Source organism: Cervus elaphus, chromosome 1, assembly GCF_910594005.1.
Source record: "Cervus elaphus chromosome 1, mCerEla1.1, whole genome shotgun sequence".
In the NCBI taxonomy this organism is placed as follows: Eukaryota; Metazoa; Chordata; class Mammalia; order Artiodactyla; family Cervidae; genus Cervus; species Cervus elaphus.
In genome coordinates, this window is record NC_057815.1 from 34,219,454 (window position 1) to 34,341,349 (window position 121,896).

The 121,896-nt window shown below is 38.6% G+C and overlaps 1 protein-coding gene and 1 long non-coding RNA gene across 6 annotated transcripts; one reads left to right on the forward strand and one right to left on the reverse strand.

Moving 5' to 3' along the window:
• The first annotated feature begins 46,868 nt into the window (after positions 1-46,868).
• On the forward strand, positions 46,869-119,733 carry ZC3H12C (zinc finger CCCH-type containing 12C). 5 transcript variants are annotated; one of them, XM_043898710.1, is made up of 8 exons: positions 53,284-53,395; positions 61,753-62,005; positions 80,478-80,537; positions 84,654-85,402; positions 103,770-103,909; positions 109,312-109,546; positions 111,551-111,657; positions 112,476-119,733. In XM_043898710.1, the coding sequence occupies exons 4-8, from the start codon at positions 84,726-84,728 to the stop codon at positions 113,873-113,875; spliced, it is 2,559 nt and encodes an 852-aa protein (XP_043754645.1). In that variant the 5' UTR covers positions 53,284-53,395; positions 61,753-62,005; positions 80,478-80,537; positions 84,654-84,725; the 3' UTR covers positions 113,876-119,733. The 5 variants fall into 5 exon arrangements, with proteins under 5 accessions (XP_043754655.1, XP_043754616.1, XP_043754645.1 ...); XM_043898701.1 differs by lacking the exon at positions 80,478-80,537; XM_043898720.1 differs by lacking the exons at positions 53,284-53,395; positions 61,753-62,005; positions 80,478-80,537 and adding an exon at positions 46,869-47,115.
• On the reverse strand, positions 97,305-105,930 carry LOC122691818. The gene is made up of 4 exons (XR_006340510.1): positions 105,848-105,930; positions 102,878-102,958; positions 100,260-100,458; positions 97,305-97,400 (listed from the first exon to the last, which is right to left on the reverse strand). It is a non-coding gene; the product is annotated as an uncharacterized LOC122691818 (long non-coding RNA).
• Positions 119,734-121,896: the final 2,163 nt, after the last annotated feature.

Consider the following 121,896-nt stretch of genomic DNA (forward strand, 5'->3'; position numbering starts at 1 on the left):
ACCTATAAAACAATGTTCAGAATGCCCATCTCCCTACAGATATTAGCAACTCACTTTCCTCAGTCTTTTTCCTTCTACCTCTTTGCCACCTTATTTCTCTTTGTGTCCCAAAACACCTAAAAATGATCTTTGTTCCCACTGATCCTTCCTGTCCACAAACTTGTCTCTCTTTGACTATACATATGCTATCTTCATGCTTCAACTTTATTATACTTAAGCCCTTTCCTTTTCTTTTCTACCTGGGAAATATTTGCTCTGAAGTAAATCTCAGACTGTGTCTCCTTCATAGCTGATAGCCCTCCTTGATAAAGACAGGCAATACTAGACTTCAACAGAAACAAGAATGTGATTCCCAGAAAAGATTCCATTTCATTCTAGACCTGTGCTGTTTTTTGTAGGACAGTTTAACCGTGCCTTTGTGAAACTTGCAGGGTTCTTCAGATCGCAATGGGTTCCACAGTCTTTTCTTCTACTTGAGATCTCAAATGACTCTATTTAACAGCAATATTTCTTTCTGTGTTCATGGCAGGTGGTAATTCATCTGTAAATGTTCATTTGGCCTTGAACGCCTTTCACAGTACTCTTGCTATGATCAAAGGAAATAGAGTGCAGTACAGAGACACCTACCAGCAAGTCAGAAAACAATTACATCCTATTCTGGGCATCCTTTCCAAGAAATTTCACACTGGTGTTTTTAAAAAATCCTTTGCTTTCCAGTTTCCCAGAGAAGTAGCTAAGTGTCCTCACATTTTACAGGGGAACAAGATGGAACTTGATATTAACTGTAGCAATCAAGGCACTAAATTACAGGAACTTTTAGTTCTATTCATTTATATTACCTGAAATCCTTCCTGTCATGTCAAATAAACCCTATTTCTTATTAACTCCTTATCAAGCCAGTATCAGTCCTGTGTGATTCTCTGCTGTGGACCTAAATTATTTAGAAACTTGAAAAATAGAATAGGTAGATAATTAAATTTCCTAGTCCATCAAAAGAAAATCATTTTTATTTCTAATATTCATTATTAAAGCTCTTTTGGCAATATGAGTCTACTTGGCAATCTCGATAAGCATGGAACAGTAGTCAGGATTTAGTTTACTTCTACATGACTAAGGACCTTTCAATATTGTGGGGTAAATATTCTGAAGAGTAGTTATAACTATTAGCAAAGGTTCTTAATCTGGGTTTCATAATTGAGCATCACAGTTTATGAGCTGTCAGAAATTAAATACAAAATATTGCACAATTTTCCTGTCATAAAATTGGCCATCAGTTTCATTACATTTTCAAAGCAGCTGTGATGAAAATAGACCTGTCTTTAGAATGTTCAGTGTATGTGGAGCATGATGCTATTTACACAAAATTTTTTAAATTAATAAAAAATTGAGGTTATTGCTCACAGAAATGTAGTAAAAGTATAAATCCTGCTTGAAGTTGGTAAACACCAACTTCAGAACAGTGTTTAACCTCTGTGTCTGTCTGCTCAGCTGCTATAACAAAATGCCATAAACTAGGCAGCTTGCTGCTGCTGCTGCTAAGTCGCTTCAGTCGTGTCTGACTCTGTGCAATCCCACAGACAGCAGCCCACCAGGCTCCTGTGTCCCTGGGATTCTCCAGGCAAGAACACTGGAATGGGTTGCCATTTCCTTCTCCAATGCATGAAAGTGAAAAGTGAAAATGAAGTCACTCAATCGTATCTGACTCTTCGAGACCCCATGGACTGTAGCCTACCAGGCTCCTCCGTCTGTGGAATTTTCCAGGCAAGAGTACTGGTGTGGGTTGCCATTGCCTTCTCCACTAGGCAGCTTAAATAACAGAAATTTCTCTTCTCATAGTTCTGGTTGCTGGGAAGTCCAAGATCAAAGTTCTGGTTGGTGAAGAACCTGTTCCTGGTTTTTAGACAGTCATCTCCTCTCTGTGTCTTCATATGGTAGAGACAGAGAGAGCTCTGTGCTTCTTTCTCTTTATTTAAGGCAACTAGCGCATCAGGACCCCACCCTTATGACTTTGACCTTCTAGGTTCCTTCTCCAAACACAATCACATTGGGAGTTAGGGCTTCAGTATATGAATTTTGAGAGGACACAATTCAGTCCATAGCACTCTGGGAAGGAGAGGCTACATGGAGAGTTTTAACTAGTATGCAATATTTTTCCTTAAAAAAAAGGAAAAGCTAAACAAGTGTGGCAAACTGTTCAGATCTGACTAACAGCAGGGAATATATGAGTTTTGTTAATGATTTTTTACGCTTAAAGATTTTTGAAAAGAAGAAATAAGCAAACAAAAACTTATATAGATTTCTCTAGATGCTATCTCCATATGGGAAGGGATTTTTTTCACCTTGTTCTATATTGTATCTCCAGTACTTAGGACAGAGTCTGGTCTAGAGTTGGCATTCAATAAATATCTGTTGAATTGAGTAAAAGGAAATGGATAGGCAATTAATTCATATCTTTCCTGAATCTAAATTATTCAACAACTTTAAAAATTGTTAATAATGTTGTGCTCATTTTCTGGAATTACTTTACTTTAGATGAATATTATAAATCACGTTCATATCCGTAAATAGAGACAAAAATGTCAAAGTAAACCTGGGTGTGAGACGAGGTATCTTACTTATAAAATTGATGAGTCAAAAGAGGTTTGGAGGCTAAATCTGGCTTTTGAAAACAACTCCTGCCAATTGCATTCAGTCCTAAGGGACTATGACTTTCCTATAGTCCTGCTAAAGGACACCAGCCATGTTTTCTAGTACAGAACCTTATCACTCACTGACTCTGACTGTATCAGGATGAGAGTTTATCTTGGGGTACCTCATCTATGGGCCGGCTGCAATCTGTAGCTGAGTGAATTGTTCCAGAATGATGAGTGGGGCAAGTCAGGTTCCTTCCAGGTACAAGGAATTAAGTGGAAGCTGACAGTCTGAAAAATTGACAGTAGAGGCAGAAACTGAAAATTAAGAACTGTCATAAAGTATTGGATACATATATATGAATGGCTGAAACTAACACAACATTGTTAATTGGTTATACTCCAATACAAAATAAAACGTTTTAAAGAAAAGAACTGCCATAAAGTAGAGAGGTGGGATCTTCATAGTGGACCAGGTAAAGGTCAAAGTTCTAAAAAAACAAACAAACAAAAAAAATAGAAACTAGAGGACAAGAAGGCAAATGGTAGAGAGGTGAGTAGAGAACAGACCTACAGAAAAAGAGATACTGAGAGAGAAGGAAAGAGAGAGGATCCCTGAGGGCATTTCTAAAGCCAAAAGCAGCCCAACTAAAAAGCATCTAGTCAGCCTCCTTACTGTATTTATAACTGGAAAACCAATGAGTTTAGTAATTTGCCCAAGGTTAACAGTGATGAGGAAAGGGCACTTGGCTGTTTTACCTTCCTTCAGTGCTTTTCTAACTCTTAGAATGCAGTAATCCAGTGGCAGAGGGGAGTAAACAACTCACAGGGTCCAAAGGCAAACCTAAAGCAGCCAATCTTCAGTGCAAAACTCTGTTTCAGATTTACCTAAGAATTGTGGCCAACATTGCAGCTGATTTCATAGTGTCTCTGTTTTAATACACAATGACATTTAAATTGACAATATAGGAAAGTGTGTCAAATTGGCTCCCACACTTGTATGCTCATGCTGCTTGTCCTCCCAATTTGAGAACTCTTCACCTTAGTCCAGGATTTTCTTCATTCCCAGAGCACATCCAGCATTTTCAGATGGACTCTTCGGAATGGTGAACTCCTTCCTCTGATCATGTAATAGATATTTGTTTGGAGCAGATCAGAGAAAGGAGCTTTGGGAGGACTCTTGCATTTGTATGTATCACCTGCACCTTGGAGTCCCTGAAGCTTCCAGCATTTTGGAATCAACCTTCCCTTTAACAGTGTGTTTCACCAGCATGGCCTGTCATTCCACATGTTGTGAAAAGGCCCGTGACCCTCACCCCAGCCGTATTTTCTGGGATTGCATGTGACACCTTTCTTCTCAGTGGATTGTTTCCACTGCATTTTCTAACTGTCTGAGTGAGGCAAACACTACTTGCACCCTCAAACAGGATGGCTGCTGTCACTGCAAGTTGCAAAAAACAACTTCCACTTGAGTGTGAAACATCTTCTTAAATGGTCCTGAATCACCTCTGGACCTCGTTCACATCTTGCTGCTCACCCTTGCTCCCAGAGCCCTCATCCCTCTGCTGGGAAGCCACCTGTGCAAACTTCAGAGGCAGAGCAGCTCAGATCTCTTTTGGTTCTGCCCTTCCTCTCAGGCCCATGTCCTGTGGACATCAGCTTGCATCACTGAATGTCCATTTATGCACATTTCCAAAAAGGAAAAAAAAAAAAAAAGGTCAACGTCAGCAAAGATCCGGGTGGGCCTCACTAAAGATGTGAGATCTCAGCAGAGACTCTAAGGGTGTGGGGCAGCTGGCCAAGAGGTTCTGTGGAGGAAGGGCATTGCTGGGAGGAAGCGCAAGAGCCCTCCAGCAGGAGAGGGCCTGGTGTGCGCACAGAGCCGGTGAGCAGGAAGACAGCGGAAGGAGAGGGGATGGGCGAGGCCGGAGCCTGTCCCTGACTGTGTCACAGCTCAAAACTTGTGGCAAATTTTGACTTTTATTCTGAATGAACTGGAGTTCTTTTAGGGCTTGGAGTCAAATAAGTGATATGATCTGACCTTGATTTTCAAAAGACTCTGCCCAAACAGGCTAGTAAGGTGTGTGGCAGGGGCCGCCAAGCAGAGGGATGGCAGAGCCCAAGTGAGAAAGGAGAGTAATTCTAGGCAGGGCAGCCTGGGGATGGGCATCAGAGGAGGGAGGCTGTGGGGTAAGGAGTTTCCACAACAAAGAACCAGCATGCCTTGGGAAAATGCCTGATTCCAAGGCTCAGGCAAGGAAGATATGAGTCTGGAGTGTCTGATGCCAAAAAAATAAGAAAGTGTTCAAAGAATGATAGGAACATGGCAAAAGGATAGAGAAGCCACTGTGAAAGAGCTCCTACTAACCTAATTAAGGACAATATGAGCATCAGAATAAAAAATGATAGTAACATGCAAAATAAAATAGCAAAATGATTTAAATATGCAAAATTAAAGTAAGTTAAAATTTTTAAAAATAGGAAACTATGAGTCCATAAAGATTAAAAAATTCATAAACTGTTTGAGGTGAAATGGGATATATACAAGTAATGTGCTGCAAATTACTTATCATTTACAAAGGAAGAAATGTAAGAAAGTGGAGAAAACTGGCAGACACTAAATGAGCAAATTGAACCTCATCAGGAATAGAAAACTTGAAACTCTGCACCACCACCCCATGATAGGAAAACCCAACTCACTTCTGTCACGGTCCTGTCAAAGCAGCATAATTCAAATCTATTTATGAGGAAACATGAGACAAACTCATATTGGGAAACATATTACAAAATAACTGGCCAGTTATCTTCAAAAATATCAACGTCTTGAAAGTCAGGGAAAGATTGAGGAACTGGTTTGTTTTGTTTTGTTTTGTTTTGTTTTTTGAGGCAAAATCATTGTTTTATTTTTTTATTATTATTTTTTATTTTTTTTTCCATTTATTTATATTAGTTGGAGGCTAATTACTTTACAATACTGTAGTGGTTTTTGCCATACACTGATATGAATCAGCCATGGATTTACTGTTTTAAACTGAAGTTATTTAAAGAGAGATGATAACTAAGTACAACACAGGAAGCAGAGTCGGATCCCTTCATTAGATAAGTTATTAAATATTGGGACCGTATACCAATGAGCCTACAGTCAGGGCAGCAAAGGAGACACAGAGGTAAAGAACAGACCTCTGGAATTAGTGAGAGAAGGGGAGGGTGTGATGATTTGAGAGAATAGCTTTGAAATATATATATATATACACACATTATCATATGTAAAATTGATAGTCAGTGGAGTTTGATATATGATGCAGGGCATCCAAAGCCCGTGTTCTGTGACACTCTGGAGGGTTGGAATAGGGAGGGAGGTTGGGAGGGGGGTTTCAGGATGGAGGGGACACATGTATGCCTATGGCCAATTTATACTGATGTATGGCAAAAAAACCATCACAATATTGTAATTATCCTCCAATGAAAATAAATAAATTTTTAAAAATATATTGGGACCACATTGGTGAAACTTGAATGTGGTCTGAGGATTCAGTAATAGATTAAAATGTATCATTGTTAATTTCCTGATTTTCAGTGGTTGTGTTGTTCTATGGAACAATGTCCTCATTATAGGAAATACTGTGCTAAGGTATTCAGGGGGAAGGGAGTGATGTATCAGATTAGCAATTACGTTCACATGGCTCAGGAAATAGAAGTCCTTTGTACTGAATTTGCAACTTTTCTGTAATTCTGTGGCTCTAAGAGTTTTCATGGCAGTGAAACTACTCTGTATGATACTTGATTGGTAGATGCATCATGATTTATTTGTCCAAACTTGCAGAATGTAGAACACTTTTGGACACTGGGTGATTATGCTGTGTCAGTGTAGGTTCACCAATTGCAACAAATGTACCATTCTGGTGAGAGATGTTGATAATGGGGAAGGCGGTTAGTGTGTGGGTTGAGGGCTTAAATGGAAACTCTCTACACTTTCTGCTCAATTTTGTTGTGAACCTGAAACTGTTCTAAAAAAAGGTCTTTTAAAAAAGAGAGTGACTATTATTAATGTAAGAGAAATATTCTGTTTCTTTCATTTACCACATCAAAATTTTAGTTCTGATAAAATGGACATTATTCTGCAGAGAATATCTGTCTCCTAAAGATATACAGAGAAAAAGAGTTTGGTTATGCTGAATATAAAATTTGCTTTAAAATTAAATGCCTCATCCTTTAAAAATGTTCCTTATTTATAAGATAACCTGTGTCTTGTATTGGCCTAAACTCTCCTGGATTTTACCTTATTGTCCCAGGTGACTGTCTTGGATTCTAACCCAGATCATGTTTCATGGACCCTGCCAAAAGCTACCTAATTCTAGGACACAAATGTCAATCTTGTGATTGGGAATCTGAAGTCAAAAATAGAGGGAAAGGAAGTGAATATTTTTATAGATTTTCACAATGTAGACAATTGTAGGCATAATAGAAAATAGTGAATATGTCATCAATATTTCTTAAGAGCACATAGATTGAAAGAACAAATGGGTATTAATTTGTAAAGAGATTGAGATGCTCAGCTTATATTCAGTGCTTCTATTATTAAATTTTGGTCTTGGAGGTTGTACCCCTCTTGGTTCATTTAATTTCCTAAGATGACATTTTGCCTCCAATATTAATACAACGTGTAAATATCTTAAACATTTTAAACCTGTCTTTCCCGTGTCCCCATTATTGTAAAGAATGTTATCGTTCCATTCATATGTCATGGTATGTGTAGAGCCCCACATTTCCTGACAATGTAGCAAAGAGTTTAACTTTGAGTTGAGCTCCAGAGACTCTTGAGCCAAGGAGGACAAAGTCACAGCCTTAGCCAATAAAGTCCTTGTTCCCAAAGCAGTTCAGTCTGTGACTTAATTGAGTCCCAAGACATTAGTTAAAACGTAGGATTCTAGAATCTTTGAGGGAGAGGATGCTTGTTTTCAGAAAGAAGTCTTTTCACATTGATATATGGCAGAAACTAACACAAAACTGTTAAGCAATTATCCTTCAATTAAAAATAATTTTTTTTTTTAAGAAAAAGCTAAAGAAAAGAAATCTTAGGGCAGAGACAAGATGGTAGAGTAGAAGGATGTGAACTCACCTCTTCTTATGAAAATACCAAAATCACAACTAACTGCTGGGCATTTATTGACAAAAGAATAATGGAACCTGCCAAAAAAGATATCTTACATCCAAAGAAAGAAGAAACCTACAACCAAGAATACTCTGTCCCATAAGGCTCTCATTCAGATCTGACAGAGAAATCAAGTTTTGCAGACAAACAAAAGCTAAGAGAATTCAGCACCACCAAAGCAGCTTTACAACAAATCCTAAAAGAATTTCTTGAGGCAGAAAAGAAAAGGCCAGAACTAGAATCAAGAAAATTATGAAAGGGAAAGCTCACCAGTGAGATCAAACATAGAATAAAGGTAGAAAATCACCCACACAAAAATATGCCATCAAAACCAGCAATCCTGAGAAGAGGAAAGTACAAATGCAGGATATTGGAAATGTATTTGAAATTAAAAGAACAGCAACTTGAAACAATCTTGTTTATGTATACACTGATATTTAAAAACCTCTTGGTAAGTACAAACAGAAAATTTACAAGAGATAAACAAAAAAAAGAAAAAAGAATCCAAATACAACACTTAAGTTTGTCAGCAAATCACAAGAGAACAAAAGAGGAATGGAAGTAAAAAGACCTACAAAAGCAAATTCAAAACAATTAAAATGGCAGTAAGAACACACATATGGAAAATTATCTTAAACATGAATGCTCCGACCAAAAAACATAGACTGGCTGGCTGTATACAAAACAAGGATTAGATCCAAGAAGAAGTTATAACAATTGTGAATACATTCGCACCCAACATAGGAGCACCTCAAATGCTAACATCCATAAATAGAGAAATCAATAGTAACTCCAGAAGTGTGTTTTAACACCTGACTTACACCCATGGACAAATCATCCAGACAGAAAATCAGTAAAGGAATGCAGACCTTAAATGTTACATTAGACCAAAAGAAGTTCTAAGAGGGGAGTTTATATTAATAATATCTTACCTCAAAAAACAAGAAAAATCTTAATAAATAATCTAACCTTACATCTACAGCAACTAGAGAAAGAAAAACAAACAAAACCCAATATTAGTAGAAGGAAAGAAATAATAAAGATTAGAGTAGAAATAAAAGAAATAGAAATGAAGAAAGCAATAGAAAATATTAAGGAAACTAAAAGCTGGTTCTTTGTAAAGATAAACAAAAGTGGTAAACCTTTAGCCAAACTCATCAAGAAAAAAAGGAAGACAGCTCAAATCAATAAAATGAAAAAGGAGAAGTTACAACTGACACCATAAAAATACAAAGGTCATAAGAGACTATTACAAGCAACTACATGCTACTAAAATGAAAACCTAGAAGAAATAGACAAATTCATAGAAAGATTCTTAGATTCTTAAAAATCTCTGAAGACTGAACCAGGAAGAAAAGAAAATATGAACAGACAAATCGCAAGTACTAAAGTTGAAATTGTGATTTAAAAATTCCCAGCAAGCAAAAGTCCAGGATCATAGTCTTCATAGATGAATTCTATCAAACATTTAGAGAAGAGTTAACATCTATCCTTCTGAAACTATTCAAAAAAAAAAAAAAAATGCAGAGGAAAGAACACTCCTAAACCCATTCTATGAAGCCACCATCACTCTGATACCAAAACCAAACAAAGATATCACACACACACACACACACACACACACACACACACACAAAAATTACAGGTTAATATCACTGATGAACATCAGTCCAGTCATTCAGTCATATCCAACTCTTTGTGACTCCATGGAGCGCAGCACTCCAGGCCTCCCTGTCCATCACCAACTCCAAGAGTTTGCTCAAACTCACGTCCATCGAGTCAGTGATGTCATCCAACCATCTCATTCTCCGTCATCCCCTTCTCCTGCCTTCTATCTTTTCCAGCATCAAGGTTTTTTGCAACGAGTCAGTTCTTTGAATCAGGTGGCCAAAGTATTGGAGCTTCAGCTTCAGCATCAGTCCTTCCAATGGATATTCAGGATTGATTTCCTTTAGGATTTACTAGTTTGATCTCCTTGCTGTCCAAGGGACATAGGTACAAAAATTTTGAACATAGGTGCAAAACTTCTCAACAAATATTAGCAAAGCAAAGCCAACAATACATTAAAAAGATCATCCACCATTATCCATTGGGATTAACCCCCAGATGGAAGGATTTTTCAATATACACAGATCAATCAATGTGATACACCACATCAACAAATTGAAGAATAAAAACCATATGATCATCTCAATAGTTGCAGGAAAAGCTTTTGAAAAATTCAACACCCCTTTATGATAAAAACTCTCCAGAAAGTGAATATAGAAGGCCCCTATCTCAACATAATAAAGGCCATATATGACAAACACACAGCTAACATTATAACTCAAGACTTAAAAGCTGAAAGCATTTCCTCTAAGATCAGAAAGAACACAAGGATGTCCATTTTAGCCACTATTATTCAACATAGTCACAGAAGTCCTAACCATAACAGAGAAGAAAAAGAAATAAAAGGAATCCAAAGTGGAAAATAAGTAAAATTATCACTGTTTGCAGACAACATAACATTATACATAGATAACACTAAAGATGCCAACAGAAAACTACTGAAGCTCATAATGATTTCAGTAAAGCTTCAGGATACAAAATTAATACACAGAAATCTCTTGCATTCCTATACACTAACAATGAAAGAACAGAAAGAGAAATTAAGGAAATAATCCCATTTACCACTGAAACAGAAAGAATAAAATATCTAGGAATAAACTTACTTAAGGAGACAAAAGAAAACTATATACTCAGAAAGTTATAAGATACTGATGAAAGAAATCAAAGATGACACAAAAGATGGAGAAATATACCATGTTATTGGATTGGAAGAATCAATATTGTGAAAATGACTATACTACTAGAAGCAATCTACAAATTCAGTGTAATTCCTATCAAATTACCAATGGTGTTCTTTACAGAATTAGAACAAAAAGAAAAATTGCTACTTAATAGAAACACAAAGGACTCTGAATAACCAAAGTAATCTTGAGAAAGAAACATGGAGCTGGAGGAATCAGCTCCCTGACTTCAAACTATACTATAAAGCTACAATAATCAAGATAGTGTGGGACTGGCACAAAAACAGATATAGACCAAGGGTACAGAATAGAAAACTCAGAGATAAATCCACAATCCTGTGATCACCTATGACAAAGGAAGCAAGAATATGCACTGGAGAAAAGACCACCTTTTCAATAAGTGGTTTGGGGAAATCTGGACAACTACATGTAAAAGAATGAAGTTAGAACACCCCCTAACACCATACACAAAGTAAACTCAAAATGGATTAAAGATCTACATATAAGACTGGACAGTATAAAACTCAGAGGAAAACATATTTAAAAACACTCTCTGACATAAGCTACAGCAAGATCTTTTTTGAGCCACCTTTTATAACAATGAAAATAGAAGCAAAAGTAAAAAATGAGACTTAATTAAACTTAAAATCCTTTGCACCACAAAGGAAACCGCTCAATTCATATCAGTTCAGTTCAGTTCGTCAGTCGTGTCTGACTCTATGCGACCCCACGGGCTGCAGCACACCAGGCTTCCCTGTCCATCACCAACTCCCAAACTTACTCAAACTCATATCCATCAAGTCAGTGATGCCATCCAACCATCTCATCCTCTGTCATCCCCTTCTCCTCTTGCCTTCAATCTTTCCCAGCATCAGGGTCATTTCAAATGAGTCAGTTCTTCGCATCAGGTGGCCAAAGTATTGGAGTTTCAGCTTCAACATCAGTCCTTCCAATGAATATCCAGGACTAATTTCCTTTAGGATGGACTGGTTGGATCTCCTTGCAGTCCAAGGGACTCTCAAGAGTCTTCTCCAACACCATAGTTCAAAAGTATTGATTCTTCGGTACTCAGCTTTTTAGTCCAATTCTCACATCCATACATGACTACTGGAAAAACCATAGCTTTGACTAGATGGACCTTTGTTGGCAAACTAATGTCTCTGGTTTTTAATAAGCTGTCTAGGCTGGTCATAGCTTTTCTTCCAAGGAGCAAGCGTCTTTTAATTTCATGGCTGCAGTCACCATCTGCAGTGATTTTGGAGCCCAGAAAAATAAAGTCTCTCACAGTTTCCACTGTTTCCTCATCTATTTGCCATGAAGTGATGGGACTAGATGCCCTGGTCTTGGTTTTCTGAATGTTGACTTTTAAGCCAACTTTTTCACTCTCGTCTCTCACTTTCATGAAGAGGTTCTTTAGTTCTTCTTCACTTTCTACCCTAAGAGTGGTGTCATCTGCATATCTAAGGTTATTGATATTTCTCCCTGCAACCTTGACTCCAGCTTCTGCTTCATCCAGCCCAACATTTCTCATGATGTACTCTGCATATAAGTTAAATAAGTAGGGTGACAATATACAGCCTTGACGTACTCCTTTCCCGATTTGGAACCAGTCCATTGTTCCAAGTCCAGTTCTAACTGTTGCTTCTTGACCCTGCATAGAGATTTCTCAGGAGGCAGGTAAGGTGGTCTCATATTCCCATCTCTTTTATGAATTTTCCACAGTTTCTTGTGATCCACAGAGTCAAAGTCTTTGGCGTAGTCAATAAAACAGAAGTAAATGTTTTTCTAGAACTCTCTTGCTTTTCTAATAATCCAACAGATGTTGGCAATTTGATCTCTGGTTCCTCTGACTTCTAAATATTCAGCTTGAACATCTGGAACTTCACAGTTCACGTATTGTTGAAGCCTGACTTGGAGAATTTTGAGCATTATTTTCTTAGTGTGTGAGATGCATGCAATTGTGTTGTAGTTTGAACATACTTTGGCATTGCCTTTCTTTGGAATTGGAATGAAAACTGATTTTTCCAGTCCTGTGGCCCCTGCTGAGTTTTTCAAATTTGCTGGCATACTGAGTGAAGCACTTTCACAGCATCATCTTTTAGGATCTGAAATAGCACAAATGGAATCCTATCACCTCCACTAGCTTTGTGAGTAGCGATGCTAAGGTCCACCTGACTTTGCTGGCTCTAGGTGAGTGATCACACCATCATGATTATCTGGGTCATGAAGATCTTTTTGGTATAGTTCTGTGTTTTCTTGCCACCTCTTCTTAATATCTTCTGCTTATGTTAGGTCCATACTACTTCTGTCCTTTATTAAGCCCATTTTTGCATGAACTTTTCCCTTGGTATCTCTAATTTTCTTGAAGAGATCTCTAGTATTTCCTGTTTTATTGTTTTCCTCTATTTCTTTGCATTGATCACTGAAGCAGGCTTTCTTATCTCTCCTTGCTGTTCTTTGGAACTCTGCATTCAGGTGGGTATATCTTTCCTTTTCTCCTTTGCCTTTAGCTTCTCTTCTTTTCTCAGCTATCTGTAAGGCCTCCTCAGACAACCATTTTGCCTTTTTGCATTTCTTTTTCTTGGGGATGGTCTTGATCAGTGCCTCCTGTACAATGCCATGAATCTCCCTGCATAGTTCTTCAGGCACTCTGTCTATCAAATCTAACCCCTTGACTCTGTCACTTACACTGTATAATCATAAGGGATTTGATTTAGGTCATAACTGAATGGTCCAGTGGTTTCCCCTACTTTCTTCAATTTAAGTCTGAATTTGGCAATAAGAAGTTCATAGTCAGAGGCACAAGCTCCCAGTCTTGGTTTTGCTGACTGTATAGAGCTTCTCCATCTTTGGCTGCAAAGAATATAATCAATCTGACTTTGGTATTAACCATCTGGTGATGTCCATGTGTAAAGTCTTCTCTTGTGTTGTTGGAAGAGGGTGTTTGCTATGACCAGTGTGTTCTCTTGGCAAAACTCTGTTAGTCTTTGCCCTGCTTTGTTTTGTACTCCAAAGCCAAACTTGCCTCTTACTCCAAGTATCTCTTGACTTTCTGCTTTTGCATTCCAGTCCACTATAATGAAAAGGACATCTTTTTTGGGTGTTCGTTCTAGAAGGTCTTGTAGGTCATCCTAGAATTGTTCAACTTCAACTTCTTCAGCATTACTGGTTGGGGCATAGACTTGGTTTACTCTGATATTGAATGGTTTGCCTTGGAAATGAACTGCGATCATTCTGTCATTTTTGAGATTACATTCAAGTACTGCATTTCAGACTTTTGTTGACTATGAAGGCTACTCCATTTCTTCTAAAGGATTCTTGCCTACAGTAGTACATATAATGGTCATCTGAGTTAAATTCACCCATTCCAGTCCATTTTAGTTCACTGATCCCTAAAATGGGAAACAATATTTGCAAATGAAGCAACAGACAAGGATTAATCTCCAAAATATACAAATAGCTCATGTGACTCAATATCAAGTAAAAAGCAATCCAATCTAAAAATGGGTGGAAGACATAAACAGACATCTCTCCAAAGAAGATATACACGTGTTCAAGAAGCACATGAAAAGATGCTCAAAATCACTAATTATTAGAGAAATGCAAATCGAAACTACAGTGAGGTATCACTTCACATTGGTCAGAAGAGCCATCATCAAAATATCTGCAAACAATAAATGCTGAAGAGGGTGTGGAGAAAAGGAAACCCTCTTGTACTGTTGGTGGGAATGTAAATTGATAAAGCCACTCTCAAGAACAGTAGTGGTAATTCCTTAAAAACCTAAACATAGAGTTACTATATGACCCAGAAATCCCACTACAGGGCAAACACCTGAGAAAATTATAATTCAGAAAGGACACATGTACCCCAATGTTCATTGCAGCACTATTTACAATAGCCAGGATGTGTAAACAGTCTAAATATCCATCAACAGATGAATGGATAAAGAAGATGTGGTACATTACTCAGTCATGGAAAGGAATGAAAAAGGCCATTTGTAGAGACATGGATGGACCTGTCATACAGAGTGAAGTAAGTCATAAAGAAAAACAAATATTATATGTTGACATATATATGTGGAACCTAGAAAAATGGTACAGATGAAACTATTTCCAAGGTAGGAGTAGAACAGACATGATGGACACAGGCAGAAAGAGGGAAGGGGATGGTGGGATGAATTGGGAGACTGGGACTGACATATATAAACCACCATGTGTGAAATAGATAACTAGCAGGAAGCTGCTATAAAGCACAGGAAACTCAGCTCCATGTTCTGTGTTGACCTAGAGGGGTGGGTTGGGGGTGTGGTGAGAGGAAGGTCCATGAGAGAGGGGATAGAAGGGATACATGCATGCACCCCAAGATTCACTGCAGTGCTGTTTACATCATCAACAGATGAATGGATAAAGAAGATGTGGTACATATACACAATGGAATGTTACTCAGCCATTAAAAAGAATGAAATAATGCCATTTGCAAAAACATGGATGGACCTGAAGATTATCATGCTAAGTGGAAAATATAATATTGCTTATATGTGGAATCTAAAAAAAAAATGACACAAATGAATTTGTTTACAAAACAGAAACAGACTCACAGAGTAAGTAAACAAAGGGGAAGGGTTACCAAAGGGGAAAGGTGGTGGAGAATGATAAATTGGGAGTTTGAGTTTGACATACACACACTATTTAAAATAGATAACCTACAAGGACCTGCATGGGAAACTCTGCTTGGTATTCTGTAACAACCTAAATGGGAAAAGAATTTGAAAAAGAATAGATACATGTTTATGTATAACTGAATCACTTTGCTGTATGTGTAAAATTAGCACAACATTGTTTTTTTGTTTGTTTGTTTGTTTTTTATTTATTTTTTTTCCATTTATTTTTATTATTTGGAGGCTAATTACTTTACAATATTGTAGTGGTTTTTGCCATACATTGACATGAATCAGCCATGGATTTACATGTATTCCCCATCCCGATCCCCCCTCCCACCTCCCTCTTCACCCAATCCCTCTAGGTCTTCCCAGTGCACCAGCCCCGAGCACTTGTCTCATGCATCCAACCTGGGCTGGTGATCTGTTTCACCCTAGATAATATACATGTTTCGATGTTGTTCTCTCAAAACATCCCACCCTCGCCTTCTCCCACAGAGTTCAAAATTTTGTTCTATACATCTGTGTCTCTTTTTCTGTTTTGCATATAGGGTTATCATTACCATCTTTCTAAATTCCATATATATGCGTTAGTATACTGTATTGATCTTTATCTTTCTGGCTTACTTCAGTCTGTATAATGGGCTCCAGTTTCATCCATCTCATTAGAACTGATTCAAATGAATTCTTTTTAATGGCTGAGTAATATTCCATGGTGTATATGTACCACAACTTCCTTATCCATTCGTCTGCTGTTGAGCATCTAGGTTGCTTCCATGTCCTGGCTATTATAAACAGTAGCACAACATTGTTAATCAACTATACTCCAAAATAAAATAATTTTAAGAAAAGAAAAAAAAACAGAAATCTTGGTAACTCTTCCTGACCTCAGCCTGTCCTCTGCTTCTTTATTTCTTCAGCATCTCCACTCTGGCCAGCCTCAACACCTCCCTGTTCCTTTGTGGCTGCTACAGTTTCCATACCCTACTTTGCCCACTCATTCTTTCTCCATTGGTTTAGAAGCAAATAAAGTAGAATCCAAGGTAAAATGCACTGACCCAACATAACGAGACATTTCATACTAATAAAGAGAATCATCCAAATTTTAAAATTCTTAGAAGAAAAGATAGGCAAAAAGCATGTATGTGAAACCAAAAGCACTGGCAACAAAAGAAAAAGATTGAACTTTATCAAAATTAAACATCTGCATGTATCAAAAGACATTATTGACAGCATGAGAAGGTAATTCTTACTCTAGAATGGTAGAATATTTACAAACCCTATCTATTAAAGGGTTAATATCCAAAATATACAAAAAACTTCTACAACTAAACAACAAAAACAAAACTAAATCTGATTTTTAAATGGGCAAAAGACTTGAATAAACTTTTCTCCAAATGTTACACAAATGACAATGACTTCATGAAAAGATGTTTGGCATTTCTAGTCTTCAGGGAACTGAAGTCAAAGTCACAGTGAAATACCACTTCATACCCACCAGGATGGCTATTATTTTTTTAAAAAATAGAAAATAAAGTATATTGGCAAGGCTATGTAGAATTTTCTTTATGATGTACACACACCAATTTAAGATGCTCAAATCTTGAGTTCAGTTCACTGAGTTTTGACAATTCGGTTAACCCATTCAAGCACAACCCAAAGTAAAAATCTGCCTGCAAGGAACTGCAGAAGACAAAGGTTCGATCCCTGGATTGGAAAGGTCCCCGGGCGAAGGGAATGGCTAAACACTCCAGTATTCTTGCCTGGAGAACTCAATGGACAGAGAAGCCTGGCAGCCTACAGTCACAAAGAGTAGGTCACGACTGAGTGACTAACAAAGTAAAATCTAAGACCATGGCCTCAGAAGTTTCCCTCATATCCTTTTCCAGTCAATTCCTCTCCTCAGAGGCAATTGCTTTCTGACTGTATCACTGTTGATTAGCTTTGCCTGTTCTTGGACTTCATTTAAATGGAAATACCCTGTATATATTCTGTTGTGTCTGGGTTTTATCATTCAATATCATATCGTATCTGTGAGACTTACACACATTGTTGATTGTGATGGTGGCTGTTCCTTTTTATTTCTGGGTAATATTCCACTATATAAATAAATCACAATTTGATTATCCAATTGTTTGTAAATAGACATTCAAGATGGTTCCCAGTATTTGGCTACTATAAACAGAGTTTCCTTAAGTATTCTTATAAAGGTTTTTTTTTTTTTTTTTTTGGTGAAAATATGTGTTACTCCCCTTTGGTAAATACCTAGGAGTGGAATTACTGGTTCATAGATAAACATCTGATTGCCTTTATACCTAACTGCTGAAGTATTCTCCAAAGTACCACTTTATATACCCACCAACAATACATGGAGGTTCTGGTTGCTCCTGATCCTATCCAATATTTGGTGGAGTCAGTCTTTTATTAATCCATTCTAATGTGAATGAGATGCCATCCCACTGAGGTTTAGCATATCCCTAATGACACTGGTCACTTTTTCATGGACTTATTCCTCATCCATGTATTTTCTTTCATTAAGTTATTGTTTAAATCTTTAACCTTTTAAATTTTTAATTGATTTGAGGGGATATTTTTATATTTTGTATACAAATATATTCTATCACATGTTAATCTGGTAAATACCTTTCCCCCTCATCTATGGCTTACCTATTTTTTGTAATGCTGACTTTGGAAGAATAAAAATTTAAAATTTTGATGAAGCCCAATTTATTTATATTTTAGTAACGCTTTTTCTGTCCCTTCCAAGAAATGTTGGCTTACTCTTAAGGTCACAAAGATATTTTCCTATGTTTTCTTCAAGAACTTTTGTATTAATTTTTGCACACAGAATGAGATGAAATCAAGATTCCATTTTTCCCATAAAAATATTCTATTGTTCCAGAAGCATTTGTTAAAAAGTCTTTTTTAACCCATTGAATTGACTTTGTGCCTTGGTCAAAAATCAATTGAGAAAAAAAAATCAATTGAGTACAGATATAAGGATCTATTTCTGAACTTTCTATTCTGTTCTTTCAATTTATTTGTCTATTCTTACACTCATACCACACTATCTTGATTATTGTAGCTTTACAGTAAACTTTAAAATAAGGAATAATTTTTCAATTTGGCTATTTAAGTTCCTTTGCATTTAACTATAAATATTAAAATGATGTTGTTAGTTTCTATAAAAAACCTGGTGTACATTTTAATAGAGATGGTATCAGATCTATTGCTCCCCAGGCATGTTAATGCAAGAGACTCAATATGGGGGTTCGATCCCTGGATCAAGAAGTTCCACTGGAGTAGGAAATGGCAACCCATTCCTGTATTCTATTCTATTCAGTCACTAAGTCATGTACTACTCTTTGCAACTCCATGGACTGCAGCATGCCAGGCTTCCCTGTCCTTCAGTATCTCCCAGAATTTGCTCAAACTCTTGTCCATTGAGTCGGTGATGCCATCCAACCATCTCATCCTCTGTCACCCCCTTCTCCTCTTGCCCTCAATCTTTCCCAGCATCAGGATCTTTTCCAATGAGTCGGCTCTTCCCATCAGGTATCACATTAAAAAATTGCTTTATGATGTACACACACTAATCTTAAGATGTACAAATTTTGTGTTCATTTCATTGAGTTTTGACAATTGCATTTATCCATTTAACCACCACAAAGTAAGGTCTAAGACAGTTGACCTCAGAAAATTCCTTCGTATCTCTTTCCAGTCAATTCTGCTCCTCAGTTAATCCATATTCAATTTAATTCTGGACAAAACTTCAACAAGAATATTATGAATCTTTAGCTGATGTTAAGTTTCATATGCAAAGAAAATATGAGTTAATAGCAAAGATTTTTTTTAAAATATTATGAGGAAAGCACTCTCCCAGATATTCCTTAAAATATTTTGAAGCTATAGTAATTAGATTAATATGATATGGATGTAAAAATACAGAGATAAATGAAACAGAATACAAAGTCCAGAAACACGCTTGTAAGTAAATAGGACTTCAGTATATTTCATAAAGGTGACATCACAGTCAGTTAGGAAATATACTCATTGAACAAATAATATTAGAATACATGTCAATTTGGAAAAAATAAAACCAGACTTTTACTTTAACTTACATATATACAAAACAATAATGGCAAATGTAATAGAGAACTAGAGGGAAAATATATAAAAATTATAATAAAAAACAAAAAATAATTTTGAAATCTTAAAATTGATAAGGCTTTCTTGAACTCTGTGTGTGTGTGTGTTGGTTGCTTAGTCGTGTCCGACTCTTTGCAACCCCATAGACTGCAGCCCACCAGGCCCCTCCATCCATGGGATTCTCCAGGCAAGGGTACAGGAGCAGGTTGCCATTTCTTTCTCCTCTTGAACTGTAAAGCTCCAGAATTCAAAATGGGAAACATTGATGGATTTAATTAAATAAAACTAAAAATTTCTTAATGATGAGATTTGCCATAAAGTTAAAAGACAATACCAGTAGGAGATAGTAGAATGTAAAACAAATAGAGAATTAATATTCAGTCCACACTTTACCATCTGAGCCACCAGGGAAGCCCAAGAATACTGGGGTGGATAGCCTACCCCTTCTCCAGGGGATCTTCCCAACCCAAGAATCGAACCGGGGTCTCCAACATTACAGGAGCTACCAGCTGAGTTACCAGGGAAACAATATTCAGTCCACATATAAATCAAAGATTGTAAAAGATAATCGGTAGAAGAAATACAAGTGGCCAATAAAAACCTATCAAAAGGTGTCTGACCTCACTAGTAATCAAGGGAATACATTTCAAATTAATATTTTTTAAAGATAATATATTTCCCCCATCAGATTAATTAGAATTTAAAAGATTTATAATACCTAGTATAAGCAAGGATATGGAAAAATAGTTACTGCTAGTAGATATATTGGCAAACTCTTTTGGGAAGGGAATTTGGCAGTACTTAATGAAATTTTAGATGCATATACCTCTGATTCATCTATTTCATTTCTAGAAATTTAATTTATAAAAATTTTATTTAAAAATATGCATTAGGATCTCCGTTTAGTATCATTCAAGACATTTAAAAATATAGCTACATGTTAAAAAAGAAATTAATAGCAAATACTGAGGTTAAATAAAGCATGAAACACACACAGAATGTATTACTATTACTAGGATGAGGCAATCTAATTTCACATGCATAGTGCAATTTGTAAAGCAACGCATATATAACAAACCCACTTAAGCATTTTAAATGATATATATCTATATCATTTAAATATTCAGAAAAAGACTTGAAGGGTACACTTCCAGAAGTTATAGAGGTTACTTCTGGGAAGAGAATTGTAAAAAGTAAGAATAGACAGTTTCTTACATTTTATTCTGTGTATTTTCTATTGTTTGAGTCTTTTATTAAGTTATACCTCTTTTATTAGATTGGGCTATTTGAAATTTTGACCTACAAAAAAATAAACTTCATAAGACCCAGTTTAACAGAATAAGAATATTTGTGTATTGTCTTTGTAACTTAAACAAATGGATAAGAAAAGAAAAGAGAAAACTAGAATATGTATATACTCCCTCCCATACTGAGTTAAATAAGCAGCATCAGCCAAGACCCTAAGGATTTATGAGAAGCTGACCAGGAGGAGGGCCACCTCAGTCACTTCTCATTTAAAATAGCTGCTTATTCATCATATTGTCCCTCCTACTGTTTGTGCAGGAGTTGTATAACCTTTTCAGCTTTGGAGAGACAGGCCCTCTCGCCTCCTCCCTGACCCTGGGACCCTGCCTATTGAGTGTGACAGTGGTTCCAAAACAACGTATTCCTCTTTGAACACATCTTGACATTTTTATGTGCTAGAAATAAAAATTCCACATTTTACAAAGCATTGAGAAATGTGATAGTCACTATTTCTACACCTCCATTAGCAATTTTCTAAAATAACCCTGAGTTCAGTGGTGTGTTACTGTAAAAACAATGACCCAGACATCTTTTTCTTTTTCTTTTTTTGCATTACCGAAAACCCCATTAGCAATCTTACTCGAATAGACTGAGCCTTTTCCTGTAACCACTACAAACAATTTTAAATCAATCCATCTTTTTTTTTTAATTGAACATAGAGCTGTTAACAGTTTCATTTGTTTTTTTTAAACCTTGCTTTTTGAATGATCGCTGCTCTGATTTACAGAGAATATATCATCTTAGTTAAGAAAAGAATCTCTCCTACTCTATTGAAAGATGACAGGTATAATAACCCACTTTTTAAATTTTTACCAAAGTCAATTTGAATAAGGTCTGTAGGTTAGATAATAATACTAGATTGATGTTAATTTTCTGACTTTAAAAATTGCTCTGTGGTTATATAAGAGCATGCTCTTGTTTTTAAGAAATACTCGCTGGAGTATTTAGAGGTAAAGGAGTCAATATATCTCAACTTATTCTAAAACATATGAGAACAAATTATACACACACTTACAGAGAGAACTATAAAGTAAATAATAAAGCACACATGGTATGATGTAAAAAATCCAGGTAACTATGGCTGAAAGGTAAACAGGAATTTTTGCACTGTTTTACATATCTTTAAAGTCTGAAATTATTTTAGAATAAAGATTTTCTCATCTATATTTTCTCCCAAAGTGACCCATGGACTCACTAGTAATAACAATTTCTAATGCCCCTCAGTATCTGTGTGTGGCAGGCACTGGGTCAGGCCTTTACAGTTCCAATCCCTGGGAAGTAACACTGCTATCCTCATGCTCCTGAGCTTGTGAGGGCCTTGGCCAGGAGCTCAGCCATATTCTCCAGGGCCTGTGGCTGGAGGCCCTGACCTATGGCTCTAGGGACTGTTCTAAGCCTGCACCGCTCTCTTGAAGCCCACTTCCCCCATCATTCCCCTAACACCCTCCACCCCCTCAGCACACTAATTCATTTCTTTGTTCTTTAAATTATTTCATTTCTCTTCTGTGTGTTCTGAACCTCTCAGCTGAGCCCCTCAGGCCACACAAGCACAGTAAAGTTACTCTCACCCTATTTCAAAAGTCCACCCTTAACTCACTGTGCTTCTCTGGCTTTCACCCTCTGTCTTCGTTAATGACCAGGTTTTTTTGTTGTTGTTGTTGTTTGTTTGTTTGTTTGTTTGTTTGTGTGTTTTTATGACCAGGCTTTTGAAAAGAATAACCCATATCTCCAATCCTCATTCAATTAGGGATTCAATTGAGGATCTCCAATCCACTTCATTCAAGACGGTAGAGAGAGAATCTATATCCTACACTGGGATTGATTTTTGTCGCTTTTTTGGTTATGGGTGTCTAATAAACAGGGAAATTTTTAATTAAGAAAAAGATAGTGATGGTAGCTTCAGGAAGGAAAAGGCAGACTTTCTCCTTGGTATGCAAAACACACAATGAATAGAACAAATAGTTCCTGGGTATCTCTGTACAAAGCATTCTGTGAGGGATTTGTCGCTGGATGTTTAAGAATCTTGTTCATAATCTATTTCTGGTTGTAAACATAAATCTCATGACCAGAAACAAAACAAATGCTAAAGACAAAGATTCTTCAAATAGTGGGACACTATCAAACAAACCCCAGCTTTTTAGGTCAAATAAGATACTGGCAACCAAGGACGAGGAACACAATCTACTGTCAGCTGAATCTGAATCTTCTATTACCAAGAGAGTTAAGTAACATTCTCACTTAAAGAAGGCTTAACATCCAGGAGAGTGTTGGGCTTTGCTTGCTCCTTTTGGTTCAAACTATCCAGTAGATACCAATCGAGTTAAATGAGCCCCTCCCAGTTGCCTTCTCCCCGCAGGAGGGGGTTGTAGGACATTTCCTCACCCTTCCCTGAGGGCAAGGCTCCATTGTCTGCATCTGGACACTTAGCTCTTTGCAAAGACAACTTGGAGCCGCAGGAACAGGGGGCATCATTCAGCATTGTTAACTGAAAGGATGAATGAAAGAACTGTATCTCTAGTACCCAGCACATAGATGAAATTTTAGGAATATTTCTTGAATGAGTAAGTAAACTCAACCCAATAGATAAAAGTCAGGGCAGAATTTCCGGCCTTGTGGTTATAATTCCAGTTTCCTCACTGCCCTCCCCCGTCCCCAAGCTCACCCCTCTCTTGGAAATGTCTGAGGAATTAGATGAGGCTGAAGACCATCAACTGACTATGTTTTACCTAGGATCTTTTCTGAGCTTAATGCAGGTAAAAGCAAATAACTCTCAGAGCCAGCTCAGTGGTGTGGATGGATGGGTAGCTCAGGGCCATGAGTCAACACTGCACAGTTTTTCTTAGTTTCTTTGTTTCGTTGATCCCTTCATTCAACAACTAGCTATTTAAAAATTTTTGTAGGGCTTCCCAGGTGGTCCAGTGGTTAAGAATCTGCCTGCTAACAAAGGAGACATGGATTGGATCCCTAGTCCAGGAAGATCTCACATGCCTCGGAGCAACTAAGCCCGTGCATCCCAACTACTGAAGCCCAGGCGCCTAGAGAAGCCATGGCAATGAGGAGCCCTCGCATCGCAACTAGAGAAAGCCAGCGAAAACCGACAAAAGACCCAGTACAGCCAAAAATGCATGGATGCTAAATCACTCCAGTCGTGTCTGATTCTGTGAGTCTCCATGGATGGCAGCTCACCAGGCTCCTCTGTCCACAGGATTTTCCAGGCAAGAATACTGGAGTGGGTTGCCATTTCCTTCTCCAACAGCCAAAAATAAATAATCTTTAAAAAAATAAAAAATAAGGTAATAAAAATTTTTGTGAGCCAGTTTTCTAGTCACTTGAGGCAGAGCAATGGACAAGCCAACAGTGTTCTCTTATGGAGTCTACCAGTGGATATGCATTCCTGCCTCCATGAAGTTTACATACCAATCAATGAAAACCACAAAAGAACAAATACTGACATATTGGAAAGTAATAGATCCCGGGGGCTTACAGGTACTGAAACAGGAAAGGAGATGGAATGTGGATAGACCATGCAATAAGGTGGTCAAGACAGAACTCACTGAGAAAGTGATACTGGAGCCAAGTTTTATAGGAGGGTAGGGAGCCGGATGCCCAGGGAAAAGCATTCTAGGAAGAAGAAAGCAAATGTAAAGAGTTGGGAACATTCTTGGCTTGTTCAAGAAACAGCAAAGAGCCTAATTTGACTGAAATAAAGCAAATAAGGAGGGGACATGAGATGAAGCAGGGGTAGAGGGAATTGTGTTGAGCCTCGTTGGCCACTTTATAGATATTTCCCTTTCCTCTGAGATAGGAAGCCATCAGATGATTCCTAACAGAGAAATAATGTAGTGAGACTCAGGTTTCAGCAGGATTACCCTGGCTGCTGAGCTAAGAACAGGCTGTAGTGTGGCAGGGACACGCTGTGTTACCGTGGGGTTTTGTAAGCTGATGGGTGTTGTTCTAGTGAAAAGACAAGAAACGATGCTCCAAGGACAAGAAGGGATAACTTCTGGGAAATGTACTTGAGTGGGAAAGAGAGCGGAGGTCTGGTATGCAAGCAGAGGAGCGCACTCACAGAGGTTCCATCAGTAGTCATGGGGGAATGCAGAGTTTATGGGCATAGATGAATGTAAGTGGGTAAATGTGATGGGGGAGCGTGTGTTATTTGTTTCACATTTCCCTCAGTCTTTCACTGAAGTAGGAAGTAAGACCACCAACAGAGAATGAAGACGGAGTAGGCAGTATTACAAATTGAGGAGACAAGAATTGTCCATATACGAATGCATTTTTAAATAATCCCTCCAAAATCAAAAGATAATACACAGAATACTAAAATTTTGGCTATAGATGTAGTTTCAGGAAAAAAAAAAGATCAGAAACTATTTTTATACACACAGCCTATGTAAAGCCATCTGAGTACAACAACATGTACAAACCAAGTGACATGATTTGGCACAATTACATGAAGCAATGAAAACTGTAAGTCTATTCCTTAAATTCTATTGAGATTTGATTCGGGCAAACATCTCTTTAGGGCTTCCCAGGTGGTACAGTGGTAAAGAATCTGCCTGCCAATCCAGGAGAGGCAAGAGACACAAGTTTGATCCCTGGGTCAGGAAGATCCCCTGGAGTAGAAAATGGCAACCCACGCCAATATTGTTGCCTGGAAAATTCCATGGACAGAGGAGCCTGGCAGGCTACAGTCTATGGGGTTGCAAAGAGTCAGACACGACTGAGCGACTGAGCAGGCAAACACCCCTTTATTACTGGAGGCCATTTAAATTTAGGTCACTGCATGAAGAGTGAAATACTGGAGTGTCAAACACGTGTCCAGTGTTGAGCAAGTGAGAAACACTGGTTAAGGAGCAGGACTGCGGATCTGTCTCACACTCTACACTGAATTCTAACCACCAACTGCCTTTCTAACTGATTGCCATATTGTACCTCCCCCAAGAGGTGGGGATCGGAGAAGGAAATGGCAACCCACTCCAGTATTGTTGCCTGGAGAATCCTGTGGACAGAGGAGCCTGGTGGGCTGCTGCCCACAGGGGTCGCACAGAGTCGGACATGACTGAAGAAATTTAGCAGCAGCAGCCAGAGGTGGGGAACCTGAAATTCCCAGAATTTTTTTACCCTTCTCTCCTCAGCCCACAGGACCACTACCAAGAAACATACTTAGTGTACCCTCAGTGCCACTACTGCTGGATTTTACCAGCTAGATAAGACAGCCTCGTGGGGCATCATGCAAACAATTAAGGTGAAGTACAAGCCCAAACACATCTGTCAAATTTGTTTTTTAACCTGGAACATTTTAAAGTATTAGGCACTTGCTGGCTATCTTGGGAAACTGTCCTCCAGCTGAAACCTTGGCAACGTCGTCCAGCAACCAAGGCTGCTGGTTGGTACGCCAAGCTGGGCCATGTACAGCTATTTCTTAGGCCAGGGACCCAGTTGTCCCCCAACACACAGAGCATTTAACCAAGAGGACCTGTGGGCGTGGTGGGAACCGGCAGAGCAAGGGGCAGGCAGAGACCCCAGGTCCCTGCTCGGGGCCATCAGCAATCCAGGGACTTACCTTTTAAGTAAGCGGCCTCATTCTGGAAGCTTTGAAGGTTTGTCCTCATGTGGATAGCTTAGACTTAGAATTTTTATATGTTTTGCATTTTTTGCTTACATTTTTAACTTTTTAAATCTCAATCTCTTAGCTTAATTGCATTTTTTAACACATTGTGTGTGTTGCTTGAAGTTTTTAAGAAAAGTGTGTGCTTATTTTATATAAATTTATTTATATATAATATCTGGGGATATAAACAAAGACCAACCAAATGAGAAAAGCAAAGCCAATTTATTCAGAGCTTGCTATAACAACGGGGTGAACTGCATCACTTATGTTTGACTCAGAGAGACTTAAAAGCAGACAGAGGAGTAGTAAATGCTCTATTAGCAAAATTAGAAGGCTTCAGGTGTGCCCTGACTGGAGGCTGTTGGCATGGGGATGCCCTGGCTGGGCCAGCTAGGACTGGGGCATCCTGTGTGATTGTTTAGGGGTACACATTTGGCTTTCCCCCTTTGGCCCTCAGTTGGAAGCAGGGACAAAGGTCAGGGAAGTTGTCAGTTATTAATCACATTCTGGTCATTTTGGAGTGATTGTTATAGAAGTCATTGTTTAGCTTCCTGGATTATCACTAGAGATAGCAAGCTGACCTCCTGCAAGATTGATTTACCTGGACTGCCGTCCTGGACTCAAGGTAAGGGGGTTGGTTTCCTGGCAGGTTGCTGCAGGTTGTGAGCTAGAATTCTATTTGTGTATATGCTCTGGCCATTGTCTGTATATTCAGTCTCTCATACTTCACTATTGTTTAGTTGCTAACTTGTGTCTGACTCTTTTGCAAACCCGTGGACCATAGCCCTCGCAGCTCCTCTGTCCATGGGATTTCCCAGGCAGGAATACTGAAGTGGGTTGCCATTTCCTCCTCCAGGGCATCTTCCCAACTCAGGGATCCAACCCATATCTCCTGCATTAACAGGTGGATTCTTTACTGCTGAGCCATTGTGGAAACCCATACCTTACTATCAGTTTAGTCACTCAGTCGTGTCTGACTCTTTGCAACCCCATGGACTGTAGCACGCCAGGCCTCCCTGTCCATCACCAACTCCCAGAGCTTGCTCAAACTCATGTCCATTGAGTCAGTGATGCCATCCAATCATCTCATCCTCTGTCGTCCCCTTCTCCTCCTGCCTTCAATCTTTCCCAGTATCAGGGTCTTTTCGGATGAGTCAGTTCTTCACGTCATGTGGCCAAAGTATTGGAGTTTCAGCTTCAACATCAGTCCTTCCAATCAATATTCAGGACTGATTTCCTTTAGGATGGACTGATTGGACCTCCTTGCAGTCCAAGGGACTCTCAAGAGTCCTCTTCAACACATTTCAAAAGCTTCAATTCTTTGGCACTCAGCACTGTTTATAGTCCAACTCACATCCATACATGACTACTGGAAAAACAGCCTCCACTAGATGGAACTTTGTTGGCAAAGTAATGTCTCTGCTTTTTAATATGCTGTCTAGGTTGGTTATAACTTTTCTTCCAAAGAGTAAGCATCTTTTTATTTCATGGCTGCAGTCACCATCTGCAGTGATTTTGGAGTCCCCCAAAATAAATTCTGACACTGTTTCCATTGTTTCCCCATCTATTTGCAATGAAGTGATGGGATTGGATGCCTTGATCTTGGTTTTCTAAATGTTGAGCTTTAAGCCAACTTTTTCACTCTCTTATTTCACTTTCATGAAGAGGCTCTTTAGTTCTTCTTCACTTTCTACCATAAAGGTGGTGTCATCTGCACATCTGAGGTTATTGATATTTCTCTCAGCAATCTTGATTCCAGCTTCTGCTTCATCCAGCCCAACGTTTCTCATGATGTACTCTGCATATAAGTTAAATAGGCAGGGTGACAATATACAGCCTTGACGTACTCCTTTTCCTATTTGGAACCAGTCTGTTGTTCCATGTCCAGTTCTAACAGTTGCTTCCTGACCTGCATACAGATTTCTCAAGAGGCAGGTCAGGTGGTCTGGTATTCCCATCTCTTTCAGAATTTTCCACAGTTTATTGTGATTTATACTAATTAACAAGCATATTTTATATAATATACTTAAATTTTATATAAAATTATCAATTTAAATTGTATATAAAAATAAAGATATTTAACTATGGAAAAGACAATAAAAAATCTTTAAATAAAGTAGGCAAATGAATGACATAAAGGAGAAAAATGACTCCTTTTATTAACACTTACATTAATATGGTAGTGGTTCTCAAACCTATTTATATACATCATCATACTATTTTAAAAAATAAGAGTTTATTAAACTAAAATGGGAAGGATGATCTTATTTGTATGGGAATCTTTTTTAACTGAAAGAACTCCTAAATCCTGTTTTCAGTTGCCCTACCTATATCCTACTGATAGATTGACAACCCCATCCGTCTACTACAGGTGTTTGCTGAGGACTGTTAGGCAGCAAGAATGAACCTGGCTTGGTTAGCCAGGCAAAAGGGCAAAACTGCCCCAGAAACACCATAATCAACCATGTTAATCACTTGCCCCAAGTCCTCTCATTGAGGAAGTTAAAACTGGAAAACACCCAACATGAGAAGAGTTAGGGCAAAAGAGTTAACAAACAAGTAAGCCAAACACTATAGCAGGGGTGAGGCCGGCTCTTAAGTAAGCCTAGAATCACTAGAACTTGCCTTTTTTGGCAACTGGAAAGAGTCAAGTTAACACGTTACCACTCAAGAAATAAATATTTCAAAATTTTGAAAATATTTTATTAAAAAGTGTAAAATATCAAGGTGGGAGGTCCTATGCTTAGTTTGTAAAGATATATTTATTGACAGTTTTTCACTGTGTGTGCATGCTAAGATGCTTCAGTTGTGTCCGACTCTGTCCAGCCTTAAGGACTGTAGCCTGCCAGGCTCCTCTGTCCATGAGATTCTCCAGATAAGAATACTGGAGTGGGTTGCCATGCTTTTCTTCAAGGGATCTTCCCAACCCAGGGAATGAATCTGTGTCTCTTGCATTCACAGATGGGTTCTTTGCCAATAGTGCTGCATGGAAAGTGTTTTCAAAAAAGATACTGGAAGCACAGACAAAAATTAAAATCTGAACAGCCTATTTCTTCTAGCTTTATAATTCTGAAGGGACCTTGTGTGTCTCCGGCTCCTCAAGTTTCAAACACTCCAAGCTGTTCTCAAACTGAACCCAGTCACTGGTTTTATAATTCATCTGAATATATCTCTTAAATTGAAGTTGAGGGTGACTATGCTTTGTCACAGAGCAATTTAGTATCTACTCCCAGCACTGACTGGAGAAGGAAATGGCAGCCCACTCCAGTACTCTTGCCTGGAGAATCCCATGGACAGAGGAGCCTGGCAGGCTACAGTTCATGGGGTCGCATAAGTCAGATACGACTTAGTGACTAGATCATCACCCAACACTGACTGTGTAACACTTTCATCTCACAGAGAAATCAGAAAAGAAAAATTTAACACTGGAGAGAATGCCTACTTGAGAATAAATTTCCATTGTTTTCCTTCTGTTTTCCCTGAAGTGAAAGTCACTCAGTTGTGTCCAACTCTTTGTGACCCCATGGACTATAAAGTCTATGTAATTCTCCAGGACAGAATACTGGAGTGGGTAGCCATTCCCTCTCCAGAGGATCTTCCCAACCCAGGGATCGAACCCAGGTCTCCCTCATTGCAGGTGGATTCTTTACCAGCTGAGCCACAGGGGAAGCCAAGGGGATGCTTACTCACCTCCTGGTACAGAAACGGGAAACTTGAAGATTCATCCCTAAAGAGGGGTGGGTAGACACTTAGTGCCTCCACCCTTAGGCCAGGGTGGGATTATAGGGATTAAAGTTAGGCAGCCTGGAAAGGAGGATGTTGGGATTTAGCGCAGCTACCTTTCCAAGGGGTACAAGGGTACTTAGATAGAGTGGTCACCTATAAAAAGGAGAACAGAGCCCCATTGGCTGGAAAAGAGGGTGAGAGGGACAAAAGGTGAGGTCACTGGGGATTAGGAGCAGGATGGGATGAAAGAGTTGTGTCATAGAGAAGAGCAGGCACCTCCATTACTACTGCTTGCAACTCTCAATTGCCCTTTCCTTCAGGCAGCTTGCCTCTGAGCCAAGCTGCATGAACTTAATATAGACACTGGCTATTTATGTTCACACAAAATGAGGATAGGCACAAGTGATCTCTTGAGAAGTCAGATGATAACCTCCAGTGGTTTGTATTCTGGCCCCACTTCTTTTTAATTTTTACATTCATAGCTTAAAATTGCTTTAGATGGCCTGGAGGATATCCCCTCCCATACATAATAAAAAGGCAAGTATCTCACTACGTGCTATTAATAAGGTTTTCTTATGAATAGGGGATGGATTCATAAACAACTGGATCTTGAATCTATTGTCAGAAAGAGAGTCTTGGTATTAATTATGCAAAAACTAAAGCGTATTGTCTTTGATAGGCTCCAAAATTAACCCCAAAGTTTAACATAAAATAACCACTTACCATAAATAAATTTGATTCATTACCTAGAGATACATTTTGCTGTTAATTTATCTTAGAAAATATCCTAAGAAAGCAACTGAAAAGCTTTCAAACTTATCTCTTCCTTTTTATCAACTTTGCCGCTCTTCAGTGTTTCTTGATTGGACAGTCATAACCGAGTTCTGACAAGTGTCTCATCCTGACTACATTCAATGAACCCACTCTGCCCATACACATGTGTGAAAATATAAAAGTTCCACTACCTGATGGTCCCAGCTTCCATCTTTGAAATTTACTCAGGCACCTCCTGCTCCATGTATTCTGATCTGTTATCCTTCACTCTTGACTCTTCTGGGTCTCTGACTCTAACCTTAATGGTTTCCTTTGGACAATTCTACTCCGACTCAACCCCAGTATCTCTCTCAAACAGAATCCTGGTGTTCACCTCATATCACTCTCCACCTATCACTTGGGTAAGAGATACCTCTAACCCTCCCCACAACAGTCTTTCAGCGCCTATGCCAAATGAAACTGGAAACTTCCTAGTTTTAATCACTTTATCTATCCTCTAAACTGAAGCCAGATTCATCTGTCTAAAATTAAAATTCACCCCTGCTTAAAATTTTGCAATGGCTCCTGCAGCCTGACTTCAAGAGAAAGTCGAAACTCCTCATGGCAAACATGGTGGACAAGGGTGTTGGTGATGTTGCCCCTAACGCCTTTTCCTGCCTCCTGACTCACAGCCCTTCCCCAACCACTTCTCTTCTTAACTAGTATGAAATATTTGCATTTCCCGCAATGTACCATGATTTCCTTACCTCTTCTATCCCCTCTTTCTAGAATGCTTTTGTCTGGATTGTTTACCAAGTTAATTCTAACTCAGTCTTTAAATATATAGTCAGAAAACTTTGCTTCACTTCTCTGAGCAGAGTTTATCATATCATTATTGTACGTCTTACAGTGCTTTTTACTAATCTCTTTATTTATCACTGTAATCATTTGTTTTTAATATTTGTCTTCTCACTAATTGTTTTTGAATCTCTAGTTCCTTGCATCGTATCTGACCCATAATTATTGTTGAGTGAAGGAATAAATAAATTAATTAATGTTAAAGTAGATGCAAAACACATTCTTTAAACAAAATGTAACTCTACCTGACTTTGGTAATATCACTGATTCCTTAAGGTGGATGAGAAGAAAAAGAAACACATATTCTCTAGTTTGAACAATATTTTGTGAGAGTTTCTCTGGGTCCCTGGTGATTCCTGCACATTCTCCAGGAACTCTGAAAAAGAAGAGGTGAAGGGAAGGGAATGAAAGAAATTTTAAAAGATAGCAGCTGATGGCTTTGCCAGGTTAAAGAAAAAGTAAAACTTTTCTTTGGTAACATTTTCAAATATATGAGTTACTGACAAAAAAATATTAACCAACCAATATTGTACAAGCTAGGAGGTAAGGAAAATTTACACCCAGTGATGTAAGTCTGTAAGTGATGTTTTGAGCAAACATAGCAGGCAGGACATCAGCCAGGAAAAGATGACACTATAGAATTGCTATTATTAACTGAGTTATACAAGGTGTTCAAATTTTGCTGTTGCTGTTGTTCTCTATATTACTGAAGGAAAAAGAAGATATTTTTGTGTGAATAAATATCATAGAATATCAGAGAGAGAATAAATAGAACCCTGAGGTCTGTTTTCAACGTACATAGCTGATTGTATATATTTTTGATAAATTACAAATAAAACATGAAAATATGTTTTGGAATTGTATAATATGCAATATATTATATATCACATATAATTATATATAATACATAATATATAATTGAATTTTAATTTTTTTTAATTCTGAAAAGTTGGATGGGGAGAAATAAGTTTATTCTTCCACCCTACATGTCTCAGATGTTTTTGATTTTCTGATCTCTTTCCATGTGGGGGTTGAAATAATTATTCCAGAGTGCACTGGAAGAGCTTATATATTAATAGTAGGATGACAATATGACCTCTATTGTTTTAATTTTCAAAGCACATATCGATCTCCACCAGCCCCAGATATGTACGGAGACCCCTGGACTATCGGGCAGCAGAGAAGATGCCCTCAGCATATCCACCAGCCCCAGATATGTACAGAGACCCCTGGACATATCGGGCAGCAGAGAAGATGCCCTCAGCATAATCTGCCTCCTACTTGGCTCTGATCAAGAGCCTCTCTGAGAGTGGTATGATTTAGCAATTGTCTTTCAGGAAGTGCAGTCCCTCTGTTCCTCTAGGTATTATGTTACTGCATCAAATCAAATCAAACCATCAGATGAGATGCTTATCAACAAAACCTGTAAGAAATAGTCACCTTAAATCCTCTGTTTGATTTCCTATAAAATTAATGACCATCCCTAACAAAAAATTTCACGTGTAACATTTCTTAAGATAAAAAGAAAAAAAAATAACAGGACTAGGAAGGTCTTAGCTACTCTGAGAGAAATTGTGTATGATTCCTCCTTTTTAGCAGGGGAAGTCAAAATTTCAGCCCAGTAGCTGATTTCTGCAGGTCCTCTGAGCCCAGCCCACAGCAGCAGCTCTGCTAGCCATTAGCAGGTGTTACAGTCACTCCAGCACTTACTTGCTATCTCCTGAGTTTACAAGTTACTTTCTCCACTTATTCTTGCTTTTCCTCTCTTTTCTTTAGGCTTAAGCCTTTTGTAGTGGCAAACTCTCAGTTTTACTGTTTTATTCATTCATTCAACAAAATGTATTGTGGTGCATTGAGAGCCCACTACGTGCCAAGTCTTGGCGATTGTGATTAAGACAGAACAGTGGGAGTTAGGAGGGAGGTTCCCGAAGGAGGAGATATAGATATACTTATTGCTGATTCATGCTGTTGTATGGCAGAAACCAACACAACACTGTAAAGCAATTATCCTCTAATTTAAAAAAAAAAAAAAGACAGAAGCAGTCATGCTAGTTTACAGTCTAAGCTAGGAATCAACTCATGCTGTTATTTTTGGCTCTTTTACAAACTTACAATTTCTCCATCAAAAACTCCAGGTTCTTTGCAATTCTCTGAGCCCCTGTATAGGTCTCTCTGAACCAGAGGACTCTGTAGACAGTACCAGACCCATGCCCATTAAGGACCTGAGCAGCAGGGTAATACAAATGTCCATTCTACCCCTGCACAGCCCCTGACCCCAAGTTCAAAACGGCCCTCGAGTGAGATGTAGTTTAATATAGGTGCAGATTCTACCAGAGGCTACTGACATGAGGATATTCTAATCCCCATGACATGATCCTTGTCTAACTCTTCTGCCTACTCTGTTCCTTGCACCCTAGGCTTAGTCAACACCAAACTACCACGGTTCCCGTGAACACATGACGTCTTTCAGTTCTCAAATCGGTGCAACTGTTCGCCGTCACCCTTCCTTTGCCAACTTGTCCATCTGACGCACTGCTCTCATTGTCATTCAGACCATTGCTTAAGGAACACCTCCTCACTTATGCCTGCTGGCCTCCCTCTTCCCTTTCTCTTTTCCTTTCCCAAAGTAATCACTTCCTCTCCCATGCTAGAGAGTTACAAGGCAATAGTTTCTAGCTTAGTCTCTGAATTCAAATCAATCTGAGTTTCTCTCCTGTCTCTACCACCTAGCAACTCTGTGATCTCGGATGATTTATTTAACCTAAAGAGTGTCAGTTTCCTGATCTGCAAAAGGGGACAATAATAGTATCTGTCTTATAGGATTGTTAGAATTAAACAATATAAAGAATTAAAAGTACTTAGGTTCTGACACATAGTAATCATTGATCATATCATACTGGGTTGTAATTATTTATTTCAGTTTCATTCTACCCAGCAAGACTGGCAGCTTCTTAAGAGCAAGATATCTTGTCTTGTTCATCACAGGACCTGGAATAAAGTAAATGCACAATAAGTGGGTTTTGTTGTTGTTGTTGTTTAGTTGCTAAGTCGTGTCCTGACTCTTCTGTGAACTCATGGACTATAGTCCACCAGGCTCCTCTGTTCATGGGACTTCCCAGGCAAAAATACTGGACTGGGTTGCCATTTCCTTCTCCAGGGGATCTTCCCGATCCAGGGATCAAACCTTCTTCTCCTACATTGGCAGATAGATTTTTTACCACTGAGCCATGAGGGAAGCCCAAGTGGGTTTTTAAACATATGTAAAATTCTTTGCAATTTAATGTAATTCAAAGGAAGGACTTTTAATTAATCCCTACTGTACTAACTGCAATTAGAGAGCATCCTTCTCCCATGCCCTCTTTAAAATTTCCTACTCTTTTATGGCTTAACATCAGTTACTCAACAAACCTGTCTGTCTAGTGTCTACCACGTGCCAAGCAATGTGCTAGGCTGTGAAACTTTCTTAGTAAATATAAAACAGTCCCAAGAATCTAGAAAAGAGACAGACAAGTAAGTCAGTTTACGTAATCAAGTCCTGTGGGAGTCACAGCGGAGTAACACAAAATGTCATAGAAAAATTTAAGGAGAAGCAATTTTGCAAATTTTGGAGTTAGAGAAATGAAACCTGGCTGAAATTCAGAGCACATGGGTTTGCGAAGTTTACCCACCAAGTTAACAGTTGAACAACCAGCCGCCCAGGGGCACTCCTGATCCAGAGGCACCCTTCGCTAACTATTAATGACAGGGTCTAGGGTACTTCGGAGAGCAATACCCTAGGGTCTTGGGCATCCCTAGCTTTCTTGCAACATTACTCCTTGTTGTTCCTTGTTGCAACATTACTCCTTGTTGTTCCGTCACTAAGTTGTGTCCAACTCTTTGCGACCCCATGGACTGCAGACACCAGGCTTCCCTGTCCTTCACCATCTCCCAGAGCATGCTCAAACTCATGTCCATTGAATATTCAATCTTTAGATGATGATATATGCAAATGTGACATGAAAAACATGAGATGCCTGGGCCAGTAGCGTCTGGAGTCTCCGTGCCTCCTAGAAATCACAGAAATGTCTTTCTGTTTTAAACAACCACATGTCTCTTCTTGGAAGGATTCAGGTTTTTTCCAAAACACCTGTTAAAATTATACATGCAAAAATTATTTTACTATAGTCAGAACGATTTTTAATTCTTTTTGCCTGTAACCTTTGCTCTACATACAAAACATTCTGAGACAATCTCTAAGTTCTTTCATTAAATAAAACATTCTCTGGGATATTATGATTATCACCATTACCCCAAGGGTTAGCATAGCTTGACTTTTTAATTCTTTGTTTCCTGACTCAGTTATCACGCACAGTTTTCCTACACCTGTGGGTTTGTTTATGTAGTCAAGTAATTTGAGGGGAGTGTAAATACACTGAAGAACAATAAAAGTCAAGAGAATCCTTCCTCAGAGATTAAAGCAGCTTCTAGCTATGGCTCGAGGGACCTCATTCTGGAAGTTCCAATCTGTTTAGCAAGGGTCCCTTCCTTTGTCTGAGCAGCCCACTGGGGCAGTTGTCTTTAATTCACATTTTCCTTTCCATGTGACATACAGCACTTTCCCACTCCTATTACCAACAGAATAAAACTCTAGATGTTGAATTTGAGTTAACTGGTAAAGCTTAAGAGTTCTGGATGTCAGGCAGACTGGATTTTAATTCTGTCTCCAAATCATTAACTAGCTATGTGACTTTGGAAAAGTTACTTAACATCTCTGAATCTAGTTTTCTCATTTGAATAGAATTATCATAAAGATTAAATGAAATAACACTTATAAGTTATTAAAGTGTAGTTAAAAGTTTAACTACACTGTTCTCAGTACTTTATATGTATTCACTACTTTATCCCTTCCAAGGTGTCCATCCCATATCAGATGCTTAGGGATAAATATCATGTGACCACTTTACAGTGAGCTCTACTAGCCCACATCACCCGTACATGCCATATTTTGTACTTGCCAGTCACAAAATAAAAGCAGTTTTCTTGCCATGACCACCCTTGACGTGCTACTAACCCTAGCATCCAGCCCTGACCCCTTCTGAACAGGGCCTTCCGTGCGCTCAGCGTGGCTGCTTGGCTCAGATAGGCAGCCTGCCGCCCTTTGCACTAACTGCTAATGCATCACTGCATTTTAATCCAGCAGAGCTGGCTTTGCTGACAGTGAGGACGTGATGCAAAGCACAGCTCTTTAGTTTCCAAATGAATGAAAACGGCACCCTGAAAGAGAGGCTGGCCACAGCTTCTAGCTAGAAAACAATAATGACTCACAGGAAAGACAAAGAACTGAGTAAGCGCCAACGACAAGCCACTCATTCCTTCAGCATCACTTGGGAAGATGTGATCTCTCCATGGAACAACCAAAAACACATGGACAAAATCTCTCAGGCTTCTGAGGATGGTCCAATTCCCATCTGGCTTATAAATTTCATAACTTCTAAATTAGCTACACTAGGAGTTGGGGGAAGATGTACAGGGACCATAGACATTAGAAATATTTACATGTGGTATGCGTCTGCATCACGACTGGCATTGCTAATCAATTGTGAAACGAATGTTAAATAGCTTTGATGAGAAAGCTTGTTATTTACAGTCTGGTGACAATACAGAAAATACTCCATTGGTGACAAAAGGAGACTGAGTCTTCTGTCTGTATGTACACTCTGTCAGAGGTCTGGACAGAAATCTAAAAATACATAAAATATTTATATATTTTATAATATATAAAGTGTGATACTCCTTCCCTAATGTTGATGATGATGATTTCCAACATATAATGCTACCTAATCATGGACTATCTTAAGTAAGAAAATGTCTTATTAATCCATAACTTTTTCTTTTAACCTATTCATTATTTTTATGGGTGATTATTCAATATATTCATAACTCTTTTTGTGTAAAAACTAACACACCCTAATTTTTCATGCTAGTAAATGTTCAAAATTTTGAACTAAGCAAAGGTTTACATAATATCTCACAGTGGGAAAGATTACTTTGGTAAAAGTGTCTAATGAATTAGTCTTCACTTTCTTTGGTATTTCTCAGGAATTGTCAGCAAGAACTAGAAGCTAAAAGGAAATGTCTAGAAGTCTGAGCATGGTATGCTAAAATATCTTGTACTGTCTAAATCAAGAGGTTGTAACCAAAACAAAGAATTCTTAGAAGACAAAACTTGCTTACACTTTTAATGTTTTTGGCTCCCCCACATCTAAACCTCTTTGTTATACATGAGAAAGCTTATGAGACAGAACCCACCTCCCACTACAGAAGCTCCAGATACTTGCCCCGCCTCCCTCACAACTAGGCTGCTGGCATATGATCTAGACTCCTCTGACTGGATGCAGCCACCTCCGATTTTGAAACTGGACCAAAGAAGGAGGAAGCTCAGAGTCCATTCTGACAAGACTGACAATAATTATAAGAGTAATAATAGCAGGGACAGAAGCTGCATTCGTTTTCCAGAGGATGGTGACTCCAGACCACCTGCAGTGCCAGCATTAGGGCAAGTGTCTGAACCTGTGAACAGAGACAGTGATATTTTACTGGGAAATTTCTGCAATGTGATGGTGGACATGATGCCTGGTTCTATCACCTACAAGCTTGGTTTTCAAGCCCTTCTAGAGATGATATCAAATTGTTGCTGTTTAGTCAATCAGTCATGCCCAACTCTTTGCAACTTCAAGGACTGTAGCATGCCAGGTTCCCTGTCCTTCTCTATCTTCTGGAGTTTGCTCAAGTCCCTGTCCATTGAGTTGGTGATGCCATTCAATCATCTCACCCTCTGTCATCCCCTTCTCCTCTTGCCTTCAATCTTTCCCAGAATCAGGGTGTTTTCCAATGAGTCCGTTTTTTTGCATCATCTGGCCAAAGTATTAGAGCTTCAGCTTCAGCATCAGTCCTTCCAGTGAATATTCAGGATTGATTTCCTTTTAGATTGACTGGTTTGATCTCTTTGCAGTCCAAAGGACTCTTAAGAGTCATCTCCAGCACCACAGTTCAGAAGTATCAGTTCTTTGGTGCTCAGACTTCTCTATGGTCCAACTCTTGAATTATGATATCAAATACCAAACATTTTAAAATAAATTTTATTGTGTAAGACCAGAATCCTGATTATTTTGTTTTATTTATTTTTAAATATTGAACTCATTACTCCAGCTGTCCATGGTAGCTTGCGGTAGGTGGCAGTTTTCTTCTAGGTTAAAAGAGAAGGAAACATAGAAACCTAAGCACCACAAGGCAGCTGGCAGTCATTGCAAAAACATTTGCTCTTAGTGGGGAGTTCTCACTTTGAATTCCAGTATGCACTTTTCAGGTGGCAATGTCTGTGCACTAACACGTGATGTGAGTTAGCATTTAACTGTTCTCTCTTTCCTGTCCTATAGTCCTCACACCACATTATGGCTTCCAAACTGCTCTTTCTCCATCTCAAATGACCCCCTCAGGGTGCCTGACTGGAAGTAATTCCCATTCACAGTCACTGAGAACAGCTTTGAAATCTTAGGTCAACCTTTTGTTCCACGGGACTTTCCTTCATTTTATTCATTCTCTTTACACTATTTTGTCAGAGTTCCTTAGTACAATATTCTGCTTCTTTGAAGAGGAGCCTTAATTAGCTCTTCTACCCCGTTTCATCCTACTTCTTAGGAGATAAATTCATCGATGTCAGTCTTGCTTGCTGGGGTTACCCTATTATCTCTCATTAGCATTTAGGAATGTCTCTTCCCTATACCTCTGAAAGATGAGAAAATCTTTGGTGGGAATTGTATCTTTGCTCTATTCCCAAAGAGCAGTGCTACTTTACGTAGTATCTTAACAAAATTTTCAGTTAATAACTAATTAAAACCATCCGTCTTCCTAAACAAAAAGGTTATTTGGGACCTGCTGGTGAAGTTCACATAGAGCTTTCCAAAGCAAGCGTCTATGAAATTACGAGCATATCCACTTGATGAAGGAGCAGTTGGGCATTAGAGAAACTTACTAACTTGCTCGAAGTTAGTTGAAAACACTCAGTATATGTTAGCTCTAATTACAGGCACATTGACCCAGACAGAGCTGGTTCAAAGTGGAACTGATCGCTGGAACTCAAAACCCAGGCTTCAAACCGCCTACTTTTCCCCTGCATAACTGCACCTGTCAGCTGTAAGTGTCACTCATGGTACCTGCCACACCCAGAATCCAGGGCCACTTCTAAGGGAGACTGTTCCCTCTTGAGTCCCTGCTGACAGGCAGCCCCCACCATGGTGGTCTGGTCACACCCTCTGTGGGCCCCACTAATTGAACAGGCTGGGCAGCTGACCAAAAGGAAGCAAATTCACAGACTGGCCAGCCGTCTATGAAGTGGCCTGATACAAAAAGTTTTGACTCAACAGACCTAATTGACTCAAACTTATTATAGATAATTGTTGTACACGTTATTCTAATTAACACATAGAATGGAACAATCTTGTTCAATTTTCTTTCCACCACTCTCATGTAAACATGCCCTAATGGAACACCACATGTTGGAAGTTCCCAATCTTTTAACCTCTGATAATTACTTTTCTTCTAGGTTCTGTGGCCTCAAACAACTTTGATCTTCTCTACTTTTTGGTCTGTCATTCAGCATTCGAGTGCTTTACAGAAATTATCTTATTTGAGATTCATAACAATCCCATAAGGTAAGCACTATCAGTATTTACATTTTACAGATGAAGAAAGCAAGACACAGAGAGATGGTGGTCTTTTGGATCAGGGTGATGGGAGAGGAGAAAAGAGGGCAGATTAACAGATATATTTGAAAGTGGAACTAACAAGGGCTGCCTTCTAGATTCGATGTGGAAGTGAGGGAAGGGGAGAATCCAGGATGACGCTAAAGCCACAGGGTAAATTATGCAGGCGTTTGTTCAGCCCACTTGTCATCTCTAACTGGACGTTCCAGAAGCCCTCCCAGAAGACAAAGTCAATGTGTCTAAAACTGAATTTTATCAATAATTTTTTCCATAAAAGAAAAAATTTTTCTTTTTAATATTTTCTTTTTCAGAGTGTCACCATCACTGTATTAAGTGGCAAGGACTTTACAGAAAGTGCTAGGGCTTCCCTGGTGGCTCAGTGGTAGAGGAGATGCAGGAGATGTGGGTTTGATCCATGCATTGGGAAGATCCCCTGGGGGAGGAAATGACAACTCACTCCAGTATTCTTGCCTGGGAAATCCCATGGACAGAAGAGCCTGGCAGGCTACAGTCCATGGGGTTGCAAAAGAGTCAGACATGACTTAGTGACTAAACAACAACTTTACAGAAAGAGACAGAAATAAGAGAAGCAGTTTAAACTCTAGTTTTAGATCCTACCATAGTGAAGATCTGTCTAGTGTTCAAATTGTTTTTTCCAACTTATTAATGTATTTACTAGACATTTAGCTCCCTCATTTGACCATATGGCTCTCAAGGGCAGAGACTGTGCCTGTAATTAGAGCTAACATATACTGAATGTTTTCAAAATGTCAGGGCTGTATTATCCCATGCAGTGAGTGGGAGCAGGGGTGGGTGGAAGGAGACGAGGGGTAGGCAGTGAACAGGGGAAACGGAAGGAACCCGCAACTGCCTTCATCTTAGGGGCTCTCTAAGTCTGCTTTAGGAAGTAGGGTGCAACCAAACAGCTCAGCATACAGTAAATGCCCAGTAAACATTTGCTGACTGAATGAATGTTAAGGCAGACAGAATTATTTGAGATCTGCATCCTGGTGATCACAGCTGACTGAATGAGCCCCCAACATGGGCAAGTTTGGCACTTAATCATATTTAAATTAGTGTTTTCTCTACAGTTTTTTCAAAAGTATGTCTTACCTTTCCAAAAAAGTACTTGGTTTTTTTAAGTTATGGATTGTGTCTTTTATGATTCCAACTTCAATGATAGAACTCAAAAAATAAATCAGGAGAGGCAGTGGAATATAGATAGGTAATGGAAGAAAAAGTTAAATGGTGGTTAGTTATATCTGGGTGATGGGATGAAAGATGACTTGTATCTTTGAAACCGTATGTTTTTATACGTCTTAAAAAACTTATGGTGGCTCAGTGGTAAAGAATCCACCTGCCAATGTAGGAGATACATGTTTGATCCCTGGTCAGGAAGATCCCCTGTAGGGGGAAATGGCAACTCACTCCAGTATTCTTGTCTGGGTTATCCCATGGACAGAGGTGCCTGGAGGGCTACGTCCCTGGGGTTGCAAAAGAGTCGGACACAACTTAGTGACTTACCAACAACAAAACAACAAAAATTTTCTACCAAAAAAATGTACTTTTTTTATAATTTAAAATGATACTATAAGGTTACTAGATATTAAAGCCAGTGAAATCCACCTCCATTAACCCTTGTTCAAGATCCATACAGCTGAAGTATTTGAGTTTTAATTTCACTATTGGTCAGCTAGATATATTTAAAAAAAAAAAAAAAGTCACGGAAAATGCCAGCTCCTGCTTCTGTACATAATGAATTGACCACCAAGACAATAAAAACAATTGTTTAGATCCAATCCTACCAACACTCTAAAACGTTCTTGCAAGCACACATTTTAGCAAAGTAAACACAGAAAGTAGCAGTAATCTGTTTCATCAGGAAAGGGTCTGCTAGTAAACAAGTTGTCCTTGCCAAAGCTTGTCGAGCATTTAGCTGCCTCTTACAGTTACAAGCAGCTCAAGAGGCTTCAAACCTAAGGACTGAATTATATATGAGCCAAGGCCTGCCAGCCTTTCTACTCTTCTCTTCCGTTTCACTGTGTTCTACTGTATTTTGACAAAGTTGTGTTTACAGAACCACTGGTATCCCAAGGCTCTCCTGATCAAAGAGCAATAAGATGTTTCAAAATTGCTCCTGTGTTTGTGTTGCCATATGACCTTTTCCTTGAGAGGAAGTATTAGCATTGAGACTCTGGCCCCAGATTGGTATCTTCTGTGAAAACGGATACTGATGAATGACACTCAAAATGGCCTTCTCTCCAAATGTGAGTTAAGTGTAGTTTGTTAGCCCCAGACTTGGGCTAGAGCAAAAGTCTTAGGCCAGGGAGCTTACTGCTGTGTATGTTACAGACCTCAGTTCTCATTAAAATATTTACTGAGAGAAAAAAATATATAAGTAAAAATTAAACAATAAAGTGACAAGTTCCAGAATTTCTCTAAGCAAGATTGCAATTAAAAAGTAGGAACTGCCAAAGACAGAAAACGCTCACTTTTAAAAATAGATGCTTATAAAAATGACCCAGAAGGCCTAAACCTTCTCAGTAAACCAGGGGTCTGCGTACAAAACTAAAAAAAAACGGAGGAAGTCATGTGATAACTGAAGAGCTAGAGAAACATTTCGGGGGGAATACTGACTTTGTTTCAAATTAGGTAAATGTTTGAACCAAAGGAAGGGTCATGAGACAGAGAAACAGATAAATGGCTGTACTGTATCCAAAACCATTAAAAGCCATCAGATAGCTCCAGTCTTTAGTTCCTCTTTGCTTTTTGCCATTAGGGTAGTATCATCTGCATATCTGAGGTTGTTGATATTTCTCCCATCATGTACAGATGTGAGAGGTGGCCCATAAAGAAGGCTGAGCACCAAAAAATTGTTGCTTTTGAACTGTGGTGCTTGAGAAGACTCTTGAGAGTCCCTTGGGCAGCAGGAAATCAAACCAGTCCATCCTAAAGGAAACCAACCCTGAATATTCATTGGAAGGACTGACGCGGAAGTTGAAGCTCCAATAATTTGGCCACCTGATACAAAGAGCCAACTCATTAGAAAAGACTCTGATGCTGGGAAAGATTGAGGGCAGGAGGAGAAGGGTGAAGAGGACAGAGGATGAGATGGTTGGATGGCATCATCGACTCAATGGACATGAGTTTGAGCAAACTCTGGGAGATGGTGAAGGACAGGGAGGCCTGGCGTGCTGCAGTCCATGAGATCACAAAGAGTCAGACACAACTTATCGACTGAACGACAGTAAGCTCCAATCTATCTCTTCAGCCGAGATGATCTCCTGCCTCTGCCTGTGGCACTTGTTTATGAGAAGACTCGAGCCACCTGACTGGACTCCTCACTTCTGGCTCCTGGATGCTCTGGCTCCAGGGGATATTTATCCCCTGGACTGTCTACATTCAAACAAAAAAAGTAGACACTGTAAATGTCTCATTGCTTTTTACTCTAAGGTTAGACGGGAGTACCTGGAACCTCCTTGTTGTTGTAGTTCAGTCATGTCTGACTCTTTGTGACCCCATGGACCACGCCAGGCATCCCTGACCTTCACTCTCTCCTGGAGTTTGCTCAAACTCATGTCCCTTGAGTTGCTAACACCATCCAACCATCTTATCCTCCGTCCTCATCCCCCTTCTCCTCCTGCCCTCAATGTTTCCCAGCATCAGCTGTTTTCCAGTGAGTCAGCTTTCCACATCAGATGGCCAAAGCACTGGAGTTTCAGCTTCAGCATCAGTCCTTCCAATGAATATTTAGGGTTGATTTCCTTTAGGATTGACTGGTTTGATCTCCTTGCTGTCCAAGGGACTCTCAAGAGTTTTCTCCAACACCACAGTTCAAAAGCATCAATTTTTCAGCACTCAGCCTTCTTTATGGTCCAACTCTCACTCCATACATGACTACTGGAAAAACCATAGCTTTGACTATGCAGACCTTTGTTGGCACTAGGGTGATTGTCTCTGTATCCCTCAGACCCCAGCATCTAGGCTCACTCACCCCTATCCTAGACTCTGAAGCCAATGTAGACTCTAAATCAAGGTGACTCCCACTTCAGCCACCCAACTCTCCAGTGGTACAGTGACGGCAGGAAGCTATTCTGCTTATAGTCCTGTTCTTTCTGTAAACTGCAGCCCTTAATTATGCAGCCATCTCTTCTATTTTATTGTTGCCCTATTTGTTTAGGGAAATTTCTTTGTTTTCATTTGTTTGCTGCTTGGTTATGATTCGTTTCTCTCTCTCTTTTTTAAGCCAAGCCCCTACCTTGCTCCACTACTTCAGTAGTTGGTTCCTTGCCTTGTTCCTCCATGCTTAAATATTCTAATTTCCCAATTGCTCTGAGATTTGAATTCTGCTTCGCCTACTCTTTCAGATGTTGCTGTTATTAATCTCTAAGTTGTATCCAACTCTTTTGCAACCCCATGGACTGCAGCCCGACAGGCTCTTCTGTCCATGATATCCTCCAGGCAAGGATACTGGAGACTGTTGCCACTCCCTACTCCCTAGTGGGTAGGGATCTTTCCCACCCAGGGATTGAACCCACATCTCCCTGCATTGGCAGGCAAATTCTTTACTGTTGAGCTACCAGGGAAGCCCCACTCTTTCAAATAACAAAGCCCTAAATTTGGTTCCCCTGGCCATATCTTCACTGCTTTCTAACAGATTACGGCCTAAATAAGCAGTCACAAGCTAGAGAGTGACTGAGTGTATGGTCCCCAGTTCCACCAGTCTAGAACCAACCCAAGTGCCTTCTACACGTCAGGCACAGGAGAACTGAAGACACTGCAGCAAACAGAACGGACAGACTTCCTGCTTTTGTGGAGCTCACATTCTGATGTGGAGATACATAGTAAAATGAATAAGCAAATACAATGATGATGAGTCTCATGGGGAAAAAAAAAAAAAACAAAATGTGCTTCATCTGCCCAGGTCTACTGTTCATTTACAATACCTATTGCTTATAGGAATTTCTCCTGCATCTGTTGAGAAGAACTTCTCTTAGTTAAAGCAATTTCTATCAGAAATCTTCATAGAATCTGAGTTTGGAGATTTTAACAATTACATTGTTTTAAAAAAAAAAGATCAGTGTTATTAACACTGTCTGGGAATCTTTTAGCAATTATGGGATCTCCCCTTCCACATGATCATAAGAATATTCCCCTCTCCTGGGAAGCCCCAGACTCCACACGTGCAACTCACAGGACTCCCTCAACTTCCTCTTCTCTTTCTCTTCCTTTTCAACTACTTGAAAAAAATAATATCTGTTTATTTATAGAATCAAATAGAATGACATGAATAGTAATGTGTGTGCTAAGTTGCTTCAGTCATGTTCAACTCTGTGAGACCCTATGGGCGTAGCCCACCAGGCTCCTCTGTCCATGAGATTCTCCAGGCAAGAATACTGGGTTGCCATGCCCTCCTCCAGGGGATCTTCCCTGGGGTAGTACACATCACCAATAAATGTAAACTTAATTTTTTTTTTTCAAATAGCTAATTCAAGTACCCAATTCAAAATTCAAAAGCCATTGTTGAGTGTAGAGTAGAAATTGAATCTCCCTTCCTCCCTTTCTTCCAAATCATCCAGTTTCCTTGTCGAGGATAACACTTACTAGTTTCTTACATTTCCTCCCAGAGATGTTATATGCATATATAAGCAAACACAGAGATATTCTTTGTCTTTCACACAAATGATAGCATTCTATATACACTGGTTTTTACCTCACTGTTCCAATAAGCAAAGGGTCTTGAAGTTTATTCCATACACATAGGGCCACTTCACTCTCTTTCATAGCTGAATGGCACCCTAATATATGACAACATTACAACTTATTTGAATAGTTTCCTATTAATATACATTTAAGTTGATCCTAATTTTTTTGACTTTGCAACTAATGCTGCAATCAGTAGTCTTGTGATTTAGCCTTTTAACATAAGATGTACTCTAACCTGGAAATTCCATAATTCTGTTTCCAACTCTTTCACTTTTGTACATTTGTAATTCTATATGCCTACTTCCTTCTAAAACAACAGATGCTTACAGAGGTGATGAGGATGTTTTTGGTATATTTGAAAATCCATGTTGAAATAGCAATTTTAAAACTTTGGGGCAGGATGAACTGCAACGACAGATGTGGTCCTTGTCGAGATGACAAAATGTCACCTTAGGAGTATTTCTTAAGTGTTTGTTTTTTCAAAAGTCCTGTGTTGGTCAAATACTGTGAAATGAGTGCAACCACACTGTCCAGCTCAGGTAGAATAATCACATAACTGTATGACACAAGCATATTGAAAATCTTGCTGTCTGACTTCTCACATGCTGAAAACAAGAGTCATGCTGCTGATATTGAAACCCGTGGTAACTCATCAAAAGAAAGAAGTCGTGGGATTGGCCAACAGCCCATATCTCATACCCTCTAGTTTCCTTTCCCTAAGAACTCAGTATTAAAAAGCAACTCTAACCAGTCACTGTAGTACATAGAAAAGAAGTGTTTTATCCTTCTGTGTCCATCTTACACAGCTTGGGAAGTGGCCGTTTAGAGTAATAATACTAAGGAAACGTAACATATCATGGGTTGTTGGAATTAACCAGAACTTCTCTGAAAGACATAAAAGAAACTGTGAATGAAAATTCACAGTAGTCACCTGGATATATGAAGCTCTTCAATCAGAGGAAATCAAGTGCTGGACAAAATGCTGGAGAAGAAGATGCATCCAACGGTCTAGTGACATCACTTCAACTAAGGTAAGTGTTTTGGCATAACTGATAAAGCAGGAGATGTGAGAACAAAGAAAATAATTCTCATCCCCAAGTGTAGGAGGGGATGTGAATATTCCTAAGGGCACCACTAGTAAAGCTCCAGACAGAACTAGAAGTAGTTTTCAGGGGTGTGTACCAGTTCTGAACCTGAAGGTGACCTATGGGCCATCACTTTTGAGGCTCCTAGAGGTCTTAGACAAGGTGACTAGGCATCTGGATGATAATGCAGCCGAGTAAGGTATGATGGGCTCCTGAAACTCAGTCTTTTAGGTTCGAATGTGAATCTCCGTGTGAGATAGTCTACCCGGGAGCTACATTTTAAAGAAGTCCTGCTGTTGCAACCATTCTTCCTCGCACCTTCTGCCTCCAACCTGTTCTTTCCAAAGTATTTGCTTTTAATCAGTGAGGCTGTCCCAAGTCTTTGCCTATTATGGATCCATAGCCTCTCAAATTCTTTAATTACATGCAATTCAAACTCACAATTCAAGGTCCAGGCTGCTTTTATAAAATACAAGTGGGCTATCCAGCATTGATAATTAGCAAATGTGCCATATTTGCCTAATGCCTATTTTTTAAGTTTAAACATCAGACATTCAAAATTTGATCCTCAGTTTCACCATTTGCAAACTGAACATTGTGGTCAGGTTCAATGATCTCTTAAGTTTTCTTTCCTCAATCTGACATTCTCTGAAGCCATGAAATTTCTTTCCCATATATCTCATTTTCCTTTCAAGTAAATAGAACTTGGAGTAAACAGAAGAGGAATTCCCTAAAGTTTATTTATCTCAGAGCCACAGAAGGATTGAAATATTCTTTGAACTCTGGTTTGCTTAAGATGAACACCATGGTTGGTTACTGTTATAACTGTGACCATATAAAATGTTCATACTTATTCTCTCAGTAGCAAATAAAAGCCTCATAACCCAACTTTTTGCCTTTTCTAGATAAAGCTATGAAATACTTCCCCAAGCATATCCCCACTATTACCACAAACACATGCCTAAAACCAAACTCCTCTAAACATTTGCTCAAAACAGTAGTTCCTCTATCCCCAGACTTCCCTTTTTTCCAGTCAGAGATATTACAGGTTTCATATTCAAACTCCTAAGTCATTTTGAACTTCTCCTTTTTCTTAGGTTAGTCTCCATTAAGTGTATCCAGTCATTTACAAAGTCTCAGTGATTTTTGTCACCAAAACACCTAACTGGTTCCTTCATTCCCTCCCTCAGGATTTCTTCATTCCCATCTGTTCTCCCATCCTGACCTTCAAACTTGTTTCCCTGCGTCAATTCTTCCCTTTTCCAAACCATCCAATAACCAACACAATATCGATTTTACTAAATTAGAAATGTTCTCCATGTTACCTTCTGTCCAAAACCCTTCACAGATTTCTCTGTGTATAAAGGTAACACAAGCTCAAACTCCCTGTCTCTCTCCCTATCTCTCTCTCTCCCTCTCTCTCATTTGTAAATCTCTGTGTAATTTTGTCCTACTTTTCTTTCCAGCTTTTTTTATCCCTATTTTTCAGATTTCCCTGGCATTCTATTTTTGCTTATGCTGTTTCACTCATATGCCCTTCCTTATCCTCTCTGTTTATCAAAGTATTATCCATCTTCATTATCCAGTTTAAATCTCCCCCTTTTGAAACCCTATCTTTCCATCCATTCCAGTCTTAAGTGATTCCTCTGTCTTCTGGACCTTCATTGCCTTTATTACCCATGACACATATTTAACACTTAAAAATTCTTTTGTCTTCTTTTAACTTTGAAGTTTTTATCTCCCAACTACACAGTAAGGAAACTAAGGGTAGTTACTGTATCATTCACATAATGAGTCCTGAACTGTAGAGCTAAACTGCCTGTGTTTTAATCTTTGTACTGTTATTTACTGACCTTAACCTTGGGCTCGGTTTTCTCATTTGTGAAATGGAAACAGTGATAGTTATTCCCTCATAGGGGTTTTGTGGGTGCTATGTGAATGAATATATGCAAAGTGCTCAGAATAGTGCCTGGAACATACTGAACATTCACTAAATGTTGTCTATTTTAATACTTATTTCTATCTCTCACCTCCAAAGTACCTAATATAGTACACAGTCATGCTAAATCAATATTGAGTGGAATTCAGTTGAATCAATTGAGGGAAGTAAGATAGACTATGTGGGTGGTATTATTGTGGAGTAGGGGAACTTCCTGGCATCACTAAAATCATGTCACAGATGCCGTCACTTACTGTTGTCAGCAAGCCAGCCTCTTTCTAAGTCCCTGCCACTCCCTAATACTGCTCAAGAGACTTCTGAGGGTTTGGCTCAGAGAACATGGAATGCTTTCCTGAGCATCCCTCCCTCACTGCCAATTCATACTGACCTGGCTGCAGAGAGCAGGTTGCCAAACTTCTGAATGCGGTACTAAAAATGTAGACCACAGAATTCACATATGCCCCCAAAGAAGCCTACTGGTCTACTGTTTCAGTTACTAGGCCCCAAGACTTGGCCTACTGTAGCGGAAAGCAGACTCAGTGAGATGCTCACCTTTCCTCTTGCAGTGTCACTGTGTCATGAACACCAGCCAGCAGGGATACTCTCAGCTGGGACCCCATATCATCCATAGCTAAAGATTAACAGATACTGGTCAAAGAGGTGGAGGCATCTGTGCTACGCAACTGAGCCATAAAGACAGCTTTTTTTAAAAAATAGAGAAACTGGAAAGTGGGAACCCCAGTAAGCATCACAGATATCACTACCATTAAGCAGCCCAATCAGCTTCAGCAGAACCCAGGCTTAAAGAAAGCATGCCCCTACTGAAAACAATTCAGCGAGGCAAGAAATAATTTTGTTAAAAGGTGAATAGTGTGATCAAAAGTGTAACTCAAGGTCCCCTGAAACAAATAAGTGCTTTCCATGAAGACGGACCTGGCTCCCTCCTATGCAAAGAGGGTCATTTCGGGAAATTTTTCTTATCTGTCTTCTGTAGGAAAAGGGGGATTATAACACCTAGCTCAGGTGGCTGTGGTAACACTTCAATGAGATAAGGCACTTAAAGCAGCTGGCTGGTCTGTGACCCCTGCGAGGGGCACAATCCAGGGACGGCCCTTTCCCTCTCCCTCGAAAAGTTCATGCCTCCTGCCCAAGGCTGGGAGTGAAGCGTCAGGAGACAATTGCACAGGCAGGTGAGTGAGCCGATTTGAACATTGCGGAAACGCTGGCCTAGGCTGTGCTGGATGGTGGACATTCCGCAGAAGTAGAAAGGCCCGATGAGCTCAGAGCTTTCACACTCGCAGCTCTCACCTCTGCGGTCTCCTCCCAACCTCCGGAAAGAGATCGGGATTCAACCTGGCTTTCGCCTCCATTTTGACATGTTGCCACTTCCAACAGGGCCAGTTTCCTTACTGCAAGAAGTCCTTCCCCTGGGTGAAATCCCAACAGCTTTATTTGTTTATTAATAAATTCCCGTATTGGTCTTGCTACTGCCGGGTGTGGTTCTCCCCCCCCCCCCCCTCATTACGGAATACTGATAATAAGCAAACAAGCACCGGGAAAGGAAGACAGCGATTCCCTTGGCCGCCCAGGGAATGATCCGCGTTATTGCCGGGTGGAGGAGGCGTACCCGAGCCGAGGAGCGCCCGCCCGGCCCGGGCAGGGGAGAGCGGGGCGGGGAGGCCGGGACCCCCGGGCCGGGCGCGAGGCGAGGCGGCGCGGGAACCTCGGGCGGCCGCAGGGGCCCGGCCGAGCCCGACAGGTTCCAGCAGCTCCCCTCACCCCTCTCCACGCCTCCCGGGTTTTCCCCTGGGCTGGGGTTTCCTGTTTCAGTTCTCGGTGATCTCCAGCAGCAGGTGCTGGTTTGCCAAGCTCGGCTCCCGACGAAACGAAGGAGAAGGAAAAAGAGGAAAGGGGAGGAGGAAGCGGCGGCGCAGCGGCTGCGGCTGCGGCTGCGGGCGGGCGGGCGAGGGGCGAAGCGGCCGCGGGAGAGACTGGCTCGCCTTCCTCGCAGAGCGGCGGCGCGGGCGGCGGGCCGAGCCGGGGCCCCGGCGGGTGGCCGGCGGGCGAGCGGGCGGCAATGGGGGAGCCTCCCGCTCGCCCGGCGCCCTAGCGGCGGCCTGGGGCTGAAGGAGAGGCGGCCGCCCGCCAGCGGGACCTGGGGCGGCCCCAGCTTCCCGGGCATGTGGTGATGGCCGCTGAGGAGAGGCTGCAAGTAGGTTGAGCAACAGAGCCGGGCGCGCGCGCGTGGCGGGTGGGGTGCGCGTGGGGCCGGCCGGGGAAGGGGCGCAGGGGCCGCGGGCGGGCGAGGCGCCGAGCGGGCAGGGCCGAGGTGGCTGCTGTCGCTGCGGGCCCCGCCGCCGCCGCCGCGCGCCTCTCCCTCGCCGGGTCGGCCCTGCAGGGTAGCGGCCCCCAGGTTTGTCCCTCGGGAAGGGGGTGGAGGGGCGGACCGCACCGACCGTGGCCCTCCTGGGGGAGCCGGGCGATAGGAGGGCTGCGGGCCGGGAGGCCGCGCCCGAGCGTTGGGCGGAGGGGCCGGGACCCGGGGCGGCCTCGCCGGCTCAGCTCCAGGCCCCGGGAGGCCCGGGGGTCCCGGGAGGTCGAGTCCCTGCGCCCCGGCCGTTCCCGGGGCTCGGGCGGGGTCGAGCGGAAAGCCCGGCGCATCCTCCTCCCCCGGGGGTAGAGCCGGCCCCACCGGGGATGTAGGGCGAGATGAGGCCGGTCACCCCGGCCCCGAGGCCTAGGGCTCGGGTCCACTCCCGGCCGAACATGGAGGCGGGCCCGGGCGCCCCGGATGGACACGGACCCGCAGCCCGTCTGCTGCAGCTCGGACCCGGAGCGCCTGTGGGGTGAGGCGGCATCCGAACGCTCTGACCCAGCCCCAGCCATTCGATTTTTCTTATCCGTCGGTCCAGCCAAACTGCCGCCCCCAGGCGGGCCATGGCGAAATCCCCTCTGTCCTCCCATCCCGACTGCACCCCTAGCTCAATCTCCAGACGAATTCTCATTTTCGCCCTGCGCTCCTTCAGCGGGGCCGGTTCCCACGTTAAACTCCCTACAAAGAGGTGTTACAGATATAACTCGGAGAAATGAATCCTGCTTTTCTTCCCTTAACTTCCTCGTCCTTACCCCCTTGAGGTCCTTAAAAACAGCCTAAAGCTTCCAAGGACTGATTCCTCTAACTGGGTATCTTGTCGTTTGGGTAACCGTTAACAATCCTGGTTTGTGATGGATAAAGGGATGAAATACTAATCCAGATTTAGGGAAAGTTTTCCTATTGGTTGCAAGATTGTGTTGGAATATCCCCATGCCCATGAGACGCTTATTGATTCAGGTTTATTTTTTTTTTTAATCATCTTAGAATAGTTGCAGAGATACTTAGGGCTCAGTATATTTAGAAATTTGAGAAAGTTCATCAGTTCTCTTATTTCCTCATTTAGTTTTTCTAATGCATATTATAAACGGAAAACAGTGATATGCCTCATACAAGTTTTTGGACTTTATTAAAATCACAAGGAATATAATATGTTATATATTTTTTAAAGTCGATATATTTAGTGTATGAGGCTATGACTTTCATTTACTTAATCACATATGCAATTTTAGTAGCACTTTCTCAATTTTGGTGTTATCTGTTGTTTGGATATAAGGATAGCTTCACCAAGTATTTGTAAAATTGTCTTACTGTTGATAACCCCAGGACGATTATTTCAGACTTGCCTCTCTATTCACCTGTTTTCTTCCAGTTTGGCATTCCGATTTTAAATTACCTTAATCTGTCTACTTGAAGGTACCCTAAAAATTAGAATGGTCTAATAACTCACTGTGTATCTATAATTTCAAATGTTTGAGTATTTTATTTAGTTTAAAAATGCATTTACTTTCAAAGTAAGTTACATTTTTACCTCCAGCATCACACAAGTACTTGAACACTATATGTAAAGTAAAATGAACTTTTAAACAAAACAACAAAAAAGAGGCCACTTTTTTTAAACTGCTTTTAAAAACGAAAGTCTAATGAAATTAGTTTATTATAATGGAAAATATTAAAAGATAGGAAACAGAAACTTGGAATGTTTGTATGCTGATGGGAGTTTTTATTAGTCATTTCCTTTTATTACATTTTTGTTTTAATTACTGGACTAATAAAAGTATCCTATTTTATGTTACTGGCTTCTCTGAAGCTATGTTTTCATGGATTACATCTGCCAAATTGGACCCCAGGTGTTCAGTGGATATCACGACTGAGCAACTGTATTTTGGATCTGATGGCATAAAGATAATTTTCAGGTCTGTGATGAGATATCAGTTCTTTAACTTTGCTTTGGCTTTTATAGCTAACATAATAATAGCTATTGAAGAGTCGGACACGACTGGGTAGCTGAACAATTGTGCACAGATAGGCCAATGTCATGCTTATTCTTTGTTTTTATTATTTTCATTCTGCAGATGAGGAAACTGAGACTGAAAGTTTAAATAACTTGCCCAAAGTCACACATCTATCTAGTAAATTGCAGAAGGGAGTTTGAACCCGAGTCTGACTTTGAAAGTCATCCCTTAACTACTGGGCAGTTCTGCCTTCCTGTGATACTGTTTTTTAGTTTGTTCTTTAAAATGTGTATCATTGTGTCTTTGTATGTTCATAAGTATAGTTTGAAAATTTAAAGATGCATGATAATTCCTATGCCAAGTGAACTAGCATCAGGTAAAACCCATAAGCAGATGTCTGAACATTCAAAGCATTCTGCCTTTAAGATAAATGATCAAATCTCTAAAGGTGGATAGGGAATAAAAATCCCAAGTTCTTCCTGCTTGCCTGGAATATTCTTCCTGTAGTCCCTCTCACCTTTTGCCTGGTTCACAGCTCATTACTCAGGCCTCAGCTTAGATCTCACTTGGTCATTGTAGGTTGAGATTGATAATAGTAGGTGACACTGTGTCAAGCATTGTTCTAAGTGCTGTACGTACTTGAATGCATCTGATACTTACTGCACTCCTATGAAGAAGTGTTTTGGTACTTTTTTTTTTTTTTTTTCTGATGGGGAAACCAAACTAACTTGTGTTTAAATAACTTACTAGAGGTCTCACAGTTAATAATGGCAGAGCAAGTGTTCCAACCAGTTGGAATATTTGGTTCAAGTTGGCTAAGAACCAAATATTAAGGTCTCTTTAACTTAATACATGTTAATAAATATGTCTATTATTGTGAGATTTAAACTATATAATGGAATCATCTCAGAGATTTGGTTCTAAAAAGGTGTATCTTTTTCTTATATAGTTGGAATTAACACTGTTTATAGAGCTTGGTGTTCCATCTTTCCATCCCCATTTAACATGCACTAAGGATTTTCTCATGAGCTTAAAAATATTTCAAACATTTTCTTCCTAAGAACATATTTTACTTAATCATTCTCCTATTTCAATATTTGTTACTCCCTATATTTTAATGGGCATCCCAGGTAGCACAGTGGTAAAGAATCCACATGCCAGTCCAGGAGACACAAGAGACTGAGGTTCAATCCCTGGTTCAGAACGATTCCCTGGAGTAGGAAATGGCAACCCACTCTACTATTCTTGCCTGGAAAATTCCATGGAGAGAGGAGCCTAGCAGGCTACAATTCATAGGGTTGCAAAGAGTCAGACAGTACTGAGCGACTGAACACACACACAATATTTTAATATCATACTTGAGTTGAACATCATAATAAAATTTTTTTCTGCATCTGTGTTCTTAGGATGAATTCGTAGAAGTAATGATCAAAGAGAATAAGCTTTAAGGTCTTTGATGATGAAAAAGTTTTCCAGAAAAGCTGATTGATATGTACACTCAGCAGCAAAGAGAGAGCTGATTTCATTCCATATTTGAATGCACTATTAACTTTAAAATCTTGACAGTTTTCTAGATGAGCCTTAGCACAATTTTAAGCTCATTTTTGTTCTACTTATATTTTAAGATATTAAAGTAGAGCAGGTTGATTAAGAAAAAAGCAGAGAAAAGTAAAACCACCTGAAATCTTATCCATAAATAGCTTCTGTATATATTTTGATAAACACTCTGCTACTTTTTTATTGCTGTATTTATATGTTACAGAATTTTTACTTGGGTTTTTTTTTTTTACTTGGGTTTTAAATTGAAAACACAAGCATTTTCTAATCCCCCATCTTTAGGCAAAATTATTTATTTACTCTCCTGTGTTTTCAAAATACTGTGAATCCATCCATAGCACTTGTATATTTGGTGATAGTTAGCTGTTTCATTTTTATTCCTTTTTTACTTTCTGTGCCTGTGCTCTTCATCTATAAAACAAACAAACAAAAAAATACTAGCTAAAACCTAGATTTGTTGTAAGGATTAACAGTAATACAAAATGTTTATAACCATACCTTATACTGTGTCTGGGATCTTCTTTATCTTGTTTGTGGTCTTTAGGCTCCTCAAGGGCAAGGACTCTGGGCTATTGTTTCATCCCAAGTCTTCTACAGTGTTTGGTACCTCGTAGATACTTCATGAATATTAAAGGCCACAGAGTATGCTCTTTAAATGGATCTGCTGAGATGTGGTAGGATGAACAAAAGCCAGGAAATGGTTAAGAGATGATCATAGTAATCAGTGCAGAGCAAATAACACAATTGGTATACCCAACATTTTAAAATTAACTTAAAATGTATAATGTCATTTCTTGAGTGGCTGTATACATTTGTCCTATAAAAAATATAGTGAACCTTATCTACCCCACTTAGCTGGAGAAGGTTATTATAAAAGTGAATTTCTAAAAGTTAGTCTTAAGATCTTCCAAGAGCAAAACATTTTAACTTTTAAATAGAAAAATTTATACCCATGAATTATATTTTTCTACCTTCAAGTCATATAGCCTTTAAGTTCACTTACTGTAAAACATAATAATAGCCAATATTTAATGGGCACTAATTTATGCCAGATACAGTATTAAGCACTTTACTTACATTATCTAATTTAGTTTTACATCAGTTTTATAAAGTTTATACTGTTGTTTTGCCTATCTTCCAGGTGATGGAACAGAAGTTATCAAGATTTCTGATTTATCCTAACTAGACAGCAATGCTTGTTTAGCTTTATTATTATTATAGATGATGATGACAGCAGCATTCAATTATTTCTATTGATTTATAGCAGTGATTTTTGGTCTTCTCTCCTTGCTGTTAGCTGTTCCTTGCTGACATTTTCACATCCTCTAATTTGAAGCAGATGACTGATATGGACTGTGAAGCTGAATGACAACAGCTAATATTATGGCTAAAATAAAAGTATTTTAGGCAACAATTAAAGGCCTGTAGGACTCTCAGATTGCCTCAGTTGGAGAACTGAGAGACTTTACTTTGAAAGAGAGCAGTTGGGCCCTCTGATGTCAGCTAGTGCGTGCAAGCTAACTGGCCTCAGCCGAGTTCGACTCTGCACCCCTATGGACTGTAGCCCGCCAGGCTCCTCTATCCATGGGATTCTCCAGGCAAGAATAATGGAGTGGGTGGCCATGCCCTCTTCCAGGGGATCTTCCCCACCCAGGGATCAAACCCACTGTCTCCTGCGGCTTCTGCATTGCAGGCAGATTCTTTACCACTGAGCCAGTGGGGAAGCCAACATCAGCTAGACCTGGGTTTAAATTCCAGCTCTGTCCTTTACTGACTGTGACCCTAGATAAAACTCAATTTCTCTTTGATTTCTTGTTCAGTACTTTGCAAGTTGTTTTTACTAATTCGAGCTAATGAGTGTAAAAGTGCCCAGAACATAGAAGACACTTAATGTTATTATAAAATGATTTAGCAGTATTCACTGAATTGATTAGAGATTTTGTTTTGTTTTTCTGTCTACTTATTCACTGACTCTTGTGTTCTGAGTAATTGGGATTACCAGATTAAAAAATATTTGTAAAATCAAATTTACTGCTTTTAATATGTCAGTTTACATTTTGAATTTTTCAAAGTGAAAGTCGCTCAGTCATGTCCAACTCTTTGGGACCCTGGAATTCTCTAGGCCAGAAAACTGGAGTGGGTAACCTTTCCCTTCTCCAGGGGATCTTCCTAACCCAGGGATCGAACCCAGGTCTCCCACATTGCGGGCAGATTCTTTACCAACTGAGCCACAAGGGAAATGCAGGAATACTGGAGTGGGTAACCTCTCCTTTCTCCAGGGGATCTTCCTGACCCAGGAACTGAACTGGGATCGCCTGCATTGCAGGCAGATTCTTTACCAACTGAGCTGTCGGGGAAGCCCTAGATTTTTCAAAGGGCTCTCCAGTTTGTTCCCTCCTGACTTTTAGGGTGAAGCTAAAATTAGTTTCTGTTCTTTGTTCTTGGTCATCTCTACTCATTTCCCATTCAAAATTATTTGGGCTTAATTTTACCCTTATTCTGTAACTTTGGTCATTTTTAAATCTTGGCTTTTACTTTATAATTTGTTGTTTTGTATACTTACAGGGAGCAGGTTTCCCATGTAATTAAGGCTGCCTTCTCACTGTTGACTTCAATGTTTTTTAAGTCATCATTTTTCTTGAATTGCTCCCACTGAGTTGGCAATTTTGAGTTGGCAATTTTATGTATTAGATACTTCTTGGAATTTTGCTGTCCTTTTAAATGATTAGTATAGATCTAAAATGCTGGAAATGTTTAATAAATTATCTATTTTGATAAAGTAGGTATTTCTATTTTTGCTATGATAGAAAAGTGCCTTAAGTAACATAAAATTTTTGAGTCATAAAGTGTGTTAAAATTAGCAGTATCATGCATAGGAAAAAAATGGTTTCAAATAGAGATGTTTTCTAAAGGGCATTTCTGTTATTTTGACCACTTCATTTGATCTTTTAAAACTAAATTTTGAGTTAAAGTTAAGTATTTTTTTTTAACTGCAAGATGTTTGCTTTACAATATTGTGCTGGTTTTGCCATACATCAACAGGAATCAACCACAGGTATACATATGTCCCCTCCCTCTTGAACCTCCCTCCCATATCTCATCCCCTCTCACCCCTCTAGGTTGTCACAGAGCACTGGGCTGAGCTCTCTGAGTCAGATAGCAACTTCTCACTTGAGTTAAATATTTTAAGACATTTATTTTATCACATTTTTTAAATAAAGAAAAAGTTAAAAAAAAAAAAAAGTGATCCATAATTCTCCCCTAGTGATAACTTAAAGTTTTGGTAATTTTTTTAAACTCTCCTATTAACTATAAACACATCCTTTAAAAAATCTGTATGCATATGTAGTTTTGTTTCTTACTGTTCATTCAATATACTATGTTTTCCTGTATCATTAAAGATCCTTTTAAAGATTATTTTTGTATATGAATATTGTGATTATTATTTTGAATGCCAAGTGGCGTTCAGCATGTTCAAGTAGGACTATAATTTAATCAAGCTTATATTATTAGGTATTTAGAGTATGACCATTTTTTTAATTGTTATAATGAACAATGATAAATGTCCATGTATGTAGATCTTTGTACACACTTATGAATGTATTTGATAGAAATTCATAGATGTGATCATGCAAATTGCCCTCTGGAAAATTGGCACCAGTTTATATTCTTCTTAGAAGTCCATGTGTGCTGCTCTCAGTACCCATCACTGTTTCCTTGCACGACCTGTCTTTGTTAATTTGATAGATAAGAATGACATAATAGTGCTAAGAAACTCCTTCAGTAGAGTCAGAAAGATTGAATTTGAATTCCTGTCCTGACATTTGTGTATTCTTGGGCAAATTTCTTATATTTTCCTAAGCCTCAGTTTTTTGTGTGAAATTGTGATGATGGTACCTATTATCATGGTAATATCATATAATATCATGGTTGTGGATATTAACCAATAATGTATAAGCCCTTGAGAGATGTTAGCAATCATTATTTATTATGAATGAAATTTTGCCTTACTATATTTTACGCTTGATATGCCTATATATTATACCTTGTAGTGGGTGGTATAAAGGAAAGTTATTCAATTTTAAATAACCTAGTTACCCTGTGTTCAGTCATGTCCGACTCTGTGATTCCATGGACTGTAGCCTGTGAGGCTCCTCTGTTCATGGGATTTTCCAGGCAAGAATAGTGCCATTTCCTTCTCCGGGAGATCTTCCCAACTCAGGGATCAAACCTGCATCTCCTGCATTGGGAGGTGGATTCTTTACTACCCAGCCACCTGGGAATCCCCTACTGAACTCTTATGTACTGTTAGTTATATTGTAGGACTTACTTCCAGTACTTTTTCAGTTGAGTCTCTTGATTTTCAGGATCTATTATAGTGACCCCAAAATAATGCCAATTTTTTAAAAACTTCAGCTTTTTTTCTTGTCTTGTTGCATTGGTTGACATCATAGAACAGTATTGACTAGTAATAGGTATTTGAGCTTATTTCTGATTTTAATGGGTCTTTTTCTATTATTTCACTTTTTAAATGCCAATGGCTATTGTTTCCTGACATAGGTATCCCCTGCTTACATACATATACTCCTGTAAATATCTATAAATGTTAAATATAAGAAGCTTGAAAATAGATTTATATATTATGGGAAGATTCCCTTAAATTACTAAATTCCTAAGTATCTTTTAGGCACATCTTCAAAATGTATTTTCAGCATTTGACTCATGTTATTTTCTTTTTAAATTAAGCATGCAGTCAGTCATTTTAAGTAAGGTTTAAATGTCAGTAAGGCTGAATTTTACCGCTTTCAGCCCACTTAATGATTCCATCCTTATCTCAGACTTTGAGACCCACTTTACTTTTCAGCATTGTCTACTATTACATGATATTTATAAAATATGATTTAAAGTAAATGAAACAGATTTGTCCCTTGGAATAAAACCCTTTCTTCAAATAAAGTCTTAGAGTCAGAGTCCCAGTGCCCTCATTACTCGGCCTCTGAGGCAGCTTTCAGAACCCTTTAAAAACAACTGCCCCTCAAAAAAGATTCAGATAATTTACAGATCACAAAAATGACACTGCTACTGAAACTGAAGTATTCAGAGGCCAGCAGGAAACCAAACCAATATAATAAGGTTTATATTAGATAATTTTGTATCAAGGTCCTAATTTAGCTTGATTTCAAAGATAAGTATAGCAGCATATACTATCTGAAAATATGGTATTCACAAATCTATCTAGTATCTAGTGTCTGTCTATTGTTAGATTACTAAAATCTGGATCCTGAACACTCTTTTTTCTACAGTTTTCCATCCATCCAATACTATATTTTTAAATACCGTCTACGTGCTGCTGCTGCTGCTGAGTCGCTTCAGTCGTGTCCGACTCTGTGCGACCCCATAGATGGCAGCCCACCAGGCTCCCCTGTCCCTGGGATTCTCCAGGCAAGAACACTGGAGTGGGTTGCCATTTCCTTCTCCAATGCATGAAAGTGAAAGTGAAAGTGAAGTAGCTCAGTCGTGTCTGACTCTTCGAGACCCCATGGAGTACAGCCTACCAGGCTCCTCCATCCATGGGATTTTCCAGGCAAGAGCACTGGAGTGGGTCACCATTGCCGTCTCCATCTACATGCTAATGACTACCAAATATTTATCTCCAATCCCAACTTCTCTCTGTTACCCAGCTATCTTGGGACAGCTCTACTTGGATAGCAATTAGTATCTGAAACAAAATTATCTAAAACAGAATTTTTGTCCTTCCAAATCTGTCTTCTTTCCAAGTCTTCCCCACGTTTGTAAGAGTTAATACCAACTTTGAGCAGTCAGCTGCTCAAACCAAAAATCTCAAGGTTCTTGGTTCTTCATGTCTCTTTCATTTTCCACATCCATCCAATACAAGTCTTTAATCATTACTTGTGATTAAATGAATTGAATTAACAATGTTCAATATTAGAAAAATCTATTACCATAGAGTAAAATCTACTGGCTAATGTGTATTATTATAATTTGGATATACTATATAACTTATCTTTCTTACATGTAGGACTTTTGGATAAAGTATAAGTAAGATTATACATATATTTGGTTAGTTTTGTCCATCTTTGTTAGGTTTGTCGACATAATTATGCTATTCTCATAAGCCAGTTGGGATGTTTTTCATGTTCTTAGGTGCCCTAGAAAATCTCAGTAACAGAGGAGTTTGCTAGAACATACCCATAGAACCTATAGGTATAGTATTCTTTGTGAGAAATGGAATGGAGGGCATAAATCTTAAAGTTTTTATTTCTTCCATGGTTATTCACATTTAAAACCTTTTCTTAAATTGGCTTCAATTATAGATTCTTGTTTATTGGCATAAAGATATATGGAAAGAATGCTTTCCATTTCATTGAACATTATGTTTTTACTGTTATATATTTGTAGAGTTCCTCAACCTCTTTGTCACGTTTTTAGGAATTTATTCACTTATTAGTTTATTCACTCATATTTAGAACCAGCTTTCCATTATATTAACCATTTCTACAATTTTTTGCTTCCTAATTTACTTATTTATGCTTTTATTTTATTCTTCTGTCTGCCTTTATTTTTGGTTTGTTTGCTCATTTTGACCTTTGTAATTTAAATGTTTAATTGCTTTCTTTTTTAAAAATACATTTACACCATTAATTTTTTCATTGAGTATCTGTTTGACCACATCTCACAGGTTATAACCCTATTGTCATCCATTTTTAATGTCCATAATTTTATTTTTTTTTAACCACCAGGTTATCTGGTAGAGAGATTTAATGTATATGAAACCATTTACTTCAGATTGGGACTTGAACCCATATGCCAGGACTTGAACCTAGCAAAACCCAGTTTGGGACTCGAAGCCGGCCAAAATCCTGCCTGGGACTCTAACCCAGACAAAGTCCACACTCTTCCACCAGAGATCTCAGACCTGGTTTTAGGACCTAATGAAGCTCAGTTTCTTGATGTCTCATTGCAGAAAGAATTCAGTGAGAGACAAAGTAACAGGTAAGAAGTGGCTTTATTCAGAGAGAAACACATTCCCCAGAGTGTGGGTCTTCACAGAGTGCAAGTGCGCTTTGAACTGTGGTGTGGTTTGCTTTATGGGCCGGGTAATTTCATAGGCTAATGAGTGGGAGGATTATGACAGCCCTTTTGGGGAAGGGGCTGAGATTTCCAGGATTGGGCCATCGCCCACGTTTGGTTTTTGATGGTCAGCCTTGGAACTGGCATGGCGCCTCTGGGTGTGTTATTTAGCTTGCTCATGTGTTACAATGAGTGTATACTGAGGATTAAGGTCAAGTCAAGTTGACTTGTCTGCCATCTGGCTCCATTTAATTCTAATCAGTTTATGTTGTGTCCTCTGGCTATGTCATTCTTTTAAAGGTTGTGCCCTGCCACCTTCCCTTCTGTTTCGTATAGATACCAAGTTTTTATGGTTTTTATCATTTAAGGCCAATGGATAAACCAAGTAAATCTAATGCTTTGGATTGTTAGGGCTTTGTGTCATCAATGTGTAAGGATAGGATGGTGTAACTTCCAAAATAAGCTAAGTTCCCAGTTTATTTTAAACATATTTGTGTACCGTAAACGGGGCCTGTCTGCCTGCAGATCTCTGCACCTCTTGATTCTCATGTACTCCCTTCTGTGTGTGTTCTAAGATTTCCTGAGGTTGGAAGTTGAACCAGCAGCTCTGTATTTCTATACTCTTTACTAGTTTAAAGTATTTCAGGGTGCACCTTCCAGGTACTGCCCACTCTTACCCCCCAAATTGTAAAGCTTTGGAAATAAAAACTAGTTCTTTCCTGACCTGTTTCTGGATGGGATGAATAGATTGGCCAAGAGAAATTGCAGAATTATAGAAAGTACTCCACATTCTTTAAAATGGACGGTGGAGACAATTCTGGTTATCCCTTTAAGTAAGAAAAACAAAATGCCTTAAATTGCTGCCCTTTTATTTCCCATTAACTTATTTTTCAGCATTCTTTCAAGCCTTTTGATTACATTAAAGAGACCTCTTTAGAGGTCCTAAGGTCTTTAATCTCTCCCTTTGAATAAGAACGTCTATAGGGAATCAGAGGCATCTAATGTTTGAAGTCAATCCTGATCCAAAAATTAAAAAGATTTTCTGTACTAAGAGAGTAGGTTCAGAATATAGTTACTATAAGTGTGATTCTGAAAAAAAAACCATCAGGAGTTAGTTGGCTTATAAGAAAAAAAACTTCACAAAATTAATTTTGTGAATTTGGTTGATGTAGAAAATTTTACTACTTGCCAAGGGGGCTGGGAAGCACATGCCAGGTTGGCAGATGCAACTTAGCTTCTAGACCATCGCACGCTGGGGTGGCACCTGAGTGAAGATCTGGCAGGTAGAGAAAGCACTCGGAATTCCTGAGTGCCAGCCAGAAAGCTCAGTGTGAATTTGGCAAGAGTGCTACCAGGTGCCGAGCCTTGGGCCTGAGCATTCCTCAGAATAACAGGTAGATCATAAATGTTTATTTCCCACATTGATAGCAAATGAGTACTTAAGTTAATAGACCGAGTACTTATTTGATGATAAACACCTAGGATAAGCTAATTCAGTTCAACATGGATTTATATTTGGTCAAAATCCTGAAATAATTTTCCTGTCAATGTGTACTTAGCGTCTTCTGCAATTTTTTGTGTTAGCTCTTAAAACATAATCAGAATTAGAAGATAAAATAATCAGTTACTTAGTTTAGAAATACTAGGTCTAGGGACTTCCCTGGCGGTCCAGTGGTTAAGAATCTGCACTTCCACTATAGGGGGTGTGGGTTTGATTCTCGGTCTGGGAACTAAGATCTTGCATGGTGTGTAGCATGGCCAAAAAAAAAAAAAAAGTACTGAATCTAGAGACGGATAGTTAATCGCTAGATCTTTGCTTCCTAATAAGGTAGCCTTTTGCTTACCAAGCCCCATGGCTTGAGAATCTCTTCCAGGAGTGAGCGGTGTGGTGAACGGGCTCTATGCTCCCTGCACCCCCGTCTCCCAGGCAGGTGCGTGTGCACGCACACACAGCACCCACGACACACTCAGGCACAGAGCAGGAAGGGCGTGCCCACAAGGAAGGGGTCCGAGACTGTGCTGTTGTTGTATTTAACAGTCTCTCATCAGTCTTCTCATCTAAAGAGTCACTTTGTTTTACAAGCTGTCCTTTGCGTAGCCATTGGACCCCTTCCTCAAGAATCTTTCACACTTAGATGCTTAATGACTTCTGTAATCATATAAGCATCACACTACCCTCACTGATCTTTCTTCTCGAGTTTTGATTTTCGTGGGGAGACTGGATGGAGCAACTAGGACAGGAGTATTTAGACTGCCACATGGCAGCATCGAGTCTCTAGGTATCTTGAGAGCTGAGAAAGAAGATGGAAGATGCATTAAATTAAGGAGGCAGAAGAGCAAGCGGAGCGCACCTCCTGCCCCGAACACTGGCGGGGCCCATCCTCACCTTGCGCTCCTTTCCCGGGCGGTCCTGGCCCTCTGGGGCTTGTGGGGCTGGGAAAGGACTGCAGGGTTGACGGTGGTAGTCTGGCTAATTTTGACTGAGAATTACAGGGTAAAGGAAAACCAAGACTTGCCTCATGGAACCAACTCTTCTTTCTCGTATGTGAATATGTGCTCAATTGCTCAGTTGTGTCCAGCTCTTTGGGACCCCATAGCCCGTCAGGCTCCTCTGTCCACGGGATTTTCATGCAGGAACACTGGAGTGGGTTGCCATTTCCTCCTCCAGGGGATCTTCCCAACCCGGGGATTGAACCCGAGTCTATTACATCTCCCGTATTGGTAAGCGGATTCTTTACCACTAGCGCTACCTGTTTTCCCAATTTATTGCTATTCCTTCTCTTTTTTCCTCTTAAGTTATTGTCCTTTTATTTATTACTAGTCTTTAAATCATACATAGGTGGGCGTGCCTTTTTTTCCTCTCCTGCCCCATTGAATCCATTCTCCTGATTTAAAGTTCTTAAAAGAAAAAAAAAAAACACTTCTATCTCTCTCCCCACCAAAATATCTTTTTATATCTTACTCTTTTCCTGCAAAACTTTAAAAGAATAAGATGCTGTCATCTCTTCTTCAGATCACACTTACTCCTTAACTGGGAGTTTCTAGCCTGTGTTCTGTGGTTCCCAGAAGCATCCATTGATAGAAATTGGGCATTCTCTGATTTGAATGGGAAAAAAATTTAGTATTTATATTCATATCCTCTAATTAAAGTTTACTGTTTCTCTCAATTATTAATGTAAGCAACAAGTCCAATTTTAATAACAGCAAATGTTTCCCTATCAGCCATAAAAATCAAATGTTCCCCTATGGTGTTACAGTTGAAATAAATACTCTTAACTATCACTTTTAACTACTTTTGAATCATGAGAGTTATTAGATCTGCTGCTACATCTTGTTATTTTAATGTATTAATAAAAGGCATATATTTTACTGTATCACATTTTTAAGTATTTTGATGACTATTTTAATATAATTGATTTTTTGTATCACAGTCTGTTTTTATATTACCCATTTAAAACATTACTTTGAAAAGTGGTGTTTAGTCTTCATTAGACTGATAAAGGATCTGTGATGTAAAAACTTGGTTAGGAGCAGCTGCCTCTTAACCCCACCTGTCTTTATATCTCCAAAACAGCTCCCTTGGTGGCTGCTCATCACCTTTAGCCAATGTCCACAGTCACTCTGCAGTGTATTTGTATCATTTGATGCCATCAGTTATTTTTTGTTACTCTCTACAGTTTAATCTTTAATATCAAATCCTTAGCGGACCCATTGGCTCATCTTAGAAAATATCTCATAATGCCTTCCTAACATCTGTTTTGAATTTCTTGCCCCTCAAAACTAATTACAGCTGGAATTACCATCCTAAAATGTAGTTAGAAACACGTCCTTCACATTCTCGGAAACTTTCAGTGGTTCCCCATTCTTTCTGTTTTTATTTCAAGTTTTATTTTATATTAGTGTATAGTTGATTTAATTACCTTTCTAAAATGTGGGTAGAACTACACCATTCCCTTTTTCAAAACCCTTCAGTAATTTCCAGGTAACAAAGTTGAGACATTAGTATGGCATTCAAGTCTTTGCATGGACTATCTACCTCTTGACTTTCTAGCCTCTTCTTCAGCAGCAATAATTGCACATTTATTCTGTTTATTTTATCATCTTTCATGTCTCTGGGCCTTTGATCCTGTTTTCTCTAGGGAAAAAATCATTCTTTCCATTCCTTACTCCGTTCCACGTCTTGCCCTACCACAGACACATACACAATAGTATATATAGGAATGTGTCGTCCTTGTCATTCTGTTCTTAGCTTATACATCCACCTCTCAGAACTTTCTCAAATCTGAGCCAATGTCTTTGTCTCTTGTATTCCATGATATCGGGCTTCCTTGATGCTTCAGTGGTAAAGAATCCTCCTGCCAGTGCAGGAGACTCAGGTTCAATCCCTGGGTCGGGAAGATACCCTGGAGAAGGAAATGGCAACCCACTCCAGTATTCTTGCCTGGAAAATCCCGTGGACAGAGGAACCTGGTGAGCTTCAGTGTAGGGGTCACAAAAGAGCCGGACATGACTCAGCAACTAAACAACAACAACTCCATGATATATCACTATTAATAGCATTAATTTTGATATGACCTATATTGTATAGTTATTCATCTATTTGGTTTCTTTAATATATTTATATTCCTTAGTGTAGCAGCTGTATTCATGTTTGTACCCTTTCTCATCTTCACTCAATATCTCTCATAGTAGATAATATCATAGATAAACATATTATCTAACATAGTAGATAATAAACATAAACATTTCTTGAGTGAATACATGAATTCATTGAATACTGACTTAACCTGATTGATTTAGTTTGATTAGGTGAGCATGGCCCAGGCTGCTATTGTTCTGCCTTTCACCAGAGTATTATAAAAAGTATTAGTTGTGCACATTTAAAAATAGAGTTTGGTCAACTAGCTAACATCTGCAAAAATGCCATATAAGAACTAAGTTACTTCATATCTAATGATAATACTATCAAGAAAATAGATTGCTAAGTCACAGGATTTTTTTTCATAGAAGATTTGTTAAATAACAATAAGGGAGAAAATTATTATGGCTTTAATTTTTTATAGTAACTTACAGATCTTAAGAGAAAGCTAATTCTGAAAAGTATACTAATTTATTACTTTATTAAATGTTAATGAAATTATGAGAGAGGTGGAGACAGTGGCTGATCATTGTCTACAGCCATTTATTTTAAAATAATTTTCCACAATCCACCATCTACATTGCTAAACTGAAAGAAATGTTTTCTCATTTTCTATAAGAAAACTTTTGTTTCCTTTCAGGTGCTTATTATACTTGCTTCTAATTTTATTTCCATTTTCTTCCACGTCTCTTCATTTCTACCCACCATCAAAATCAATGTATTTCTTGTAAATTACTGATTGCCAGTCTTTTTTAAAAAAAACAGGAAATAGATGTCTTTATTTCTGCCTTGTTTTCCCTCATCCCAGCCATTAAAAAAATTTTTATTATTCATTTTTGACTGCACTGGGTCTTTGTCGCTGCACACGGGCTTTCTCTAGTTGTGGCGAATGGCAGCTACTGTCTAGTTGCAATGAGTGGGCTTCTCATTGCAGTGGCTTCTCTTGTTGCAGAGCATGGGCTCTAGGTGTGTGGGCTTCAGTAATTCTGGCGCATGGGTTTAGTTGCCCCAAGACATGTGGAATCTTCCCAGACCAGGGATTGAACCCATGTTCCCTGCACTGGCAAGTGGATTCTTTACCACTGGACCACCAAGGAGGTCCCTCAGCCATTTTTATACTCATATTCCTTAGTAAGCTTTTTACCATTACCTTCTTTTTTTGGAATATTTTTTTCTTCCAGTTTTATCAAGATATAATTGTTGTAGCACTGTATACATTTAAGGTTTACAGCAGAGATTTGACTTACATACATCATGAGATGATTATTACAATAAGTTTAGTAAACATCTATCATCTCATATAGATACAAAATTAAAGAAATAGAAAAAGTATTCTTCCTTGTGATGAGAACTCTTAGGATTTACTCTAAACTTTTATATATAATGTACAGCAGTGTTATTTATATTTATAATGTTGTACATTGCATCCCTAGTACTTTTTTATCTTATAACTGGAAGTTTGTACCTTTTTACTGCCTTCCCCTACCCCTGCCCCTAATAACCACAAATCTGATCTGTCTTTTTCTATTTTTTTTGTTTGTTTGTTTGCTTTGAAGTATAATTGACCTACAACACAATGTTAGTTCCTGTTACACATCATTGTGGTTTGGAATTTCTATACTTCTCAAAATAATCACCAAGATAAGTCTAGTTATGATGTGCCACCATATATATTCGTATTTATTGATACCATTGTCTTCTAATTATCCTTATTAGCCAAAGTATTCCATGACACTTAAATCTTGAATTGCTTTTCTTCTAAAAAAGAAAAACTTTTTTCAAAAAGGTTTTTGGCTTTTCCAAACTAAATGTTATTCCCCTTTCCCTCTGAGAAACATTGTTCTAAATTATTCTATTAATTTAACAAAATTCATATTGTGAGATCATGAACAAAGGCAGAACTTTAGAATTATGTTAATGAAAACATAAAATAATGAAAATCAGGTTATCTATGTTTTGTACTGAAGTTTCACTTTCAGGATAAACTTTTAAGATAAGAATTAATATTTACTATGTGCCAAGCACTATTTTTCGATCCCTGGATCAGGAAGATCCCCTGGAGAAAGGCATGGCAACTCATTCCAGTTGTTGTCATTCTTGCCTGGAGAATCCCATGGACAGAGGAGCCTGGTAGCGCCATGCACAGAGTTGGACGTGACTGAAGTGACTCAGTACGTACGCATGCAAGCACTGTTCCCAGTTATTATATATTTATTACAACTCTGTGCTCTTGGTGGTGTTGTTATTCCTGTTTTATGGTTGAGGAGACGGAGACACGGAGCGGTTGTGTCATTTGTCCAGGATATTTGGATCCTTTCTGGGAGAGGGTGTGTTATGGTGTCAGTTCTTATGGCCATTACGTTAGAAGATCTCTCTCTTGCTCATCCTGTTTTCTGTGAACACCATGCTGGAATAAGCTCTGTCCTAGAATTTATAGTAAAGGGTCAGGTCACAGGTTTCAGAATACCAGTAAATTAGATATTAGAAGTAGTGGTGCATATATAGGAACACATGGCCCAGTCTAGTCTAGTTCCCTTTGGTACGTGGGGCAATTACTTTGTCACTGAGAAGGAGTTCAGGTAGGATACTATATCCCTTTTCTAACATTAGCAAAACCGTGGTACCCAAATGTGGCAAAGCAAGTAAGTAAAAAAGAAAAAAACTAACAAGCCAGTCTTATGATTATTGATGTAAAAATTCATAGGGAAGTATCAACATATATAATTCTCCAAAATGTTTTGATATTAGTAAATCTGTTAATTTAGTTCACAATATTAGTAACTCAAAGATGATTATGATCATCTTAATATAACATATTAATGCAATCCACATTTTTAATTTTTTTTCCTAAATCTTTCATGTAGAAGGAAAGCATACTTCTATAAAGAACTTTCTAAAGGCTACATATTGTGTGATATGTAAATGTATAGCTCTATATACATATAACTACATATAGGTAGCACTTATTGCATTCTTACTTTGTGCCTGGCACTGTTCCAGTGTTAAGTGTTTTGTATGTATTAACTCATTAAATCTCAAAACAACTATTTATTTACAGCTGAAGCATGAAGAGGTAAATATGCCCAACATGATATAAAAGTATGTTTTGTATGTATGTGTATGTACAACCTAACCAGCCATCAGTGTGATGTGCTGTGTGCTAAGTATAATGCTTGATAGTAAAACACTAAAGACATTCCTATTAATATCAGTTCAGTTCAGTTCAGTCGCTCAGTCATGTCCGACTCTTTGCAACCCTATGAACCACAGCACGCCAGGCCTCCCTGTCCATCACCACTTCCCAGAGTTTACCCAAACTCATGTCCACTGGGTCGGTGATGCCATCCAACCATCTCATCCTCTTAATATCAGGAACAACACAAAATAATCACTGTTAACATTACAATGTAATTAGACAAAAATATGGGGCAACAGATATAAAAATTGGTAAGAAAGAGGCAGTCTGATGATTTTACATTATTATATATTCCTTGGAAAACACAAGAGCCTCAGTGAAGCACTAATAGAAACATTGAGTTCCCTGAGATACCTCATTCACTAAAGTTTCATATATGAGAATAAAATAATTATTTTTTTAGACACCAACAATAACTAGTTAGAAAATATGAGGGAAGGGGAAAAAACACCATTCATAGCAAGAACAAAAGCAAAATATTTTAAGACAAGTTTAAAAAGAAATGTATAAGCCCCCTACAAAGAAATCTAGGGAACTATATTGAGAGAGGAAATTTCAATAAATTATTCCTGATTAAACAATATAATCTTTCATGCTTTTTAAGCAAGTATTACTGCAACACACTCTCCATCAAACTCCCATTAGCTTTTTGGTTGAAACTTGTCAAAGCAGTTCTTAAGTATCTGGAAGCACATACATGCACAAGATTCTCCTATGATTCAAATGGTGTGTGAAGTTTTGAGAAGCATTGGCCTTCAAAGCTCTTCCTGATGGGGCTTCCCTGGACCTGCCTTCCTGACCTCACATTCTGACTCCTCCCCTTGCTCATCTGCCACCAGTCACAGAGGCCACCTTGCTGTCCCGTGAACACGCTTTCATCTCAGAGCTTTGTACTTAGCCCTGCCTCCGCCTGTTACCTTCCTTCCACCTCATTTCGGTATCTGCACAGATACCACCTTATCAGAGAAGCCTTCCCTGATTAAAAGTTTCTCTGTAGTATCTATTGTTTGCATCCTCCCCCTCTGTGAACTTGGTGATAGAAGGGACTGGCTTTGTTCCTGCCGTATCCCCAGGACCTGGCACCTAAGAGGTACCCATTTGCCAAATGACACTGGCATTAAAAATTACCGGTATGGTCACTAAGAATTCTGAGGAGAGAGTGAAATTACAGTCAATCTTGTTTTTCCTTGAACAGTCTGTCCTTGAACATCACAGGCAGTAGGGACACCACCTACCGTCTGTGCAGTCAGAAATTCTTCTATAACTTCAGTCGGCCCTCAGGATCCAGGGTTCCACACCCCCGGATCAGCCATCCCAGAATCACATAGTCTTGTGGATGCATGCATTTCAAACCCAGTGTTGTTCCAGGGTCAACTGTAGTTATGTTCTATGAAGTTACTACAAATACTGAACCATTGCTCCTGAGGAAATACAAGATTAGGTTCCCGCAAGCCTCCTGTCAGAACATTTTCATGGACCAATCAATCCATAACCTTACTGTACATGTTTGAAAAAGTGAAAGCGAAGTCACTCAGTCATGTCCGACTCTTTGCAGCCCATGGACTGTAGCCTGCACCAGGCTTCTCCATCCATGGAATTTTTCCAGGCAAGAGTACTGGAGTGGGTTGTCATTTCCTTCTCCAGGGGATCTTCCCAACCCAGGGATCAAACCCAGGTCTCCTGCATTGCAGGCAGACGCTTTACTGTCTCAGCCACCAGGGAAGCTAAACACTGTTTAGAGACGCTTGATTAAGTATACACTGTTGATTCATTAACATTGAACTCGCAACCTATAACGGCTCTGTAACTGGTACCTGAACAAAGCTTACCTAACATGCGTATTTCTTCACAAGACACATCGTATCTTTATTGCACTTAGCACTTCAGCTCTAGACTTGGGGCCCATTTAAACAGCAAATTCACCAACAAAGCACAAAAATGTGAAAATCATAGAGCTAACTAGTCCTTTTTAGGACACTTGTTTCAACATGAGGGATTTGCTCAGCCTCAGCTGGAATGTGTGCTTCTGGCAACTCAGATTTTTCGCCTCTCTGCACACGCACATGGTTGTGGAATGACTGTGAAGCGCTGCAGAGATTGATTTGGGGGTAAATAGATGTCCGTGAGTAGGCAAGTTTGCAAGTACAGAATCTGCAAACAATGAGGACCAACTACACATCATTCTTCCAATAAGTATTTACTGTGTTTCCACTAGGTGCCATGCCCCCAGACACTGAGACATTTATCAAGTCCCAACCATATGCCAGGCCCTGTGCAATACTCAGATAATCCAAATATGAGTTTAACAGTGTTCTGGGAAAGGTTTCAAGGTGGAATTGGGAACCTTCAATACCAATAGGTGAGATTTTAACCTGTGAAGCTATGGAGAAAGGTATTTTAGGAGAAATCTTTAAGTCAGTGTTCTTAAACTTGGTGGTACGTTAGAATCACCAGGCCTATGGCCATGCTTCACCCAGACCAAAAAAAGTAAACATCTCTCGGGATGAAGCTCATGCCAGTGTATTTTAAATCTGCTCAGATGATTCCAGTGTGCAACCACATTGAGAGAGCTACTGCTTTAAATCCTCGTGTTTGGCTGGAGTGCAGGTTATATGAAGGGAAGTAAAGAACAAATAAATCTGGTAAAGAGATGTTTGGCCCAGTTATTGAAATGCTGTAATTTAGCACATATTTATTAAGCACCTGTAGGCACTCTGCTAGTGCTGGAGATACAGCAGAAAACGAAATACAAGAATCTTTGGTCTCTTAGAGTTTATGGTTGAATTGATTTGGCAGCTGTTCAGGATGATTCATAGTCTAGATTTAACTTATAGTATTTGGTGATTTGCATTTAGAAGGAATCTTGTCCTAAATGCTCAGAATTCTAAATTTAATGTAAATTACTGTATCATCTTCTGATATGAATAGAACCCTATAAAGAAAAAATTGTGTTATGAACTTCTGTGCTAATCTTAGTGAGCATTTTCTAACGTAACCTCTCAGAGTTTTTCAGTTTCTTGCACACTAGGACAATTAGCTAAAACCAGTAGTACCATTGGAAATACTAACTCAAGCATTTCATTTCTCATCTTATAGGAATTAGTGTGTAAGAAACGACTGTCTTGATTATTAGTAAGAATTTATATTTAGATCGAACTTACAATTAGCAAAGAACTTTAATTGGGTTGTAGTTGGTTTGCAACTCCTTTTATGTTATTTGCTGTAAGCTACATTTTATTTTTTCCTGAGTTCCTTTATGTTTAATGTCCTATTACACTATCTTCTAGATCATTAACAAGAACAGAGACCCCTAGTGATAGAGTCCTCTTTTAATTCTGACTGATATGGTTATTCCTTATAGTCTGAGTCTGTCAATTTCACTTTTAAACTTTTGGTCAAGCGGTTTTGAATTAGTTTGCTAAATAGTTACTTACCACCTAAAAAAGAAAAGACCTGTGCCAAGCTTAGCTTGTATACATACTCTGAGCTGAAATGAATGTGCACCAGTGACCACGTGTGGGTGGGAAGTGGGAGGTACCTGCTGTGGGGTCAGGAGAGACTAGGCCTTGAGAGGGATGTTGTAAATGTTACTATCATTACTGTCAGAGATAAGGTGCCACATACACCACCCAGTTGTGTTATAATGCAGAGAATATGTCTTATATAAACATTATACAAAATTATACAGTTTGCGTCAGCTTTTCCTCAGTTTCAGTGGTACTTAATACAACTGTGTGTTTTGTTAACATGGATGATATCATGTGCCTCACACTTCTTTTAAAATCATACAGGTCCTTTTTCCCTCAGGAGTTTTCTCTCTCCTGCTCCCCACCCAGCTGCCTTAGCAACCTAGTACATCATTTTGGGTTCATTTGTGTTCCCTGAGCTCTACTAAAACCTCTCATTCCTTGAGTATTTGCAAGTTCTATAAGAATTGAAGATCACCTTTTTAAAAAACTTGCTTGTTGACTTGAATTTTTAAAAAATGTGAAGTGGAGGTTGCGGGGCTTAGGAGAGAGAATTGCCTGGCCAGCCAGTGGTGAGGACACGTGCTGTTAACTGCTGTGGGCCCAAGTTTGACCTCTGGTCCGGAAACTTCAATCCCACAAGTCAAGCCGCACAGCCAAAAACAAAAAAACTAAATGGGAAGCTAGTCATTAGGAAATATTTGAAGTCTTAGGATATGGGCTATATTGTCACTTAAAGTGACTATAGAAAAGTTTTTTTGTTTTTAGATCACTGAGAAGAAATACTACTTTGTGGATTTACTATTTGTCTCTGAACCACAAAGAGAATCAAGAGTTATCTTCTCTTAGTGATAGGGCGCTGAGGTATTCTTATAGTGAAACCCTAAGAATTTTGACTTGGGGAAGCATTATCTTTCTTTCTTACAGAATTGTTTATTTTTTAACTTTATCCCTTCATAGTATTTTTAAAGTGATCTGTTCAGAGTTAATTTATGTAAGTCTTTTCATCACCTTTTTTTTTTTCCTTAGTAGCTCTTTATCACAAAACATTATTGAATATTGTTTTTTTCCTGTCTTAGTTCTGAACCAACTGAGAAATAGACAAAGGAGCCAGGCAGATGGACATAAAAGCAGCATCTCTTGTTGATGAAGCTATTGCAGAGCATGACTTAGGAGCAGAGCATAAAGGGCTTAGTAACATTGAACCCGCACATTAGAAAGATTTAATCACTCAATCTCAGGCAGCACTGGAGAGCAAAGCAACTCTGTGCCGTCTGCACCAGGGCAGACCCCAAGGGCAGTGTACAGAGGGAGGGGCGCTTGGCTGACACAGACCCCCTTCCCCAGGTGAGGGGTAGGAGGCGAGTGTAACTCCAAGGGATGCCTCTCTACTCAGGAAGGTGGAGCCAGAGAAGGAGACCAAGAAGGGGCTTCTCGTGCCTGCCAGGCCTGAGCCTATTACTCAGTTGCACAGCTGCCCTGAATATTGCAAGCAGCCCTCATGGCAGAGCCAGGGCTGTAGAAACCCTGCAGATCACCGCGGGCTCTTGGATAAGCTCCCCCTGTTCACCAAGAGAAATAAAAGCTAGCAGGGAGCATGTTGTTCATGTGAATGCCCGCATTCAGATTTGCAGGAGCTCGTTTCTTTACTGGCCCTACTTTTCAGTCAGATGTCTTCTAGAGAGCAACACATTGCTGGGTACCATGTACGTTTTTTTTTCTGTATGGATTATGGAAGATTAAATGGATCTGCCCTCAAGGAGCTTACAGCCTGGTTCATAAGTAAATGCTATATTGTGCAGTACAGACTACTCATGTTATAGAAATTCAGTAAAAAACTGGACTGGTCCAAGAAGATTTTATGGAAAAGTAAGCCTTGAGCTGGAATTAGAATAACAAAGATGATCTGGGTAAGTGAGGCTATGCAAGAGAACACGTGTGAAGGAGCCGTTGTTTCAGCGTCTGTGACTTCACCTTAATTGAAGTGGGAAATAAGATGACAGGGCTTAGAGGGGCCCCCACTGTAAGGGGAATCTTGAGAACACCTCAGAGGACAAGAGATGTGATCTACTGCTGAGATTTTTTTTTAAACCTAAGAGTGGTGTCAGTGAAAATTACTTTGGCAGGGATGTACTTAGGGAGTATTGAAGGAAGGAGATAAATTAAGAAACAAAAGTAATCTAAGCCTAAGGAAATGAAATATAGTAAGGGTCTGTCATGCTCATCTGACTTACTACATATATAATAACTCTCATAGGTTAGAGAGTAGTCCCTGATTGATTTTGCTCCATTCTTTTACACCAGGGACAGAAGTTAGGTTTTTGGTTAGTTGCTTCTTGTTGTTGTTTAATCAGACTGGTAAGAGTTTTTTGTTAAATTTAATCTTTCAAACCTCTGGGGGCAATTGGGAAGATTTGAATTAATAATCTTATTTCGATGGTGGTGGTGTGAGGATCAAAAGAGATTGTAGATTGAAGGAGAACAAATCCATAGTAGGAGAAAGGGACCAGGAAGCCCGTTTGGATCACCCCTGACAAAGAGAATTGATGCCAACACCAGCGTGACAACCCACGTGTTTCACATTCATACCTCAGCAAACAGTTGAATTTTCAGATGTTAGAAAAGCCTCTGACACTGACAGATTTTAGTGTTATTGCTGAAGCCACAGTCAGTCACTGCACCCTGCGCTCAGTAGGTACTGCAGTGATCCGGGCAGCCTAGTACAGCTGTTTGCATTTTCTCTGCAACTGGGAGTGGGCCGGGCCATGTGACTCAGAAAGGCAGGGGAGGGCCTCTTTTCACCGACAGATGTTTTAATGTGCTTATCAAGTTATCCAGTACTAGCAACCAACATCGTCTAAATACCACAGCAGGATCTGATTAGCTTTTTCAGATCACTGCCTTTATTTGCTGTTTGCAAAAAAGCTTAATCCAGTGCTAGGGATCAGGCTTCCCGCTGAGCTTGTGGGTAGTTTTCTCTCATTCTTTGTGTTCACACTGGCAGGAATTAGTGAGAAGATCCCTCCTCCTCCTGAATTAAAGCTATAAAGTAGTAACTATAGTAGCAATGGGGAAAAAAGAGAAGAAAGAAAGTCCAAGGGAAAGAGGGACTGTCTGTTCATACTAAGGAGTGTCTTTTTTATATACAAAAGGGAAAAGGGTTCAATGTAAATTCATAAATATTGACCTCACTATCTCTAGTCAGTACATAGCTGACTGTAGAGTTTTATTTGGTTTTAGTCGTTAACAACTTTGCATGAATATATGTTATATTTTTTATCTTCATCTTGTTTAATCAAATTTAGTTTTACGAAAAGTCTATTTACTAACCATACTCGTGGCCTTGATTTATCTTTCTTACCTTTTATTCATGAGATTTTTTTTTAAAAAGTACCACCACATCACCAAAAAAAGATAAAATTCTAACTTTTTTGATTCCTGTGATGTTCATATGCTTACCCAAGACATAAAATTTGAACTCTATGAAATTCACTTCGTAATTTGTAATAAACATTAGAAATGCTTTATATTGATCTCTAGTGGCTGTATGAAATTAGGCCATGGGTGTAACGGTTGCAAAAACATTGCTGTAATGGTAGAAATGGTAGAAATAGTAGAAAAAGAATAGTTCTTCCTTTAGAAATTAGTTTGATACTTAGAATCTAATCATTACATTTAGTTTAAAAATATTTCCAAAAATTTAAAAATTTTCTAACATTTTTGGAATGACATACTTCCATGGAATATTAAGTTCTTTTTGAGGAAAAATGTCTATAGACAAACAATGACCTACAAATACCGTACTTCATATATTAGCTTTCTTTCTGGAAATACCAATAATTTTTAGGCTTTTAGTAGGCATACGGAATGTTTTTGGTGAGGTAACTGAAAAATTTTAACCGTATAGAGTATATTTTCCTCTTATTTTGTAAACAGAAAGCGTCTATCTGACTTACATTTGACTGAGCACAATAAAGACAAGCGCAAGAGTCCCAGCCAATATTAACTTTTTTCTAAGTTTTCTCAGCTGGTCTTGTGAGTAGTGTCTATATTTGTGTGTGAAAAGAGAGATTGCTTTAGATTGTTTGAGATTGTTTGGGGTGCTTTAGCCAAATTTTATACCTGTAGAGTGCTTGATTATATAATGGGAAAGCCTAACCTCTGCTTAAATGAGCTTATATCAGAAGATTGTATTTTAAGAGGAGCTTTCTGCCTTCACTCTTCTAATTTGCACTGGAATAAAAGAGGGTGTGTGTGTGTGTGTGGGTGTGTGTGGGTGTGTGTGTGTGTGTGTGTGTGTGTGTGTGTGTGTGTGTGTGTGTGTGTGTGTGCGCGCGTGTGTTCCGCGTCACATAAACAAGTAGTAGGACAGCTCTAGATATTGTTTAGTAGGGAAATATTCTCACAACCCCTGATGGTGTTTAAATTTTGATGAATTTTCATAATCAGAGACCACTCAAGATATAATTTATGCAGCTCTCAAAAGCAGATAGTCCATAACATTATAAAAAGAGTCTGGCTATCTTTGAAATAAATCAGGATAACAAGCTTCCTCACTGACAGGGATGATTTTTGTATACTTGGTCCCCTTTAGAAATATTACAGTGTTTCTTCTTTGTAAATAACTTCTTTGTAACTTGTTCCTGAACTGAAATTTATACATCTTACAAATTTTATGAAATACAAATACAACACATAACATCATGTTGTATATTAAAACATAATGAAAGATTTTTCTTTAATTACGTGATTAGTTTCGATAACAAAATAATTTTACACTATTTGACATAAAGTGGGTCATTTTGGTGGTTTTAGATTGAAATTAAATAGTTTTGTCTAAGTATTCAGCTTAGATGACTCACTTGGCACAAAGTTGGACCAGACTTGCTTTATCTTACTACACTGTACTTCTAATGAACTTTTAAAAATCAGTTCTGTCTATAAGCTCTTAAACCTTTTTCTTTTGCAATCTTACTTTCATCATGTTTGCTTTATTGTCTTGCAACAAATCAACCAATACTTACAAATATTTTATATTCCCTAGTATTTCCAGGGAAGTAGTTCTACTCTAACCTCTGTCTCATTTCCGCTGTAAATCATTCTTAAAGAAAAGGGGTTACTGCAGTAGTTAATTACTACTTTGACACACCTCATTTTCTTTTTTTCTCAGAACCGAAAAACGAAAAGACTAGAGGATAGCCTCAACTTTGAGGAAACAGGCAACTTTTACTACTTTAAAATATAATTGTTTTCTTTGTTTTGTTTAAAAACAAGGAGGAAAGGCTGAAGCCTGCCCAAGCCAGGTGTCTCTTGTTGGCAGCCTGCTCCCTAATGACTGCTCTCCGAGAGCAGCTGCCTGCTAGTCAGCTTTGTATGGCCTATTGTTGCCGCACACCCCCTCGTTAATACACAGGCTGCCCGGGGCAGACCCAAGAATGACATCAACTTGCTTATCTTAGAAACCTGCGGACCTGACGCAGGGTGCTGAGGTTGGCTTGCATCTGCCTGGCCGACTGATTGTGAGCTTTCTGGCCTGCGATTGGCTGTTACTCCACTCGGTAATAGGTTAAGCAAAGACATTGCCATTCCATCTGTTCACTCATTCATTGTTCTTCTTGCCTGCCTGGAAGTCTGCAGCTAAAATTGTGTTAAGGAGTTACTCCTGAAGCTGCTACAGAAGCCAATGTCTTTGTATTTTCCTGTGAACGTGAGTATATGGGCTACTTAATGCCTTGGAAGTTAAACTTTGCTAAATATTCAGAATATTACTTTGAACTCTGTTAAGGACAGAATGCACCACAGATGAAAGGCTACAAATTGTTACATAGTGCCAAAATACCAGAAAATTTAATTCTTTCTGTAAAACATGTCTGTGAACAGACTTTTTACATTTTTATATTCTGCAGTTATATAAATGATTACTTAGTTTCATAAACATTTGCAAGACAGTAGGCATGTAAGTAAGCATTTGTACTTAAAGATAAGTTAAAATGTTATGGTATTTTGATAAACAGTGAATTTAGATTTTATCTTCTTGTCACATTCCTAGTTTCCTTAAGGTGTCACTGTTAGACCTAGATGCTGCAAAATGATAGTAAGGTTTGATAGATTTTTCCATTGTCTTAAAAATCTAGCTTGGGGAGATGGATTACTATTAGATGTTTCATCTTGTTTTAATTATGATGATTAAGCATTCAGTTGCTTTGTCAGCAGTTTCAGTACTCATGTATAGTTTCATGAGTTTCTTCCCACCTTTTTAATTTTTTTTTTTTTTTTTTTGCTTGCATTAGTTTTAGATATGAGATTGAATATGTCACTTAGAGAACTGTTGCTTTCAAGAGATCTGTAATGGGGAAGGGAGGAGACAAAGACTTTCATCTATCAGTTGGGAGGGAAAGAAAGAGCATAAAGGGTTAAAAGGAGGTCTTCACTTCTCCCACATGCCCTATTGTGTAAGCATATGCGTAAGTCTATTGAAAGTTTTCGGAAGATGGGCAGGCCACCAGTTGCTGGCCTCCTGCAGTCCCAGTAGACATCTGTTGCCCCAGAGCATTAACCAATCTGTTCAAAGGGACATCCTTCTTTTGTTAGCTAGAGGGATGCAGACAACAGCACTCACTGAAATACAATGGGAATTAAATACACAGAGACTACAGCAGTAGGTATTTATTACATATTCATTATTTTATTTTCATTGTTCTCCTACTATTATCATTTCGATAACAATCAGATCCCACTTTATGACATTGTAACTCTGATGTTACAAACAATTTGATTTAACAAGTTTATGGTCTAATATTCCTGATTAATATGATGCTCTTTAGAATATAAAAAAAAATTTTACTGGATTTGAGATAAAGGCTTATCTAAGTTATCTAATGAGAACTTTAAGGAAAGCTCACTAAATGGGGAAATCTTTGTGTATGCAGCAGATTTTTAGTAAATAGCCGTTGTATCATAAATCTGCTTTCAGCTAGTATAAAACTTTTTGGCAATTAAAATAATTATTTATACTTTATCATCAACAAAATTTGCATGACATTTTAGTTCTTTTTTCAACGTATAATATTATTTTATTTTTTAACTTACTAGGCCTTCAGCAAGAAAAATTGTTCATTTCCAATACAATATTTGAAGGAAATCTAAAGCTCTGTAAGTGCAGAAATCTGTTTTTAGACCATTAAATGTTTCCTCAGTACCTTTTGTGTTCATGAATATAGTATATAAAGTCCAGTTATAATGGGTCTCTGATATAGAGCCTAAAAGTTAAGCTGTATTCTTGGAGTTTTTTGATAACTGTGGGAATATAAACACTGACCTACTTTGTATATGAGACTGTCTAGGCTGCTTCTTCATGAAATGAGGGAAAGGATTGGGGGCAGGAGGAGAAGGGGACAACAGAGGATAAGATGGCTGGGTGGCATCACTGACTCGATGGACATGGGTTTGGGTAGACTCTGGGAGTTGGTGATGGACAGGGAGGCCTGACGTGCTGCAATTCATGGGTCGCAAAGAGTCAGACACGACTGAACTGAACTGACTGACTCTTGTTAATAGATGATTAAAGATGATTTATATGCGTTTGCATTTCAGTAAATGGCAAAACTTAAAAGTTCATGTTTTAAAAATTAAGGAGAAAAATGTTTTCTTCCTTGCATGTAATAGTAAATTTTGTGATGTTTTTGGAGTCTTTGCTAATCATTTTCAAAATTATATTGGTCATTTTTAAGGCACTGAACAAAAATTAAGATCATATACCATTCTTTAAGATGTCTTATAATAAAAATTCCTTGTAAAGTTTTGCACACTGCATTACATTAAGAAGTACCACAGTCTATGAAACTATTTTTGTTGGCTTTTAAATTTTAAGAATAGCATTTAATTTTTTCTTGACTGGATTTCAAAATATTGCCAATTTTTCTTAGTGCCATATTCATTCAGGGCAATCTTTTACTAATTACAAGTGAATAAGAAAACATTTTAGAGATTAAAGTTTTAAAAACCAAATCTTTACCATTTGGGTCAATAAAAATAAGTTATTTCAAATTTATATTATGTAATGGAGAAGATATATGCATCTTATAGGTCTGGTAATTAAACTTATTTGTCATTATATGTACTATTTCATATTTAGTCTGTTGATTTATAGGAACTAAAAATTATTTAACTGCTTGCTTAGTACAAGATGACATTGGCTAACTTTCTTTGAGGTAACCAATGAAATCTGGAAGATGAAGAGAGGCCTGTCAGTGTGAAAAAAGTTCAGCCAGAATATTTTAAAAGAAAAGTTATTTTGCCTAACAAAATTAGGTGTAAATTTTATGAAGTAATGTAAATCAAGCTTACACTTATACCTAATATTAAAAATCACGTTAGCTTACTTGGAAACATTTTAGTTTCATAGTATATATAAATTATGTGAATTATCACAACCTAAAGGTGTGGTATTCACTCAGTACAAGTGAGTTTTATCTAGCTTAATATTATAAGAAGAAAACAACTGATAATACCATTTTATCCCTATGTAATCATTATAGTCCTATAATAAAATTACATAGCAGAGCAGATTTACATAGTGTTACCAATACTTTTAGTATGAGACTGAAAGTGATAACAGAAAAGATTTAAATACATTTTTAGGCTGGTTAATTTTCAGTTTAAAAACTTTTTAATATCTGGTTTTACTTCTGTGACAAATGTGAAAATTCTTTAAACATAATATTTCATTCTAATGTTCCCCACTGACTGTATTTTCCATAAAGTGTTCATTTTGTTTAAAATGGTCCAAAAGAAAAACATTACAGCTCAATATTAAAATAACATTTCCTAGTTCAATTCAGGGATTTGGTCGGTGAATCATTATCTTGAAGAATTATCTCACAACAGCACTTAGGCAAAATCCAAACTTTTTAGGGGAGATCAAAAATGTTGCCCATTAAATACACTTCCTGCAGTCAGAGCAGATTGTGAGGTTTACAGAACAATGATGTCGGAGCTTCCAGATTGGTTTGGCAGCTGCATTGTTCTCAGAGGGTAAACCAGACGCACTTAAGTCCCAGTCTCTTTTATAGGCTTTTGTTCATACCAAATTATTCTTTCACTGTGCTAGCATTCATGATGGCACGTTAAAAGAGTGCCGCTTAGCAACCAGCTCTGGTTGCCAGGCAGCCCAGCTTCCAATAGGTTTTCCTTGTTTAAGATACTTTCGGTGGAAGCTCTACCAAGGCCACAATACAGATTTTTCTTTTTAACTGTATCCCTTTATTAGAATGCTGTTGTGATTTGTTGCTTGCATTATGGTGTCAGTATATTACAGTAGTTAATAAATCACTGAGTATAAAGATTTGCTTTCAAAATCCCTTCCTTTAATTCTAATAATTGGGCTCATGCACATCCATATTAATAGAAAAAAATTGAAATGGATACAGCTTCATAATAGAGCAGATGTATATAGAGGTCTCCCAAGGAAAATTTCTTTTTTTATCATTTGTGCAATCAGAAGCAAAAAGAGGGTGATGTTTCTTTAAAAACTAATGAATGCCATATTAGAACAATGATGTTAAAGTTATCTGTCTTCTCAAGGGATAAAACCTGAAGAAACTCCCATGGAAATGTGTAGGAGTTCTACACTGGAGGGATTTTAAGTGTACTGTTATCAAACTAAAGATTCCATGGTCTCTTCTCTAGTATTTACCATAGGTAATATAATTTATTTCATTATGTAGAAATACTTCACTCTATAATAAGTTCACCAAATGCATTCAAATGTGCAGCTTCTTAGAAAATCACTTAGCATTTTCTCTTAGCATTTATATAATAGCTTCTTTCTACTGTAAATAAGATGTTGAGGAACTGTAGAATAAAATGTTTTTCCAATTTTCTTTTTTAGGTTATTTAAATAGGTGTTTTATGACAGTCTCAAATTCAGCTGCCATTGGCTTACTAATGTTAATCATGGATAGAACACTGAAATTGCCTTAATAAGTAAACTGCTGATGTGCACATAGTCCCTACAATGAAGCACAAGAGAAAATAATTTTATTTTGCTAACCTGTTCCTGGTAGAGAAATAATGATTAATCTCAATTGATTCTAAAGAAACTAGTAAAATGGCAAAAGCATTTTAAACATAAAAGCATTCCTGCATGGGGAAAGTAGAAGAAAAGATGACTTTAACCAAATGCAGATAGCAGTTAGGTAATTATCTAATGTGATACAGAAGTATTTTCTGCCATAAAATTCAAGAAATTAAGATAACATTTATTCAATTTTATTTTGAATAAACTCTATTCACTTATTCAATGTACTTAATTATCTGCTGCTAATGAAATATATTCCTATACTTTCTATAACTGTGCTAGAATGAGAGCTTTTCCCCCTGGAATGAAAGAGACTAGTCTTTGCACTTAATAAGGGTAGCACATTGTTGAGAGTTGTGTTCTGTTACTGTGTTCAGGATTTGCAAAATTAGGATTATTAGGGCAAAACTATTCACCTCTTAAGTGGAATATAATTCACTTTTTTTTTTTTTTTACTATTTTTCTTTTTTTTTTCATTTATTTTTATTAGTTGGAGGCTAATTATTTACAATATTGTAGTGGGTTTTGCCATACATTGACATGAATCAGCCATGGATTTACATGTTTCACTTTGTAATTATTTCATTCCTTGTTGGCTCTTGTAGAATCTGTGCTCTTTCATTACAGTACCTAAATTATTTTTGAAAGTCTTTAGATTAATCCAGATTAACAACTTTTAAATTATAGTAAGTTAATGTTTTCCTTTTCACATGGCTTTCTCTTTAAAAGAATTTTTGCAAATTTTTATGGATTCTTTTAGAGAAAATGTATATAACCTGTCATAGCATATCTAAAACATGCTTTTTTTTTTTTTTTAATAATATTCTGTGTGTCACTGTAGAAACAGGCCTTTCTAACTCTGGGAAAATCTCTTCCATCTCGATTGAGAAGCAGCATGATACTGTGGGGAAAGCATGGGTTTGGAAACCAGACAAAACTGGGTAAAAAAAATCCAGTTCCTCTACTTATTTATTTTGCTGCCTTGTAGGGAATACTTAGCCTTTCTAATTCCTAACGTCATTGTCTGAAAAAGACATGATACTATCTTGGAAGGATGTTATGAGTGATGAGAGGATGCAGACAAAACAAAGTTGATATCCAGTAGTTTGATAACTCTCTCCCAACTTCTTTATTGAACCAGAAATGAACCAGTAAATATGAAATTCTAAATATTCTACATTTTTCTCTAGGAATACGGGGTGCTTTGCATTCAAGAATACAGAAAAAACAGCAAAGTGGAGTCAAGTACACATAACAGCTTCATGGGCTTGAAGGATCATCTGGGGCATGACCCAGGCCACCTTTATGTGGAGAGCACTGACCCACATTTAAGTACATCTGTACCTTGGTCAATGGTAGAAAAACCAACAATGGATAAAGTTAATTCCGGGAAGGAAGAAAAAGAGGTGTCTGAAGAGAATGCGAGCTCTGGTGACTCTGAAGAAAGCACAAATTCTGATAATGAGTCAGAACAATTGAGTAGCATCTCAGTAGAGCCATGCTTATTAACCAAGACTCACAGACAGCTATGTAGGTCTCCCTGTTTAGAGCCTCACATACTCAAATGCAGTGAAATTTTGCAAGACTTTAAACCTGAAGAGTCCCAGCCATCCAAGGAAATGAAAAAACCCCCTGATGTGGTGCGAGAATACCAAACAAAACTGGAGTTTGCACTGAAGTTAGGTTATTCTGAAGAACAGGTTCAACTTGTGCTAAACAAACTTGGTACTGATGCTTTAATCAATGATATTCTGGGAGAACTTGTCAAACTTGGAAATAAAAGTGAGGCTGAACAAACAGTTAGTACACTTAACATTATAATGCGGGAAACGTCTTCCCTGGAATCTCAGCGGTCTGAATCTCCGATGCAAGAGATTATAACAGATGATGGGGAAAATCTGAGACCGATAGTTATCGATGGCAGCAATGTGGCAATGAGGTAAGTGGGGAAATCTTCACTCATTATTACTAAACAATCTTTAAGACATATTTCTAATTTTGTGACCATTTCTCTTAATGTCAAAGTTGTTCTTCATCCCAGCATTAGCTTCCCTATTTCTAATCGTGTCTTTCTTAGTTCTCACTCTTCCTTCCAAAGTGGTCAGCCATTCTCACCTCATTTGTCCCTAAATAAAAGACCTCCTTTTCCCCAGATATGTTTTCCCCCACTCATCTGGCTAACTTTACTATGGTATAAAAATTAGCACATATCCCAGTATAAAGTTAAATATTAGTTTTAATTGAAGAACTTGAGTATGATTATATTGAACAGTTTTGGAACCTAGAGGGATAAATGGCCTATTTCTATACAAAGTCAAATAACCATAGGATAAAATCCCAGTTCTTTGAGAAGATTTTTTTTTTATTTGGGAACAAAGCCATAATTTCAGGTGCTTGTTTTTTGTTGTTGTTATTGTTCCACTTAAGAAATGTAATTCAAAAATAATTTTTTAGGATTTTGATGGCTTACAATGTAAAGTGAGTGTAAATTCAATTTGTATATAGTTAACTGCCCACGATGTTCAGAATACTGTGGGGATATAAAGATATATAAAGGTATCGGTTCTTCTTTTAGAAAGCTTAACATTTCATATATTGTTTCTCAAAGTGATCTGAGGATAACTACCAAAGAATCATTGGGGGAACTTGTGCTAACTTGTGTACATTCTAGAGCAGTGCTGTTCAATGGCACAATAAAAAATTAAACAAGTGAAATTAATATGAAAAACATTTTAGCTAGGCTAATATAGATAAAATATTATTATTTCAATGTATGTCCAGTAAAAAAATTGTTAGAAATATTTTGGCATTATTTCTTTCATATTGACTATTAAAATTGGGTATCTTACACTTATAGCACATCTCAGTTCAGATTAACCATACTACAAATGCTTAATTTGTAGCCTGTGTCTACATATTAGACAGTGTAGTTCTAGAAACTACCAAGTCCACACATAGACCTACCAAGTCTAGATCAAGGTATAGCCCAGCCATCTCCTTTTCTAACAAATACCCCCACTGATAATGGTACCTACTGAAATGTGAGAACCACTGTTTTTTAGATGTTAGCAAGTATTTCTGCATAGGGTATGAGAAGGACTAACTTGTAATCCTCAAAATAATACTGCTTCCACTTGATGGAAAGGTTATCTTTCATTTATAAGCAAATTTGCTGCAGGTAAAATGTAATTCATCTCCAAATATGTCTGACTTCAGAGTCTATACATTTTTTATCATCTAATGAAAGGTAAAAAGCAAGTTAAAAATGTTCAAGTCAGATTTTCCAAAACCTCAAATACCAAACTAGAGAATTTAAACTTGGCTCTGAGCCACAGGTAACTGACAATCTTTGAGGAGGGAAATGTCAAGAGTAGAGCTGTGCCTTAAACTGATAATCTGGCCATGATATTTATAGTGGATTATAGGAGGCAGGCGATCAAGTTGGATGCAAACAACATTTTCTAATGGAGTAAAAAGGGCCTTAAGTATCATAAAGGTATGACGTGTACATACAACTTTGAGAAGTTCTTCAGCAAAATAATCTTCTCTGTTTAATCTTTCCCACACTTTGTCATGAAATGATTTTTTTTTCTTTTTTTTTTTTTTGGAGCTCTTTTTATTTATTTATTTTTTTGAACTGTTTAACAAGTACCTTAGCAGAGTGATAATGAGTAAAGCTGAAACACCATGGAAGCCCAAGCAAGCAAGTAATGAAGGAAGGCAGCCTAGAGAAACACCTGCCGCCATAGTCACATGCAGCTAAAAGCAGCAGAGCGGGTTTTAACAAAATACATTTTCCAGGGCTCAACTCTGACTCAGAAGTGTATGATAGAGCTCAAATAACTCTAGAGTATTTTTTAAGTGCCCAGGTATTTCTGATGCATAGTCACTGTTGAGAACCATTCATCATGAAAAGTATGGATAGCAATAGGTCGGGAGGTGGAAAAAACTGATGATCCAGGGAAAGAGTAGTTTAGGAAATACCAGTCTAAGTAGTGCTAGTAAAACCAAGGGACACACAAATGCCATCAAAGAAGAGGCTTTAAGGAGAAAATATCCTGTGGGTAGAACTGAAAACCGATCAAGGACATGACAGCCAGGAAGTCATTGTCTTCAAGAGCCATATGGTACTGAAGATAGAAACCCAGTTACAGTATGTCAAGAAACGAAGGAATAGAGCTACACTGTTATTCTAGAAAGGTGAGAGAGGAAGGGAAGGAAGAGGAGGAGTTGGGAAATGACTTTTTAGTTTTACATAAAATGAAACTCTATCAGCTGAGGGGCTTGGGAGAAAGTCTTCACATCAGCAATAATATGAGAGTTCACCTTTTGAAGCAGAGTTCTCTGAAGGAGGAGACAAGAAAGACGCAAGTGGAGAATTTGGCATTGGAGGTAAAGGCACTTTGGGGTTGTCAGCAGAACAACCTGGAGGGGAGAAACAGCATCAAAGCCCATAGAAGTGAATTCTTTTTAAATGGATGTCCTTTAGATAAATGATGTCACAGTTGAATCAACTCACATGATTGAAATCTAGTTCCCAGTGGCAATTGAAAAGTACTTTGATAGCTGAAAATCTGCATAAAACTCTAAATTTTATGTATCCCAGATGATGAGATACAAAAATAAATGGCATAATGGAGGCATTTCAAACAATCTATTATATATAATTATTGAAAACACACTTGTACCCCCGCACTATTTGGGCCTCATTCTGTTCCTTTTACTATAAAGATGGAACAATGCAGATTCAGTTCTCACCTCCATCATATATTTTCTTCCATCACATAAACTAAGATGCTTCATTTCAGGAGAGAACAACTTGACAGGAAATTTTTATTATAGCAGCATTATACTGTAAGTCACAATGAAATGTTGTGCCATGCCCATAACTTTGAAAGCGCCAGAACTTATGGAAATTTACAGTAAACTTTTACATTCTGCCACTTATGAGATCTGCATAAAGTTAAAAAGTCATTTAGAAATGCATATCTACTTCAGATTCAAAATCTTAATTTTAACAAAAATGCAGAGAGATTTTACCCATTTTCTGTTGTATAAAATATAACAAACATGCTTTTACTTTTTAACCTAACATCCTACTCATGGTACTTTAGCAAACCTGTTATATAATAAATTTACACACACAATAAATTATAGTAGGTAAATGTGAGGGTAAGTTAAGAATACAGTATTATTTTATTTCCTTTCTGAATTCTCAAGCAGATATATTCCATATGTAAGATGAATATATTTTAATTTCATTTAAATGCTAGTAATAGAACTGATATAAATGACTCTTTAGATGTAAATTAAAAGTAGGAAAGAAAGGCACTTTATTAAAATTACCAAAATGGGCTTTTAAAAAAGTTCTCTACACACTATCTTTGTGATTCTGAGTAACTTGTTTAAACTGTCCAATCTCAGTTTTCAGGATTCTAAAAAGGGGGGAACTCTTATCTTGCAGGCTTCTTATTAGAATTAAAGATAATCAGTACCGAGTGCCTGGCATGTAATAGGTGCTCAGTAAATTACAATTATTATCATTAAAAAGCTAGATTCTGCATTTTAATCCAGAATATAGTAACTAATGTAATGAAAACTTAGTTGTTTCAGTTTTTTTATTCAACGTTTCAGTTCAGTTCAGTCACTTAGTCGTGTCTTACTCTTTGCAGCCCCATGGACTGCAGCATGCCAGGCCTCCCTGTCCATCACCAACTCCCGGGGCTTGCTCAAACTCAGATCCATCAAGTCTCGATGATACCATGCAACCATCTCATCCTCTGTCGTCCCCTTCTCCTCCCGCCTTCAATCTTTCCCAGCATCAGCATCTTTTCTAATGAGTCAGTTCTTCACATCAGATGGCCAAAGTATTGCAGCTTCAGCTTCAGCATCAGTCCTTCCAATGAATATTCAGGACTGATCTCCTTTAGAGTTGACTGGTTGAATCTCCTTGCAGTCCAAGGGACTCTCAAGAGTCTTCTCCAACACCACAGAATTATCTTGAATTATGTGTTAATTCAGTGTTTAACCCATAGCAATTTAGCAGTTCATCTTGTTCTTATGAACCTATAGGTGTATTTTAATTCTTCATATTTATATCATCAGTTGTTTTCAATGATTTCTGTTTGTTTCATAAAGGAGACTCGGGCTCTTAGATCTGGGTGAACCCAAAATTGCCTGGGAATGAGCCCTATAACTGTAATATACAGCATAGTTCCCAGAATTGCAGGGATCCTGTGTTGCTTTGCAGGAAGCATACTTCTTTCAGCTTATTAATATCCTCTTAAAAATGTGCCACACTGATAGAAGTTCTGGGTAAGTTTATTAAATAAGCAATTTACCCCAAATTGACAAATATTCAAAAATAGGAGAGTAAACTAATAAGTTTAGCAAAAGCCCTAAACTTTTGCACCAAAGTACTTGATTTCTGAAATATAAAATAGAATGAAATTAATATTTAGCAAAGCTGGACTAACTAGCAATTACTGACAAAAAGGTGTAGCTAATTCTTTAAAAAGCTAAAAAAAAAAAAAAAAAAACCACCTCTTAATAATTTTGCAAATTGGTCATTCAGCAAATAGGCCTCTTTCCATAGTAGGGCAGATACTTTGGTAAGTATACCATGAAGTGTATCTGTTCAATTCAGTTGCTCAGTCATGGCCAACTCTGCGACCCCATGGACTGCAGCACGCCAGGCCTCCGTGTCCATCATCAACTCCTGGAACTTACTCAAACTCATGTCCATCAAGTCGGTGATGCCATCCAACCATCTCATCCTCTGTCATCCCCTTGTCCTCCCACCTTCAATCTTTCCCAGCATCAGGGTCTTTTCAAATGAGTGAAGTGTATACTCCACTTACAGACACAGAAATAAAGCATAAGCAATATTTATCATACTTCTAAAATGAAATTCTAAATGATACTGTGATTTTTATTTCCTCCAAGTAGCTTTACCATTCTTCAAATTCTGATTCTGTTAAGCCTGTGGTAGTTCAGCAGTGGAGTATAGAATTATTGTCTATCCACATGTATCTGATAGTTTAAATTTGTTTTTCCTTAAGAGTCCAGTGTTTTTACTTGCCTGTGGTTTTAGGTTCAGATGACATTTCCTGCCATTAACAAAGTACCATCTTGGGAACCATTAGGGAAGGGAGTGTAAGTTGGATGTCAGTGCTCTTAGATTCCTAAAAGTTTTTGATTTCTTCAGTATGCTTTCATGACCTAGTCACTGAACTTCATTAAAATTGTATCTCCATATTCTCCTTTCAGTTCAGTTCAGTTCAGTTGCTCAGTCCTGTCTGACTCTTTGTGACCCCATGAATCGCAGCACACCAGGCCTTCCTGTCCATCACCAATCCTGGAGTCTATCCAAACCCATGCCCATCAAGTTGGTGATGCCATCCAGCCATCTCATCCTCTGTCGTCCCCTTCTCCTCCTGCCCCCAATCCGTCCCAGCATCAGGGTCTTTTCCAATGAGTCAGCTCTTCGCATGAGATGGCCAAAGTATTGGAATTTCAGCTTCAGCATCAGTCCTTCCAATGAACACCCAGGACTGATCTCCTTTAGGACTGGTTGGATCTCCTTGCAGTCCAAGGGACTCTCAAGAGTCTTCTCCAACACCATAGTTTTAAAGCATCAATTTTTCGGCGCTCAGCTTTCTTCACGGTCCTTGCTTCTACCAAATATATGAAATAAGAGTGGTGAACAAGAAAAAAACCCAGAGCCTTGTTACTACCTCTATGGCATGTGCAGCACAGATTCTCCCGTTTCACGGAATAGAAGCTAGGCGCCGCCGCCTTCTCTATTTGATATGAACAAACTGTTGAAACTCCTTCTCACTGCTACTCCCCTATCATTGCAAGTCCTCTCTCTTGGTCAGTAAATCCAGGCTTTTGGTTTTAGATCAAATCTCCTAACTGGTGGGTAGGCCTTATTGCTGCATGTTTGTGTAGAGTATTAGGAAGATATTTTCTTTGCTAAAAATCTTAGGAGGGCCATTTTTGACCAATAGGATCCCTTCCTGTATTGCCTCTATGTTTATATTTACCTTTAAGAAAGTTCACTCTGTAGAGAAATTAAGAGAAGGATTTGAGCACTAAGACTGCAGACAAGGACACCTATTTATTTTGAAAATACATGCAGAAGTTAAATTGTGGACAACTTCTGGCAAAAGAACTAAGAATATTGCTTTTGTATACCAATCTAACGGCAGAGAATACAGACATAAAACAACCATCTGCTTGATCCATACCCATTGAAAAGACTTGTCTTAGAAACCAGCTGGTGTGGCATATATCTGAATCTTACCTGGGGCGTAGAACAGCACTCCAGGTGAGTCACTGAAGTCATTTTCTTAAAGTCTGGACAGATACAGAGTCAGAATATGAACAGGAAAATGTCCAAGTTGTGTTAACTTTTCTTTATATCAAGAATAGTGGACGAAGCCGACATATTTATAAAATACAAGCAGAATTTAGCAGTGTTTATAAATAGGATTTATTTATAGATTAATCTTTCTAAAGGCACAAAGGCTTTTATGTATCTAATCTGACTTGTGAAAGTTATATGGGCATGAGAACTCTTTTCAGTGTGAATTTGAATATTGAAGTCTGTCTAGTCTAGGCTCCATAATTTGCCTTCAGTTGTTGGGTGGGTTTGCCATCCTATTGCCTGTGTATCATTTTAGGACAGCCCATTTTAGTATAGCCCTGTTTACCGTTTTAGTATACAGGACTAGACTAAATCCTCCTGGACTAGACTAATCCAAGTTTTTGGCTTAGATTACAGATGTGAGACTGCAACTTGCCAGAGTTCAGTCAAAGTTGATTTTGGTTCTCAACAAAATGTCTCAAAATTATGTTCAGTGGACCTGCATAGTCCAGTGTGGTGACTACTGGCTACATGTGGCTCCTGAGCTTTTGAAATGTGCCTAATCCAAATTGAGATAGTCTGTAAATGTAAAATATATACCAGATTTTGAAAACCTAGTACAAAAATATGTGAAATATATCAACAATTTTCATGCTGAATATGTATAAAAATGATAATTTTTGATCCATTGAGTTAAATGAAATATATTACTAAAATTAATTTCACCTACTTTTTACTTTTTAAAAGGTAATTTTAAATTATATTTGTGGTTCACATCATCCTTCTATTGGACAGCTTCTCAGTGAAATGTTTTTTAAGTCTCAACTTAGTAAGGGCTTAACATCAATTAAAGGACAGCTTAATTTCCCTCTGGATGACTGTCAGCGTCATAGGTTCTGTTTAAGGCTAGTTGGCAGTGTCCCATTTCTCTTATTGTTTTAAAGAAAATCCTAGGTACTGCAAAAAGAATCAGAGAATCAGAACTAGTTTTTTCTGTTGCTTGATTGTATCAGGGTGGAGTCTGACAAAGACAGATACTAGTTGTATTCCACCACATCTCTTTATAAGCCTAAGTGTGTCCTCTGTGTGTCATCAGTCATGAATTTTAACATATGGTCAGTAAATGGTCAGTAAACTTTCCTGTTATCTCATATGTGCTTATTTAAACCTTCACCTAGGAAATAGCAATGTTAATAATCCCATCACATATGAATAAAGTTATTGGTAATTATAAATCACCTAACTAGTGATTATAAGAAATGCGGAAATTCACCCAATTATAATTGGAAAAAGTGTTTCAGGTTTTACATTTCTGCATCTACTTTACGGACACGTTCTCTTCAGCATCTTTAGACTAATGACCCACTTGGATCTAGATTAGCTAGATGTGCTTCCTATTATTAATTCTGTCTTCAAATTGTGAACCTTATAAAGTGAGGAAATCTTTCTACTTCCCTTTTTCCTAATCCTTTCCCATTCTCAAAACTTTTGGTCACACTGCCCCGTGTCCACCAACTGGAGGGTAAGAGTAAACTATTTCATGTTAAGATTTCCATTGTCATTTTGGTGTTGAAATTTTCATTGTCCTAAATCAGTGATTTTGTCAGACTTTTATTTTCCTTTAAAGCAGTACAATCCTGCAAATCTTAAAAGGAAGCCCACTATTTAAAACAAACAAAGGTAGAAGTGGGTGCTGTGTTTCCCACTTAAAAATTCCCTTCATTGCTCCCTACAAAGGCCTCTGAGCCACACTGTGGGATTCCTATTTAGGACACAACTTGATAAACTCGATCAAGTTATCTGCAACAAGGGAGCATAGATTTCTAGTTAGGACACAACTTGATCAACTTTGATCAAGTTATTTGCAACAAGGGAGCATTTTCTGGGTGTATTGCCTCCTGACCACTAGGTTTAGGTTCAAGGTGATCTTGGTGTAGTGGGAGGGAGATCAGAGAACAGAAGTTGAATAGCTACAAGAGTGACAAAATCGGCATAAATCGCTCTTTATGAGCCTTGAATATGAAAGTTCTAGATGCCCATGAGTCAGCATATGGAATTATAGATTTTTAAATACAATATGAAATTTAATTAGACTACAGTGATAGGAAAGAAAATATTCTCTTGTTTGCATATTGAAGATGATATCCAGCTGCACTCCTGTCTCCCTGTTTAAGGAAAATGGGATAAATGTGGGAGAATTTCTTCTTAACAGTCATTTAACACTGATAATGCATTAGTATTTGAAAGCATTGCTTAAAATTAAAATCTATTTTCACATATTCAACATGATTTGTGTGAAATGAGGCATAAAAATTGAAAAATTAAAGTCATCAAATATTTGAGGAGCACCTAGGTATGTTAATAATTTAGTATTCAATAAATATTTATTATCATTATATTAATATATTAAGCTAACTATATCTAAACTTGAAGGACTTAGGACTTTCAGTACTAAAGATTCAAATATGGTTTTCTAGTTTAAAAGGATACATTTTACTCATATTTTTCACTGTAAGTACTTCACTGACAAACTTGTAACCTTACCATTATATGTAGCTGATTCCCTGGTGGCTCAGACAGTAAAGCGTCTGCCCACCGTACGGAAGACCCAGGTTTGATCCCTGGGTCGGGAAGATCCCCCAGAGAAGAAAGTGGCAACCCACTCCAGTACGCTTGCCTAGAAAGTTCCATGGATGGAGGAGCCTGGTGGGCTACAGTCCGTGGGGTCACAAAGAGTCGGTCACGACTGAGCGACTTCATTCACTCACTTATAATGACCCATTAAGGTCACAAAGGTTTTATGATCATATTTGAATATTCCAGTGGAGAGTGTAGCAAACTTATAGGTCAAGGTTTTGATTTAAATAAAAAATGATATATAGAAGTTTATAAAAAACTGATGGATTATCTGTTAGGTTTTTTTTTGGATTTTTTTTTTTTTGAGTCCCCTGATTAGCTTGATCTCTTTTTTGTTTGTTTCCCTTGTGGCTCAGCTGGTAAAGAGTCCGCCTGCAATGCGGAAGACCTGGGTTTGATCCCTGGGTTGGGAAGATCCCCTGGAGAAGGGAAAGGCTACCCACTCCAGTATTCTGGCCTGGAGAATCCCATGGACTGTGTAGTCAACGGGGTCGCAGAGAGTCGGACACGACTGAGCGCCTTTCATTTCACTTAGTGATCTCCACATATCAAACACATTGATCTGAAAAGAAAAATCACAATTTACTTTCAGTAGTGAGACTAAAGCTATTACAAATTGACTGGTTTCATTTTCATTCCAAAGCAGGCTTTTTTACCATTTTCTAAAAATTAGGCCCAAAGGATGTGAGGAAGTGAGGAACTGGTACTTGTTGAAGCCTTCTGTGTGCAGGCGCTCTGTCTAGTTAGTGCTCTCTGGACGTTACCTGGTTCGGTTCTCACAATCCTGTAACGTAGGTGGGATTACCTCCATTTTAAATGTGAGAAAAGTGAGGTTCAGAACAAGTAACTTGCCAAGGTCACACAGAAATGTACTAAAGACAATACTTAAATTCATGTCTAATTCCACATTTTGTTATTTTCACTGTGTTGACCTATTCATGCAGAGCCATCTCTATTTAATAGTAATGCTACTACTAATACTATCTTGGTAATTAGTAGTGCTCATTTACTACTGCTTTCCTGGTGGCTCAGATGGTAAAGAATCTGCTTGCAATGCAGGGGACCCAGATTCAATCCCTGGGTTGGGAAGATCCCCGGAGGAGGAAATGGCAACCCACTCCAGTGTTCTTGTATGGAACATCCCATGGACAGAGGAGCCTGGTGTGCTACAGTCCATGGGATCGCAAAGTCAGACACGACTGAGCGACGAACACTTTCTTTTCTAATACTTTCAATTTACTATTAGTAGTAGTACTAAACATGACCTTCTAGGTATGATTTTTACAATTAGATTTTAGATGAGTTCAGGAAAACCTTTTAAGGATGGCTTTCCTTTGATCATATACAAGTGTATAAGGGATACACATTACATAAATTTTAGAAAATAAGAAAATAAAAATCACCTATGATTTCCAAGGTTCTTTACAAGCATTATAAGTAACAAGTTATGTGTATGTGTGCTTAGACGCTGAGTTATGTCTGACTCTTTGCAACCCTATGGACTGTAGCCAGCCAAGCTCCTCTGTCCGTGGGATTCTCCTGGCAAGAACACTGGAGCGGGTTGCCATTTCCTCCTCCAGGGGATCTTCCCCACCCAAGGATGGAAACCATGTCTCTTACCATCTCCTGCATTGGCAGGCAGATGCTTTACCACTAGCGCCACCTGTGAAACCCATGAGTAACAAGTTAATTCAAAGCGAATACTCAAACTAAAGCAAAATCAAATTTGAAAAAATAACAGATAATTGGGGAAAGGCTGCTTATTTTTCTTTTTTAATGCATGAAAAGAATTATACAGAAGCAGTCCCCTCTAATAGTTGCTTTCATTCCCTTATTAGGTTTCTCCATGTTTTTCAATTGCTCTTCATGTCTGCCATGGGAAGATAACAGTTATAATTCTAAAATTACCCTTCCTTATCCTGTGGTTAACCTAGTAATGATATGTGTATATATAACTTATCAGTATAATACATGAAATTATGTTTCCTAAATACAGCAGATGGAATGGTTCACCCATTTTCCCTCTCTTCTAGGTCCTGTATTGAGGCAAGCTACATTAAAATGTGTGGTTCCCTGAATTTTTCTCTGCATCACAAAATATACCTTTGTAACCTATTAACCATCACAGGTGACTAATTTAATGGCACATAGTAAGAAAGAGTACTTCAGTTCTCTAGTGGAAAGTATACAGGATATTTATATAAGATATAACAAATATCATATTAGTTTGAGTGTTTATGAAATTGCCCCTCTGTTGAAGACAGAAAAGTAGAATTGATGGGCTTTTCAAATATGTTACATAGTATATGTGAATAAATTAAAGATAATCCCATTAGATATGAGATAAAGTGAACTTACAAAATAATGAAAAGTTATGATAGTGAAAATCGTATAAAGAATATGTTTGTTAAGATAATTTGTGTTCATTTCAGCTCCCCTTGGTTTCCAGTTTCTAGTTCACTAATAGGTACATATGTCTGAAACTCTGAGTGGGAGTCCCTGGATACACACAATGAAGCTTCAATTAGCCAAGTCCCAGACCTTTGTAGCACTTTTCACAGCTTGGTCTAGAAATTAATTTCATCTTATTGTCTGGAATAAGCCCTACAATGAAGTACAGAAATCTGCTGGCGAAGTTGCAATGACTAATAAATGAGCAGTTTGTTTTCCTTGTGGAATATTAATTGCCCATGTACTAGAAAACCTCTCATTCAAAATTTGGGCCCATAGCCTGGCACACCCCTAGCACATATTTACTCTCAGTATCAATAAGCACATACTCACCATCTCCCAGGAGTTTCAGAAATCTACTTGGAGTACAGCATATGATAGCCTTTCATTTATCCAGGAGGTCTCTTCCCAACAGATGAACAGCATTTAGAGACAAGAGAAACATTTCCTCCAACAGAAGACCTATTTGCTCAGGAACCTTAGGGAAAAACAAGAGGTGGAAGGTTGTCTAGGGATACCCACAACTTGGATGTTTTTCTGGATACAGGTGAAATGAGAGGGGTCAGTAGAAATTGCAGAATATGTGCATGGTTCCAGTTCTGTAAGAAAGGATAGGAAAAGACTAAGACAGGAAAAGAAACATATATAAGGTTTCTCCATGAGGCGCCTCCATTAGGTCAATTTTGCTCATTAATAGTTGGCACCACTTGCCAATTCTTTCCTGTCTGCTTTCAGCAGAGCAGTCCCCAGTGGAGGTGGGAAGGCTTCAGAGTTAGGCAGCATCCCTTATATCTCCCTCGGTTTCTGGCAGCATTCCTTTTCCCAGTGTCCAGCCTTCCTACAGTGGTAACATACTGACTTTTCATTGCCAAGTCTTGTCTTATTTGTTGGTAGACCCAGACGTGTTTGCTCCCTGTGTGAATAACTCTCACTAGGCAGGTAGCACTGCATTCTTGAGTTTCTTTTTGTCTTCACCTTTCTCCATTTTCACCCCCAACTAGATTACTGTTGCCAGTACCTAAGTAACTCTCTATCCCCTGACATACAGATACCTTTTCTCTTATCTGTGCTTGAATTCCAGCAACAAAGCTACCGCAGAAGTGGAGAGGCTTAGTGTCTATTCTGATTCACCCCTGAATCCATCCCCCTTAATTTAGAAAATGCCTCAGTGACCCACTGATGGAATCACTGGGACTCAGGTAGTAGCAGCACTGCGGCTTCTCCCACACCCTGTTTTGCAGAAAGACTTGGAAGCTTGCCATCAGCAGTGAGCATCCGAGGCTCCTGAGCCTCCTGAGTCACTGGAGAAGGGACCCGCGGCCACAGCACTCCATTCACCAGTCCTGCCTGTTCCGTCAGTCAAGTGTCCATCCTCACACACGTGCCTGTGAACTGAAACCACGCCGCAGAAAACCTTGGCACATGGTTGCATATCTTTCCAGGGCACTGGAAGATAACTCTTAAGGTGGATATCAGCTGGAGAAAAGAGTTGTGGTGTCCTCACCAGATCTGATCCACCCAGCAGTACTAAATTCTAAAAAGCGTTAGAGTCCAGAGCTCCTAAGGGAGAAGGCTGATTCTCTCCACATTTGACGAAAACTAAGTTGGCTTGTGTGGCCCTGTAGTTTCAGGCTCATGTTGCTGTTCTGCAGCCTGACTCCTTTTGTTTCCCCTTCCTTCCAAGTTATCAGGGCAACCATTTGCCAACCTGATGCCTTAATTCTAGGACAGTTTCTTATCCACCTTCTCAGACTCCTTGTTACTTTCTCTTGATCATTTCTGCCTCCCTGGCTATGTTTTGCATGTTGAATGCAGGCAGAGTCTTGGAGGTGGAACCCATACCAGAACATTCAAGTAAGCTATCCCCAGATCCTAAAGCCCTTGGGAATCATCTGTCCAAGAAGCCGTCATCTCCCTCTCCCAGGTCCCACATGAGCAAAGAAGACTGAGGCAGGTAGAAGGGAGCAACCGCAGAGAAGGGTTGAGAACCTGGAGAAAGAGAAAGGTGCTTTCCATTTCTTAATCCCTTCTTTCCATTTTAAAATTCATTCTTACTGGCTGTCCAGTTCATTCTTTCATTTATTTCCTGAGATCCAGAGGTGCTGATAATCCTTTTATTTTCAGTGGGGTTTTTCTAAAAATCAGTGTAAATATACCAATTTGTCTGCTTCAAATGAGCCTTCCTCTGGCCACTGCAAAGCAAGATTTTTATAAACATGCCTATTCCAAACATGACAGAGTAAAATAAGACCTTTAAGAAAGAGACCTACTGGCAGGCTCCTTATATTTTTCTGCACTAAAGGCCAGGTTTAATCACACACAGCCTTCAAGCTGTGTTACCCATTTTGCTCAACAGGAACTTAGAATTAGCAGTGACTTTGGCATTTTCCCTGGGAAACCAATCCCACTGAGCCAAAGAAGTCAAAAGGATACTTTATAGCAAACATCCAGGGTCTCCTTCCTAATCAAAAGTGGCCACAAATCCTCTGAGTCATCAACAGGACTTGCTTGGGGTGTAGCATCCTATTGCCAAACTGTTGAAATAACAAATAGAGTCCCATAGGACCATGCCAATTCATAAACAGAGAATTAGCTATTTTTACTACTAAGCAAAAAAACCCTAAATGCATGCACATATAGCCTGTAAGTGACTACAAAACCATGATGAATTTTCTCCTCTATTTATATGGCAGTAGAACTTCAGTTTGTAAACATCATCCTACTTTTTTAGTAAACACTCAACAGACAGTTAACTTGCACCGGTAGCTACACTGTGTTCACTCTGACATCCTGTTTTTCATAATTTTTTTTATCAAGATCACTCTGTTTTGATAATTCTTTATCAGAGCCTCCTTCAGTTGCCCCTTATATTGTAACCAGCACACCCCTTCAGCACGCCTCATGAGGTTAGGCCCAGCTCAGTCTCCCCCAGCCCCTCCCAGGCTGTGGGAGGCAGCCCGTCCTGCAGCTTGCTCATTTTCCTGTTCCCAGGGATGATTCTGGGCCTGGGCAGCTGGCAGGGGCTTCCTGGTTAGCATTCATTGCTTTGTCCTGATCCGGAAGGGATTGGCTGGGGAAGTATCGGACACTCAGGGACCAACCCTACACGTCCCCATGCGCCTGTCCCTTTCCCCACCCCAACCATAGAAGAGAAGGAAGACGTTAGCCTGCCCCCATGTGAGAGCTCAGGCTGGCCAACGGCCGAGTGCTTTCAACCCTATTTCAAGGTACCACTGGCTGTGGAATTACTATGTTTGAGAGAAAACACGCTTTCAACTTGCTAATAAAGTACTGCCAAATTGCCCTCCTGAATAGTCATACCAGTCTATACTCCCACCTGTAATGTATGAGTTACTTCTGTCACACATCCGTGGCAACATCTGGTGTTTGCAAACTTTATCTCTCCCCATATGATGGGTGTGAAGTGGTGTCTCACTTTGGCTTTAATTTGCATTTCTTCACTGTTGAGCTTTTTTCATTTGTTTGTTGGTCATTTGGGTTTCCTCTCTTGTGAATTCACTGTTTATATCTATTGCCTTAAAAAAAATAAAAGGGGAGGATTACCCTTCTCAATGTACAGGAATACTTTATGTTATTCTGAATACTAGTCTTTTTATCAATCCTATGTATTGCAAATACCTTCTCCCAGTCTATGGCATTTTTATTTTGTTTATGGAATCTTTTTCACAAAGAAGTTTTATGTGTTCAAATGTATCATTCTTTTCCTTGGTAGTAAAAAGAATTTCTCTTTCTTGATATGAATGTCTCCTATAATTTCTTCTAAAAGTTTTACAGTATTTTCATATTTAAATCTTTGATCTATATACAATTTATTTTTATGTGTGGTATGAGGTAAAAGTACAATTTTATTTTTTCCACATAAATAATTGATTGCCCTAGTACCATTTGTTAAATGATCCATATTTTTCTTCATCTATCTGTAATGTCACTTTTATAATTTATACACATGTATGTATGTGTGCGAGAGAGAGATCGCTCTTAGGTTCACTTTTCTGTTCTTTATTTTCTGTTTTTTAATCTTTGCTAATATAACACTGATTGGATTTCTGTAGTTTTATGCAAAAGTACTGATAGCTAGTGGGGAGGTTCCTCCTTTTTCATTCTTCAGGATTACTTAACTATCCTTGGCCTCTTGTTTTTTCAAATGAACTTGAGGATCAACTTCTCAAGTTTCACAAAAAACCCTTTGAGGATTTTTATTGGGATTTCAGTGTACTAACATTAATTTGAGAATTACCATCTTCATACATTGAGTCTTACCATCCATGAAAATGGGATATTGTTCCTTTCATTTAGGTCTTCTCTTATGCTCTTTAATACAGGTTTTCAATTTTCATTTTCTCTATAGAGCCCTTATAATATCTTTACATTTGTTTAGTTTTTGTTACTATTACAAATAGGGTCATTTCTAAAATTAAAATTTTAAATTGGTTTACAGTATAGAGCAATATTAATCTTTAATATCATTGTCAAAGAATATTGTATGATAGATTCTTAATGTCTGTTGAAATCTGTTCTGTGGCCTAGAGCACAGCCAATTTTATAACTCTTCGTGTGTTCTTGAAAAGATTTTCTCTTTAATTCTGTGCAAGGTTTTGCATTTGTCTAGTAGGTCAAGCTTGTAATTAATTATTCACTTGTCTGGATTCTTACTAAATGTATTCTGCTTTACCTGTCTCATAGTATGACTGTGAATTTGTTCATTTCTTCACATCATCCCATGATCTTTGTCATTACTCGTGTGGAGATTGAGTTCACAATTATCATAGCTTCCTTGTGAATTGCTCCCTTTTTACTCTTATGTAATAACTTTTTTATTCCTAGTAATGTTTTGCCTTAAAATATATTTTTCCTGATATTAATAGAGTTTTGCCAGTTTTCTGTTGGTTTATGGTATGAATAACATAGCACTTAAGGATGTGTTTAGCTGCAACTAGTTTCTTAAACTGTTAGGGAGCTATTTGTTCTCAAATAACAAAATCAGAGATAGATGTGGGTCCAGCAGCAGTTGATCAGTCCTACTGCCATTCAGAGTGTGGCAGGAGAATTCATCCTCTTGCTTGGTTCCCCCATGAGGGTTTGTAGGATGGGAGGCAGGGCTGTGGGTAGAGGGGACGGAGTGGATAATGGAAACAATCTTTGTTCTGAGTGTTGCATGTGGTATAATACCTGGGTTAGTATCTATAAAATCTATGTCCCATGTTTGTAAGTGGTTTGCTATTTATACACATTTTATGCAAGTTCTTTACTTACAAGATGGAATCTTTCTATAGTACAAGTGACGGTTGCTTTAACCAAACGAATTGACCTGACACAAAATGCTTATGGTCCTCTCTTTAGAGCCAGAAGCAGTGAAACGCTGAAGTCTCAGGACATCAAGTGTCACAGTGCCTGGCAAAGCACCAGGCACTCAAATCTCAAAGCAGTAACGCAAAGGAAGTACATACTTGGCTCTCAGCAAGTTGAGTTTTGTATTGAGGAATAATTAGTATATATATCCTCACAAGAAAATGCCATCATTTTTTATAGTTTTCAGAAGACTGCTTAAATTTCAGTATTTTCTAGGAAACCTAACATCACTCTGTACCATTTGCTGGGGCATTGTCAAAGCCATCAGGTAGCCCTTCTTTCCTAGCAAATGTACTTCAAACTCCCCCTTCCTTTATCCCCTCCTCTGAAACTTTCAGTGCATCTGATTTCACCTCTAATCTTGTCCCAAACCATTAGGACAGATCTGTGGAACTCAAACAGTTCCTGTGGTTTGCATTATAGCCTCCGGCACCTACAAAGCAAGTTAACCTATTTCTGTTTTGTTCTTCAAATATGGTTAACCATATTTAGACAGTTTCAGTGCTTCCCAGAGAACCTCCAGAACAATATATTAATACACCTAATGTTTGATTTGTGTTAAAGGTTAACAGAGCATTTACTTACCTTATTCCATTCAGCCCTCCTTAGCCCAAGAATTAAAGAATTTCTGTCCCATAGATAAGAATGGAGCCTTCAGGGCTCAACCTATAATAAGAATGTAATTATTTCAGTGAAAGTGGGAGACTGTTTCTTTTAAAACATTAGAATAGTGTTACTTTGAATTATTAGGTTAAAGTACACAAGCAGAGTCCAGTGCTAAGATAAATATTTATTGAATGACCACACTGTTAGTTGGGCATTTTCTTTTAGACACTAAAACTGCTAATCCATTTTGAATGCCCTTTTGTCATTAATCCTTGTCCAACACAATATTGTTAAACAGAAACCAGGTGTCTTTTCACTGAAGGACATGGAAAGTGTTTCTTATATGACCTTAAGCATTGAATTTTTCGAGTGCGTGTGTGAATGTGTTTTATGTTAGTCACCTAATAAATTTTGTGCATTGCTTAATCATTGGATTGAAATATATGCATAAGAACTCTTGAGAAGGAAAAGTTTTTAGAAACTCTTAAGTATTCTGTTTTCACTGTTTTTACAGCTTTGTTTTCTGTGTGATTTCCTTTTTACATTTGACTGAAATTATTCTCACTGTGCTCAGGCCCGATTTTCCCTCTCCTATCAAAAACAGCTTTCTCTTTCTAACTAGTTTACAACTTCTCATTTGAAAACTCACTTTTCTTTATTCTCCACACAATAATCCTAATTTCCTTTTTGTTCCTTACAATTTTCCATTCCTTAGTTATTTCATTGTTTCTCTCAGCCATAAAACTCCATCTTAAACTTGAACTTCTTACAACTATTTTAATTATGTCATCATGTCTGTTTACAAATTTGAATTAATGGAGTCAAATTTAGGTTTTGTTGTGATTTTAAGTGTTCTAAAATAATATTTCAGCCATGGAAACAAAGAAGTCTTTTCCTGCCGAGGAATAAAATTAGCAGTGGATTGGTTTTTGGAAAGAGGCCACAAGGATGTCACCGTCTTTGTTCCTGCTTGGAGGAAAGAGCAGTCCCGGCCCGATGCACTTATTACAGGTGAGCCTGTGAGCTTCCGAGCACACCTGAGCCAGCGTCTCTGAATAATCCGTGTGTCTGCCATGATTTACTCAGTCCCTTGGGTGGGACATATTTTCTAGTTTAAAAACTTTCTGGTTATGTTAACTAAAGAGTAATTCTTGCTACTTAAACCATTTTTTTTTACCTTTGCAACTTTTTAATTAAAATTTTGTAAAAATTCTGACCTTTAGAGACATGCTAGGAGTCAGGAGGCCTAGATTCAAATTCCGGCTGTGCCGGGTACTGTCCATGGCGCTTGGAGCAGCACACTGACCCTTCTGGGCTCCAGGTTTCTCATCTGTGGTATGAAACTGGGCAATAACCAAAGACCCTGATGCTGGGAAAGACTGAAGGCAGGAAGAGAAGGGGACCACAGAGGATGAGATGGTCGGATGGCATCACCGACTCAATGGACATGAGTTTGAACTCCAGGAGATAGTGAAGGATGGGGAAGTCTGGGCATGCTGCAGTCCACGGGGTCACAAAGAGTCAGACACAACTTAGAGACTGAATAACAACAGTGAATACAGATCAGAAAAGATCCTTGGGTCATGCTGTCTGGTGTCAAGTAGAGGAAATGATTCAATCCCAATAAAATATCTGTATTTTGCATTATCTTGTAATTTTTAAATGTATGAGTTTCAGGCAGGGGTATCCCCTGTAACTGTTAATTATTGTTGCTCAACATTTTGCTCAGGTCAGTGGTTCTCAAACAGCATTCAACCCTTCCTGCCCCTTTCTGCACCTAACATTAACAAAACTGAGGAACCCGTGTAAAGGAAGCTACACTATTCAAATAAAAAACCAATGGAGTGACCACCCACCATGTACTCCAAGAGAAGGTTATTTTAAGACTTTATTTTTCTCTATAATTATTAAATTATCATTAAATTAGAATAAGGACCCATAGACAAGTTATGATGGAGCCCAGAGTCATGGAATCAGACCCTAGCCTATATAAACTGTAAAGTGGGAAGGGTGGGCATAATTCAGTCAGCAGTACCAAGACAATGGATAACTCTTTGGAAAAAATATGCATATTTAGATCCTTATCTTATACCATATAACAATAAATTACAGATGGTTGAAGAATTAATTGTCAAAAGTCTCCATCAGAGATTATAAATAGTCTTTGAATGGCTGGGTAAGACCTTCCTAAATTTAAAAGTTTTAGAAGAAATTATGATGAGAAAGATAGGTTTAATTGGATCAAACATCTGTATTTGAGGAAATTTTCTTGAAAATAAGCAAGAAAAATAAAACAAATAAAGAATCCACATCCATAACATAAAAAGAACTCTTACACATTGATAAAAACAGTATATTTGGAAGAATGCAAATGCCAAATAATAGGGGGAAAATGTTCAACCTCATTAGTAAATAAAGAAATGCAAATTTAAATGACTTTTTTTTTAACCCATCAAATTAGCAGAGATTAAAAACTTGATAATACTCAGTGCCTGGAGGGAGTTACTTGTACACTGCTATGGAAACATAGATGTTATAACCTTTCTGGAAAAGTTTGGTTTTAAAATGTTAATACTTTAATCTACTAGTCCCCCTTCTAGGAATAATGCCCCAGAAAATAAACAAAGGTATAGGGAAAAATTTTTGACCACAAAGACATCCAGTGCAATATTACTTACAATAGAAAAAAATGGAAATAAACCATACATTAATTAGAAAAATGGCTCAGTAAATAAATATATATCTATATGATAAAATATGTAGTATTAGAATATTTAGGCAGAATTTTTAATAATCTCAGGAAATGCTCTCTTACTTTAAGGCAGGTTTTGTTATTTTATGGGTGTGTGCACATATATGTACATACATAATACACACACATATAGAAGGAAAAAAAAATACATGGAAAATGGTTAGAAGGAAATATGCCAAAATATTAACAGTAATTACTTCTGGGTCATGTCTTATGAAGTCTTATTTTCTCCCTGCTTCTTAGTACTGTTTCTTTCCCAGTTTTTGACAGGAAACTATAATGCATTAATAATCAGGGGGGAGATAAACTGAAAAAGAAAAAGCAATATTTAAACATGTAAATGAAAGCTTCTTGAGTGTGAAAGGAATATGAGATCCAAAAGAAGAGAAAATGGTAATACTCAGAGTGAAATGTGGCTGAGTTTAATCTTTAAGATACTAGCACATCAGGTCTCTGGAACTCATCAGTATGCAGTTTACTTTGTAAAATGTGCACCACTATTGTCAGAGGTTGTTAGGTGTTTTCTCCTCCAGGTAACAATTCTCTTGACTAAAACCATCAACAAGATAATAACTGGTAAGTTGAACAGTCCAGTCTTTTTTCACTATACCAAAAAAAGAAACTTGATAAGAAATATTTATGCCAAGCTGGATGACTTACAAGCTTAAATAAAGATTTCCAGGGGAAATATCAACAACTTCAAATATGCACATGATACCACCCTAATGGCAGAAAGCAGAGAGGAACTGAAGAGCCTCTTGATGAAGGTGAAAGAAGAGAGTGAAAAAGCTGGCTTAAAATTCAACATTCAAAAAGTGAAGATCATGGCTTCCAGTCCTATCACTTCATGGCAAATAGATGGGTAAAAAGTGGAAACAGCGACAGACTTTATTTTCTTGGGCCCCAAAGTCACTGTAGACGGTAACTGCAGCCATGACATTATGAGATGCTTGCTCCTTGGAAGAAAAGCTATGACAAACCTGGACAGTGTATTAAAAAGCAGAGACATCACTTTGCCAACAAAGGTCCACATATAGTCAAAGCTATAGTTTTTCCAGTAGTCATGTACAGATGTGAGAGTTGGACCATAAAGAAGGCTGAGCGCTGAGGAATTGATGCTTTCAAATTGTGGTGCTAGAGAAGACTATTGAGAGTCCCTTAGACAGCAAGGAGATCAAATTAGTCAATCCTAATGGAAATCAACCCTGAATATTCATTGGAATGACTGATGCTGCAGCTCCAATACTTTGGCCACCTGTTGCAAAGAGCTGACTCATTGGAAAAGACCCTGATGCTGGGAAAGACTGAGGGAAGAGGGAGAAGGGGGAGACAAGAGGATGAGATAGTTGAATGGCATCACTGACTCAATGGACATGATTTTGAGCAAACTCTGGGAGAAAGTGAAGGAGAGGGAAGCCTGGCGTGCTGCAGTCCATGTGGTCACAAAGAATCAGACACAACTTAATGACTGAAACAACAGCAAGAAATATCATAAAGTTTTCAGATACAGATTCACTCTGACTCTTTAGCTAGGCTTCCACTGACTGAACAAATATTAAACAAGTGAGCACAAGAGTGTGTTATCAAGTACTGTGCTAGGAACTAGAGATTCAGTTAACTTACCAGCTAGACTGAATTCTTATTTATTTAAGTTAGGACTATTTAAATAATTAATTATCACTAATTATCTTCCTAATTAGTGTCCTTTTAACCTTCTTAGCTGGTAAAGAAATTCAAATTAAGCAAGATGGTGATGACTGTTAGGCTACGTCTTACTCCTCTGGTCACTTCCAGGATCCAGGCATACCCTACATGAGTAAACACTCCCACAGATAAAGGGCCGTGGATTATGCATGAACAGTGCATAAACTGGACAGTGAATAAACTGGAACACCTCAGAATACACATCTTTAAGTAGCTTCCATATTCCTTTCACAGTCGTTTATTGAGTATTCTTATGCCGAGTGCTGATGATGAGTTCACTGATAGATGTTGAGGGGTGTCTCAGTGTTTGTAGGGGGCACACACAATAACTATCATATGGAAAATCCTGTGGCTGAAACTGGGCTTTTAATTTTTTTTGGTTTTCTGTCATTTTCAAAAGAGATGAACAGTTACATGCATCTGTTAGTTGAAGGACACAGTGCTTATTGAGAGTTGTTAAACACTGTGCCGGGTGCTTTTACACATGATAACTCATTGACTCCTCACAGCCTACAAACTGCATTTGAGAACGTAAAGAAGCAGGCTCCGTAAGACTACAATTGCCAGATAGAGAGTGGCAGAACCCGAGATTCATCCATGAGTTACGAACTCTTAACACTCAGACTTCTCCTTCTCTGCTGCTTTTCTAAACCAGAGTTCTGGTCCTGAACTCACCCTGCCTGGGACATCATGAAATCTACATGCCAAGCTGGCCCATGTCACTCTCCGTCCCCTACACTCTGCTCATACTTCCCTTGTGGCAATGACAAACCCGGCTTGCCCAGTCTATGCGCCTGTCCAACCCAATAAATGAGGCCTCCTTGAGGAGAGAATGTTCTTCATGTTGGATGTCATTGACACTCAGCATAGCACATACCATAGAATAGGCTTGTAGTCATTATCCACTGAAAAGAGAAATTTCTCAGATACCAGTAACTCCAGCTAGTAAGTACTGAGGAGAAGTGAGCCTTTTAAAAAAAATATTATGATGTCTGTCAGCTCATACCCAGCACTTTGTGTGAGAATTTACAATGGTGAGAAGTCCGGGAGTGAAAGAGCTAAATTAGGAAGAAGGCGTGGTGAGGAGACAGTTTTATCATTAATCAAAATATGAGCTCTGCTACCTTTAAAAAAACAAAAACAAACAATAAAACCCCAGAGCACTAACAAGTCAGTGGCGTTAGAAAGTGCTGAAAGAGTATGCCAACCAAAGAGAAAATGAGCATTCCCTGCCTGTCCATTCTTAATCAATGGCTGTTTTCCCCACATAATCGCTTCTGATTTCTTCCTCAGTCCAGCCCCACCAGACGGCTAGCCTTTGTGAGCACCTGTCTCAGCAGGAAGGGACACAGAACATAGAACCGCCTCGTCCAGAACAGCACTTGTGACTTCACTGCCTCCTTGCTCTTTGAAACTTCTGCATCTGAAGACCCTTCCCTTTGCTACCTCGACCTCTTTACTTCGCACACTCTGCCACCATCGCATCCACTAGTTAGAAAAACAGCACTACAAAATAAACACGGGGGAAAGAGTCTGTTGCTCAGACGTGGACCCACCACCACTGCTTTGTTAGGACAATGTCGTGCCAGGGATGTGTGAGAAGCTAGTTCACTGTGTACGGCTCCAGCTATCAAAGAAAAGCTTTATGTGATGAAAATCAGACTTCGCTCAGTCATGTTTCAGTTTTATGCTTTTTTTTTTAAGTTTTAAACTTTCCATGTTTTTCAGGTTCATTTGTTTTGGCTTTTTTTAAACTTTTTTTTAATTGAAAATCCTGAAGGAAAACTTGTTACTGGGAGCTACAAATTTGCTCCATCTACAAACTGTAAATCATAATCCCTAATTAAATGGGTGCATGCATCCAGTTCATGTTATAAAAACTGACTTTGTATGAAAGTTGTGAGATGTGTTTTGTATGTATTTATTACTAAAAATCCTACCCTGATTATTCTTGCAGATCAAGAAATCCTACGTAAATTAGAGAAGGAAAAAGTCCTGGTGTTCACACCGTCGCGGCGCGTGCAGGGGAGGCGAGTGGTGTGCTATGACGACAGGTTCATCGTGAAACTGGCCTTTGAGTCGGATGGTGTAATTGTGTCCAATGATAACTACAGGGATTTGGCAAATGAGAAACCAGAATGGAAAAAGTTCATAGATGAGCGATTATTAATGTACTCATTTGTCAATGACAAGTAAGTAAAACCACTTACAGGAACACTGCTTCCCTGCAAATCTGAGTATCCCTGGCAGCAGGCTACGGGCTTATCTTTTCGCCACTGACCAGACCTAAGACAGTTTCTTCCGACCACCGATGTCCCCACTCATCCTCCGTGGGAGTCAGGAAACGCAGAGTCCCGCCTCAGGAGGCCCTGTGTGAGATGCAGGCTGCCCTGGGTGACTGACATGCGGAGGCTGGCCACCTTCAGAGGATGCAAATGCGGAACACACTGACCACCAGGACACTGCCTTTCAAAATCTAGTTTAGAGTATCGAGAGCTTTTTAAAATATATTATTTTTTTAAAATATTGTAGCAATGATTCATGATTTATTCATGATTAAATTGATAATGGACACGTGACATGCACAAAGATGTCAGGTCAACTGGATTTACCAACATGTGGGAAAAGCTCACCAGTTGATAATCAAAAATGAAAATTAAATCTACAAAGAGTGTATTTTTCACCCATTTAATTCACAAAATTTAAAAATATATTTTTGTATATGCCTTATGCTATTATCACTGGAGAAGGAAATGGCAACCCATTCCAGTACTCTTGCCTGGAAAATCCCATGGACTGAGGAGCCTGGTAGGCTACAGTCCATGGGGTTGCAAACAGTTGGACACGACTGAGCGACTTCACTTCACTTCACTTCACTATGCTATTAAAGGCATAGTGCAACTGATAAGTTTGGGTATGGTTTAGCAGAAATCTTAAAAATACCCTTTCAAAACAATGGTCTCATTTTTTGGAATATATAATAAGGGAAAAAAGAAGATCAAAAATGTTCACTTCAGTATATTCCTAATTGCAAGAATTCAAAGACCACTAAAGGTACAATACAGAAATCAGTAACATTGCTGTACATCTCCTAGTGGAATATTATTCAGCTATTCAGAAACATGGACAAATATTTATTAAAAAGCAAAGTATAAAATTGCATTTGTGCTTGTAAAGTGCTATGTGCATAGAGAAAAATAACTAAAATGCAACACATAATGGAAAATAATTGTATTAAGACTGTAGGATTGAGTGAGTTTGTCTTCCATTTTTAATCTTTTAATATTACCATATTGTATGTATAATAATAGTAAACATCATAATTGCTCAATAGTATTACTCAGGCATGTTAACACTCCCTTAGGAGTTGACACATTATTCACATTTTGCAGGTAAACATGTGGTTTATTTCATGTTCAGTAACATAACAAGTAATAGAACTGCTCAGCCATAACCTCTTGACAGTATTCATGCCATGAATTCTTGCTTCCATTGGACAGTCGATCTAAAATAATAAGTTTATTTCCTTAAGATCTTTTCTATCTCAGCTAAGAAGTAACCTTGTTATAGTGGGAAGACAATGAATGTGGAGTTGGACAAACTGAATCTTGGTTATGCCATGTGAACTAAGATAAAAATACTTAATTCATCTGAGCCTAAGTTAGAAAAGTGTACTCACCTGTGAAATGGAACTAATTCTTCAAGGGATTATTGCTGGGATGAGATGCAGCAATGTGTGCAGGGCATCTGATGCATGCTAGAGGTCTGGGTCGTTTCAGTCTTCCTGATCCTCTCTCCCACCTCTCCCTTCTGCCCTTCAGCTGCTTCTCCTGGCTCCCACCAACCTCATATTGCTTCGCAAGATTAATGTTCTTAAAGCCTGTCCTAAAATACCATTGTGATCATTTTCTTAAGTCCTTACAAAATTCCATGAGAAAAGGAAGAATTAATTAGAACATGCTAGGCCCAAAATTTGTTTGAATTAAATACAAGTTCAGCTTGAAACATTTTAATTTTGTTTTCTTTAAGAAAACTTTTTGTACTGATTTTTTTTTTATCCTATAAATGTGGAATCAAAATACTTGGATTAAAATTTCAAAATAAATAACTTAGGGTGAATATTCTTTACACTCTGTCTTTAGAACTAAATTGTCAATCTTCTACTTAGATTTAATTTTGTATTATGTCCATGACAGGTTCATGCCCCCCGATGACCCTCTTGGCAGACATGGCCCAAGCCTGGATAATTTTCTAAGGAAGAAACCTATTGTTCCTGAACACAAAAAGCAGCCTTGTCCGTATGGTAACTTTCTTTATAGTATCTAATAAATGCCTTTAAGTAGCTCAAATGGTAAAGAATCTGCCTGCAATGCAGGAGACCCGGGTTCAATCCCCAGGTCAGGAAGATCTCCCAGAGAAGGGAATGGCCACCCACTCCAGTATTCTTGCCTGGAAAATGCCATGGACAGAGGAGCCTAGTGGGCTACAGTCTATGGGGTCACAAAGAGTGGGACACACTGAGTGACTACACTTTCAGTTTTTTCACTTTAGAGCACAACATTAAATGTTTGTTATTAAAAATAAACATTTAAAATTTTGGATGGCATGTAGTATGTGGTTCTTTTGAATGTAATTAAATTTTTAAAAAATAATTCTTTTTACCTAGTTGGGTTCAGTGTATATGCATTTTCCCTGAATTAAAGCACTGTTCTAAAAACTCAGATAATTCTACATGAAGTTAGTTTTCAGGTAGATAAAGACTTGAAGTTCTTCCATCTAGCTGCACATGAGATTAGAGTGGCTTTATCACATCACAGCAGCACATTTTGCTCTGCAAAACAGAATGTCCTACCTGACCGCAGAGTTGTACTGGAAGAGAAGAGGCAGGTAGGAGTTGAGGACATGGAGGGAATTATTACTCAGTCAGCTGACTTTCTTATTCCTCTTGCTAGCACTGGCGTGGGAAGACTGAAAGGTGGCATTTCTCAGCAGCAGGGAGCAGAGTGGCCCTGAGCACAGCTCCCTTTCCTGTGCTTGCTTCTTTCTAAGTTAAAAGTGCCACACGGAGTGTTTAGGATCTGGCGGAATGCTCCTTTGCCTAACTGATTTTACTCTTCATAGGAAAGAAGTGTACGTATGGACACAAGTGCAAATATTACCATCCGGAACGGGGCAGTCAGCCTCAGCGGTCAGTGGCTGACGAGCTGCGTGCCATGTCCAGAAACACAGCAGTCAAAACTGCGAACGAAGGAGGACTGGTGAAAAGCAACAGCGTCCCCTGCAGCACTAAGGCCGACAGCACTTCTGACGTCAAGCGAGGCGCTCCAAAGAGGCAATCAGACCCAAGCATAAGGACTCAAGTCTACCAGGACCTAGAGGAAAAGCTTCCCACCAAAAACAAACTGGAAACCAGGTCTGTACCTTCCTTAGTTAGTATACCGGCTACTTCTACCGCCAAACCCCAAAGCACTACATCTTTAAGCAATGGCCTTCCATCTGGAGTTCACTTCCCACCTCAGGATCAAAGACCACAGGGGCAATATCCTCCGATGATGATGGCAACCAAAAATCATGGAACGCCAATGCCTTATGAACAGTATCCAAAATGTGACTCGCCCGTCGACATTGGATATTACTCCATGTTGAATGCATATTCAAATCTGAGCATCTCAGGCCCACGGAGCCCTGAAAGGCGTTTCTCCTTAGACACGGATTACAGGATCAGCTCTGTCGCCTCTGACTGCAGCAGCGAAGGGAGCCTGAGCTGCGGGAGCAGTGACTCGTACGTGGGGTACAACGACCGCCCCTACGTCAGCTCCCCCGACCCGCAGCTGGAAGAGAACCTCAAGTGTCCGCACATGCACCCTCACGGCCGCCTTAACTCCCAGCCCTTCCTGCAGAGTTTCCACGACCCCTTAACCAGAGTGCAGAGTTACAGTCACGAAGAACCAAAGTACCATCACAAGCCTCCGCTCCCGCACCTGGCCGTGCGCCTGCCGCACCCGGCCGTGGGCGCGCGGTCCAGCTGTCCCGGCGACTACCCGTCCCCGCCCGGCTCGGCGCACGCCAAGGCGCCGCACCTCGGGCGCTCCCTGGTGGCCACGAGGATAGACAGCATCTCCGACTCGCGGCTCTACGACGGCTCTCCGTCCAGGCCGCGGAAGCCCCACGCCCGCCAGGAAGGGCTGGGCGGCTGGGACCGGCAGAGCTACGGGCTGGACGCGTACGGCTACCGGCAGACCTACTCCCTGCCCGATAACCCCACGCAGCCGTGTTACGAGCAGTTCACCTTCCAGAGCCTCCCCGAGCAGCCCGAGCCCACGTGGCGCGTCCCGTACTGCGGCGCGCCGCCGCCGGACCCCCCCAGGTACCAGGACAGCCGAGAAAAGATCTTCGTCAACCTGTGCAACATCTTCCCGCCCGACCTGGTGAGACTTGTCATGAAGAGGAACCCTCACATGACAGACGCCCAGCAGCTGGCTGCAGCGATTCTAGTGGAGAAATCACAGCTGGGCTATTGAAAGATGATGCATCTTTGTGGTGTTTAGTAGTTTTTTTTTTGTTCAGCTTAAACGCTGAGGGAGGTTTGCTACAATAGCACATGTGATCTCCTTCTCAGCAAGGAGGTTATATAGTATCCATTTATGTGAAATACTGTATCATGGAATCTGTATGTATAGCCCCACATAGTGGATAGTATCACGGGATTGCTTTACATTCAAACATTTTTTTTTTTAAACGTTTCCTTTTTAAAGCTATATATCCTTGGCTGGAAATTTTTCCAGTTTGATTTATTAGATGTATCTGTGATCTTTGATATTAATCTTTGGTGCATCAGGGGTTTATATGCAGCACTTTTTATCCTTGTTTCATGTTTTATTAACTTGGTGTTTGTCTATCAATTGCAAGCAATTACAATACCTTCAGAATGTTGAACATTTGACTAGACCTAGCAAACTATTTTTTCAAGCCAAGCTTAATTGGAATCTTTTACAGCTTTTTAAGTTATTTTTATTTGGGGAAAGTGGGCTTCTTTGTGCTATAATCATTATTTATAGAAACAAAGATATACTACAGCACTGACTTTATATTTTAAACAAAATGTAAGTTACCAGTTTATGTTGAAATGGGTAACAGTATATATTAGAATGATTTACAATATGGCACTTTTCATTGTTTTATTTTCATTTGGATTTTTTGTGTTAAGTAATTAGTTAATTTAATATGGTTGACTTAAAGGAAAGCAGATGCAATCAATGGAAAAAACCGTTTCCATTTTTTTTAATAAAAAAGGCAAAAGCCGTGAACTGTTAGAGTATATAGAGCTTTGTTATCCAGCTATGATGTGCTTCTAGACAGTAGAAATGGAATCGAATTCCTAGACTTCCATTAACCTGTATTTTTTAATGTGTTTGTCTTTTTGTTTGGGGGCACAACAATACTGGATAAAATAACCCTTTTGCAGTACTTGCCTGTTTTTAATGAATCTAATTATTCTCAATGCAACTTTTATATTTAATATACTCTTTAGCTGTCCTGGCCTGAGGTGGTTTTATGTGTTGAGGATATGCAACATTTGTTGATACTGCACTATAGAAATGGTGATGGAGGAGTTGTAAATGGTAACTTAAAATTTTTGTAAGATACTGTATATTTTCCATTTTCCTGAAGGTAATTTTTGGGGGGGGGGGGGCCTGTCATATTATTAAGGCCAGACTCTTGCCACAAATAGTGTAGTTTTAGATACAGACTGAAGTCTGTTCTCGTATTAGTAAGGGATATTTCTGGTTTCAAAGTCATGGGTTTTGCTGAGTGGATTCGTTTCTGTTGTTGGCTAGAAGAGAGATGTTGCAATCCATGGCAGACAGTTGTGTGACTGACGAGGACTTCACTGTTGCCTCCAGTTTTTGAATTTTGCTTAGTTTAACAGACTCATTCTGAGCTGTTTTTGGAGTCTGCCTAGATGCCATGGTTATCCTGATTATTCTACGTGCTACAGTTTGAAGTAAAGCCCTGAAAAACCAGAAAGTACCTTTTACTGTTGATACAAATTGTATCTTTTTAACTATAAGAACTATTTTGATTTGTAGATCTAGTTAAAACACAGATGTGTAACTCTGATTAGACTTTTGGGCAACATTTTATCCCTTATTTAAATACAAATTTTTAAAGTAAAATCGAAGTCTAGAATAGGGTAGAAGATAAAAGTAACAATTTAGGTAAATAAAAGTGTCTGTCTTATAGTTTTATATATTAAAATATATTAAATGAATTTATTGGCATTTTCTTTCTCCTAAAACTTATCTAGCGTGAACTTAAAATAAAGGTAAAATGCTGCCTGAAAATAATGTCCAAGCACCTTTGACTAGTACAACATTTTCACTACTCGTGTGACACCGTGTGTCACATGAAGTAGGATTTGGGTTACAGTAAATGCTTCTAAAAGGCATTGTGCATATTGACATATCCAATAATCTGAACCGTGTTCAGCAAACCTAATTCAGGAAAGTGGGGTTCACAGTCGCTGCTGCCGCCTGCGAGGTGAGGTGCCCCTCGCTGCGCCCGCAGAGGATACGGGCGCTGCCGCACACACCTGCTTGCAGCGTCCTCTGAGCGACCTGCTCACTTGTGAAATCGTTCTCCTGATTTTCTCGGTCACTCTCTGTAAACAAGTTTAATGTAGACGCTAACCCAGTGCCAAAAGTAGGGTTACAAACGTGGAGTACCTTTCATTTCAGTCTTCTTCTAAGCTTGCTTTTTTTTTTTTTTTTTTAAGTACGAAATCATTTTTAAATTGTACATGTAGGTTTTGCTTCCATTTTCTTAATTTTTTGCATTTGAATTGTTTGAAGGTTTTGCCAAACTTTATTATGTTCTTTAAATGAGCTCTTAGGCGAAATGTATAGCACACCCTTTCATTTGACCTCCTAATGTCTGTAGCTAACCATCTGTCACTGCATCCTGGATTTTAGACTATGGCAAAACAGTGGAGCTTGCCGCTGCCTGTCCTGACGTGAATAGCTCTGAGCAGCCACCCTGAAATCCTTCAGTGTAACTGACTGCAAGCCAAGAAGGAGCAGTTTTCTTATGTCAAGAGGCAATCTGTACTCCTCTCCCTTTTTTGGAAGCACTGACGTTGCTTTCCAAGCTTAAGAATGAGATACAGCAATTTGGCTGACTTTAGATACAGCAATTTCTTAATTATCTAAAGCAATAAGTAAAAGGATCCATCATTAAATTAAATTCAGAGCTCATCTCAGAACTTCATTTTAGCCAAAACTTTCACTTTAATCATATCTTCAGACTGACTAACAAATAACCGGAGAGAGGTGTGTTAGTTAAGTCGTGAAACTGCCAGTGGTGGTCAGCTGACAGAAGAGGAGGGATTCAGACCGGAATATTCTGCCCTGAGTAACTGACAGTTGACTGGACTTTACACAGTAACTAGCCGGTTTGTCATCTCTGTGTCTTAGTACAGAGGGAGTTGTATTCAACTGGCCAAATTCTGGCCCTTAGTATTTCCTCCTTTCTTGCATGCAATACCCAAGTTTTCAGCCTCCTTTATATGATCCCTGTATCCTGATAGAGTGTCATTGACCTAAACATTTGAAAGAAATGCACACCAGTATAAAATATGTGATACTGGTAGAAACTTGAACTTTGTGTTTTTATGAAAATTCATTTATGAGAATATGTAATATAACTAAAAAAGAGTGTTTTATATATATATATATACATACATGCATACACATTTGTTAAGAAGTATTAAAAATGGAAGAATGTTACGCTTTTGATGGCTAACTTTTCCTTAATTGAACTGTTTCTTTGAGTTATGGACGACCAAGTCTGGAGTCTGGATGACCAATGATAAGATGTGGAACCACTTGAATGGAAAGCAACTCTTTACTGGCTTTATTCCTGATATTTTTAAAGAATTATTTTAATAATTTTAATAGAATGTGTCATTTTAAAACACACAAAAAAACTTAAAGTAGTATTGCTTATACAGATAATTATTTAACATGTCTTTTATGGATGTATCTATATGTATATAGACAGTAATATATTTATGAAACAAATATACTTTATGTTGTGGTTGTTGTAATAGATGGGAGGATGGATGACTCTCCTATGTCTGTGTGTGTTTTGAAAACTCGAGAGCTGTTTTTCCCCTGACTTAATGGCAATTACCCTAAGAGATATTTGCTTTTCATTATTCTTCTTGCTACTCAGCTTCCTTATTCAAGACAAATAGGATGTACAGTTTCCTGGCCATTCTTTTAGATGTGGCTCATCCATTTTATTATCACCCAGCTCCTGGAGAATTTCTGAGTGACCTAAAATCGAACAGATTATGGCTGGAGAGATCAGCTGTGTCCCAAATATGTTAAACACAGGAATTCAGCTAGTGTGTTGAGTTTTCTTGTTACACACCGAGAAAGCAGTGTCAGTAACAGTAGAGAAATAATTGCATTATTTTATATTGGCATGGGAAACCCTGTAGGGTAAGGGTTGACAAACCTCTTCTGTAAAGGATAGGAGAGTAAATCATCCAGGCTTTGAGAATCATATGGTCCCTGTAAACCACGCCCCTCATCCCTTAAAGTGAAAGCAGCCACAGAAAATACATACCTGAATGGGTCTGGCTGTATGTCAGTAAAACTCACAGAAAGGGGCTACAGGCCCGATTTGGCCCAGGGGCCGTAGTTTGCTGATTTCTACCCTAAAGGGAGAAAAAAAGGCATATTAAGCAGCAAATCCTGACACACATTAAGAAATCATACTTACATTTCAGTTGGCATTCAAACAAAATCCACTATTGAGGACCTTAAAAAGATTTCTCAGATAGTCACATATTAAAAGCATCTTAATTCACTTATTTTTCTGCCTGGTCACACCCATTATTTAGTAGAGTTAATTTCTTGTGTTTAACCATCCAAAAAAAGCATTCTGTAGAAAGATGTTTTAGTAAGTATTGGAATTTTTTCATGAACTTTGTACTGATAAATGGGAATCCTTACCTACCTTTTGGTTTTTTAAGGGCCTCATGGACCAAAAATTCTGTTGTATTTTGAAAATTAGCATATAATTAGCCATAAAATATTTTAAAGACTGCATTTATCAGTTACAATTTTCTGCTGGTTTTTTATTTCTAAAAAATGACAGATCGCCCCTTCTTTAAAAATGGTTTTAAAGAAGATCAATATGTTGTAAGTTTACATGCTGTAAACTTTATTCTGTAAAATTAAAAATTGTGACTAGTATAATTGTGAGTGCACGTGTGGTATTGTGACTCTCTATAAGAAACAAAATGTATACCTGCTTTCTCTATCCAAACCTTTAGTATAGATTTAAGACACCTTAGGACTATTCTCAGTGAATGATACTCTTAACAGGATCATGTATGGTTTTAAATTCATTGGAGTATACCACTGAGTGTGTTCATTCACAGTGCTTTGTAAATGATGTTAACATCATAAACGCACATCTGTCGGAACAGTAGTTTTGAATGTTGTCATCCACTTAAGTTGCTATATTTTCTTTTAAGATTGGAATATAACTCTAGTTTTAACGAGTGTTTACTGTTTTAAATGTTTTTTTTTTCTTTTTCTTTAATGCCCTCTGTTAACCTGCTTTTTGCTTCTGTAACAATAATACTTTGTTATGTTGGGAGTGGCTTTTCCCCTAAAGCTCTTAGTCTTTCAGATTGAAAAACAGTTTAAGGTTTTGACCACTTGACAAATTTGGCAGTAAAAAAAGAAATTTTGTGCATGTTTCAATTCAGTTTTATAGATAGTGTAAAATTTCATTTTTTAACCCATATATCGAATTTGCCAGTTTTCTGTCTAGATATTTCTCATGAATAACAAATTGTTCATTTAAAACTTTTGACCCCATTCTTGAAGCAGCTTGTGCCTCAAGGGAAGATAACATTGAACAACAATGGTTTGTTTTTATAAAGAATACGTTTTAAATATGAAGATTTTCTTCAGTTTGGGGAAATTATAAACATCTCATCTAATACAGAATACCCATCAACATGCACACTTCCACAAACATGTGGACATAGCATTGCCAGTGAACCTAGTTACAGACTTTTATCTTTTCCTTCTAGGTTTTATCCTCCCAAATCAGAGTCGTTTGCTGAGAGTAGAAATTCCAATTTGATCCGTCAAACTTATAAGAAAACAAGGCAAAGAATATGTTTAGAAAAACAGTCTGATGAATTCATGTGATTCTGTTTATGTCTGTTCTATGTGTTTGTGTAATGGGATTTTTTACAGCAAAAAAGCAGTATTTTAGACCTACCAGAAATCCATATCAAAACAGTTATGTGATTCTGCCACTGAGAAAAAAATGTATTAAAAAATTCACTTTTCTTGTGGTGGTTTGTTTTTGTTTCATGAAGAAACTGACATGCAGCAGCACAGAAGCCCTCTAAGTAAAAGCATCCTCCCCTCGCCCCGTGGCCGGCCTGCCTGCCTTCAGTGGCTAGTGCAGACACGTCCTCTGTAGCATCAGCACACATCCATATCAGCGTGTGTTAGAGCTGTGATTGATTCATACGACAATCAGAATTAAATGCCAAAGACAACTAGTCCTACCTTATGGTTCTAATAATGTTCCATCATTGATTAACTTGGGCTGCTTGTGGCTTTGCCTTGAGGCTTCTTTATCACCTGTTGTGAATCTTTGTTGTAAAGGTCTTTCTGCATCTCTCCTTGCGTGAATCAAGTTTAGTATCTTACTAATGCTGCCCCCAATAGGTTCACTTCACTTCTTTTGTGACCGCCTAGGATTTTTCATTTCAGATAAGGTCACAGTTCTGAAATGATCTCATGTTCTGTGTCAGTGAGAAACTTGTATTTCAGATAGGAGATTTCTTTTACCCCTCATTGCTTTTCAGACTTTTGCTTTTCTTGTTATTTTTTTCCCTAAAGGTATACTCTACCCCGCCCCACCCCACTTAAACTTTTTAAGTATCTTATGTATTTAGGTAACTTGTTTCAGCTTTGTCAGCAAAGTTGATTTTTCATGTTCAACTGTGGTTGGCAGAGAACTCAGCAAATCCACATTTGCAAATCTCCCATATTAGGTGGGCGAGTCTGAGCTGAGAGTCTCAGAGAGTGTTAGGCTACAATGTTGGCTAGGGCTAGTAGTTTATTTCTCCCCCACCTAGAACCTTTGTCTAAAGAGAAAGGATTCATAAACACTGATGAATCAAGTAACATTCAGGAAGAGGAGACTGTAAACAGAAACTATAATGATGAACTTACTCAAAACAAAATACCTCTAGTTGGCCCTCTCAGTTAGGGTATGTACTTAATATCACTTATGCCTCAGCTTCAGATGCTGTTTTTAAATTAATGATGTTCATTTGGTGTTTTAAGCCTTTTGATAAGCATTTTTTATCAGTCAGTGTTTTACAGGTTTTCTTTTAAGATCTTTAAACTTTCTTAAAGATGTATTTCCCTGTGAGTTAAGAGTACAGCCTTTGGAGGCACCATCTTGCCGCATACATCCTACAGGTAGAGACGGGCATGTTACAGAGGTAATAATGTCCCAAACCCTAGGCTTGTTTAGACTAAATGAGTTAAACCCTCTGAACACGTAGATCCATAGTGTACATTTAAGGACAGCTATTGTTAGGTGAATGCAAGGTACTTAAAAACAGTCGTTTCAGATGTTTTCATGAGAGCCTTCCTGTCTATATGTTATGTTGCAGAAGAGTTGGACTCTCCATTAGTGTAATGAATATTCCATGCCCATGTGCCTTTCAGAAGGGACACTTTCACCTTTAAAGAATTCTTGGTACCCCATGTCCTTCTTATCCCTGTGACTGTCCTTTCTTGGCTTAAGGATTTTGTATAGTATTTTAATGAGGAAATTAATGGAATAACAAAAATAACAATAAAACAGAAACCCTTCCAGAAGCTATAGTTCAGTAGACTGTGGGCTGAGCTCCGGTAAACCCGAACCTGAGGCTGGGCAGACCTGTCTGCCCCTACCCCTGACCTGTAGGAAGGGGATATTGGCCCCTGACCATCAAAACCTACAAAGCCAGTCTGGACAGAGGAGCTGGTGCTTCGTGGTTTATAACTAACTACTGCTCTTAAGGGCTTCCCTGGTGGCTCAGACAATAAAGAATCCGCCCGCAATGCGGGAGACCTGGTTTCAATCCCTGGGTTGGGAAGATGCCCTGGGGAAGGGAACAGGCAACCCATCCCAGTTGGAGAGAGAGGGCTGTGGGGAGACCACTCACATGTGAAGGTCTGGTACAGTAGATAAAGTATAAATCACATGAAACAGGCATTATCCCTATTTTAGAAATAAGAAGACTAAAGCACTTGCTCAAAAGCAAACGTCTCTCTGCATGCTTCCAAACTCTTTTCTTATCCATCTGCTGCAAGACAGTAATAGGAATGAACACCTGTGGCATTGTGTTGCCGCTGTACATTCTTAGACATGCTGACTTACCTGGGGACAGGGCAAGATCTGGAAAACTGCACCAGAACTTCACTAGATCCACACCGTCCACGCT

Excerpts from the sequence above, each read along its gene's own strand:
- ZC3H12C (XM_043898681.1), top strand. The coding sequence starts at position 51,297 with ATGGCCGCTGAGGAGAGGCTGCAA. Across the intron at positions 51,321-84,653 it reads CCGCTGAGGAGAGGCTGCAA|GAATACGGGGTGCTTTGCAT; the intron begins GTAGGTTGAGCA and ends ATTTTTCTCTAG. Across the intron at positions 109,547-111,550 it reads TACTCATTTGTCAATGACAA|GTTCATGCCCCCCGATGACC; the intron begins GTAAGTAAAACC and ends TGTCCATGACAG.